Raw genomic sequence first — 141783 nt, forward strand, 5'->3', positions numbered from 1 at the left:
TCGTCTACAATCATTTTCAGCCTTGATTGATGTTCAATGTTCCTTTGTGTCCACTCATCCTCTGTAGCTTGAAGCCGTGCTTTCAGTTTCTGTCGACAGAGCTTCCTCCACTGCAGCAACCCGGTCACTTTGCCGATGGTGAACCACTGGCTCGGTTCCTGTGTTGTCGCTGTGTGTAGGCCGGGGAGTTGCCTCCTCTTCTTCGGCTGCCAGCCTGGCATTGCGGACAGCAGGTGCTGGCGAGCTGTGGAGCACATCATCCACCGTTTGGCTGCCATTAGCTTGGCTGTCTTGTGTGTATTCTGAAAGAAATTGTGATAAAGCATTTCAATACGTTCTTGCTCAAATCAAGCAAATAAATGTCACTGAACAAAAGTAGCCCTCCTTCCTTGGCGTCTTAAGCACAAAGACTGACAGCACATCACTGTGCACAGCAAATATTTGCTGCTGTGATCTAATGTAAAGCATCAAGACAGTAAATAAGCCACAAAAAACATTACAACTACCTTTTCAGACACATGAGCTTTTTCAGAATACTGTGACTTTACAAATGGGCTGAGGAATCTAGCACATGCAGATGCACATTCCAGAACAGCTGCCTGCATTCCAGGACAACAGAGCAGTAAGGCATTTGGAGTATCCGCAAGTTACAGAAAGCGGCAAAACGATTTTGATTTAGCATCAATACGATGTACTGTCGCTCTCGGTATGACTCGCAACACGCTTCAGGTGGTACGAGCTCACGTCACGAATAGATGCGAGTCAGGTGCTGCTGTAAAGTTCTAAATATAGCTGTCGAGCAGCGTGCCCGCATGCCTGGTTCTGTATTTTCTATCGAACGCACACCCGGAGAAGGTGGCCGACAGAGCGTCGCAGGTAATCATGATCGCGACTGAAGTACAGTGGTTAACTTGTTCGTAATCATTTCAGCTTTTGCGTTCATTACACAGGTTCTACTACAAGCAAAATGCGTGGTACGGTGATAGCAGCACTGAAAAATTGCACCAAACGCTCCTTGCTTTCAAAGTAGCTTCCAAAATATTCAAAGTATTTTGGTCTCGACTTCAAGCAGCGAGGTCGGCGCCGGCCACCTCAACATTGCACAACAGAATGTTAAAGAAGAAACGGAAACTTACCCGTCGCGTCACTTCTTTTTTTTGCCTCGCCTTCTCCTTTTTAAGCTTTCGTTTCAAACAGTCCCACAATTTCTTCAGCTCTCCGACTACTCGTGGGCGAACGTTGAGCCGCGCGCCGCCGCCGGAGCAGATCGCGGCGGCCACGGTTGAGCATACTGTTGTTGTCCGAGCGTACGCGCTCCCGCGCTCTTGATTTCGCGTTCAGCGAGACGGCATCAGTCTTCTTGCATTCCACTGCATTTCTATATTTGCTTACAAGCTCGATAAAGGTCTTTCTCGTCTTCGGTGAAGTACGCTCGGCCGAGCACGGCATGACGACCTGCGACCGCACTCGGCGCACACAGCAAGTACGTGTTGCCCTTGTTGCCAGAGGAGCCTGTTTCTCCGCCGCGTGCAACATTTTTCAAAACTTTCAGCGAGAACGTGAGCAATAGAATTCGCATTGTGCCCGGATATATCAATATAAATGTAGGTTCTTAAACGCAATTAGTTATTTTTGTCAAATGTTAGCATATTCTCCATATTTATAGCATATACCCTCGACAGCAGAAGGGTCCTGGGTGGCCCTTAGGGCTCCTTACGTGAGGGAGGGTGAAGTGGTGTGAAGGGAGCTTTCAGAATTCGGGGCGGCCCTCGAAGGGCGCCTTACGTTTAGGGGGCATGAAGGCCTCCTTTGGTAAGGTAAGGAAATGCTCTTAGGTAAGGAGCGTTTTAGAATTAAGTTTTTAAAAAAAGCAGTTGATCAGAGACCTTGTCAAACGCCCTCGAAAAATCTAGGAATATGCAGTCGACAACGGAACCCGTGTCGAGGAATGAGTTTAGATCATGCGTGAAGGTTAAAAGCCATGGTTCTTAAGAAAACCACTCTCGAAACCCATGTTGACTGTCAGTAAAAAAGGCATTAGAATCAAAAAATGATGCAAGGTGCAAGAGTATATAACATTCAAACGGTGCAAGAGTATATAACATGCTCCATAATTGTACAGGGAATGCTGCTAAGTGAGATAGGTCGATAATTATGCGGGGGATGTTGATCACATGACTCATGCAAGGGAATCACCTTCCCGACCTTCCAGTCATCAGGTATGCAGGCTGTTTCAAGAGATTGCTGAAATAGGTGGGAAAGTATTATTGCGCTGTACACTTTGGTTTTAATCAAGAGCTTAGAACTAATGTTATCAACACCACATGATGAAGAAATCTTTTCTTTTTCGATTATTTTTTCCACTCCAGCGGGATGAAAGATAATAGAATCCATCGGTAAAGTCAGCACTGTTACATGCAGGGGTTACAGAACGCTGATTTTTGGAAAAGGCTGAAACGAATACATTGTGTGTGCCGCCGCGGTGGCTCAGCGGTTATGGTGCTCGGCTGCTGACCCAAAAGACGCGGGTTCGATCCCGGCCGCGGCGGCTAGAATTTCTTAGGAGGAGAAATTCTAGAGGCTCGTGTACTGTGCGATGTCAGTGCACGTTAAAGAACCCCAGGTGGTCGAAATTTGCGGAGCCCTCCACTACGGCGTCTCTCATAGCCTTAGTCGCTTTGGGACGTTCAACCCCATAAACCAAACCAAACCAAACCAAACCGAATACATTGTTTAGGACATTTGCCCATTCGTTAGGTTGGATTAGCTCGTCACTGGAGTCTTTAAGGCTGATGGATGAATTGTCGTTTTCATTAACTACGCACCAAAATTGCGTTATTTACCAAAAGGGAAGGTAATCTGTCATTGAAAAATAAATCTTTGGCATCCTTGAGTGCACTTTTATATTCAAGGGCCACGGCCTGATAATCAGTCCAATGTTCTTGGGAACCGGTTAGTTTTGCAAAGCGGAACATGCCTTTTTTATTATTACGGAGCCGGCATTCACTGTGAATGCCGCGTATCTGTATCTGTAGTCGTTACTTGTTAACCCCGAAAAAGGCTAGCAAATGAAAGGTTTTGAGCTGAGATGCAAACGACTTAATTTCAGTGTGTTGAGATTTCTACGCGGGTCGTCAGGAGATCCATGCGTGTGAAACCACCGCGGTGTCCTTTACTGTCGTTTCCGAAGCGATAGCTTCACTCTGCTATGTAAAGCCGGGTATCGCCGTGTTGTGCAACATGACCTTCGGGAGAGCTGCGGGGGCTCTGGACTGAAGTGACGGCAGGTGTTCGGAAACGACCAAGGTTGCTCGAAAAGAGCAACCTGTGTCGCACACAGCCCCACCGGTGGCAGCACCTGCCATCGCAGGGCACTGGCGCATCGCTTGACCGCTTTCACCACTGCGCCGGGAGTGATATGAGGACGCCTAGGGACCTATGAATGTAAATTCGAGAATTACCAATTCCGCACATATGGGCATTAACCCTTTGATGCTATCGCGTATTACCCTTAAGATCGAGCTTAAGTGTCCCACCAATTTTTTTATTAACCTCACCGTAACTTCATAGCTTAGAGCTAGTTATCTTACTTGTTTAACGAACACATGCCAAAGAATGTCTAAAAAGCGTCAAAAATCTAATACAGGGACGGGAGAATCTGCCCCATTGAAAACGGCCTAAAATGACACTGCGCGAATGCAGTACTTTGCAGCAGTGCGTTTTCCTTTAGCGAGATGGCTCTGGCCCTTCTTTTCAAGCAAAAAGCTTCAGACCTCGCAGTTATTGAAGATAAAAGCTTAACGAAAAGATAGCCTCAGATACTAAAGAGAAAACCATCATTGAAAGCAATTAAGAACGACCCGAAAGCACAACTGATTACGTAGAAATGCTTGATCAACCCCCTATTTTTTAATCATGCTAACTGGTCAAGCAAACCAGCACATTTAAGGCAGACTGGCAGGTATATTTTTGCTCAGTATAACTTGCAACACGCAAGATATGGCAACTAAATCATTCATGAACCAGCAAGAGCATTGGGATGGTCTAAATTTGTCTTCAGCTGATAGCGGAGAATGTCTGGTGTTCAGCCATGTGCTTCAGAGCGCATGATGGTGCTGTAAAGGGCAGACCACACTACAGTGGCCTGTTGGGCGTTGCATATCGGCATGACAATGACTGCGCATGCTGGCACTTCTCGTTACGGCGGGTGCCAAAAGAATAAGTTTTACAGTGAGATCTGGATGGATGTGAATTGAGCCCAGGTCTGCTTCCAAACACCTCGATGATATAACTATTAGTGCAAAAGGTGACAATCAGGGATTGTGTTGACCCCTCACCTACCCGAGATCCGTCAAAGCGAAAGTGCATTCGGCTCGGGATCAGCCGTGGCTTGCCTCCTCGTGAAGGCAGCGGCCATCTTACAATTAAGCCCACAATCCCACCGGTAGCACGGCACAGCCTAGCAGGCAAACACGATGCATGGAACGCCCCCTGAGAGACCTCGCACACATACGTGCATCCCACCACTGCAGCCTGCCACCTCCCGAAAGCGCAGTCGAAGGCTTTCACCCCACGACCACGATTGCGGTGATGGCCATATGGTAACCGCTGCTATTTATATCTGCATGGTCTGCGCGAAAACGCGTGTGTTACCATGATCATGGCCAGATTGATTTCTGAACTGCAATCAATGATAGGCGAGCCCAAGTCGATATCACCCAGCTCATTTTTTTGCTCGGGCTGAGAGAAGAAAAACACCGTTTTGACGACATGCAGTCGCGCTAAGAGCCAGTGCGATGCGTTCCATTTCGAGGCTAGTTGTGTGGGGCAACAGTCAAAAAATTGCGAAGACACTTTGGTAGCTAAAGTGTTGAGAGGCAAAAGCCGAGAACACTATGCCATGATGACTTCCGGTGGATGTGACGTCACAGCGTTCCCGTGAGTATATCGATACCCAAACTATACATCTTTCGTGGTTCTTTAGTGTTGATTACGCTTAATTACGCATTTTACCATATAATTTGACACACATTCGAAGTTCTTCTGACCATTCTGTGGCAATTGTGAATATGCCGTGACGACTTTCGGTGGATGTGAAGTCACACCGTTCCTATGGCTATATCGACGTTCGCGCTATATTTCGACGCAATTTCGACATTTTTGCCTATAATTAATTAACTAATTAATCTACAGTCATCAAACTTGGCTTCTAGGCTCATTTTTTCCTCCTATATTTGAAACAACCATTGGTTTTTGTCTCTCTTCTTTAGTTCCCGAGTTAAACGCATGGGGCACGCTTTGCTAACGGACGACAGTTTGAGCCATTAAAGGCTTTCGCCTTAATATGAAAGACATTCTGACAATGATTGCTGTAAACGTACTATGATAGATGCTTTGCCGAGTTTGCGGTGTCATCGCTGTAGTGGTACAAAAGCCTTTGCTTTTGCATGCAGCCAAGTCGGGCCCTTGCATATGTGGGCATAGTAGCAGCGCTTCCCCAGTTCCCAGAGAGGCCTCCGTCCACTATCGCCTAGAAAAGCGGCTACCGTGGCAATCTCCTCAAATCCGCCTTGCCTGCTTGATTAACTCGACAGCAGGGCAAACAGATGGCAGTACTAATTGCACCAGGCGAAAATGCCGAAGTCGTATTCGTGAAGTCTCAGTAAATGAAGCCTCCACAGTCCAAGAGCACCACATAGCGCCTTTCCATGGAGGCGAAACGCAAGAGGCGCCCGTGCGCTGTGCAATGTCAGAGCTCGTTAAAGATCCCCACGTGGTGGAAATTATTCAGGAGACCTCCACTACGGCTCCTCTTTCTCTCTTCCTTCTTTCACTCCCACCTTCCTCGCTTCCCTTACGGCGCGGTTAAGGTGTCCGCCGTGATATGTGAGACAGATACTGCGCCATTTCCTTTCCTCAAAAACCAACCAATTTAGCACCAACAAATCCACCTAACTCCGCCGACTAAAACTCCTAGTTCATGGCAGCGGAACCAGAAAACGGCGGCGAATCAGAATTAGATGCGCAATCGGAAAGCCAGCTGCGCTGCAGAAGAGCCACCCTCAACTACCTGTACCTGCCACCCAGCCCCCTGCTACCCAGTCCCCTGGCTGGATGGTTGTGGACTCACCTATAGCGACCCTCGACCCAGTTCTGCACCGCATCTACACGTGCAGAAGCGCCACCCAGCTCCGGCCTCCCTAACCCTCTAAAAAATTCTGTCGCGTGTATGAAGCCTCAGCTTAGTGTAAAAGCTTTCATGAGAGTAAAAGCCTGTAAGTTGTCGTCGAGGGTAAACCCAACTGCCATCGCAGCGCACGCGCCTAGGATTTCATTATGGTCTTGTCTACTTTTTTGGTGCGCTAGCAGTCAAGCCCACATTCAGGAAAAAGCCGTTTGCCCTTCTGGTTCTTCTGGCCGGTGGCAACCCGCCCAGGTATATATACAAATACTTTGCGAGAGCATGAAGGTCTTGACTGCTTAAAGGAGTATAAGGTGAAGTATACGCTTTGTTAAGCCCGACTAAAAGAAATAACTGGGTGATGTCAACTTGGGCTCTCCCACCATTGATCGCACTTCAGAAATCTGGCCGTGATCACGGTGACGCACGCGTTTTCGAGGAGACCATACAGATATAAATAGCAGCGGTTAACATATAGCCATCACCGCAATCATGGTCGTGTGGCGAAAGCCGCCGATGGCGCTTTCGGGAGGTGGCAGGTTGCAGTGACGGGTTGCACGTATGCGTGTGAGGTCTCTCAGGGGGCACTGCATGCGTCGTTGTAGCCTAACGGGTTGTGTCATGCTGCCGGTGGGATTGTGGGCTTAATTGTAAGATGGCCTCTGCCTTCTGAAGGAGGCAAGTCACGGCTGATCCCGAGTCGAATGCACTTTCGCCTTGACGGATCTCGGGTAGGTGAGGGGTCAACACAGTCCCTGGTCGTTACCTTTTGCACCAATAGTTATATCATCGAGGTGCTTGGAAGCACCCTCAGCGAGGCTCACATAACGCAAACCTATTTGGTCCACATGAACGCGGGAGGCTTAATCGGGAGAGCACCCATTTCTGGGCACACCTGGGCTCCATTCACATCCACCCAGATCTTACTATACAACTTATATTTTTGGCACTCGCCGTAACCCGTAACGAGACGTGTCACCACGCACAGTCATGGTCATCCCGACGTGCAACGCCCTATAGGCCACTGTAGTGTGGACAGCCATTTATGGCAACATCATGCGCTCTGAATCATATGGCTGAACGCCGTACATTCTCCGCTGTGAACTGCAGACATAAATTTCGACCACCACAATGCTCTTGCTAGTTCCTGAATGATTCACCGACCACGTATTTAGTGTTGCAGGTGTTTGCCCCCTGCCCTTTTATACATCCGGCATCCGCGCTTCCCATCACTACTCACCTGTATCTAACGTCCACTGCAGCACGCAGGCCTATCTCACTGACTTTCAACTAACCCTGTCTAACGCGAGCTACGAGCACTGTCTACCTTCGAACTTCCACATCTCATCCGCCCACCTAGCTCCTTGCCGTCCCTTGCTACGTGTGCCCCCGAGCGACCGTTGGCTTTTTTCCTGCACACTGCATGGCCTGGCCATGCACATCCCTTCTTCCGAGGTCGCCGTCCGCAATCACAAGCCATCCAGTTAGGAGTTTTTCTGAAGCCATTTGAGTCTCACACACAGCTCCTTCAAAACTGACCGCTTGAGCTCGTTACATCCATTACAGCCAGACGCTTCCTATAAACCAAGCCGGTGCGTATTTAGACATCACGATCGATAAATGAAATTTGCCCAACACTTGTAGAGAGTACTTCACGTTAATTCTTTTTCCTTCTGATTATATCGTGGTCGTGTGGTGAAAGCCTCCGACTGCGCTTTCGGGAGGTGGCAGGTTGTAGTCGCGGGTGACACGTATGTGTGCGAGGTCTCTCAGGGGGCGCTCCATGCGTTGTGGTGGCCTGCTAGGCTGAGCCATGCTGCCGGTGGGATTGTGGGCTTAATTGTAAGATGGCCGCTGCCTTCGGAAGGGGGCAAGTCACGGCTGATTTCTAGTCGAATGCACTTTCGCCTTGACGGATCTCGGGTAGGTGAGGGGTCACCACAGTCCCTGGTTGTTATCTTTTGCACGAGCAGTTGTATCTGTGAGGTGTTTTGGAGAATCGACAGCAAGGCCCTCCATAACGCAAGCCTGTCTTCCCCACATGAACGCGGAGGGCCTAATCGCGACCGCCCCCATTCCTAGGCCTACCTGGGCTCTATTATCGTCCATCTAGATCTCACTGTAAAACATATTTCTGCAGCCCCGTAGTAATGAAAAAACTAGAGGTGCGCATAAGCTCCGCATTAAGATTGGTTTATTGGGGTTTAACGTCCCAAAGCGACTCAGGCTATGAGGGACGCCGTAGTGAAGGGCTCCAGAAATTTCGACCACCTGGGTTTTTTTTTAACGTGCGCTGACATCGCCCAGTAGTACACGGGCCTCTGGAATTGTGCTTCCACCGAAATTCGACCGCCGCGGCCGGAATCGAACCCGCGTACCGCTTTAAGAGTATGACGTGATAACGTATTGCGTTTATTCCTCTAGGCTTGCTACTTTACATTCCTAATCCCTGGTCGTCCTAATGCCCTTCCTGACGCAGTGGTGCAGCGATTAAGCGATATTCAATTGCCCTGCGATTGCAGGCCTTTCCAGCGGTTGACTTTGTGCTATCCAGGTTGCTCTTCCCGGCGACCAATCATCAATATATCTGCCACCTGCTAAGGTGGGCAGTTTTCTCACTGTCCGAGGCAAAGTTAGAAGTCGCTGCAAGGTCACGTGACCTAGGTGGCCACCTGCGTCCTAGATTGCTCTCTGGGAACCGCCTGCCATAGCCATGCCCGTGATTTTTCCCTCACAACGCCGACGCAGACATCGGACTTTCCGGTGAACGGGACCTGACGCGATAGCTAATGGGCGCGATAGCTAATGGGCTAATACTAATGGGTGGTGAATGGGTGGTTAGCTCTGAAGCTTTGAGGTGCGGCGGGGAGGTGGTTAATGAGTAATGCTTCTGGGGGTTGGAGGCTCCAGTTTTGTAGGCAACAGAAGAACGCCGCGATTTTCGCATTTTTCAATGGTACGGCATTCACAGTAAATGGAATTGGGCAATAACAGCTTGGGCTCCCCCCGCGTTGCCCCTTAAACGCTTTCTGGCCGCAAGTCACTGGGGCGTACGCGTTTTCCGGCTGACAATGCAGATACATGTAGCAGTGCTTGCCTTATAACCTTCACCGCAACGTGGTCGTGTGGTGAAAGCCTCCGACTGCGCTTTCGGGAGGTGGCAGGTTGCAGTCGCGAGTGACACATATGTGTTCGAGGTCTCTCAGGGGGCGCTCCATGCGTCGTGGTTTCCTGCTAAGCTGTGCCATGCTGCCGGTGGGATTGTGGGCTTAATTGTAAGATGACCGCTGCCTTCGGAAGGGGGCAAGTCACGGCTGATCTCGAGTCGAATGCATTTTCGCATTGACGGATCTCGGGTAGGTGAGGGGTCAACACAATTCCTGGTCGTTATCTTTTGTGCCAGCAGTTGTATCAGTGAGGTGTTTTGGAGAATCGACAGCAAGGCCCTCCATAACGCAAGCCCGTCTTGGCCACATGAACGCGGAGGACTTAATCGTAACAACACCCATTCCTGGGCCTACAAGGTATTCGTTATCATCCATCCACATCTCGCTGTAAAATATAATTTTGCAGCACTCGCCGTAACGAGAAGTGCCACCGTGCAGAGTAATAGTCATCCCAATATGCAACGCCCAATAGGCCACTGTAGTGTGGTCTGCCCTTTACAGCAACATCAGGCACTCGGAATCACATGGCTGAACACCGTACATTCTCCGCTATCAGCTGGATAAATAAATTTCAACCACCACAGTGCTCTTGTTGGTTCGTGAATGATTCACCCGCCACATCTTGGGTGTTGCAAGTTATACTGAGCATAACTATAAATGCCAGATTCCCTTAAATGTCATCGTTTGCTTGACCACTGAGCATGATTAAAGAATAGGGAGTTGATCAAGCTATTCTTTGCAATTAGTTGTACGTTCGGGTCGTCTTTAATAGCTTTTCTTGAGGATTATCTCTTGAGCATCTTGGGCTGTCCTTTATTTAAGCTTTCCTCTTCAAGAATTGCGAGCTCTAGAGCTGTTTGCTTGAAAAGAAGGGCGTGAACCATCTTGAAGATTGAAAACACACTGCTTGAGAGTACTGCATGCGCGCAGTGTCATTTTAGGCCGTTTCCAATGTGGCAGATTTTGCCGTCCCGGTAGTAGACTTTTGACGCTTTTTAGATATTCTTTCGCATGCGCTCATTAAACAACTAAGATAACTAGATCTAAGATATGAAGATGCGCTGTAGTTAACAAAAGAACTTTAAAGTAAAGAACATCGTGTTGGTTACACACGCACGGATTTCTTGGTGACCCGCGCAAAAATCTTAGCACACTGAATTTCAGTCAATTGCATCTGAGCTCAAAACCTTCTCTTTGCTAGCTCTTTCGGAGTGAACACGCGAAGACTACAGATACCCTGCCCCCCCCCCCCTCTAAAAAAAAAATTTTAGACTGTCTATAGAGTGTCTATAGACTTCTGTCTATGAAGTCAATAAACTCTCTATAGACAGATCCTAGAGAACAGTCTATAGGCAACACAAATATCATAGACAGTCAATAGACAATCTATAGATTTATGGCCATACACTTTCAGTAGACTTTTGTTTATAGACAGTCTATAGACTACATAGACAAAAAGATATATCTATACGAAGTCAATAGAGTCAATAAGAAGTCTGTAGGCTGTCTATAGACCATTTTTATAAGAGCCCTGCCCTTTTATACATGCGGCATCCACGATTTTCATCCCCAACTCATCTGTATTTAACGTCCACCGCAGCACGGAGGCCTATCTCATTGACCTTCAACTAACCCTGTTTCGCGCGAGCTGCGAACACTGTATACTTTCGCACTTTCAGATCTCATCCGCCCACCTGACTCTTTGCCGTCCCTTGCTACGTGTGCTCCCGAGCGACCCTTGGCTTTTTTCCTACACAATGGATGCCCTGGCAATGCATATTCCTTCTTCTGAGATCGCCATCCGCGATCGTAAGCCACCCAGTTAGGAGTTTTTATGACTGCTGACAGGCATTTGCGTCTCACACACAACTCCTTCAAAACTCACTGCTTGAGCTAGCACAGTTTTCGTTCCATCCATTACAGGCAGACGCTTCCTAAGAACCAAGCCGGTGCGTATATGGGCATCGCGATCGATAAATGAAATTTTCCCAACAGTTGTTGACAGTACTTCACGTTAATTCTTTTTCCATCTCATTCTTTCACCTCGATTCGTGAATACGGAGCAACTGAAAGTTGCTGCGTTCAACGATGACGAGCAGAGAGCATCCGCGTAGTGGGACCACTAGAAAGGCCGCTTCTCTGTACTGCTACTGAAGCCTCTCTGGCCATTCCCAGAACGCCACGAAGCCATGCCTTGATTTCTTCGTTCTTCAAAAAGGATCGTGGTGGGTGCTGTCGCTGGCACTTTTTGTTCATAAACTTCAGTACTTCAGCGCCTCTTCAAGCCCCGCACTCAAGCGGGCTTCTTTGATTATACACTTTACACAACACCGAATAAAGAATAAAATTCAGGGGGCACTTTGGTTCTCTAAAGTGTGCAAGGCGAAAGCTTCTCCTGGCGCATTGTTTGTTTTTTACTTATTTGTTTTTTTCTATTTTATTTTTCATTTTATTTTTATCTTAGTTTATTTTCTATTTCTACTGTTCTTTTTATTTTTTCCATATTTTATTTTCTTTTTCATTTCGATTTTATTCTTCCGTGTTTTCTTACTTTTATTGTTTGTTCTCTTTTCATTTTTTTCATCTTTATTGATTTTTATTTTTCTTTTCTTATCGTTATTTCATTATTACTTCTATTTCATTTATGAAACCCATGCATTCACTAGATGCCCCTTTATTCATGCTCAAACCTTGAGCCTTCATGGCGGAGTGGTAGCGTCTCCGCTTCGAATGCCGAACGCCCTGGTTTGATTCCCAGCCTCGACGCAGATTCTCTTTAAGTAGACACGCCGAAACGCGGACAAATCTGCCGACATGGCTGCCGACACGGCTGCTAACGACATTATGAGGCATTAAAGGCTTTCGCCTTAAAAATTGGAGGCCAATATTCAGCTCGGCCTTAAGGGTATGAGGCGATAGCTAATGGGCTAATGCTAATGGGTGGTGGATGAGCGGTTAGCCCCAAAGCTTGAAGGTGCGGCGGGAGGTGGTTGGTGAGTTATGCTTCGGGGGGTTGGAGCCTCCAGTTTTCTATAGGCAGCAAAGAAAACACCACGATTTCCGCATTTTTCACTGGTACGGCATTCACAGTAAATGGAATTAGGCAATAACAGCTTGGGCTCCCCGTACGTTTCCCCTTAAACGCTTTCTGGCCGCAAGTCAAGGTGGCGTACGCGTTTTCGGGCTTACCATGCAGATACATGTAGCAGTGCTTGTCTTATAACCGTCACCGCAATCGTGGTCGTGTGGTCAAAGCCTCCGACTGCGCTTTCGGGAGGTGGCAGGTTGCAGTGGTGGGTTGCACGTATGTGTGCGAGGTTTCTCAGGGGGCGCTCCATGCATCGTGGTGGCCTGCTAGGGTGTGCCTGCTGCCGGTGGGATTGTGGGCTTAATTGTAAGATGGCCGCTGCCTTCGGAAGGAGGCAAGTCACGGCTGATCCCGAGTCGAATGCACTTTCACCTTGACGGATCCCGGGTAGGTGAGGGGTCAACACAGTCCCTGGTTGTTACCTTTTGTGCCAGCAGTTATATCAGTGAGGTGTTTTGGAGAATCTACAGCAAGGCCCTCCATAACGCAAGCCCGTCTTGGCCACATGAACGCTGAGGCCTTAATCGCGACAGCACCCATTCCTGGGCCTACCCGCGCTTCGTTATCATCTGTCCAGATCTCACTGCAAAACATATTTATGCAGCCCCGAAGCAATAAAAAAAAATGGAGGTGCGCTTAAGCTCCGCCTTAAGATTGGTTTATTGATCTATTGGTGTTTAACGTCCCACAGTGACTGAGGCTATGAGGGACACCGTAGTGAAGAGCTCCAGAAATTTCGACCACCTCGGGTTCTTGCACTGACATCGCACAATACACGGGCCTCTATAACTTTGCCTCCGCCGAAATTCGACCGCCGTGGCCGGGATCGAACCCGCGTCCCGCCTTAAGAGTATGACGTGATAACGTATAGCGTTATTTTCCCTATGTATAGACGTTCATTCTCTACGTTACATTCTTAAATCCCTGGTAGTCCTAATGCCCTACCTGGCGCAGTGGTGCAGCGATTAAGCGATATGTCACTGCCCTGCGATGGCAGGCCTTTCCAGCTGTTGACTTTGTGCGATGCACGTTCCTCTACCGAGTGACCAATCATTCATTTAACTGCCACATTCTAACCTGGGCAGTTTTCTCCCTACCCGGTGGTCCGGTTTTGAAGACGCTGCATGGTCACGTGGCCTAGGTGGCCCACCTGCTTCCTAGGTTGCTCTCTGGGGACCACCTGCCATAGCCATGCCCCTGATTTTTCGCTCACAACGCCGACGTCGACACCGGCACCGCATCTTCTGATGAACGGGACCTTTGAAGCTATGGCGTTAAAAAGGTAAGCTAGCCTTTCCCGGAACGGCACGAAGCTATGCCTTGATCTCTTCTTTACTGCATGATGAACGGGGTACATGCTGTCGCTGGCAAGTTTTGTTAATAAACTTTCATACTTTTACCCCTCTTCAGCCACACGTCCCCGTCTACTCTCCACTCGCGGTCAAGCGTGGTTCTTTGAGTTCACAGTTTAAAAATCTCCAAATGAAAATCCGTCCATGCCCAGTGGCTAGCTTCCGGAAACTTACACATGACTGTGCCGCCTATAATAGAGGCAGCCAGCTACTGGGTATTGCCTGCAACACTCAATGTGCTTTCCGGCAGGGTTCGAGCAGTTTCTATGAATGTCGCAGCTAAGGAGGAAGTTTCGTAACCTCCGAAAACAAACATGAGACTTGTTGCTTGAGACTTGTTGCAAGGTTAGGTTTAGCAAAGAAATAAATAGCACATTACAAGGGGTCATTAGCCAGAGCGGAACAGCTGAGCAAGGCGCATGAAAACTGGTGGACAGCTAAAATACTTCCTTCTGAGCAAAAGGAGCGTTGGCTATCGCTTGGGGAAGATCGAGAACAAGGAACAAGGACGCCAGAACTGGACAATGAAGAGCGTTCAGGAGAGGGTCAAGATGCATTGGTTTGTAACTGGGTGAATTGGATGTAACAGACAAAAAGCCTTGATCTGTATAAGAAAAAAAAATAAAATCACAAAGGAATCAATCGCCGATCCTCGAAGAGACATTTGCCTGCTATGTGAAGAGATATCAGGTGGTCCTTGAACCCGCAGCTACAAAAAAAAAATCAGGATGAAAATGCTAACTAATGTGGAGTGTGTTTTAAATCCCAAAAAAAGGCAGTTCAGCATATTTTTCTAGAATGCAGTCTTTCTCATCGAGATATCAAGGAAGACAAAATCAATTTTTTCTTGGACATAGGATTCGGAGGCAACGAAAATTCAGCAAGTGCATCTGCTGTAGACGTTAGTAAGGCACGCCTGGAGGATATGTCGCTTAATGCAAGCGTAGTGACCTCAATAAGTGCAGTATTTAGTGTCCACGTAGCCTAAAATAAGTGCAGTTTGTATTTAAATTGAGTACTATCACTCTACTATCACAGTACTATCAGTATTATCACACTTTTTATAGGTATAAATATTTTTGAGAATACATATAAAAAGGTATGAATAGCCTGGTGGTACCCGCCACCACTCCAAAAAAAAGGAACCGCCTATCACCATCCATCCATCCATCCATAAATTTCGGCCCACTTGTTGACCTATTGAGAGCTGCTAAATTGGTGGGATCACAGATCCCTGATAATAAAGCAGAGTTCTACTCGCCTCCCCCCTCTTAACAGCGGCCATACAAAATCTCTCATGCTCATGCTGACACCCATATAGCATAGACTGCATATATATGAAAGTACTTATTCCCCGAAAGGAACAAAAAACGTTGCAAGAGAATCGCACGTGTATCCTCGTTTTCTCAAGGCTCGAGGGCTATCAGGTGGTTCGAGGATTACCGGGTAAAGTTAGTAGTATAGATCGCAGAATGAATTAACATGCGAGTCATGACTACCACTTCCTCTGACGGGAAGCCGGAAGTGACGAGAGCGACGGCGAGTAGGCAAGGCAGCACTTCACTACACGGGTTAATTCTCTCTTCTTTAACTCTTTCCTTCACCCCTTCCCTCATTGCGCCGTTGAAGCGTCTACAAAAAGGTAAGACCTTTTACTGCGCCTTTGCTTCCTTCATATGCAATTTTTCTTCAAGTCGTAGTTCACGCGTCCACCGAGAGTAAGACAGTTACTGACATTTTAAATACAGTTACTGACAATTTTTAACAGTTACTGACAGGACCACTGTGGGGACTGGAGAAGCTACATTAGTCACATGTCACTGCGTGTAATTAGCTGCCAGCTCGTCAGCAGAACTCTCAACTCACAAAGACTCCGCAAAACCTCCTCTACGCTTATTCATTTCTATTTATTTTCCAAGACAAACTTGGTCTTGGAAGCTTAACAACGCAGTGCAAAACACGTGTGAGCACAGGCTGGCGCAAAGCTTCCAAGACTAAGTAGGCCGCCTTATGCAGGCCGGTTACCGTTCGGAAGTTAAGGTTTCGGTGGCAGAAAAACTGCACAGAAAGTTGAGGACAGCAATAAATGAAAGGACTAATAATGACAAAAAGAAAAGAAATTTGGCTCTCGTGCAATATCTGCACCAGAGTTCACACAACCTAAGGAGAATTGAAAAGCATGCGGGAGTGGGCGTTGTTCTTTCAGCGCCTAAGCGACTGTCTACTGTAGTCCGGAAAGTGAATTCCTCGAACAGCGGACGTCAAGGCTGCTCGAAGAGGCACGTTAAGCGTTTCTTCTCTTGCCAGGAAGGGGGAATTCATTCCTTGCCAGTGTCCTGTGAGAGGAAGTACATTGGTCAAACTGGCCGGTGCCTTAATGAGAGATTAAAAGAACACGAATACGCCTCACAAGTTGCATCCCCTGGGCCCGTGCCAAAGAACTGCAGAGGCTGCAAGAAAGATGAAAGCGACGATTAAGGTAACCTTTGCGAGCCCCTATATAAAGACTGCACTGTGATAGGAAGAAACCGCGATGCTTTGGCGAGAGAAATCATCGAAGCACTGATAACACGGCTTCACGAAGGATGCATTAGCACGCCTTCGATATCTTTGTCAGGGAAAGAAAGAGCCTATCTTCAATGTGAATGTTGGCAGGCGCCAGTAGGTTTTTGAAGGTCGACGTTGCGCATTCATGAACTGTATCTTCTCGTTTTCAAATTTGGCCGCAAGTGGGGTATTTATACTGACTGGTTCGCCAATAAAAACTTGAGTGGTGGGTCAGCGCAGTGCGCTGTCGTCCTTTCTTGTCCTGTCTTGCGCGCTGTAACTATGGAAGCCTGTCCGGCTATCTGATCTCGCAGGACAGGTTCTCGACAGCACCCATTCCTCGCACTATTAGGGCGCTCTTCTCATCCATCCAGATATCTCTCTTAACAGATATTTTTGCAGCACCCTGGGTAACGGCAACTGGCACCACGTACACTTACACTAATAATAAACTGCAGCGCAGCAGTGGTGGACGTGGTGCCGCTTGCGCTCTACCAAAGCGACAGCGTCATGATACAAAAAGAAGGAGACGATAACTTTTCCTGCTGTTAGCTCGATGCAATTATCGTAACCATCATCGTGAAATCATTCCTTCAACAACGAAACTTCGACCACTCTCTTGCGGTTTCATGTTGTATGAGAGGGACAATAGGCACCCTTTCTGAACAGAACAGAACGAAATTAAAACTTCCTACCCTTTCTACCCTGGACTAGGCCCGGTACTCCTGTCGCCCTACATGTCACGTATGCCTCTGTTCCTCGAGGAGAACGTTTTCTCTCAAAAGCAGGTCAACTTGGAACTTTCCGTTACCGGCAAACTACGTTGCGGCACATTTTACCAAGAGAAAGGCGCAAATTTACCTCTCGGGAAAATGAATTGTACCCACATCACGGTTCTATAATCACACTTTTCAAACTGACTGCATTCGAAGTCTCTATGCTGTGTGATCGCCTGTTGCCAGACTTTAAGCAAAATCTTTGTCTGTCTTACTGCCAAATGCGTGTTTTATAGTTATAGCTCTCGGGGTGTCATTCAGCAAGACTATGTCCTCGTCACCAATAGCGGTGGTGTCATCCGCGCATGCCGCCCCCCAAAAACTGCCTTTCATACTACCTGTTCAGTAGTCCCACTAATCCTCAAGGTCAACCTGGGTGGCAACACCCACTTATGCGCCAAAACGCCAACACCGAACCCACCTTTCATTCTAACCCTGCCGCACTTATACCATTTCCCTTCTTACTGCACCTGGCGGCTCCAACACTGTCAACGCAGCTCTCTGACAACCGCATGCCCTCGCACGCCGCGCCAGTCACGTAAGACAGCAGCTTTATTTGGATGGATGAGCCATCGGATGTGACGAGCGGGACGCGTGTCTGGCCTCCTAAACTTTCACGCCACACCGCATGACTGGTTAGTGCGACCGACTTCTTCAACACTCTGATAGCACGCCCTCACCGAAGACTACATCATATCCGGGCGGTAGTGCGAGTATTGCGTCATAAGCGCAGAATATTCTTCACATCCTTACCCAGAGCTACTCAACACACCATCCGTAATCGGCGCTTCATGCCACGACGTATGTCCTTGCAATTTACCTTGCCACGAAAGGAAACGTCACTTTATTAGTGCGATAGCACTTACAGGCACATGCTCCGATTTCGGAGATACGAATATGCATCCCTAAAGTCTGCCACCTGCCGACGGATTTGGGGAATGCTTGCCAGTGTACGCCTGGAAGGCCTTCACGCTGTGAAAGCTTGACCCTGCTGCGCTTGAACACACATTCCGCTGGCCTCTGGAAACCAGGGCCGTGCGCCTGCCATTGCGCAAAGCAAGCCCGGACTCGCCGACATGTCGCGGCTTGCAACATGACTAATCCTGGCTCGCCGGGGCAGACCTCCTCCTCTCTAGCGTCGGCTCGAGACTCCTACGACGCTTCGCCGGCAGCCCTTTCCAGGCGGCAAACCTTCAACGGCCGAACAACGCTCGTCCATTCGTCCAATTCGAACGGTGGCCTGTGGCGTGACCTGACTGGAGCATTCGAATGGCTGGCTGCCGCAGCGGTCACCGGTGGCTATAAAAACAGAGACGCACTGAGCCGCAGCAGCAGACGGATAGCAGACGAGCCATCACGCCAGAGAGACACCCTCCCAGGCCCGCCCTACTCCTTTGTGCTAGCCCGTGGTGCTCTCGGCCCTTGTACCTATCATGTAAAAGCCCTTGTAGATACTGTACATAAACGTCCGTTGACTCACCGTCACCTCAACCGTTTCTTCACTCACCTTACACAAGAGTGGCAGAGGCTGACATGCTCCAGTCCCATCAGTGGTGACCAGGCTCGATGTCCCAGTCTTAACAGTGGTGGCAGCGGTGGGATGCCCAGTCCCAACAAACCCTAGGTGAAGGATACACCGAGGTGAAGGCATTCATGGTAAATGCCTTCAGGGTAGAGGCCTTTAGGTCGGAGGCCATTGTAGGAAAGGCCTTAAGTGTGAAAGTTTTCATTGTAAAGGCATTTGCCTCTATCGTGGCTTTCGCATTCACAGCCTGTAAAGACCTTAAGTGCCTACCGTAACTAGTGCAAGTGCACGATAGTCCCCGCTTAGCCATGCTAAACCGTCTGCTAATTTTTCGTTGCCTTCGATCTTCCACGCAGACAAAGTACACAAAAGACCTGCTCGGTTCAGGGCATTCTGGCTCACACCAGCTGAAAATTCAGTATAGGGATGCCAACCATCCTGTCGATTTGTTGGCAGTTCATGTCATGGCTGTATTTCATGAGTATTGCGAATGAACGCATGATGCGCAGTTATGCAGACGGAAACGAAAGTTATGCACCTGTAAGAGCCTGTGCTCGTTTCGAGCTTTACGTGTACGGCTTGTCGTTCAGAAAGGATGAAGCATGAGCGGATGATTTTAGTTTTTTTTTTACATGGTTGGACTTGTAGCCATGCGAAATGAAGGCTTCCCCCGAAAAGCATGAAGCCTGCAGACTTAAACCTGCTTACGTCAACAAGTTCAAGCTCTGACTGCATCGTCTTCTCCTAGGGAAGAGTTTGATGCAAGCGGAGAATATTATAGTTCAGTGAAGGGAAGGAAGAATGGAGGCTCTAAGCTGTTCCGTTATACAGCTTAAACTTCAAGCTCTCTAATTCAAAAAGTTCAAGCTTTCATTTGAGCTGGCTACTTCAAGTCAAGAATTACAGTCACACGGCAAGAAAGATGTACCGCCGGGGAGTAGTGCGATCCGTGGCACATCAGTCTGGTTCCTCTCTTCAGAGCCCCCATCGTACGAGCAATGCTGTTCTACAAATAACCCACTTAAGAAAACTTTATCGACAGTGTCATTTTGAGTCCGGAAGTTCAATTAACAAAACAATTTAGACGCGAACTACAGTGGGCAACTGAAAATGAACAAGAAGCAGCAGAGTGCAACTTCAATCGCGCAAAAGCCTAATGCGGCGGAGAGTCTCCTTGAACATTTCCGTAACGGAGATAAATTGCACTGTGCAATGAAGACCGTAAAGAGTGCAGTTGGACCTAAGATGTAATACGAAGGGCTGGATAAAGAGAAAGGAATTACGAAACGTGATGGTGGAAGATAAGATAGTGGGTGTTTTTCAAGTACGTGTTTGTGCTATGTGAGTGCGTGTTTGTATCTGTGTGCGTGTGTGTACGCCGGCGCTAGGGTCGATCGCCCTCTGTGCTCGTATAAACTGTGCCAAAAATCAAGAACCTTCGAGACCAGTGTCACACAGATGGCGCTTTCTTGTTCCCTTTCTTCGTTCTTTCCATCTCTCTTTTTCTTATTTCCTCAGGATTTGTAAAAAAAAAACAGAGGCCATCCCTTAGTTTTTTTGTTTTTGAAATAGCCGCTCACTAGGTCCTGAACAGGCACATTTGATTCCAATGTGTCTCTCAAGCCACCGCTATGAAGTACCATCGCTCCTCCCCCTATTTAAGAGAACTCCCACCAAGGTCGACGTGCTCGAGCCCACTTGAATTTCAAGGCCCTACGGGCCGTATTTCAGAGCCCTGCTTTTCCCTGACTCGCTTTGGCTGCGTTCCTATTGACCATCATGTGAACGCTCACACTCTCGAGGTCCTTATTTCAAGGTACAACCACGGTGGTAAAGTTACCGGAGCCCTCGGCTGCTGATCACAACGACCGTGGGCTCAATCCCGGCCGCGGCGGTTGCGCTTCTGTGGAGGGAAAATTGAAAGACGCGCTGTATTGCGCGATATAAATGCACGTTAAACAACCTCAGATGGCCGAGATTTTCCCGGAGGCCTCCACTAAGGCGTCCTTTTTGAAGGCGAAAGCCTTCAATGGCTCATACTGCCGTTCGTTAACAAAGCGTGGCACACGCGTTTAACTCGGGAACTAAAAAGATAGAACAAATACAATGGCTGCTTGAGACAGAGGAGGAAAAACACCTACAAGCCATGTTTGATGACTGTAGATTAATTAGTTAATTATTTTAGGCAGAAATGTCGAAATTGCGTCGAAATAGCGCGAACGTCGATATAGCAACGGAAACGGTGTGACGTCACAACCACCGGAAGTCGTCATAGCATAGTGAAAATTGCCACAGAATGGTTGGAAAAACGCCGTATTTGTGTCAAATTTGATGGGAAAATGTGTAATTAAGCGTAATTAACACTTCAGATCCCCGAAAGATGTTTAGTTTGGCTATCGATATAGCCATGGGAACGGTGTGACGTCACATCCACCAGAAGTCGTCACGGCTTAGTGTCCTCAGCTTTCGCCTCTCAACCCTTTAGTCGCCAAAGTGCCCTCGCAATTTTTTTTTGTCTTCCCTGCACGCCCTCCTTCACTAGCTGCTTCCCTCACGGTGCGGTTGTACTGTCCAACGTAAAGAGCGCAGCTCTTAGGCGCCCGTTCCTGCGTTCCGAGTCGCAGTCGTAGCTGTAGTCGGCGTCGGCGTAGTCGGCGTAACCGGGTGCCCAAACAGAAGGGCGAAACGCCACCTAGAATGTGGCTGTCATGGGAAGATCTGGAGAGTGGCTAGCATCGTAACACGCCATTACTAGCGGTGGCAGGTGCCGTATAAAGAGATGCGCCCAAATTTCTCATCACCAACTAGCGTAATCGTCTGCCAATGTTTATTATTTCACTCAAATCAACTCTTCATATTTCAGTCACAATCCTCCGCTCCCAATCCGACGAACGTAGCATGCGCCACGCCGTTTGACCTCCACCACCAGCCTTCGCTTGGGGAGCAAGAGGCCAAGGCAGTGGTCACACCTGTGACGCAGCGGAGGGCGCTAAGGATCTCTGGCTGTGGACAGGCCGACATTGGAAAGCGAACCTGCCAATGTATGACACCGGAATTGGAATTAGAAGGAAGTGGGCTATCACAATTTTGGCTCCCCGCCCTGCATTTCCTCTTAAAGGTGCAGTGAAGAGGAATCTGAACTCGTCTTTTTGCCGCGGGAACTCGATCTACTCCTTCCCAGCATTCTTAGAAACGGCTACTTATTGCCCTTTGTGGCCGATTTGCCTAATTAAATCGAATTAACGTCCGGCTCCCGCCTTTATTTTTTTAATTCTCCCTGTACGGTGAGTGGTGTCGACCAACGCGTGGAGTGCCTTTCAGCCAGCTCCGTGGAGGCTTTGCTTTCGCTTTATTTTGTTTTTTAGGTTTCCCTTAATAAATAGTTTCATTCGCAGATAATATAGCCGCAAAATAAGCCCGCAGAAATAAAAATACGCGCGGACTATTTGCTACTACGGATTACTACGTATTACTCCGCCGATGGGAGAGCGGCAAGCCGCCACGGGTCTGGGTGAAAGGCACTCCACGCGTTGGTCGACTCCGCCCACCGCACGGGGAAAATTCAAAAAAGAAAGGCGGGAGCCGGACGTCAATTCGATTTAATTAGGGAAATCGGGCACACAGGGCCATAAATCGATGTTTCTAAGAACGCTCGGAACGTGTAGATTGAGTTCCCTCGGCAAACAGACGAGTTCCTCTTCACTGCAAGCATTCTCTGGCTTCAGGCCAAGGTGGGCCGCGCATTTTCGAGCAGACCATGCAGATATAAATAGCACCGTGTGCCCTGTAACCATCACCGAAAGCGTGGTCGTGTGGCGTACGCCTCCGACTAGACTGGCGGGAGGTGGCAGGTTGCAGTCGTGGGATGCACGTATGCGGGTGGCGTCTCTCAGGGAACGCCTCAAGCATCGTTGTGACCTACCGGGTTGTGCCATGCTGCCGGTGGGATTGTGGGCTTAATTGTAAGATGGCCGCTGCCTTCGGAAGGAGGCAAGTCACGGCTGATCCCGAGCCGAATGCACTTTCTCCTTGACGGATCTCGGGTAGGTGAGGGGTCAACACAGTCCCTGGTCATTAATTTTACATCGAGTTCTCCTTGTATTGCATCTTAGCTTTGCACCATCGTCGACCCATCTAGGCACGCTTGACTGAACCCGCGTGGACTTGAAAAGTCACGGGATTTGTCACGTCAGCTGGCCTATGGTGGGACGTGACATCATGCCGGACGTCACATTGTCCAGGGACACCATGGCTGCGCAATCACGTGACAAAATGATCACGTAGCATCTAGAGCACGCCTAGGAAAAACACTCGTGAAAACCCACCTCTTCAATGATGTCGTGGGAATGAGGAGGCAGTGCTTCAATCACAATGCGACTCTTTTGTGACCAAGTAAATATCGCGAGCCAGCAAATGATAAGCGCAGCATTTTTAATGCCAAGGAGTTAAGGTTCCCGTTCAGCATAACATCTGGCGCCGGCCTCTTCGGCGTTGTGAGCGAAAAATCCCCGCCAAAGCTACTTAGGTAACGTCATCTTGAACCGTCATGACAACCTGTCCACCGGATTGCGAGCATACCACCGTGGCCTGTGGTAAGTAATATAATGATTGTGCGCGAGAGGTTGCGCGTAAAGAGCAAACCTGGGTCGCACAAGCCCCAACCGCGGCAGAACCTGCCATTGCAGGACAGTGGTACATCTCACAACCCCTGCGTCACTGCGCTGGTAGTGGTATGAGAACTGGCCGGGATCTATGAATGTTAAATAGACAAAGACCAATTCTGCAAGTGTGTTCATTAGTCCACTAAAGCTTTTTGTCATACCCTTAAGGCGGAGCGGATGTGTACCGTCCAATCGTCCAACACGTGCTTTCACGCGTCTTTTCAATTCAAGTATACGTTAAGCCCTTTTCACTTCTATATTGCGGGAGCACACATAATCCGGGCCCCATGCGTGCCCGTAAAGTGGCTTCTCCTGCAGTAAATTTTACCACTGCCTGCCATCGGTCCTCAAAAATCAAAAGTCAGCAACGTCGGCTTGTTGCTGCTCTTGTTACTGGTATTTCTGGTTGGTTTATGGGGTTTAACGTCCCAAAGCGACTAAGGCTATGAGAGACGCCGTAGTGGAGGGCTCCGGAAATTTAGACCACCTGGGGCTCTTTAACGTGCACTGACATCGCACAGCACACGGGCCTCTGGAATTTCTCCCCCAAAGAAATTCAACCGCCGCGGCCGGGATCGAACCCGCGTCTTTCGGGCCAGCAGCCGAGCACCATAACCGCTGAGCCACCGCGGTGGCGTTACTGGTATTTCTGGAGTGCGGATCACTCTGCGAGACTGGACAGACATCGGCATTTTCGCATAGTGACACTGTTACTGCTCTCGTAGAAAAAGGAATCGGGCAGTAACAGCTTTAGCTTCCCTCGGCGCTGCGCCCTGAGTGCCCCTTGGCCTGAAGTCAAGGCGGCGCGCATGCAGTTGTAGCAGACCTTGCAGCTGTAACTAGCGGCGCGTAGCCTGTAATCATCACCGAAAGTCTGTTCCTATTCTTGCGGGAGGTGGCCGGGAGGCCGGAAGGTTTCTCTTGCGGAGCATCCTGTGGTGGGCAAATCTCCCACCTAACTCCCCCTCCCCCACGCCAACTAGCGCTTGTGTTGTCTTTGTCTACGCTGTAGTCCTTGTTTTTTTAGCGCTACTACTATGTCCTTTCAATCCAAACACCAAATAGCCCAGCTTTCTGCCTTAAAAACCACCACAACACTGCAGAAGCCTGTGCTCACCAGTGACCAATCACCCAATCTAGTTCAAAGACGCCATGAAAAGGTGGTCAGCGTAAAAGCGAAATGACAAACCAGTGCTGCTACGTATACATACCTTTGTCGTATCACGTCGCATGCATTTTCTTTCTGCATCCACAGGTTTATCAGTGGTGTTTCCACGAGCACCCACAGCGATACTCACATAGGCCTACAAGCCACCTCAATCAAGGGTTTTAAAGGGGATATTCCCTACAGCATTTATTCCCAGGCCCACCTGGGCGCAATTCTCATCCATCTGGTTAACGATCAGCTTCTGCTTCCAGTACCCACTCTTATGGGAAGAAGTCTGGCCTCATAGGGTATCTATAGCTCTCCATTGCAATTAGCTAAGCCAGGTGAGCAGGAAAACGTGTAATTATTGTTGAGATCTCTGTAAAAATATCTCTCCTTCATTTCCTGCGGCTGTGATAGAGCTAGTACGTTTCCTTTGTTTCGGTTTCTTTCTTTTCTTCTCTGCTTATTATTTCTTAAATTATTTCTTAACTTGGTATTTTGTCTTCTTTTAATTGAATTAAGACCATTAAACTTAATTACAGGGGCTGGTGTACGTTCATTTTTAAGTAATAGTATCAGCCGCGCTCACAACAATGTTCAACGTCTCATCGTGTATAGCACGTTTGCTTCGCGCTTTACAGCAAGCGTGAGTACCGTCATGCACTGAAGAAAACTCTAATACTGGGCTCATAGGTAGAAGATACGTAATTTAAAACCATCGACGTGCAGCGGCTGCTTCGTGAACAGAGCTTCGACCATATCTGTCAGACCGCAAGCCATACTGAGCCGAGCAGTACATTTAGCGTAAAATAAAACGGGAACGAAGCAAATAAGAGAGAGAGAAAAATGAGATTTTAGTTGGGGACTCAACATAGCGCTCTTCATTTTCTCGTCGATGTGCAGTTGAATGCTTCATGAAGCATTTAAATGACCCCGCCTTTATTTGTTCTCCATTAGCTAACTTTCTGTGTTCTTGCGCTCGCGTTAGAGTTATCAGATTCGTGTTTCATTTCATAGTAAGTACATGAAAGACTGTCAGAACAGAAGAAAAGAATAGTATCCACGAGGGGCTCATTCAGCATCAGTGCAGAGGTTTGTTCAACCTCTCTTTTTTTTTTGAGGAGTTCGCGCAGTAGGCCATGCATCCAGACACTCTGAAGCCTTCCAGTGAAGGGCTCAAACAAAGCTCTCTTTAAGCTCTTCGCTTCTCCAAGCTGAAGCACATGATACCTTCGTTAGAAATTTTGCTGGATAATTCAAGACAAGAACTAGATGGTGCAAAAGAAGAATATGGCTGTTCAAGAAAAAGAAGCAAACGTGGTATGGTATGGTATGGTATGGTATGGTATGGTATGGTATGGTATGGTATGGTATGGTATGGTATGGTATGGTATGGTAATGTATGGTATGGTAATGTATGGTATGGTATGGTATGGTATGGTATGGTATGGTATGGTATGGTATGGTATGGTATGGTATGGTATGGTATGGTATGGTATGGTTTGTGAGGTTTAACGTCCCTGCTATGTGCTAGAAAAGTGGAGGGCTCCGGGCGCTTTGCATCGCACAGAACATGGCAGATTTTTGCATTTCACCTCCATTCACCTTCCGCCACCACGGCTGGGATTCGATACCCGCGTCCTTGAGCGAAGCAGCCGAACGCTATAACCACTAAGCCGGCACGGTGGATGAAGCAAAGAGTGTACGGTTCAAGCTCTTCTCATGAAATACTTGAAGCATCTAGACTTCCTTGCATTTTCATCCTCCTTGAACCCCTTAAAGCTCTCCTCTTTAAGAGCTTGGGCTTCCTACATATCAAGATCTCCGCTTCAGTGAGTTAAAGCTTTATTTCAAGCTGTTCGCTTGAATATAAAGAGAGGGAACCATCCAGCAAAGCGGAAGCGCGTCGCCTGAGGGTATTTCGCGGAATAGGACATGAAGCCGCTGCAGTTTACTTCGAATCTTCCTGCCCTACAATATGCTTCTACAAATGGCCCTCTCTGAAAAATTCCTTAGACAGCGGCATGCTTAGTCTCTCATGCTTCGTCTGTAGAGCCAACGGAGAAGAAATAAATGGAGCATGAAATAACATAGGATGGACAGCAAATCATAGGTAACAGGACCGGAACTTCTATTGTGCTAGAAGCCTAATGGAGACGAAAAGCTGCTCACCATCGCAGGAGCGGACAAAAAGTGCAGTTAACTTTTATCTTTTCAGTTCACTATATGTTCAGGGGAACACATAGGCTGAATTTTGTCCTTAGACGCGCGCGCTCGCGCGCGCATGTGTGTGTGTGTGTGTGTGTGCGTGCGTGCGTGCGTGCGTGCGTGCGTGCGTGCGTGCGTGCGTGCGTGCGTGCGTGCGTGCGTGCGTGCGTGCGTGAGGCGTCATGTCGGACGAAATTACAGCCCTTGCTAAAGGGCCGTCCAGCCTTATTACGCAATAGAAAACCCCTCATTTTATTTCGTAAGTTGCTCTGCGGTTAATAAAAACGCCAGTTTAAATGGTACTCGATGATTTCAATAGCCTAATCTTTCCAACACGCGTCGAAATTTCAGGTCATCTGTTTGTCCTTCGTTTCCATGGAATAAATATACAAGCAGAAAATTCATCGGAAAATTAATGTAGATTGGAGCAGCGAGAAGGACTTTGACATCGCCTTCTCTTGACTTTCGTGTGAAATTTTCTTTTGTCAAACAATGCAAGACTTTATCCTTCTCAAAGACGAAGGTTTTGAGAACACTTTGCACAGCTTAAATTCCTTACAAACTGCCGTCACACCTGAGAGCTTCGCAAAGATCTCACGCCGTGATGCCTGATAATACTTTATTAAGCTCATGCTGCAAGAAAATAATAATTAATTTATTTTTGTATTTATCTCAGTCAGGGCGCTAGTTTGGCATTACATGAGGGCGTGGGGGAGGATGTAATGACGACATTTATTTATTTACTTATTTATTTGCAGACACTGCTAGCGTCTTTGAAGAGACCATGGCAGGTTTGGGGGACACAGATACATACTTATAAATCCATGCTCAAAGAAAAAAAACAGCAAGGCACTTTGACACAACAGAGGGATTAGACAAATTGGGGAATACAGATTTCGGCCAGAAAAATGCACAGTCACAAGAATCACAACAGAACAGAGCAAATTCGCACGACCGAAAAAATGGTTTAAGCTTAGTAGACAGCGTTTATAGGTCCTAGTTTAAGACCGTTAATGTTTCTGTTTGGATTTTTTCTTGTTTCTCCGCGCGCTTGAGCGCTGGCGCCGACCGATACCAAAACTAACAGAACAAAATCGCATGTAATTAATTATTAACGCTGCGTACAAGTGTTTCCAGCTCCTCTGAATGCTTTGTAGGCCCGTACGTCCCTTTCAAACAAAAAAAAATAAAGCACTTGTACGCCGCGTTAATAATTCATTACAGGCGATTTTGTTCCGGCAGTTTTTGTATCGGTCAGCGCCAGCGCTAAAGCGCACGCAGAAACAAGAAAAACTCAAAACAAAAATTTGAACGGTCTTAAACTACCTCCCCCGCGCCCTCGTGCAATGCCAAACTAGCGCTCTGAGTGTGATAACTACAAAAATAAATTAATTATTTTTTTCAGGACATACGTAGCGAAAGTTCCGTACAGTGATATTTCGGTAGCTACACGACGTCGTTGTCGTTCAGCAGCTTGGCGGCGTCTCTTCGCGATACGTTCCTCTCGTTCTTCGGGCGTCTCGGCCGCCCGCTTAGCCTTTCTCGCCTCCTTTTGACGCTGTCTGCCGGCCTTGTTCCATGCGACGACTTCTGGATCAGAAGGCTTAATTTCACGCAGCCTGTGCTGCTGCAGTGACGAGCACTGCCGCTCTCCTTCCATGGTGCGCGTCTGAGGAGCGAGCGCATCGCTTACGGCTTATATCCCAGCTGGCGGCGGGGCTCTGCGCATGCGCAGTGCGGCGCAGCGGCGCAGCGGCTGCGGCGGAGCGACGTTGTGCGGCGCACACCTATGGCTCCAGCGCAACTGGTTGCCATGGTAACGGTGCATGCGCAGCAGTGGCATTTGCCCGGCTCCAGGAAATGCGCTTCTGCCAGCCTAGTGTAGCTGTCGCTACAAAAGCGAACACCCTAGAACTTTGTGGCTGCACAGCTTTCAAAAAACGCTCGCTTTCTAAAATATTACAGTCTATCCCCACCTATAGGCCTCAATAATCCGATATTGTGTGCTCGGAGAGACATCACTGATACAATTGCTGGCACAAAAGATTACGACCAGGAACTGTGTTGACCCCTCACCTACCCGAGATCCGTCAAGGCGAAAGTGCATTCGACTCGGGATCAGCCGTGACTTGCCTCCTTCCGAAGGCAGAGGCCATCTTACAATTAAGCCCACAATCCCACCGGCAGCATGGCACAACCCGTTAGGCTACAACGACGCATGCAGTGCCCCCTGAGAGACCTCACACGCATACGTGCAACCCGCGACTGCAGCCTGCCACCTCCCGAAAGCGCAGTCGGAGGCTTTCACCACACGACCGCGATTGCGGTGATGGTTATAAGGCGAGCAGTGCTACATGTATCTGCATGGTCTGTATGATGGGTGACGCTTCTGGAAGCTGGAGCATAGAGTTTCTTACTCTTACCTAGAGGGAAAGCTGGCGGCGCTGCACTTCAGCCACCATGGACGCTCAAAGCATCACGGGGCGGTGAGCTACTTGTTGCGGCACAGTCGTAGTTTTTCGGGAACACGGAGTGGCACTACTAACACTTTTCATTCCAAAAACGCTGTTCGTGTGTGCGCAGACGACTTTCGCACGAACGCAGTGTGCAAAACCCATAGTAGTGAAAACGCGACGACACACGACGCTAATAAAACTTTTCACTGTTCTGAAATGCCATTAAAAACCTCTTATTTTTTTATTATTGTTTACAAATACTGCTATCCCAGTTGGGACATTGCAGGAGTGGTACAGTGGATGGAAAACAGATAAAACAGTAGGAAAGTGCATAAACAAGTGTGAATCGGACATTTTACATAAACAAAAGTGTGCTATTAATAAGAAAATACATGATTAGACAATTCTTGAGCAAAGCGGTCAACAGACATCTGACGTAATGTAATATCCAAATTATTCCATAGCTCGACTGTCGAAGGAAAAAATGAATATTTGAAAGAGTCCAAAAACGGCATAAACGGCACAATGTTAAGCGGGTTAGTACGGCGAGTGACACGTGCTGACGAACTGGCGAAAGAAAAGAAAAGCGGGGCGTCAACATAAATGCATTTGTTGATGATCTTGTGAAGAGTGATAAGGCGATCACATATGCGGCTGTGTTGAAGTATGTCAAGTGATAAGGTGCGGGCATGAGCTGTGGGAGAGAACTGGCGGTCATAAAGTTTATATATAAATCTTATTGCTTTATTCTGCACATTTTCTAGTTTAGTGATGTCATTAGCGAAGTGCGGTGACCAGACTGCCGAGGCGTATTCAAGCACAGGCCTTACCAGAGATTTGTACGCCGTCAACTTACAGTTTTTAGTCGAATCCTTTAAGGTGCGTTTTAAAAATCCGAGTTTCTTCAGTGCCTTGGAGCAAGTTAAATCGACGTGTTTTGACCAATTTAAGTTAGAACAAAAGGTTACTCCTAGGTACTTGAACTCGTTTACGTGCTTTAGTTGATGAGTGCTGTTAGTGTACGAAAAACGCAAAGGATTCTTCTTGTTAGTGAATGTCATCGACACAGTTTTGCTGAAATTTATCTTCATCTGCCATGTGTTGCTCCAAGCACAGAATGAAGAAAACACATTATTTAACATTAGCTGGTCGCATGCATTATTTATGTTTGAATACAGAACGCAATCATCTGCATATAAACGAATTTTAACAGGTGTGTTAGCAGTTATCTGGACGACGTCATTAATGTAGATGAGAAATAGAAGTGGCCCTAGCACTGATCCCTGCGGGACGCCAGATGTTACAGAGACAGACGCTGATTGAGAGTGATTGAAGGTGACAAACTGGGATCTTAACCGTAAATAGTCCTTGATCAAGCCTAGTAGTGGAACGCCGTGAGTTCCTTTGAGAAAAGCGCCAAGTTTAGTAATGAGTTTACTATGAGAAACCAAATCGAATGCTTTGGAGTAGTCGATAAAAATGGCGTCCAGCTGACCGCGGCTATTTAAGCATGATGCATGATGCAATGTCGTGTGAGAATTCAATTAACTGCGTGAGTGTGGAGAACCCAGCCCGGAAACCAAGCTGATTATTACAAAGAAGATTGTTGTCAGACAAGTACGACACAATATGTTTATGAATAATGTGCTCTAATACCTTGCAACAAGTACACAATAAGGAAATTGGTCTATAATTGGAGAGCATTGTTTATTACCGGACTTAAATACTGGTACTACATTAGCTATTTTCCAGACTTGTGGAACGGTTTCGGATAGGAGGGACTTTTCGAAAATCACAGTCAGGTAGCAGGCACACCACTCAGGATACTTTTTTAGAAACATATTGGGTATGCCATCGGCTCCAGCGCTTTTCGTCGTGTCAATTTGTAACAGTAGATTAAGAACTCCATTGTATGTTATATCCAACTTCGGGAAGGACGGCAATTCAGTGACTAAATTAAATGTTGGTGTAGTGCCATTGTCGCTCTCAAATACCGATCTAAAGTAATTGTTAAAAGCTTTTTTGTGTTTAAGCAACATTTTTTTTTGAAAACATATTTACTTTTAAAAGTGCGCCTGTTAATTACGAAATATTAGTTTTTGTAGAGTTCATTACTGGGCCAATAGGAGAGCTAGCCATCCCTTATTTTGGGCGAACTTTGCATTTAAATGCTTTTCTGCTCGTTTGTTGCAATTTACAGACAGGATATTGAATGTTAGGACATTCTTAGTTATCGATGGATGGTTGGTTTATGGGGTTTAACGTCCCAAAGCGACTAAGGCTATGAGAGACGCCGTAGTGGAGGGCTCCGGAAATTTCGACCACCTGGGGTTTCGACCACCTGGGGTTTGTTGATGCACCTCCCCGTTTGCCCTACATAGGACATACCGCAGGTCAGGGGTATCTCGTACACCACTCCGTCCATGCATGCAGCGTATGAAGGTGCGCTGATGTTTTATGCTGCACCCAGGGCGCTCAGTGCCACAAATCCGTGGTATAGGTTTGCTCAACTTGTTTGGGGCTGAAGAAACGAGCGGTACCTTGTGCCTATTAGCCACCTTCTTCAAATTGTGTGACACTTTGTGCACATAAGGCATGACTTCAGGCATGACTATAATTTGAAGAAGGTGGCTAATAGGCAAGATGGTTTTTCAAGATGAAAAACCAACTAGCCCGTCAACATGCCTTATTGGTCTCTTAACGTTGCACCTATCGTTTTTCTTTCCAGAGCTCGCTGCGTTGTCCTTAACTTAAGATGAACCCTCTTCGTTAGCCTACACATTTCTGCCCCATAGCTGAGTACGGGTGAGGTAACGCTCTTGTATACTTTTCTCTTGAGGGACATTGGTAAACTGCCATTCATGATCGGAGAGAATGTGGCATACGCGCTCCTCCCGATTCTTATTCTTCTAGTTATTTCCCTCTCATGATCTGCAATTCAATGAGATGATGCAAATTCAATGGGATCCACTGAATATTTTAAATTATCGCTGTAGTTTTCCACGTTCCACATCATGCGGCACATGATGACAGCAGCGGCCAGCTAAAATCATTTACCCAAATTTATTTGTGGTCGCACAACAGCGAACGCAACGCTTGGAAAGCGCGAAACATAACTTTGTAGCCTGTTTTCAGGACAAATGACGACGAAAGCTGCACAGGTCACCCCCCTCTCACTATCTGAGTTGGCGTGTTTCTCTGTGGTTAGGATCACAGGTTTCCGCCTGTCGAGCAGTGTACGCAAAGTATGTAATGTGTGTTTGGCGTGCGAGATAAACTGGATTCTGTCGAAACTATGGTCAATTCTGTCTGTTCAAGCATCCAGGCATGGTTGATCGCCTTCATGGGTATATTGTGATTTACTCCGCCATTAAATCACGTCATAGTCATCTGTCCTGGCGTACTTTATTCATCGTCTTGCCGTCACCTAACATTTGGTGTGAAGGGCTGGACACCTTCATCGTCATCCTGGTCCTGGAGTTTTGGCATGCTGCGTCTGTGTCCCTATGTACCTGTGTGTCTGTGTACCCAACAGAAGACGCGACGAAATGACGATGCTGCCGAGAGCAAACCCTATGACCTCACCGACGCAAGAAACCACATACAAGTAAGAACACAGTCCCCCTTGTCCGTGCCGTTCGATGCATCCATGGGGCCTCGGCCCAGGGTTACAGTTGACCTGTGGGCCAGAAGCTTCATGGGCCAGAGCTCATCAGCCGTTCGTCTCATTCACCATGGCAGCAAGCCGTTCACCTCTAATCAACCATTTGTCACGTCCATCGCATCTACTCCGTTTGATGTTCAGTGCCGTTCTCGGGAGCAATAGGGGCGACCACTAGGTGGCCCTAAGGTAGTGTGACGGACTAGAAGACGACGAACTGTGTAGTGGCGCGAGCGGAAATGCTCACGCCAGGCCGTGCGCCGTTAAATCATGCCATCTGCCATGTCGTACTGTATTCATCGGCTTGCCGCCTCGTAACAATATTATATAACCTTTTACGAAGCTGATTATTAGGCGCTTGCTTCGCTAAGGCTCTTAAATGTTTTTTTTTTTTTTTGCGTTTCTCCAGGCACGTATGAGGTGCGGGTTGGGCAGGTCTGCCGGCGATGAAGTTGTCTGCGTGCCTGTGGTTACTCATTTAGTTTCTATGAGGCCTCTAGTTCACGTGCCCATATCGGTTCCAGTGTGCGCGTTATTCTGCCCGAGTGTTCGAAATTTGTCCCAATCTGTGTAACTTGTCCCTTTGTGTAAATTGAGGTGTGGTGTGTAGAAGCTTGACTGTGCGTCCCTGTGCGAGTTGTTACTCCTGGAATGAGGAGTATTGTGCACTGAAATTTGTTTTGTTTTCTTTGAGCAACCTGCTCACTTTTATGTTGATCCTGTAGTCCCATCAAGTATTCGGTGCACTATTGTCTCCCATGATGCAAGCATCACAAGTATTCTCATCAAAGATGTTGTCAACAGACAACATCTACTGCTGGAAACCCACCTATATAATATTCTAACGGAATCTCATAACCCTACTCTGAACACTACACTCACCCTTCGCTGGACACCAGTCATGCTGAGACCGAGGAAAGTCAATTGGTTCACCAACGGTGCACGAAACCATCCTGGCGCCCTCGATCACCTTGCCAAATACATCATCGGAAGACGCCATAACCTACGAAGGACGTATTACTGAACACTGCTAGAACGTCAGGGAAAACCCCACAATATTGCACAAACATGCGCATGTCCTTCGCAAAGTTAAACACTCTCTTCACCCCATTAATGCTCTGCAACATCGGATGGCGTGACACTGAGATCAGTGCAGGCACAGCACACATTCTGTACTCATCTAAGGCTGCCATTACTTCTCCTTGTTTCCTTTACTCTCCACCTCCTTCCAGGAGTGATTGGCTTCACTCGGGCTCTGTATTAGTAATGGGCCTTAGCGGAACAAACGCTCTTTAGCCATTTGATCCCTTACCTCCACTCTAAACTTGTTTTAGCCGCCCAGAAGATAACATTCCTTCACTAGCAGAAGAACGTCACAGCACTCGTGCCTAAGCAATACTAACCTATGGCATTCAGGTGAAAGTATCTATACGGTCTCTGTTTTAAAAGAAAAAGGATTTTGAAATTGTCTGCCGTCGTTTGGAGTGAAGAAATAGTGCCAGCGATAGCTACACCGTACCACCCACAGCGTATATGCAGTACCCCCGCCAACATGCGTGACGCTCTTACTCAGAACGCAGGAAGGCCAAATTTGAAATGTTGGATTAAGACGTGCTAAGACGCTAAATTCCGCATTTTTCGGTACACAGTGAGCACTCGGTGTGTAGGCCACAGAGCTCAGTTTCGACCGAACGTTGTCGTTGTTGTTCTGTTTTTTTAGCTAGATAGACCGCATCCGCTGTGTAGTCCCCACCCGGCACATAAAATTGCAATGGACATTTCTTAACAAACGGGCGTTCTAGAAAAAAGAAAAAAAAAACGAAATGATGAATAGTCCTCACCTACAGATTTCCCACAAACCCAAAATTTTGAACATTAAACATGTATCGCGCGCGGGTTGCATACCACAGTTTACGTTACATATATGACCATCCCTAAGCAAACCTCCAAGCAAAACCAGATATGTATACAGTCATGGCTTGAAAATAAACACTCACGTCTCGGCAGACTGATTATTTCGTTTCCTAAATATCCACCTCGTTACTATCTCGCAGCAGTGCTCGAACGCGTATTAAGTCCACGTATGCGGCACGGAGAAAAACACGTTCCGGGCGCGAAATGAAGGGATGGAGAGGGTGAGCAAATGTTTGGGTTCGCCACGCACTCCATGATCGGGAGTAACTGCCGGGTGCTTGCCCCCACACGCACGCACGACACTCCGTTGACGCCGTGCACCCTGGCCGCATATATATACACAGCCCCGCCCAAACATCCAGGAATAGCGCCCTGCTATCGAAAGCCCCGCACGGCCGTAACTCATCTCCGACGCCGCCGCCGCCGGTAGCCGGACAGGTTTGCCTCCTCCTCCTCTTTCTCCTCCTCTCCGTTGACTCCTGGGAAGCCATTGCCTTCGCATGTGTGGCTGTCTTAAGTGTATTGCCCGATGGCACGTGCGCCCCATCTAACGACGAGTCTGAGCAAACATTATTGAAAGAGACGAGACAGAGGGAGGACAGCTGTGAGGGGGGGGGGGGGGGGGGGGTAGTAAGAGGGAAAGGAGGAGGTGGGCCGAAGCGTGAAGCAGCAAAGGCGTGACTGGATCAAACGCTGTAGTGGGAAAGCAATCAGTCACAGAGTGAGGCCTTTGCTGGCTTGATGCGTTCGCGTTGTTGCCGGAATAGGTGATTTGGAGTCTGCTATCTAGCACGAGTTAATAAGACTTAGCGGAATACGTAGATAAACACAAAGGACTATACAGTTTAATCTCGTTATAACAAAGTTGAAGGGGACTGGCGAGCAGTAGCTTCGTTATAACCCGTGCTGACTGTGCTTCAAAGTGGAATCGTCATTTCTTTGTTATATCCATTATATCCAACTACCATCGTACAGCTAGTGTATCCTTAATTAAATGAAATATTCGGCTCCCAGATTTATCTCTCCGCAGAAAACTTTTTCTTCTGTCCCTGTTCCATAAAATTTTATTTTTTGCCCATCACTGAAAAGCGAGCTGCTTTTTCAGCCTTCGCATGTATCATCTCGCATTGATCACCGGTTTAAGGTCGCCACTCCCTGTTGCCGCACCAATGTTCTTTTCTACTCATTTCTACCCACAACTTGCACAGAATGGACCCGCCTTCCCCCATCCATTGACTCAATTGTGGATCCATCATCTTTCAAATCGGCACTTATTGACTATGTTTTGTAATTGCACCATTCTGATAGTCAGCAGATCTGCACGTTGTACTTTTGTATGTGTTCTTTTCTCTGCATTGTAACCCCCACTCCCTTCTGTAACGTCCTCGGGCCCCGAGGGTATTGAAATAACTAAATAAATTTAGTTATAAAGCGTTTAGTTAAAAAGAGTTTGAACTGTATTCAGAAAGAAAAAGTATTTAGACTTCTATATGCACGCTTATGCCGCGGGGTGAGCAACACGGGTCGCACATTCCCTATGGGTGGCTCTGACAGGAGCATCCACCTGCCAGTGCAGTGGCCCATCGCTTAACCGCTGCGCCACTGCGCTGGTAGCGGTATATGAGGATTCGCCGCCATCTATGATTGTATGAGCAGAGAATGACCAATTCTGCATATATGGGCATTAACTTCCGGAGCTCCGAATCCTGCGCGGTTTGGTGGCTACCGTGAGCTAAGTTACACAAACGCACAGAATACCACACACATAATTAACCACAAAGGCAACATCGGAAGCAAAAATAGTGCACAACGGTTTCGCATTCATAGCACGTAAGGAGACTTAACTTCCCCCGGCAGTTTTTATGCGAAGCATATTACTAGAGCTACACTACAGCCCGTCGAGCGCGGCGGTGGAGCTACCATTGACCTTGAGCGTGACCACGTGACACCCCGTGGCAACATGACGTCACAGCAGAGGAGAGATGGGCTGCCGGCTCGCGCGGTCGGCAGCGGCGGTGGAGGCTCCACATCAGAGGCGCGGCGGCTGACTACGTGACAACATGACGTCACAGCAGAGGAGACATGGGCTGCCGGCTCGCGCGGTCGGCCGCGGCGGTGGAGGCTCCACATCAGAGGCGCGGCGGCTGACCACGTGACGCTACAGCAGCGGTATAAAGCTGAGCTTGTCTCGCTCTCCGGGCACTTACGAGGCGGCCAGGTGTTGGGATGCCGCCTAGAAGCAGGGCTGATTTGAACGAGAAGCGAAAGCTTCAGCGTGCCACAGAGACCGATGAAGATCGGGATGAACGTCAACCAAGAAAGCCATGTATTACCAAGCCTAGCCATCAATATGCTTCACATCTGACTAGGCTTAACCTTAGCTAAGCCTCAGCCATATTTTTTTTTTCGCTTTTGAAATTTGGCTGATTTCGCTCGTTTTTCCGTTTGATCCTTCCTTCTCGAGTAAGCTTGTATTTTGCGCTGTCAGAAGAACTACAATAGAGGCGACTGTTTAGCAGACCCCTCGACCGTTTCTGTAAGCCTCTCAGACAGCCCTCAATGTACCCGCCTGAATAATGTGTCGTTCACCGTCATTGCCGCACTCGCGAGCAGTTAGTTGCATGAACGTTTCAGGAAATGCCTTCATTCCGGATTGAATTAACTATAGTTTACTTTCAACAGTGCTACATTCATTGTTGAACGCATGCAGTAAGCTACTTACAGGCTATATGGAGGCATTTACCCAAGCGCAACAAATCCTGACAAGCATTGACGTCACAAACACAGCGTAATTAAATTGCACCACATCACAGAAAATGCATAGGAGGAAGTGTTAAGCAATGAAAACATTTCAAAACATTTCTTCTGGCGTTGAATGTATATAGCAACAACAAAGGGTTGAGAGCGGAGGAAGGGAACACAAAAATGCGCAACGTTGGCGGGCATGTCGACTACAATATGCCTGTCAGAGAGAAAGTCTTTGAAGGGCTAAGTAAAAGAAAATACAATAAACAAAAAGGACAGAACTGTGATTTTTTCCCATGCAGACACCTTATTTTTCCACGAAACATTGTTTCTAGAAAACACGCTGACACATGCCGCCTTTCTTAAAGGACAGAGGGTCTAGACACACCCAGCAATTCTGGATAAAAGCATTTCTGAGCGGGCAACTCTTTATAAACGCAACTTTTTCCTATAATGTAAGATTTCAGTATAACAATCAATACATCTGCGGATCAACCTGCGGCAGTCTCGAGTTTGTTTTTTTTTCTATTAACATTTTTGCTATCGTCAAGAGCGTTTCCCATTTAATTTCTATGGCAGCCTTAGCTGTTCGATGCGATCAATGGAAACAGTTTAAAAGAAAGCATTTGCTACATATGAGAAGAATGGACCGTTACATCCAATATTTCCATAAGAGTATCTTACAATTTTTCAATTTTCAAAACTTTCGTCCGACAATGCTGGACATGAAAGTTCGCAGGAACGGGCATTGCTATTTCTTTTCAATGCCATCCTTTCTATAAGCTTTGTAGCACGCCTACAAGTAGCCCAGTGATCGTGAAAACTACCGCCTACACCATTTCATTCTTCTTTGAGCGCACTTGCACTAAAACCTTCAATCTCAGATTTCGCCGACGTTTGTTTTTTTGATAAGATAAGAATTTATTGGGTACATATTGGTTACATAAATTCAGTATACAGGCAAGGGTCCCAAATTCAAGCGACTGTCACGGGACCCTCGCGTAGATTTATACTAACTTGAATAAAAAACAGCAGCATCACAGACAGGTACAATTAGCAGTAATAAAAATGGTAATTTAAAGAAGTAATATTTATATAATAAGAATGAAATATATTAGCAGGGCAAGTACAAACAGAGAAGCAAACAAGAATAACAACCCATATAAATAATTTTGTACGAAATACAGCGTTGTGGAAAGACTTAGAAAGAGACAATCGAGAATACAAGGATACAATTGTCAAACCACAAAAAACAAAGTAGACATTTCTAGCAATTAAGTAAGGACAAGAATTTTCTAAAATAAATACAAGCAGTTCACTCCACATTTTTCTGCAAAAAAAACTTTTTAAATTCGATTTAAACATAGACAAAGACATAGGCGATTTTAAACTCAGGGGTAAATTATTCCACAGAGAAATGCATGCAAAATGAGAATGACGTTTTCCATAATTAGTAAAAATTTGGGGAAGCAAGAAATTGTTTTGAGCTGCAGATCTCGTTGGGTTTCAATTTTTCAAAAAACATTTGTCAATAAATCAAGCCTCTTTGTGTCAAGCCTCTGGTATGTACCTGGCCCTCCTGCCGCGATGGGCAGGGGGCAAATTGCGCAAAGGGTTGAACCTGCCAGCAGGTATTATGGCCAACTATGCAGAACAATTCATGACAAAACAGTCTACGGCCGCGAGTCAATTTCAAACCCAAGGCGACGCAAACAAATCAGCTTCGCTGGACACTGCCTCCGGCCACTACCTCACCGCTGGAGCACAGAACCCCGTGTGTTTAACTTCCAGTCTCTCCCGCTGTGCTTTGGATGCCGTTGTGTTCATTAACTTCCATGCGATCGCAAAGGATACAGAGCACACCGCTACCGCATGGTCCTCTTAAACCGAGACTCGAAGAACCGAAACTGAAACAGAAGTGGAAACCGGAGTTCGAAAGCACCTAATTTGGATTTGGCCTAACCACACTAAATAGTCCCCCATTTTTTTTTTCATTTAGAAGAAAGAATGCTCAATTATAAAAACATTGGTGAACGACCTTTCTTGTCGATACAGGTTCAGTCCTTTGTGAAGTGAATGTCGCAAATAATATTGCTTATTTACGCTAACCAGCAGCTAAAGTGTTTCTTCATGCGATTGTTCTAGCGACATGAATAACCACTGATTTGAGTGCAGAGATCACGCAACTTTTTAGGTGCTTGGAACAAAACCTGCATACAACATAAAAACAACCTTCAAAGGTGTCCAACAGCAAGCTTTAACCCTGCAAGGCTCAGGGAACCGAAAACATCAGACAAAAGCAAGAACTTGCTCTGCTCTGGAGATTTCCACCAAAATATTGATTTCTGGCTAATCAGACTTGCCGAGTTACGGCAATATCTGTACTTCTAAGAGCGTTATAACTGCACATGCTCAGGCACAGCTTATTATTCAACGGCAAAATTCAAAGCTATTCCGTCACTTGCCAATGGAGGAGTACGATCGTAGAAATATTGGGCTGCATTTCCGTTAGGGTCAGCTTTTGCACTGAGGGATATTTCAGTAGCATGCTCCTAACGCCTGCTTTTCACTTTACTTTGATAAATAGTTTGGTTTATTGATTTATTGGGGTTTAACGACCCAAAGTGACTCAGGCTATGAGGGACGCCGTAGTGAAGGGCTCCGGGAATATTGACCACCTGGAGTTCTTTAACGTGCACTGACATCGCACAATACACGGCTTCGATAAATATGTTTCGAAAAAAGCCTTGTCTGGAATGACGTCAGGAACTGAAATACATCTGCGGGCATAAAATAAGTATTTGCACGGTTCTAAAGCTTTTGTCGTAAGTTTTACGGCAGGGTATTCCAGGGTTGAAGCAACGAAGTGCGTTGTGTCTATTCCAGTATACCTTGCACCAGCGCCAATCTTCGAAACTGCTTAAGTTTTTACCTTCACTGCCTTGTTGATAAATTGAACACTCACTGTGTACCATTCTACAAACTGTAGATTGGCACCCTTTTGAAACAGTAGAACTATCAAATTTCGTGACCGCCGCTTTCTATATTGAACATCATCCTTATTTCCCGCCCCTGCTCTTCCTCGGGCCCTCCTCTCCTTAACCGTCTCTCGCGGTGCGGCAGGTCAGTGTTTTTTATACACCGGCAAAAAACTTCCGCCTTTCATAAAATACCTCTTCTCTCTTTGGACCGCTTCCTGAACAAAGAGCAGCGACGCATGAGCACAGTGAAGTGGAAATGAGCGGTCTGGCGAAAGAGGCTTGCTGATTGCAGGGTGTCCATACTGCAGCGTTCACAGTGAAAGGAAGACAGATAGGCTGAAGCGGGGCGGACAGCGAAGATTACAGGGTTGCGGCTGCGCGCCGGAATTTCTTGTTGCTGATTTTGTTCTTCTGTTCTTCCTCTAGAGCAAGACGCCTGAACCACTCGGGATCGCTACAATAAAGAGAGGAAGTTGGGCGGACAACTGCTTAAACTACTGTTATTTGCCAACCTTAGCTATTACAGCTACCTACCTGCCTTGATGAACGTTTGTCTTCTGTGCTTATCTGAGGTTTTCAATCGCGCTTAAGTAGACACAAAGGGGTGTCACGTGTTCGGCGGAAGGAAACGCAGCCCGTAAGTGTGGCAGAGTGCCTGTAAATGCCTATAAGACGAGAAAAGTGCAGAGGCTTGTTCCCTGGCCCCATCTGGCCCACTATCAGTGACGCAAAGAGATAGAACGAAAGAAAGAAAAACTCCGGCGATCCTCGATGCATCGTTTGAATGCTTTAGCAGCCAAACATTCGTTATATCCGAAATGGTATACTTAGGTGCGTTATCTACGAAGTCAACGGACTAAGTTCGTTGAATCAAATGTTCCAGACAGGAAAGTTTGTTATATCCGAAGTAGGATGCCTAGGTTCCCTATAACCGCGGTAACGCACGAAATTTCGTTATATCCGAGGTGGCAGATTTCGGTTCGGTATATGTGAGGTTCGGTATATACGAGGTAGCATGCTGTTACCTGCCATGGCGGGCAGATGGCAACCTGTTCAACCTGTTGGCAGGCAACCCACTTTCCAGTGGCCACTGACAGACATCGGTCGCCATTTTCGCTTACGCAGACATTTCTAATGCTAAAGAATAATCACACGAAGAGAAGGAAAGATAAAGAGAGACGAAGACAACGAAGGGAAAGGAAGAAAGAATCACCGTGAAATAACTTGTAGCATTAATCTTTTATGCACCTCAGCCAAAATTCAATGCGTAATTTTTTGTTCTTTTATGTATTCGTTTTTCTTCTTTTAATTCTTTATAATTTGCGCGCCTCTCTCTTTTCATCTTTCTGTTCTCTAATTCCCTTCCCCCAAGAAGAGTAGCATGTTAGCGAATTCTTCCTGCCGGCTAAAATATCTGCTTTTCAATAGTGGATTCAGCATAATCTCACATTGGAACGGTGCTGGGGTTCGACCCCAGTGCCACCGGACACCCACCGGTTTTCCAAAGGGATCAAGCTCATCTCAGGCCTAATGTTCAGCTTCTCTAGCCTGAAATGCTGGGGAAAATGGGTATTTTACACTTCCCCAGCCTTCCGCAGATCAAACACGTTATCCATGTCGTTTTTTGACCGAACAGCCCTTTTTCATTAGAATCAAGTAATAATCAAGAAAAGCGGACATACACGTCGCAGTCGTCTTAGGTCTGTGTCAAGTGCTACGAATTTCGCCTTGCGACGCTGCGATTATCGTCCGCCTGCAACTGGAGAGAGCGTCGGTCTAGATGCCGACGGCTTGCGACGGGTTTCTGTCCGGCGAGAATTCAACCGCACCTTTAGTATGCTGCCTCTATATCGTAGCAGGGGACGGCAGAAAGTTAGGTGTGCGGATGAGATTAAGAAGTTTGCGCGGATGCGGTGCCGGCAACTGGCAAAGGACAGAGTTAATTGGAGAGACATGGGAGAGGCCTTTGCCCTGCAGTGGGTATAGTCAGGCTGATGATGGTGATGATATGGGAAGCGCTGAGACGGCCTGTGACGTGGGGTCACATGGGAGCTTTTGCCCCGGCGAAACAAGACCTTGTTAGTATCAAAACATATCTATTATTATTGCCTTGCATCTCCCTTATAAAAATGGTCTATAGACAGTCTGTAGACTTCTTATTGACTCTATTGACTTCCTATAGATATTACTTTTTGTCTATTCATAGTCTGTAGACTGTCTACAGACTAAAGTCTACTAAAAGTGTATGGCCATAAATCTACAGATTGTCTATAGACTGTCTATGGCATTTGTATTACCTATAGGCTGTTGTCTAGGATTTGTCTGTAGACAGTCTATAAACATTATAGACATAAGTCTATAGACAATCTATAGATTGTCTAAAATTTTTTTAAAGGCTAACAGTGCGCTGATTAAAACATCATCACATTCCGTTTAGCGGTACTGTCGCGTTTAATCAAGTGTTATCTCTGCAAACGTAAAGCAACCCTGCGTGTCGCTGGGTACGCGTTGCATGTGAAAGCACTCACCGAATATCGCACTGCAACAGCAGCGCTGCGACGAATATTTGCGTTCTAGTCGCAGCATGTGAACCGAGCCTTACTTGTCAAAGCGATGGCGATGGTGATGAAGGCTGCATGCAAAACCATGGCCGTGAACAACACTGCATGGTGTGGGAAATTTCTGAGCACACAAAGATAAGCTGAGCGGACGCTGACGAAAAATAAAAAAAGAAACAGCAAAGGATGCCGTGCAGAACGGCGTGGGTTCGATTTGGAGTGAATGACCTGCGGTTAGGTGCAGGACGCTCGTGCACTGACCTGGAACGAAACCTGGAGCTGACCTGATGGACATCGGTTTTCCACACAAAACTGCTCCGGTCACGCTTGGCTTGGTGCACTGTAGTCGAAGCAGACTATAAGCACAAGGCGCTGGCTTGCGCATGCGGGCTTTTGGCACACGCTCACGAGTCGGTGACAGTGACAGAGTCAATGACAAGCGACTAGAACGGGACGGCACAGTATTTAGTCCCCGTGTCCTCTATCGAGGCTGCATTCGACGACAGCATTAGGTGTAACAGGACAGAACCTTTCTTAAATGGACGTTGTACCACTCGCTGCAGATGGGTTGCGATTTCAAGCTGCTAGAAATATCTTGTCACTAATCCCAACACTGAAAATTCGTTTTCAGGAAAGAAAGTGACGCAGTATAACTGTCTCACATTTCTCGGTGGACGCCTGAACCGCGCCGTAAGGGAATGGGTAAAGGAGGGAGTGAAAGTTATCCGAACAATGAACACAGTTTTGTGGAGCAAGCCGAACCATCTGTTGTGTTCAGACGAGGCATGGTGTTATTTCAGGGTGTTAGTTTGAGTTGTAGTGCTGTTCGCCGATGATAATGCTTAATAAAAATCGATTATGCTATCAGAAAAGGAGAAGCGTTGTTTTACCAAAGCTGTACACAACAACGACATGTGCAAGAAAAATATGGAAGGTGTCTCATGATTGATCATGTGATCAATAGCGCAAGATAGGTAAAGTACGAAATGATGTTTAAAAAAAAATTATGGAGATTATATAGCGGAAGCGTAAGACGATGCTCTCGAAAAGAAGTTTTCTAAGCTGAATACCAGAGGTTGCAAGGAATAGGAGACGTCGTCTTCTCTTGTTTTTTTCTTTCTCCCCCCCCCCTTTTCTTTCTATCCTTCTTTCTTGCTTTCTTTCGCATTCTATCCATCCTTCCTATACCGCCTAGACTAAACTGCTGCTCTGTAAAAAATAGGTCAGATTTTCTGTGGTATTTCAAAAAGCATGAAACACCCCCACGCTTGCAAATATGTGAGGGGCAAGCACCTAAGGAATTGAGCTTCTAACATGTAATCCATAAATATTCGTACAGGATAAAATTTGAGCCCTACTATGTGCGAAACATTATTCCTGCATGATGCATCGTTGGCCAGCGTCACTTTTTTATCTGAAACATATGGTTAGATGAACACTGTAGCCATCCCAAATCATTTGAATGATTTAAGGAATACTTTCACAAGCCTGTGATTAGCTCTATATGTTTTCGTAATTCGTCTGCAGTGTGAACAGCGAGATTGGCTTTTTTTTTTTGCTTGTTTGAGTACAACTCTCAGATACGAACCCACCTTAGACATCGGCGTTCTATTGTGCAACTTTAGTACTATTCCCCGCATTTTGTGCGTTAGCATAAAACCAGTGGCGCAATAAGTTCGCTTGCAATTTGTCTGTCGCTGTTATGCGTGCAATAATAACCTGCTTTGGCTTATACCATGAAATATACAGCATAAGCCTGTGTTCGGTCTTTGTCGGCACCTGGCTTGTTCCTGTTAAGTTGTTTTGTAACTTCCTGGCACTCCTGCTCTTTGAATCTTTTAACGTTTATTTTCGGCTACCTTAGCTACATCTGCAAAGGTAGCAGTGTGAACTTATCACTGTTCATTTAACCCCCAGTTTTCCTCTCTAATCTTCCCCGGTGCGCATTTATTTCTTCCTCTTGTCATTAAACACATAGGCAAACAGTCCTGCATTCAACTGGGTTTGGTCTTGTGCATTCAAGACAAACCCTCCCCATTTATCCATGCCTATAGCCTTCACAGTTATTAAGCAACTAGCGCCATCTGTTGGCCGCCATAGCTAACACAGCATAACTGAAAGGGGATGTTTAAACTGGTAATCTTGAGGAAACTGCGGAGCCCCGAGAGGGGGTGATTACTGCGGCCGACTCTACCTCTTCGTTGGCACATCTGACCTATAAAACTCTTCCTACACTCACATCAGCTATTTCCGACGGCCGTAGAGTACCTGCGGAATGTACTTATCATTGTGAATTCCAGCAAAGAATTCTTGAATCCACAGCGCCGCATAGCACATGGTGGCAGCCGTGCAAACTAAAAGCGTCTTTCCAGATTTCCTGGTCTTGTGAACCCGTTTAATCGGAAATATGGTCCTTGTAGGTCATTTACATGATGGCGTCAATTTAAACGTGCCGCTACCAGTCACTTGTACTGGGCTTCATGACATCATAACTGCGGATTTCGTGACAGCGAGCTGCCTTTTCAAGCAACTTCCAGCAGCGCAGAGTGTTTCATAGTTCAAAATGGAAATAAACTTCTGTCAACTGATATATCGTTCCGCTGCACAAGGAATGAATCCGGATTCACCGGGCAGTCGCCGGTAAGAAGATAACAACGCGATAACGTTGAAACGAACGTTCGGCAGGAAAACAGTGCAAGTTGTCACACTGATTCAGGATTGACCGAGAGGGTCATGGCATCACACGTAGAGCTGTGCAACTGAAACTATTAAAACTCGACTTAAATTGGGACTATTAAGTAGTAGCATGACTGAAAGATCATTATGCCATATAAGGATGTCAAGAAAGGTAATTACAGTGAAAAGAAAATTGGGATAGTTATTTGGGAATCGAACCGATGACCCTTGGGTTAGGAGCTCCACACGCTACCCATTGGCCCCTAAGGCATGTTCCTTCGTAGCGATGCATCACGTGGTCTATTATGCCTACCGATGTGGGTTGTGTTGTGCAGTGTGTGTAGACAGAAAGGAGTACTAATGATTGACGGGTTCTCTCAGATCATGAATGGCAGTTCGTCCATAACCCTCGAGAGGAAAGTAGCAAAATGTGGAGGCTGATGAAAAGGGTTCAACTTACGGACATATGCAAAGGAAAATTACAAGTCTAACGTTAAGAGACATGAAGGGGGCGCAGTGGCTCAGGGAACAAACGCAGGTTAATGACATCCTAGTCAAAATAAAAAGAGAAATGGGCTTCGATTGTACATGTAATGAGAAGGCAGATACCCGATGTTCGTTAAGTGTAGCGAACTAGAAGGCAAGTGTTGCAGAGGACCGCAGTAAGTTAGGCGAGCGCATGAGGATAAGAAGTTTGCGCGAATAAGGTAGCCGCATGTTACACAGGACACATGGCTAATTGTAGAGATATAGGAGAGGCCTTTAGTGGGCGCAGTCAGGTTGATGCTCATTAATAAAGAAAGCAGCAAATGACCATTAACGTCCCGTGATACCCTTAAGGCGGATTTTTCCCATTCGGGAAAAAATCCTCCCTATTTTTTCCATGTGGGCGCTGGCCGCTATCGTTGATGTTAGAGTAATACTACCGTCAATAAAAAAAGATGTGGCTATCTCTAAACTGTCCACATAACACAGCCAGGAGCAATGTTTATGCAAAACTATAGAATCCGCTCCTTGATGCTTTGAAATAGCGTTAGTCAATTCAGGCGCGAAGTTATCCTAAGAGGTAAAACATACCATTCAATTTCAGATAAGCTGACTATTTGCGCATAGCGCAGTTTAGATCGCAAACAACTGCAGACCATTTTAGAGCTACTTTACACCCGGTTGTTCTTTGCCCGTGTCTTTAAAGGACGTCAGAAGCAGGCTTCTATTTATTTCTGTTTATTTGTTCGGCATAAATGCAGCGGGGGAGGCGTAAGTGAGCACGCGACGTTTTCACGCCGCTCTCTAAAGCCAATTTACTCAGCGTTCCTGCGATGCTCCCCGCCCGCTTATTCTTTTTTTTTTTTGGTTTCTCGCGAATATACGGCACAATCGAATGACAGCAGTAGCGGAATGGAAAAGCCCAAAATTGAATTCAGACACGTACGAGGGGCGCCTAGAAAGCTGCAGCAGCCCCGCCACTCAAGACGTCCCAGCGTGAAAAAAGCCCCAGAGCCGTTACGGGACGCAAATAGGTGCGTTAAAAGCATTCCCGAAAGGAGACTGCGACGGATCGGGGCAACGCGGGGAGCCTAGAGTAAAGCCAACGTACACCTAAATGCACACAGGCACAAAGAATCGCAGAGAGAACGGAAGAGCAGACACAGCGGGGGATATGAAACCCGACGGAGGGAGGCACAGGAGACCACAAAAAGGGCTCGAACTCCCCCGATTCAGCCCGGGCAAGCAGCGGGCTCTGCTGAGTTAGTTGTATGCACCCCGCTCGCTCCCAACAAAACGACGACAAATCGCGAGCACAGCGGTAAGCCGACGAGGAAGGGTCCTAGAGATGTGTACACAACCGCGAAGAGCCCGCTAGGAGAGGGGGAGTAGGAGGGGCGTGTACACAGCCGTTTCCCTTCCTCCAGGATCAATTCTTCCGTACCGCTCTGTTATATCCCCCCCCCCCCCCCCCCCAACCCTCAAGTTATTCCCTCGCTTACTATCACTACAGCCTCCACATTTCGACAACATACGAGGTATCTTGCTGCCGGGAAACTGGGGTAACCAAAAAAAAAAAATCGCAGCCGTTGTTAGGAGGAGAGACATGATTCTGCGTTCAGTTTCAGAACCCCCCTCCTTCCCCTCTACGCGGCAGCTTCTATCTGACGCGGACAGGAAAGCCGGCCTGCCGCTCGAAATGAAGTCGCAACGTTGCTCCGCTGCTCCATCCCACAGCACCACTGCTCCTGACATCCCACTACGCGTCGCCGGCTCCCCAGTCCTCTGGGAGCGAGATTAAGAGAGAGAAAGAGAGAATCGGTAGAGGAGGAAGGGTGAACAGAAAGCAAGAAGAAATCGAAAGAAGAGCGCCCTCCCCTGGAGTCGAGAGTGCAACGCGGCCCACGGGGGCGTCCAACCAGATTGGACCGGTTTGCCCGGCGCGACGCGCGCGCAGCTAAAAGAAAGAACACAGAAAAAGTAGCAAAGAAAGAAGAGAGAGATCAAGGCACATGGCGACGGCCATGGCTTGCGGCAGGCGCAGGGAGAGGACGCGCCGCTAGGCGGCGCGACGGGTCAGCTGCTTTTCTCCTCTCTCTCTTTATCTCTCTCCTTCTTTCTCTCAACTTGATTCTCCCGTCCACCTCCCTCGCTGCATCCGATTCGCGCCCTCGGCGGATTTGTTCGCAGCAGCCGCGCGATCCCTTCAAGCGAGCAAGGCGCCTGCTCCAGTGACGCCGACGTCAAACTTGGGATCGTACGACGTGCCCGACCGGAGTGGTGAGTAGTCGGTCGAATACGTTTTCTCCGTCCATTGGTTTCGCGGAATTCTCCCTAGAGAAGATAGCGGAGACAAGGCAGCCAAGCAAAAGTGGTACGCGTACGGTCGCTCCGCTGCGGTCGTCAGCATCCGCCGTAGCGCTGGCTCCTCCGCTGTACTGAGGATGGGGAGCGTAGTGGCTGGCAGCCGTAGTACGCTGCTCCTCCGCCCTGTTAGTACGTAGCGCGGTGCATGTGGAAGGTGTTCTGGGTTACCGGCGTGCGATGCCGTAGTACTGTTGAGAAACTGCTTAGTGCCCTGCAGTTTGTTTCCTTCTTTCATCTCCCTGTGCTTGCACGTTCGATTTAAACTTTCTTACGCGTCCCGTCTACAATTCAGGGAGATGAATTGGTGGTCTTTGCTTCCGCCCCGACTGCACCTCAACTTTCCACTTCCTTTAACGAGATCCGGTTTGCTCGAAAGGGAGGTTGTCGGCGCAAGGTATGAGTAACCATGAAGGCAAATGAGCTTAAGAATAAACTAAAGTGTGCTGTTTGAAGTCCCCGCAGTACCACGGAAAGCAAATACTCCGCACCAGCCTCCGCTCCGTAGTTGATGAATTATTAATAAGTGTTCTAGTCTCCCGACACACCCGGGCCTTCAGGGAAGGCCTCAAGTGTTTGAACATTGTTAAGCTTGTATTTTTTATTGGTGCTGGTGCAGAACGGGCCCTTAATGAGATTATCTCCGCAACCAGACCAGAAATAGAAGCCTAGAACAGTTTGGACGCAACTAATAAGGGCTTCTAGGAACATGAATTCCCCGTTACTCGCGCAGTATGTCAGATGTTGAACTTAAGCGGTGGCAATGTAATAAAACTAGCGCATGGTAATAATTCCAAGCCTCTCCCGTTTCTGCTAGTTCGTCATTTTGGTAAACCGATTTCTGTGCCCTTCTTACGCGACTTCCTAGAAACCTACTGTTTAGCAGCGAAATGGTAATAAATTATTCAACTTTTGTTTTCGTGTTTCGGCTTAGCAGTTGTGAACAGCTTATCAAATCCTGGTCACAGTACACAAATTCCAAAAGTAGGAATCTATTTATAGCTTCTTTAATTACAATGTAAACCGACTAAAATCGACAATGAACGCGTTTTTTTTTTTCCAGCAGCACTGACATCTATAGCAAGTGATAGCTTCATTAAGTCCAAAAGTTTATGGGGGTTTAACTCCCCAGAGCAACTCAGGCTATGAGGAACGCCGTAGTGAAGGGCTATAGAAATTTCGACCACCTGCGGTTCTTTTATCGTGCACTGACATCGCACAGTACACGGGCCTCTAGAATTCCGCCTCCATCGAAATTCGACCGCCGCAGCTGGGGTCGAACCCGCGTCTTTTTTGTCAGCAGGCGAGCTCCATAACCACAAGGCAGGCTGATGAGTGATAGTATGTGCTAGAACATTGCATTTTACCAAACGTTCTAAATAACTACAGTCCACTATACCATTTCAGGATTACACTTATTATGTAATTCACAGCAGCGGACTACCAGTTCCTTCAGCGTGAACGATTAGTTACCTTCGATTCGAATTATAGGCGTCAACATTGTGAATAAGCTGTCTTCAAAATTACACCGACTGACTGTGAAGAATAATGAAACTAGAATAATAAAGCGTAGTGAAAGACTGAATGCATGGCCGGCAAATGCGTACATATTAGTCCTGTTTTTCTTTTTTATTATCGCATTCTGTTTTATCCCACTTTGTTTCTGCAGCGCCACACAAATCTTTCGTTGATTCGTTTGCCACCGTCAATTACACTGCACTTCCCTTTTGTTTAAAATACTGCGCTCCGATTGCGTCAGGCTTGGAGCTAAGCGAATCCGTGTTTCGAAGCCCAACAGTCATCAGTACGGTGGGCACGTACGGACAGATTGCTGCAATCTCGGTAATGGGGTGCGCTCGACCGCTTAACAATAAAACATGAATGGCGGAACATCGAGGGCTTCATCAGGCCAACTCGGAAAGAAATCACTGCGTTGCCATGCGAGCATCATTGGAGAACACAACGCAGCATTTAGCTCTTACTGACACACGCAGTGACCCCAGATTGAAGTGGTGATTATGGTCTTACAACATCAGGCGGACATTTTGGGGGTGGCATCGTTGGAAAAGTAAGCTGGTATATATCGTCCATCGGTTGCGCTATAATTCGTGTGGCTTCAGTGAGAATTGGGGGCTAGATTACGCAAAGCACTGGATGACCTGCAGTACCTTTTCAGCGCCATCGACGGAAGGCTCACTGGCCAGTAAGAATTGTCTAAATGGAAAAAAATTCAGTTCGAAGAAGATGCAAGCTAGGAACACAAAATGGCAACATGAGTGCAACATCAAAAGCGTTCGTCTGATTGATTTTTAGTTCTTCTCTTGAGTCTACTTCTTATCGCCTAAACTATTTTCATTTCTGTAACTTGCCGTAAGAAGCCAGAGAAAGAATACCTTAGACCCATAAAGGCCTGGTAAGGCGACATTCTAGAGGCCCGTGTGCTGTGCGATGTCAGTGCACGTTGAAGAACCCCAGGTGGTTGAAATTTCCGGAGCCCTCCACTACGGCGTCCCTCATAGCCTGAGTTGCTTTGGGACGTTAAACCCCAATAAACCAAACTTGCGCGCAGCCGCAGTTGATGTCTTTTCATAAAGAACTAAAGTGTCTTGGCGTTCAGCTTGGCGTGGGAGGTAGCTTGTTGCTAACTGGTGCGCCACTGTTGAGCTCTCGGGGAGAAAGCACGGGGCACTCTGAGAATCGACGCTCAGATGATGCAGCTGTAAACGCTTGCTATTAAGAAGGAAGCCGCTCCCAACCCGTCTATCTCCAGGGACACTGTGTACAGGATAAGAAAATAATCTGCAAAAGAAAGTCTCCAAGATTGCGCGCCTTTCGTGGAATCATTTTGCAATCTCTGGCAGGCCACCGGATCCCTCCTGGCCTGCGCTCGGTCATTCCGAGTTATCGCGAGATATTTTTTTTCAGGAAGCGTAGCTTATGTCAACTTTCAGCTACTCTGGCAAAACTTGAGGCAGCTGAAGAATACGTCACAGCACGAACTTGTTCATAATTAGGCAACATTCATAATCCGGTATCCATATCTATAGCGGTATCGAAAAGCTACGACCAGTTCGTAGTGCTTGTAACGCCCAGGATGGACAGATTAATCTTTAGCAGGCTGTTTTGCCTTGATATGAATGATATCAAGCGTGTAATGGGGCATCCTCAAGCAGTCCTTAAGCAACAGTTCTGCGCCAACGTTTACCGCTGTTCGTCGTCAATTAGTTCCATTTACTGAATATTTTACCTGATTACTGCAGAGCGGCTTAAAAATTATCTTCAAATTACCAGAAAAGGCAGGAAAATCTAAATAAAAAAAAACTAACATATCACCGGTTCAGTACATAGATAAAAAGAAAACAAGCAGATTAATCCACCAACATTCTTAATGAAGAAGCCATCAGGAAACAGTCAAGTGGGATTTTCGTTCTGTTTTTTCACGTTAATTTAGCATTTTCTTTAGCTTTTCTTACGTGTCAACAGCAGCCATACCACGTGATTAAGTACCCAGGTAAGCACTCTGCAAAGCACTTGCTTTATTATACGCTTTGCTTCTGCAGTTCGCTAGCGTCCCTCTTCAACGTGTAATTTATCTTAGCTAGTTAACTGCGCACTTTATCCTTCCCTTTGCTTTTTCTGAGCACGAAGATGCAATAACACAGAAGCGATGGCTCGAAACTGGTACACACCATTACCGGTTATGTGATCGTTCATGGAAACTTCCTTTTCTGTTCAGTTTTCGCTCGTTATGAAGACAAACGCGCTTAATAGAAACCGGTTGGTTTATGGGTTTCTGCCTTTGTTTGCGAATACACACCGTGGCTGATTCTTAAGATGAAAGGTTTACGCTATCAGAGCACTGCTTAAGTTCTTCGAAGTCGTCCTCGAATCGCCGCGCACAGCTGAACGGTCGGAGTTTTTATTTGCCACAAATGGCCCTAAATCATGGTAAGGTCTCATGAAAACGATGAACTCAAGTTTTGCTTTTTCTTATATTTTTGCCGCGCTTTAACCACCGCAACTGCGTCTGCCGCTATGGGTGAGGGTGGCGCTTGTGAGCATTATCAAGCTTAGGTTACATGTAACATAAATAACCCCTATAGTAGAAGATTGGGCCGCCGCCGCGGTATATTAGTTGGTGGAGCACCGTACGTGAAATTCGGAGGTCGTGGGTTCGGCAACCCGGCGGTGGCATGTAGTTGTTTCTTATTCTATTTTCGAATCAGTATCTTTCAGTTGGTTACTAGCTAATTACTTCCCATTTCTTAGCAGCACGAATTAAAAAGATATATAGAAGCATTCTTCTGTTATTGCCTTAGTTTCAGTGACTGCTTCCTACATATATCTCCGCCATGAGTGGGCTAGCCAGCCGGGCATTAATTAATTATTTATACATACTTTACAGGCCTCCGGAGAGGCATCGTGCAAGGGGGGTCAAACACAGAACTTTCTGTAAATTAGGTTAGAAATAAAAAGCCTGGTAAAAGTGCAGCAAAACAGACAGAAACAAGTGAGTTCAAATAACATATCGCAGTTCACAAAAATTGGTAAAGGTAAAAGGCAACTATGCGTCATGGAACAAAAATGGGTGAAATGCACAGTTACACAAAAGCAAAAGAAAACATTTCATGTATACATGAGGGCAGCTGCGCATGAACAGAACCAATGAGGCAAAAGTCTCAATCTAGGCTAACCTCCTTATTTTCCAGCTCTCTTCCCAGTCCGGTAATTTCTTGCGCTCTTCGGTCGCGAAGTTGTCCAGACAGAAATCAAACATCAGCTCTGTCCGCTTCCGTAATGGAGAGCATTCTTAACTGAAAAACAAACACTGAGCGTCCTCGCAAGTGCTCGTAAAACTCCTGCGCCTTGTCCGGATGTTTATTCAACGCCTGTCGTCCGATCCACCCATCCATGGTCGTAGTTTCGGCCGTTGTTTTAGTGCCTAAAGCGCGTGCGCTGAAAGAACCGTCTTTATGTTCCACTGCGCTTGCCCTTTAAGTTCTCTCTTCTTGCATATTCTTCTCTAGATACCGCGTTGTTTGCTCCAGTATGTTATGAGCGGTGTTCTTTTGCCTTTTATCGCGTGAATGTGGGCGAGCGTGCTCAGAAGTACCCTCTAAAAAATTAGAGATCACTGCGGCGACCCGCATTGGGAGAATGAGAAAGCATTGACGCCTCTCTTTGCCTCTCTTCATCATTTTCTTTCTTTTGTTAATTAATTCTACTGAATTAGCGTAATTATTTTATGCTTTAAATAAAGATTGATTTATTTTTGTGATTATACCTTCTTTTATCTCAAAAAACCATTGTGGCTTTTCAAATTAGGCGCCGGGGTTAATTTTCCGTACACTTACTATATCCCCGTCAAGCCTATTCAACCGTCCAATATTTTTGCTTATAAATAACTAATTAATATTTGTCATTGAAACTTTTTCCTATTAATTATCCCTCGTCAAATACATTTAAATTCATTTCAAACTTTATTTTTTCTCATTTGCCTATTTTCCCACTATTTTGCCGTCCGCGGCTTCTTTCCTGTCCGCTCACTACATCGATATCCGCGCTATTTCGACATTTTAGGCTGTAATTAATTAAATGATCATCCTATCAACATTAAGTTGTTTTTTTTTGGCGCAGCATACTCACACCGTCCTCCATTAATCTGAGCCACTCGTTTGATGCTATCTCTTCTGAAAACGTCACAACTGCTGCGGACACATCTTGCGGACACGTGTTGGTGGAACGACGCCGCCGACATAGCCTAGGCATGCTTCCGCATTAATAAGTGCGTGTTTCGCACCAAACCGTCGGTAATGTTGGACAAGAATCCATGTATTTGCGTTTGCTTGTCTGTGTCGAAAGGGGATGGGGACGCTGAGACGACTCAATCAGCAACTGTACCGTTTGTGGAGCACTAGTTTGCCATCTATGCAATCAACCGATTCTATAGTTTTTGATAGCATCGATACCTCTTCCTGTGCAACTTTCTCGAACTGTACGTCTCAGTTTTCGGACGTTTTGGTTGAGTTCGACAATTCAACAAAAATGTTGTGCACTGACTCTACTCGAAGCACACGAGTCCGAATATGTGCCAGCCGGGAGGTACATACGATATCTCGAGACCGTGTTGCGGAGTTCCTTGATATATAAAAAATACCTACCCATTGATTAATCGAAAATGGATTCTTTTATATTTAGCTGCCTTGAACCAATCATTTCACATCACCTTTCGCGCTGTAGTTGTTAAAGAACTGCAAATTAAAATTGAACGGATTTGTTATTTTTGGAAATTGTAGTGATTATTGCAGGCAATAAATATGTAATGCAATTGCATGCGAGAGCTTCAGAGAGATAATATATTTGAGGGTGTTGTAGTTTGGATTGAATTCGCCTTTCTCACCCTGACGTTTCAGGGTCGAAGCAATGTAAAAACTGCTCGGTCACAAGCAATGCCTTCCATGAGGACCCAGAGCTTTTTACTGCACTCAGAGCTCCGAAGGGCGTCCTATGTTCCTTGAAGAAGGCGAAACCCATAGGCCATGAAACTTTAGTAGCAGTTACTGGAAAATAAAAATAAAAGTATGAAATCTATTTAGGTGCATTCCCGCAAGTAAATGTAAAGTTCGTGTTTAATTCAACGCAGCTTTTCGGCTACACAATAAGTGTATATAGCTCTCGAGGAAACATCGCGGTTGTAAAAGAAAAGGCCGTCGAGCTCAAAGGCGGCGATTTTGTAGTGCTCTAATAGATAAACCTCCTTTTAAGCCGCAACAATCAACAAAACGAAGGTCAAGGCGCCGGCCGCAGATCAGCAATCCATCGCCTACGCACTGACAACATTGTTAGTTTGACCTCTGATTAGGTTACGCCAGCTCTAGTTTCCGCTTCGCTGTGATTACTGTTTTATGGTCGGATGTGGTTTGAAGCCAGTAGTTGTTCAAAGGTCAATATGTTCGGCGAAGAAATTCAAAGCAGCGTGGTGGTTATCAATGTCTAGGAACTCATAGGCTTGCAAACTACAATCGCTAACTCAATCTGGGGACGTTTTTGCTTGCGTTCGAGCAAAGCGCGGCTGAACAGTTTGCAACGCATTGATGTTTCGTCCTTACTTAGCCGCGATTTTCTAACAGTCAGGAAACGATAGCACGCGCCAGTATGAGCTTAAGAACGCTGCAGTACTGTCCATGGCTTCAATTTTTTTTTTGTTTTTTTTAATGTCACTATTTCTTTTTTTTAAGCGTCGCAAAGTGTAAGCTTGCGTGCCAAGCCTGTTAATGTGAAGGCATTATATGGCTAAACGGCAACGAAGCCCGGCCGCACTGACCAGCAGCAGATACTCGAAAACCCCTAGTGACGTCACCATCGCCTCGCATGACGTCAGCAGTAGACCACAGGGTAATGACGCCTACAGCAAAGAAAAACTACATTTCTTCCGAAGGTGCGGGGAATTCAACCAAGGACCTTCAGATAGCGAGGCAAGCACGGAATCCATAGGCCGTAAAACCGTGTTGCTTCTCGGCGAATAAAGAATGTTAACCTAGCGCGTGCGTTGTCTTAGGACTGTATGCTAATCAATAGGTGTGTAGTTATAAAGGGAGCAATCTTTAATGAACCTCGCAACAGTACTCATGATTAGACAATGCTTTCGCATTCAGAGCACGTAGATAGCCTTAAGCACTCCCCCCCCCCTCCCCCCCTTCCCTCACTACTCGTAATTTTAGTGAAACTGAACTAGATAAGCAACGAACTTGCGTGCTCTGGCAAACAGTACTACGCATCCGCACGTTTTCCCACGCTATGCGGATGAGGGATGCCGGGAAGGGAGAGGGGTCGGGAAAAGAGGAATCAAGGGAGATCCGGAATTGATGACTCATTGTTGAAAGCGCAGGTATCGATCTTCCCCACTCCTGTTCTCTGTGGCCACCTGTCGAGGGGTGTGTTCGGCTCTGTGGGAACCTGCAATCTGGATGCGTAATAACACAATCGTACTCGCATGAGTGACGCGAAGGGGCGAGTACGTCGAGTCCGTTTAGTGGAACATGCAGCGCTTCCCTCTTTCGTAGTTAGCGTACGTCTACCTTTTGGGCACGAGTAAGCGTTTCCATCCAGGCTTGCGACCGTTTTTTGTGTCGTGGTTTGAATGTATAACCATCTCTTCAGCTTGTTGGTGGGTGCGTGTGCGCTACGAATGTAATATAGAGGAAACAGAGAAAGGTTCTTTCGCATTCTGCCTCACCGTGGTTTACTGCAACCCTACGCCGCCTGCGTAACAAAAAGAAGCGTATTTTTCGTCGCGCCAAAGCAACTAACCTTCCTGAACGCTGGGCTGCGTATCATCACATTCACGCAGAATACGCTATCGCAATCAAAAGTACAAAAAAGAATTTTTTTGATAACACCCTCCCATCGCTTCTACAATCTAATCCACCCAAATTCTGGAGTATTGTTGGAGGCAAAGAAAGCAAAGTAATCCAACTAGCCACTTCTGACAATGTCCCGATCCCTCCGAACCAGTGCTGTTCCGTTTTGAATGATGTATTTTGTTCCGTTTTCCTCAAAAGTGCTCCTATTACTCTTCCGTCTCTACCTAATTGCTCTTACTTGCCAATGAATTCTATTACTATAGACTTTGCGGGCATAGCAAAGTTGATTGATAACATGAAAATATCTTCTTCATCGGGTGAAGATTCAATCAATTGTAAAATGCTCAAAATTACTCAACCGTATTCGTCCATTATGCTTTCGATGCTTTTTTCACAGTCTCTAGGTTCCTCAGTACTCCCAAGCGATTGGAGGGTTGGCAAGGTTGTTCCGGTCCCTAAATCAGGTAACACCCATTCCCCCAGTAACTACCGTCCCATATCACTCACGAGTATTCCACGTAAACTTTTGGAGCATGTTATTTATTCGCATCTCATCACTTTCCTTGAGTCTAATTCCTTCTTTGCGGCTGAACAACACGGTTTTAGAAAGACGTTCTCATGTGAAACACAACTTATATATTTTACTAATGACCTATTTACCCATGCTGACATGAGCTTCGATGTAGACTGCGTGTTTTTGGACTTTGCGAAAGCTTTCGACACTGTTTCACACGATCTCCTAATTTTTAAACTTAGCATGCTTAACATTGATCCGCATGTACTAAACTGGATTAAAAGCTTTCTTTCTAATCGAACTCAGTACGTTTCTGCTAACGACTGTTCATCTTTTCACATTTCTGTAACATCGGGCGTACCGCAGGAATCGGTACTGGGACCTCTTCTCTTCCTTATCTACATTAACGACCTACCTAAATGCATTTCCCATTCATCTATCAGGCTTTTCGCAGATGATTGCGTCATTTATCGCACAATAACTGACCACACTGACTCTATTAAGCTTCAAGAAGATCTTACAAGCATATCTAACTGGTGTGATAAATGGCTCATGCAACTAAATGCTAGCAAATGTAAAACAATGCATGTATCGCGTCGCACTAACATCACTGACAACACGCGCACTTACTTTCTTCGTGGCACTTCTCTTGAATCCGTCAAGTCATACAGATACCTAGGTGTTCATATTTCACGTAACCTATCATGGCATATGCACGTTGAGCATGTCACTAATAACGCTAACCGGGTTCTTGGATATTTACGTCGAAATTTCTCTGCTGCGCCTCTACCAATAAAACTAACACTTTACAAAACATTAGTGCGGCCGAAGCTAGAATATGCTTGCGCAGTATGGGATCCCAGTCAAATCACATTAATAAACACACTTGAATCCATTCAAAATCGCGCAGCACGTTTCATCTTATCTAACTATTCCCGTCACGCCAGCATTACTTCCATGAAAAACACCCTTACCCTGCCAGACCTTTCCTCACGCCGTAAATGTTTTCGACTCTGTCTTTTCCATAGAATGTATCATCACAACCCTGTATTAAAGGATCATCTTTTTGCTCGACCATCATACATATCGTCCCGTTCTGACCACATGTTTAAAGTTGCTGTTCCATTTTCCAGAACAAAAATGTGTCATAATTCATTCATTCCCAAAACGAGCGCAGACTGGAACGACATTCCTCCCTCCATCGCTGCCATTTCTGACATCTGCAATTTCAAGACAACTGTATTTTCTGCCGTTTTGTAAATAATATTGTTTAACATGCACTGTTCATTTTATATCTTACCACTCCTTTCTGTAATGCCTTCGGGCCTGGAAAGTATCCGAAATAAATAAATAAATAAACCAACCAGCCCGTTCATAGAAACTCTTTTGGAACAGGTAACCCTGTAGCACTGGTTGGAGATCAGCGTAAAATGAGCCTTTTTGTTGGGAGAAAAAAAATCGGTACTTGGGGGCAGAAGATATGAGACGTAGCACAGGAGACGATGTTAATTTGTATCTCCTGGACAGCGCAATCTTTCAAAATCAAATTGCTCTTTTTTCTTTGAAATGAACGTAGATGCTTAATGCCGCAGGCTAAAATCGAATCAACTGCTTGACAGAGCCTGTGGGTGCATACATTTAGAATAGGCTGACACAGCAGGAATTTTGCAATGCGTCAAGTAGTAGCCACTGTAACTAGCGCACTGCGAAGCGATAAAAGATGATAATGCATTCCTGGCTCCATTCCGAGATGCGCTTTTTCAGAAAATAGTTAGCATTTATGTGTTTCTTGGGACGTGTTAATCAATGCCGAAATGTAAAATGGGGCTTTGGAGCGTCAGCCGTTCAATATAGAGCAGTCTTCTAGAATCCCAGAAGCTATCTAAGGTGAAAATATTGTTATGCTGATGTCCTGACTCGACTACAGGTCACATGCGCTGTTCGCTTGTTAGAAGTAAGACGGACATATGGTGGAACCAGCGAAACTGGCGCAGAAAAAGACAACGAGGCGCGCACACACAACACCGCTTTGCATTATGAACCAACTAGCCGAGCTATTTACTCTGTTGAAGTAAGACGGCCCCTCTACATGCCTTATAGGAGGGAAGCCGCAGAGGTAATTTGCCCAATATTGGTAGCGTAATGGCAAAGATCGGCCCTACAAAGGACCAAGGTGAAGCCATAAATTTCCAATATCGTATCGACTGCCTGTTCTTCTTGGACAATCACTTTTTTAGTTCGTTACCTGCAGTTCTACCCGCGCTGCTGGTGGTTGATGCGAATTCGAAGCAAATTGAACGCGGTTTTTAAAAACACTACAGGTTATTCCTTATTCGTCTCTTCACTCCTGTAGATATATACATCTTGTTTTTTTTTTGTTTTTGTCTAAGTTGAGTCCTTGCTTTCACTCCCTTTTGTTTCTTGTTTATGTTTCTTTATGACATTTTCTTTCTTTTTCGTTCTTTACTTTATTTTCCTTCGTTCCATCCTTCCTACTTTCGTTTCGTTCCTCTTTCTTTCATCTTCAGTACGACTTTTTTCCTTAAATATTGCGCCATCCGGCCTGAGAACTTCGGCTCGCCTGAGCGCATCACGCAACTCTTTCACAAGAGCCTCCTGGAAACAGTCATTCGGAATTCCACTTTTGTATGCGTATATATCTTTCGTGACGCAAGTGCTTCAAAAACTCCTCTTCGTCGAGTTTCCCTGCATCCATAAGGAAACAAAAGATATGCCCAAGGACAGGCGCGGAGCGGCGAGGATGCCTCTCGGTTTGTTGTTCTCTTCTTGTGGTTGAGGGGAACAGCGCATTCGGGCGTTTAATACGAATAGTTCAGCCGTTTCTCCCCATGCGTGCATATCGCAACAGCAGAAACTTGAGTGAGATGGTGACCAGTGAGGCGTGAAGCCGCTCAATATGACGTGGCTTGGGAGGAACGCAGTTTCTCCGTTTTGCCATGTTGCGAAAGTTTCGCTTCAAATCCCGGCGATTTCTCGGAGTAACTTTTTTTTGGACGGCAAGCTATCTTGCGTATTCGCCTTCTGTGAGCACCTGTCTGCTTGCAACGCTGAGAATTGCGATGTAAATATACGGCGTTTTAGTTCGTCTGCTTTGTCGCAGGTGACGACACAATCTGTGGATTTATAGATTATCTTCCAATATAAGCTTGACGGTTTCTGGCCAGCACTGTAAGGATACCTATTCTTCACGGCCAGAACAGCGGTCATATCATAAAAAGTTTTACTCAATCTGCGAAGCTGTGACTGTGTCATCAGGAGCAACTTAGAGGGTGATAAGTTAGTGGTATATATACCTGATATTTGTGTGGAGTGCTGTATAGTTTCGGATAGGTTGTTAAGCGGCGCATAGCAGTTGGTGCAGAACGCAACACAAATTTTACAACTCACATCAGACGTAACGTCTGGTGGCTCCCCTACGCAGAGAACAGCTCGGAGGAATCATGAAACCATTCATTCATTCATTCATTCATTCATTCATTCATTCATTCATTCATTCATTCATTCATTCATTCATTCATTCGTTAATTCATTCATTCGTTAATTCATTCATTCATTCATTCGTTAATTCATTCATTCATTCGTTAATTCATTCATTCATTCGTTAATTCATTCATTCGTTAATTCATTCGTTCGTTAATTCATTCGTTCGTTAATTCATTCATTTGTTAATTCATTCATTTGTTAATTCGTTAATTCATTCATTCGTTAATTCATTCATTCGTTAATGCAATCATTCGTTAATTCATTCATTCGTTAATTAATTAATTCATTCATTCCGGAGAGTTGCGTAGCCGATATGACTAGAGGCCCAGGCGCAGAAGCGGATTGAGATCACTTAGTCTCTTTTTCTGCAATGGACGTAATTGTGCTGATGTCGGCGACGATGATGATGAGAGCTTTGAGACGAACAACCAAAATGTCGTGAAGCAACTCAGAAGACGGCACTCCGGTCCGTTAAAAGTAACATACGACGCACTGATTGACTATTTCGGGCCTGTTGTACCTCTGGAAAGCTGCAAAACAGGGGGAACCGAACTCGCGACCTCGACAGTGACGACGCAGCAGCGCCGGGGTCACACAGGACCACGTATCATCCCGGCAGCCGCAGCAGCAGATGCTTGGGGCAGAAAGATGAATCACACATGGCCCCCACGTCACCCACTCCGCGAAAGAACGAACGAGGAGACAAGAAAAAAAGCACTAGCGGTGGCAACGGTCCAGAGCTTCTTTCCCCCCTCTTTCTCTTTCTGTCTTTCCTCCTCCCCGTGCTTTCGGTTAATCCGCGGCGAATTATTCACGAACGTGCGCTAATTGCGTTGGGGGGCGCTTTCTTTCGGGCTCTCAGAATAGGCGAGTTCGCTGGCGGAAAGCTTAGCGAGCGCTTTCGAGCGTGAGCTTCGGGGCGCGCTAGCTTTTAACGCAACAAGAGCGGGAATAAAGAAGAGCAGAGAGAAAGAGCGGAAGCCTGGGCGGAAACAAATTACTACCGCCGGCGTTGATTGGGGACGGAGATGAATTTGAAATTTTAATGCGAGCGTCGCTGCGCAAATTCCCCCTTAATTATCCAAGCGCGCCCGTTACCCTCGGCGGAAAAAAAGAAAAGAACGAAAAGAAAAAAACATGCTGATTCCCCCGTGGCTTTTGGGGGCTGCCACGTGACGGGAAGCAGAACGAGCTAAAGAGTGAGGTATATACCAACCTACGTGACTAGTTGCGTGCAGTACTGTGAAAGCATGGCTCCGGAACAGGTTGTTGCTCATACACACGTTGCATGGTTGGTTACTTTCACTGGTTAATCTGTCTTAGTTAGCTCGGCACTAACTAAAGAGAGCGCAGAACTGATCCCTTGTTATGTCCTTCTTCGGGGAGTTCATAATTAAGTTTAGTCGTGCATATAAACCGACGTTATAGATGCGGTAGGAAAGGGCTGTTGGTAGTACGCTCGTTCCATAGTCGGTTACTTTCACTTGTTAAACCGTCTTTAATTATCTGCGCGCAAGCTAAACCTTGGTTAACTAATGCGCTTGTTAGGCCTTTTTTAAGGCCTAATAAGGCTGTTAACGAACTTAATTTAAACAGCATAAAGAAATTCGCTCCGCAGCGGTGGTGCTACACTTACACCGTGGTTCCACCCTTTCAGTTCAGGCTATACGCTGCACGTTACTGCTGTCGCGATGCCCGAGAAGCGGTTATATATTTTAAAAAAAGCTCACGCGCGGAAGGCTTGTTTGATGGCGTGCCCAGCGTTGGCAGCCATAATTGATGGCTTGTCATCGGCGTAAAACGCGTCCGCCCGTAAATTTTTCGCGACAGCATTGTTTCTTTTGGGGCTTTCTGCTCCTCGCCAGTATACCTGCTTTCTGTCAAGCCATGGCGCTTTCTCTTTCTTTCTTCCCACGCTGTCTACCAGCTCTCGACTCAACTTTCACTTTCACTTTACGTGTTCCTCGTATACCTTTTTTTTTCTAGATTTTTTTGTCTTCCTTATCTGTTACCCGACCCACCGGACAGCGTTATAGCTGGGCAAACTGTACGCCTCAAGATAAGCGCACGCGGTCGTGGCCGGCGCGGCCGGAAAATGTCGCAAATTTTATTTAAAAAAAAAACAAACAAACAAAAAAACGAAGCCACGTGCGTTTCGTTCCTTCTTTCTTTTCCGCTGGGTTCTTCTTTCTTTTACGGCGTTGACGGTTCAGGTTACGAGGGAGTTCAGAAACTGGGCGCTTTTTCTTTTTTTTAACTCATTCCCGTTTTTTTTCCTTTTTTATTCTTTATTTCCCCTCAAAACGCTCTAATTTATGCGCTGTCAGCGACGTTTTAACTCGACAGCGAGGCCTCTAGAAAGAGAACAGGCGACCAGCGCCTCCGTGGCTGTTGGTTGGCTTCTGCTCTGAAACGGTCTATACATAGGGCGCGGTCACATCATTAACATTTCTCTCTCGTTCATCCGTCGTCCAGGACGTTTAACATTTTGAAGTTTTATATTACGTAACGAGGAGTTCCGGCAACCTTTCCCAGGGCGATATAAATATCGCAGAGAGAGTCGTCCCTCTTCTGTACTGCCGCTTCCTCGGATCTTCCGGTAGGAATAGATAAGTGCGTATGCACGTACTTCGTGATCAGACAGGTGAATAATGGAGCACGTGAAACAGGTTTATATCAGGCCTTTCTAGAAGCGAACGGTGTCGTAGCGCTAGGATAGAGCTTTCCTTATTTTGCTCGCGCTGTTTTAACGAAGACTCTTTAAGAGTAACGCTGGTTGGAAAACTTCCTCCTTTGTCGGGTCTCGACAGAATAATCGGTCTGCAATTTCGAGGTTTGTAGATTGTCGCGTCACCTGTGGCTTCGAAAGGAACTATTATGGATTGTTTAAGAGCAGGGCAGCAAGTTTCCGGTCTGCAATGAAAGGACCCTTGGGACAAATCGTCTGCGCTTTCCTAATGCTTTTGCACAACAATAGTTGGTGATCGTTAACATTATGCAACAGCGTCAGTGTTTCTTGAAATGGAAATCTGCGTGAATGGATGGATTTTAGTGGCATCCCCTTTGAATCAGGCCGCCACCCTGACGAGTAACATTGAATGATGAGATTATGTATTTCCTACTATTTAAATTGCCTTCCGTTGGATTTCTAAGCTGTTTTCTTCCTGTATTATAACTTATGTTACTTTGATTTCCATGATGAGTCAGGAAAACTTTTAATTCTCCTTTTGCGCTGGCACTGTACCCTTCCCTCGCTCGTTTGTGCGCCTGACTGGTTAATTTTGATTTCAATGTGTCCTTGAAATTGAAAACTTCAGGGACGCAGTCCTTCTCCTTTTTGATATCTGGGCGTATAGCTTTACAATCTATCAGAACATATTTAATACTCAGGGCTCCGCAAGTACCGCCTCCCTGTCCACGCTTGCTCCTGTACTGCCCCATTCTAAGGCAACCTGATCTGGCCTCAAAAACGAGGGTACTACCTCTTGAATTATTACACAGCTTTTCCTTCCCCATTGCACTGTATACGGATCTTTATTCCAGAATCTTTCGCTTCATTTTCTTTGTCTCGAGTTCTCTAGCGTTCTACACTCGACATGGCGCTGGGTTCTTGCATTTCTGTACTGCGGGGCGCCTAGTGGCTAAACTGTGCAACTTCATAGCTTTTATCCCATGATTTCGTTGCTTCGACATGACGAGGTTAAACGCTCTTCTAATTGGGTAAGTGCAAAGGGCTCCACTGGGGGTGGAGCAGTTATAATGACGCCAGAGCGATTAATAATGACCCACCCCACAGTAACCGCTTCTGCGCCAGACGCTGAAACAGGAATATGCAAACATGCACATATATTTCCTTTGCGAAAATTGCTTCCTACAATCCTTCCGGTCTCCTTGCATAATAATGAACTACGTTACTGCACCCAGACCAGGATTGAGACCGTTAGCAACATACTTCCGGAACTTCCATCACAGTTGTCTTCCTTCGCACGGAAAATAAGCATCGTAATGGGTGCTATATTCTAAACGACCTTTGACAAACGTTAATGAACGACAGCTGGTGTCCCTTGTGAAAGTAGGGGGAAGGGGGGGGGGGATAACGACTGGCGAATTATGGCCTTAGCAGAGTAATGAGCCGAGCATATTAAATTGCGCCTGCATCTATCACAACAACCGGTCGGTTCCACCGGTAACATTAAGCCTAACGACCATTTTCTTCCGCTTATGTACTACACTCGGCGATTTAAGAACACAGAGCCTCATGACGAGGCGTACGCTTGCAGTAGAGGTTATATCCGAGGAACAGCGTTTCTTTTTTTGTTTACCGCGTATGCAATAAAGATTTCCTGGTCCTCCGTGCAATCAGCCCAGGCAACCATACTCTCATATTCCGTTGCGTCCACGAGGTAATTCCCGCTCTTCAAACCAAACAGGCTCGGCTTGCGGCGCAAGTCGGGAAATTTCAACATGTGGCCACGTGCTTCGATGGCTTTCAGGAGAAAGCAGATGTACGTACCACCTAACGGCCAGTTAAGAAAACAAAAAATGCAATCCGCCTCGGATTCAGCGCTGACTATCAGATCATGTCCATCCCTAAGATGGCGCCACATTACCCGCGGCCCCAGATGTGAGTGCGATAAACGTGTTCCTCATTTTTTTTTTTATATGTGGAGGTCATGCAACAAGCATCGCAAATTGCGGGAATAGAGTTTGCCTAACTATAGTCACTCTACACCCGACCTACGCGATGGAGCAAGGACTATTCTTTCGCCAATTCTTTCGTGGGGGCGAATCTGATTACGGGACACTGCAATCGCATGCGTGGCGCGTGGGCTGAGCTGTAATTTTTTGTTTATTTGTTTGATCTGTTATCCACATAGAAAATGACGCCCACGCTCCGTTACTATAAGCGTCTGCACCGCAGTGGAGACTAGGGAAGTGAAGAAGTGCAGAGGTGTGCAATCAAGGAACATTGCATGTTGCATCATGCTCACAGAAAAGCCTTGCACCGTTGAAGCAGCGTAATCAAGACGTGTGGAACCAGACGCTAGGTGCAGTAACGAAAGCTGCCGATTTCGAGATATCGGGGTCCGCAGTTTACTGAGACATGAAAAGCGCACACAGAGACCAACATGCGCGTGCAGGGAAGATGTGAGCAAATATGGGCCACCTCGGATAACAACCCTTCTGGCGAGTCTTGGGCTGTTTGAACAGGTCAGGTTAGCGATCGCCTTTCATGTCTCTAAGTTCCCTGTCTTTGTCGCAGTCAATTAGTTTTTTTTTTTCGAGAACGCAGCAACATGTTGACTTAGAAAACCACGAACGCCGCCGCGGTGGCTCAGTGGCTATGGTGCTCGGCTGCTGGCCCAAAGGACGCGGGTTCGATCCCGGCCGCGGCGGCTAGAATTTCTTTAGAGGAGAAATTCTAGAGGCCCGTGTGCTGTGCGATGTCAGTGCACGTTAAAGAACCCCAGGTGGTCGAAATTTCCGGAGCTCTTCACTACGGCGTCTCTCAGAGTCTTAGTCGCTTTGGGACGTTAAACCCCACAAAACCAAAACCAAAACCACGAGCACATGAACGAACGAAGGAATGAAAGCAGGAAAGAACGAAAGAAGTAAAGAAGGAAAGGAGGAAAGAACGAAAGCGGGAAAGAACGAAAGGAGGAAAGAACTAACGATCCAGAGAACGAAGCGAGTAGCGAGCGAAGCAAGTAGCGAGCGAAAAAAAGAACGCGGCAACGAACGAACGAACCACGTAGTGGCCAAATGATTGAAAGAAATCAATTAACCAACAAATGAATAAAATGAATGAACGAGTGCACGAATAGATGGATAGTTGATGCAAAAGACACTGCTGGTAGTACTTAATTCCTTGTTCGTAGGCTCTGCTTGTTGAGTGTGCTGAACGCACTTCTTCGATATAATTGGAAATAACCCTATTGAGAGCCCACCTGCGAGCAGTTAGAGTTGTGTTCTGCTCTGCACACTAATTTTATGCTGGTCTCAGTCATACAAACTACCGTCGTTACTTGGTAACATTTGCCGAGAACGCATCCCGCTTCGCGCCCTATTTTTACTCCGAAAAGTGCCAGTCATTTTCTATAACCAAACTTTTTTAAATTTTTAGCCTCACCTGCGTCATTCTGCCAATATAATCTCACTTCAGACTCCTCTCGGTAATATATTACCCGACTTATTATGCTTGTGGTATTTACCTTGGTATTTATTTCGGAGTGGCAATGCCATCACGTTTTATATGGCGCATTCATGACGACGTAAAGTGCTCCGAGGCGCTAACCCCCAGTTACTGCTATTACCAAGTCGTACTGGAGTGCGCCTAACATACTCAGAGGAACACAGTAGTCCCGAAGCACGGCCTTCCCATTACCTCGCCTTTGCGTAATTCCCTTCCCTCTGCGGGAGCCATGTATAAAATATAAAGAGAAAATAAAAGCCCCCCATGCCCGTTAGCACTGTTACAATCAGAGCGGGCCTATAGAAAGGCCTTGGCGTAGCTGACTAGGCTCCACTAGTCGCCGCTACTTTCTACCGCTCCCACTGGTGGAGGGAAAAGGCACTACACACGCATCCGAAGCGGCACTCGCCTTTGAACGGATTAACAGCATTGCGAAGTGCAGGCGGCGCCCGCAGCTATATTGCGCAGCCGTTCGATGGGAGCACCGCATTTCGGTGGCCGCCCATTTCATTCGCATCGCAAAGTGCACGGTGCGAACGGCCAATTACAACTCCCTCGCCCTCTTTTCCCCTTTCTCTCTTCCACCCCATGCATTCACAGTTGCGTACAACCCTTGCCTGTTTATGCAATGCATTTCTACTGAGAGCCTCGTCGCAAAATGGGCGAGGAGGAATACGGGGACGACTTCAGAGCGGACTGCGTTCCTGGCCTTACCAAATTGGACTCCTGCCCTCCCCTTTCGCTCTTTCCCTCTCTCTTTCAATGTTTCCCGCGCTGATGGGTGCAATCAGCGCGGGGAGCGGTGTGCTGCTTAGGCTCTCGCGCGCAAATGTTACGGCACTTTCAGGCGGTTTCGGCATTTGCATCGGACGTGCGTGTCGTATATAGTTGTGCATTGGTCGTTGGGTTTGGCATTCAGCGGCAGTTCCCTCGTTGTTCCCTAGTATTTTTTTTATTACTGTGACTTTCTGTTCGTGCATCTACTTCGAAAAAGAAATTGTTCGGCGTAAGTCACGTGCTTAGAAAAAGCACTTCTAAAGCTTGAAAGCTGTATAGCTTTGGTCGCTCTAGGCAACCAGTGTCCAGGTCATCGCGGTTGCTAGATGGAATGGGATTATGCGAAAATCTTTCAAAATTACTTTGATGAAGAAATCATGAGTGAGTTTCAAATTGCGTTTAAGCGTGATTTAAGTGGAGAAGCTATGGTGGTTGCAGTTCCTCGGATACAAATCCTTTACGGTACGTATAGAACACAGTCATAGAAGTCCGGGAAAAGAAACAGACTACAGTTTCCTTGCAAATTTTGTCAGGCTAGCTGTCTTCAGTTCAAGAGGAGGGCGATAATAACTACTGAAACAAACGCGTGCGACATTTTACTCGAAGGAGGGATATACCTAGAGGGAAAGCGGTTGAAAACCCGGAAAAATTACATACCAGTTGGCTCATTCTTCTTGCTCGGAAGTTTACAAGGGATGATGATAATATTAAAAATTTATTTCGTCAACGAAAAATTCGTTCTCGGATCTTCGAGTGTTGCCAACTCTTACCTTCTTCTGATCCTGTACCTTGAAGATCCGTGAGGTAGCCTTTTGCAACTTCCAAAGCACGGCCCTCTTTCGGGTTTCAGGGTCCGAGCTCCTCACCATATCCCCCCACTCTGCTTGGTTAGAGAGGCTCGTGGGAGAAAAGTCCTCAGGGCATTCGTATAATATGAGATATATCGTTGTTGGGATGGCCACAACATCTGCATATTGGAGAATATGATTAGAGATAAACGATGGACCCTTATGAACCACTTATATGAAGTGGGTAGAATATCTCCTTGGAGTTGTCTCCATGTTACCTGCTCCAGTTTTGAGATTTATCGGGTCCATGGGTAGTACATTCTCTCATTTCGATAGCGAATCGTTATTTCGTGGTACGCAACCATGTGCTCCCTAGCCGTGCCAAGGTTTTGGCAGCCCACAGCCTGTTTGATGAATTCTCGAGCATAACGATGGACCGCAGCGGTGGCCTAGTCGTTTGAGCATCCGCCAAGCATGCGGAAGGTGCTGGGTTCGATCCCCAGTGCCGTCGGGTACCCACCGATAATAAGATGGGTACAAGCTTTCCCCTGCCTGGTGGTCAGCTTATATAGGGTGAAATGCTTGGGAAAAGAGTCATTGACCCCACCATGAGTAGAAGAAACAACCGTGTGCCATGGCGCTCTTTGGCCACAGATGCTCTTGCGCAATAAAAATTCGTCATCATCATCATAATCATGGGCTGTCCCATTCTCAGGATGGGAAGACTAAATCTACAATAGAATTACAGCAACCATAGACTTCAGTCAAACGTGGGAGGAGGCTGGTCGCCGGAAAGAAGCTATAGGTGCAAAATTTATTTGCACCATCAGTCAGGTTATAGATAAATGGGCAGAGTATATGACCTGACCCTCACCCAACCTTCGAAGTTCACGCTGGAGACTTTTATTCGATCAAAATACCAGCACTCAGGCGCACATTGCGTAGTCGCAGTGTGGGAGAAGCGTACGTAAATGTGCTATAAAGTATTCACAAGGACCGCTATCAAGTCATCCATCGCTATCAGCCCCCTAGCCCTTAGACGCAAAGTTTCTCGCTTATGTTTATTGCACAAATTATATCACAATTTTCCTAACCTACGCGAGTCCGTTCTAGTCCCTCCTGTGCGCACGTCATCCCGTTTATTCAACTCCATGAGCATCCAACGTTTACACGGATCAACTAATGCCTTAACAAATCTTTTTTGCCAGCCGCTATTCAAGACTGGAATCGGCTTCCAGAATCGGTTGTCATTGAAAGCGATCCAGAAAGGTTTAAAGAACGTCTGATGTGTTATCTTGCTGTATAAATGGTTTCATTTCCCTTTCGTGACTTTATTTCTCTTTATGCTTTTGTTGTGTGTGTGTTTTCTTGTTTGTTCTTTTTTTTAATTCTTTTTTTCCCCACCACTGTGAGTCATGATGAATGTACTACTCCCCCCCCCCTTATGTAATACCCCCTCCCAGGTGCCTTTACGGGTCTAATAAATGATGATGATGATGATGACTGCACACCGACCATAAACCTCCCCGGAAACAGGGATAAGTACCGAGGAAGGCTGAAAGGAAAGGCGACATTCTCCTCAGCGCTATCCACTGCCTGCATAGAATGAGGTGTTCCGAAGATTGGATTCGAAAAAAGTGCGAATGAAAATGGGTGGAAGAATCCTTGGTAATCTCCGAATGGCCGATTACATTGATTTTCTGAGTAACTCCAAGTACGAATTGAGCGCTTGATTGAGGACTAAACAGTGAAAACAGCGGGTCAACGGGTTTAATTGAATTAGGTCATTCAGGGAATGAATTGCCAAGCATGCTCAATGACTTAAGCAGAGCAGAACGGTGTACCTAAACATTAATGTCCAGAAAACCAAAGTAATGTTCAACAGCAATGGACCAGCAGTTTACATTTGGTAGCGATGTGCTGGAAGTGGTAAGGGGATACGACTGCTTAGGGCAAGTAGAGACCGTATATCCGGATCACGAGAGTGGACAACTAGAAGTGAAGGAATGGGGGGGGGGGGGGGGGGGAGCACATTTTACAGGTGCTCACCATTGCTCTCACGATTATCACGTATGGGTCAGGAGCATAGAGGAAAAAAAACATGTTCAACATAATTTGAGGAAAGACAGGGCTAGGAAAATAAAATAATAGGTGTGACGTTAAGCGACAGGAAGAGGGCAGAGTGGGTGAGGGACCAAACGCGGGTTAACGACATCCTAGTCGAAATCAAGAGGCAGAGATGAGCTTGGGCAGGGCATGTAATGCGAAGGCAAGATAACCGCTGATCCTTAAGGGTAACGGAGTGGATTCCAAGAGAAGGCAAGCGTAGCAGGGGGCCCGAAGAAAGTTAAGTCGGCGGATGAGATTAAGAAGTTTGCGCGGATACGGTGGCCGCAGCTGGCACAGGACAGGGTTAATAAATTGGAGAGATATGGGAGAGGCCTTTGTACTGCAGTGAGTCTAGTCAGGCTGTTGATGACGATGCATGTAATTTTCAAAATCCGGGGAAGGGATCAGGAGCTTGTGAAAGAATGGCGAGGCACTGGAAGTGGTAACCGGCTGGAACAGATCTTACTGCTTACAAATGTCTGCTTATCCAGGCAAAACAGGCACTTCCGCCGGCACTGCAAGCTGTGTCAAGCCATCGGGGCCGTTATGTAAATAAATAAAGAGTCAAAGTCAGTCGTCCCGACTGACGTACGCTGTCAAGAGGAACCGATGTAGTCCCTCGCTTTTTTTTTTTTTTTGTATCCAAACTCCCGCATTCACGAAGTCGTGATCTCCTGATGCAACACAGACGTTGCTTCCGTGACAGCAGCCACCCAAAATTTATGTGACACGTTGACCTCGTTAAGCGCATCAGCCGACGGGACAGCGCCGATAAAGTACCCTGTCTCGGCTGTCTCGCTCGAGCTCGCATGTTTAGGTTATTGCAAAGGCGATACGCTCTAAATAGAGGGCTTGGTTTTGAAGTGAACGCTTCTGTTGGGACTTCGAACCCAGAGGCAACAAGCCTTTGCTCCGTTTTCGCTCGGCACAGTCAAAACTGGTAAAAAGAGGCATTGTGAATTCGTGCCTATCGAGCGCTCTCACAAGAACAAGTCCTGAACAAGTCCTGCCCGCATTTGGTAGGACACAGCTTTCACAACCAGGTGCGCAGCGCCTTCCAAGCGCATGATACCAGCTGTACTTGTTGGCATCAGCTACCGAAACCTGCTGAACAAACCAGCTAGCACGCCTCATCAAATGAACCGAAAGAAAAGTGGCGGTTACCCCCTACAGGGGTGAGCAGCCTTGTCTAGAGCGCTTGAGCAGTGCGCACTTGGTAAAAAAAACCGAAATTAGAGAGCAGCCCCTCATTACAGGGCAAAGTTTTCGTGCCTGCTTTGTTTACGAGGCTATCTGGCGCTACTTCCGTGCAAGCGTTGCAGCTGGACCCTAGAGGCTGCCACAAAATCTGTATTTGTTTGCAAGGAAGTGCACCGCCCGAGCGCTCTAGACAAGGCTGCTCACCACTGTACCTTCGTGCGATTTCGTACAGTCTTAAGAAAAGTCTAAAGAAGAGAAGAGCTGGCGTCAAAGTAGTTTTCCTGCACCAAACAAACTCTCCAGAATATGCAGGAGTGTAGATGCGAATGATAAGATCGTTGAAAGCGTCACCAACAGTGTTTCTTGAAATGTTCAGAGTGTCGTAGATTTCACACCGCTGGCCTGTGGTAAGATATATTGGCCAGACTGGGAGGTGTCTTAATGAAAGGGAAAGGGATCGCGCAAACGGAGGTGAAAAGATATTTGGCAGCAAAATGATTGAGAACGTTCTGAAATGCCGCAGTTGTACTACCGCGCTTGGAAACACCTCACTGTTGCTCAGGTCCAAGACGCAGCCAGGAAGAGAAATATCTCAAGCTGACCAGATTGAAAAGTCTGGTGGAACGTGTGTTGGAAATCCATCCATTTTGCTCTAGAAAAAGAATTCAAGTGTCTTGCTCAGCAATAGAACTGGAATTATGGAATTCACCGCGTGGGATGACGTGATTTCAGTTGGATTGTTATATTCGTGTGATTTTTTTTTATTTTGTCGATAAGAGCAGCTGCTTTATATAAGCTAGTAGTGTCTCAAATAAAACCTGTGTTGTTAGCGCTGTGTCCTGTCAACTCCGTTACTTCCTTCGCTCTTCTTCTGCGCTTAAAACAAATTCCAGATACGATCTCGTTATCAGTTTTCTGCCTCGTCGCCTATTGTCCTAGCGCTAACGTGAATTTAGTTTTTCTACTGGCAATCCCGGCCGCTGTCTCCACCATTATAGTGCATCTTCTAGACACTTCGTCTCATTAGTTCTGTGCACAGTCGTGCTTAGATCAATCGGAAGGGGCTGAGGGTGCTCGAACACTAGAAGCTAACACAATCGGCACTCCTTTAGTGCACACACAAGCTCGCGACTTGACGAGAATTGTAACAGTGGGCGTGCTCTGTAGTCTTCTATGTGAATATGAATGGTGTCATCTCCAAGAGACATCTTGCATGCTTCGTAGTCATTTCGTGGTGGTTATTTCAGTGGCGCTCCATTCACTTTCGCGTAGAGTGCCGTCCTGGCCTCCGAAAAGTCTTAGTGCTAAAATATGACAATGACAGACAGCATCCACAGCTGAAATTCCGCTCCCTGCCGAACTGTATTCAAAACAATCAAAGCCACCCATCTCCTGTTGATGAGATGTATGGCTGCTTATCTTTGTGCATTTGTACCCTCAAAGTTGTAAGCATTACGCGAGCTACAGGAGTCTGCTGTGCGAGGGCTCCTATTCCTGCGTTTCCTTTTTTTCAACCAGTCAGTGAACCAACTTTTCCTCCCTTAGCAACATTTTGAAATCGATGACTCAACGTAGCCTGATTTTTTTTATAATTCTCTCAAGATGTGCTTTTTGTCTGCCGCTGCCTTTTCTAGTTTCCGTAGGCGATTGCTTGCCGTTCTCCACACAGCTTGACAACTGCCACAGTTGGCTGTACGGACTTGTTACGCAAAGTCGTGGATAGATAAGTCGTTCGAACAGTCCGCGTCATCCAACATCTCTGCTCATGCCAAACGGATGCCACCTACTGCATGTGTGGCCAAAAAGCACCGAAAACAGCTTTTCCCAAAAGGAAGCCGTTCCGCGACAGCTTCGACATTAGAGCCACCATCACCGTCTGGACATCTGCAAACGTCGGCCGCAGCCTCACTTTCATCGCGCTCATATTTCACGAACGCTCGTTACCGGGCAGGCCCGAAACACACCCACAACTACGCGAATTAAAAGCAAAGCGAACGCATCGCCCCACCCACTGAGCGTGGCCGTCTTAATTGAACCGACCCCCGACGCTGCCACGTGCCGTCGTATCCCGCTGTCGCGTCCTTTGAACTTTGCTCCCTCCCTACGTTTTGCCTCCACTCGTGTGCGACGACCCCCCCCCCCCTTTCCCTCACCCACCCCCCGCCGTTTCTCTCTGCAGAGTCGAGATAGAGAGCGGAGCAAAGACGACGAGGATCGCCATAACTTTTTTTCCCACGCTTCGTCGTGATGCGCCTCTTGCTCACAGCGATGCCACGCGCTGCGCTGGCACGCTGCCGCCTCCATACTCTCCCCCTCCCCCCAACTTGCCGTCATTGCGCAATCCACTCTGCTCTTACCTCCTCCTTTCCTCGTTCCCCTAATAAGCGCCCATGGCTGCCCGCCTAATTACGGTTGCCCGGCGTCTCGTGAACTCGACAGCGACCGCGCGGTTCGCGTAACCGGAGAGGCGGAAAGCAATGCGGGGAAGACGCGAGTGGAGGGGAGTGGGGGGGGGGGGGGTGCCCTCCGGCGACCAGGTCTCACGTTACTCTCTTTGTTTGGGGGGTATTTATTTAAGAGCAAGGCGGGTAAGGGGCCGTGCAAGCCGGTCTTCTAATGAGGGTTCTGTTTTGTCTGGGCACAGCTGCTGAAACTGCATGCTCCGAGCATGCTCAGTGGGAATGCAAATTTGCGACCCTTTAGAGCTCCCCCCGCCCCCCACGCCTCACCTCCTCCCCCTGCTCTTAAGTTTGTACCTCCTTTCCCTCTAGCGCTATCCTTATCCGTGGGTAGCCTGCATTATCCTCTTATGAGAAATTGTTCTCGTTAGATGGGTCAGAGTTTTTACTAGACGCGAGGGACACCGCGTGATTATTTGTTAAACAACGTGGTTAAGTCTGCCTAGAATGAAGTGCAGGCTTTACGAAGGTCTTTGTCCTTCGTCGAGAAGACACGTGGTCTTTTCCCCTTTCAGCCTTCTTTGTAATTTGCTCACAGAGACACACCAATTATTTCGCTTGTCTTGCTCGCGACGGAGAGCAGTTGCTTAATCTCGAAGACAAGCTCTCGCGTCGGCCTAGCCTGGAAAAGTGAAAAACGCACATAAGAAAAACAAATGAGATAGTCTTTAAGGGGTAGGGGGGAAATGACGTCATTTATCAGCGGCAACCTTTTGCCGTGTATTCGCGGTGCATAACCGAGGGAAAAACGAGCCCATACGAGCAGCGATGCTACGTCTGCGTGAAGGGGCCCCTGCGATCAAATTGCCGACGTAGAGTCATTAATTGTTTGTGGTTTCATGAAGACGGCTACCTATTACGTTATGCCAGAGAGGCACTGACGCGTAATTGACATTTGAGCCCATGTAACTGCTAGGAAAGTCGAGCCCCCGAGACCATGGACAACTGTTGAGGCGATACAGTGTTGCCGACATATGAGTTGCGTTAGGGCGAGCATAGGCGCAGGCCGGCAGCAAGTATTTCGGGGTGTCTCACCCTGATATCCGCCGCATTAGGACATAAGGCCTCCAGTAAGATTAGACTGATGACTGGATTGTAGCCGCCCATATGAGGCAATATAAATTGCAGGTTTGTTACCGAAGAGCTAAAAAAAATTCTGGGCACGCTTATGTCACCTTTAATAGCGGAGTGCGATAGCATTAAATTTCACATCTGTCTCAGCTTATGTTGCAACTTTTCGGTGTTTGCGTAAGTTTCTTTGCAATTTCTGGTCCATATACCGCCATATTCGGACTGCTAGCTTCAGTATCAGGTGTCCGCTGCGCTGCGACGGTTTTCAGTGTTGCATATATAACGCTTTTTGTGGTCTTTCAATTAGATTATCTGTCTACGTTACTGTCTAGAAACAGGACAGCTCACAAACCGGTGAGCAGGTTCTGATGACGTCACAAGGTCGCGTAAACTCTCTCGACCAATCATTAAGTTAAATATCGCCTGCCCCGTAGGCATTTTGCAAACAATCCTTTTTCCAGGCTGCCAGCTGCCATGACGGGAAGGTTTTAATGACGGCATAAATCACATGACCTCTTCGACCAATGAGCTGCTTTCGTCTTAGACATGGGCGAAGTTTAGATATCACGAAGACTCTAATTCTATCGCATTAATAAACTATACCATTATTAACAGAAAAAAGACCAGGTTATCATTTCTTCAAAACGTTCCTTTTATCTGTTGGCGCGTAGAAGCACCCCAGACAAGCATCGGGTGCAGGCTGAAATTAATTCGTTCACGTGAACGTCCGAAAACATAAGTATCATCCTTATCCTTATATCCAACGTGGTTAAAAATGTGCTAGGAGTTTAGCGTAGTTAAACCGAGTACACGTGCTAAAGCAGGACACACTTGCGTATATTAAAGGGTTGATGCCCATATATTATGCACAGTTGGTCGTTCTCTACTTAACATTCATAGATGGCGGCGAGTCCCCATACTAAACTAGCTCAGTGGCGCAGCAGTTAAGCGATGCGCCCTGCACTGGCTGTTTATATGACAGCCACCGGTAGGGATTGTGCGACCATATTTTCGCTACCAAATATAAATATCACCTGCCACGGTGTTTATAACCTTGTGGGCAGGTCTGACGATTTCACAAGGTCGCAAGACCAGAACATAAGACACGGCAAGATTCTTGCTCGGGGTTGGTACGTCTGGAATAGTGCTTTCGCAGTAATACTTTACGTACAAAGCCCGCCAGTTGGGGTCTCATGTTTAGCACCAGGGCGTCACCACCCTCCCCACCCCGGCAATTTTACTTCTTGCCATCGCAGGTGTCCGCGAATAATCATATTACACACCTCCTCGCCAGTCGCGTGACAACCCCATGCAGCTAGGCCTAAGCTGCTCTTTCTCGAATACTTGACAGAGCTAGTCATTCCGTCGCAGCTGTCATCCCCACCGACGGCTTCGCTACCGCCTCCACCAAGGTTGGACGCAAACCTTTGGGTTTCGCCCCCTCGCACTGACAACTGTGCAGTTGCCCCTACCGATTTCACTCCATGGCACAACCCGGGAGTCGCACGACCCCCAAGCTACTGGTCGTCATGCACGAAACAGGATCTCCGTCCCCACTCGGAACACAGAAGGTTGTTGAACTGCGCGACAAATGCGCTAATCCTCTTAACTATCCTGCGACGTCTCGCCACTGCGCACTTGTAGCTACCAAGAGCGGAAGACTTGTCACTTCGTGTTTCGCTACGTCATGGCAAGTGGCTCTCCATGCACAGCGCCGTCCGGTCGATGGCCCTTCGTCGAACCCAGCTGCCGCATCGCTCACCCGAATGGGTCTCTCCGCAGGTTCGAGTGCTGGCCGGCTGTAACCGAGGAGGAACGTTCAATGTTGACGTTCTTCCATTATAGCAAGGCTGCCTAGAGGAAGTAGCTCATTTCCTGACCTCAGGTGACCTCGCGGTCACCTGCACTGAGAATAGCATTACGTCATCGCTGCAACCGAACATCCCACTGCATGTTTAAACTGCCACACTCTCGCGTTGTGTTTTGGATGTCATCGTCTTCATCCGTATATAGATCTTTAATATGTAGAAGAGCCATATGTAAAAATACTGCAAGATACCTGTAACGACTTCACAGCAACCATAATCCTCTATAAAATCAGCAATAAAATACCAGTAAGAAAAGGTGTCAGGCAGGGAAACAGTCTCGCCAATGCTATTTATTTGCCGCCTGTTTACAGGAGGTATTCCGAGGCCTGAATTTGGAAAAGTTGGGGATAAGAGTCAATGGAGATTACCCTATCAACCTTTGTTTTGCTTATGACATTGCCTTGATAAGTCACTTAGCAGATTAACTGCAAAGCATGATCAATGAGTTAAATGGGCACAGCAAAGCGCTGGATGTAAAATTTAATATCGAGAAAATCAAAGTAGTGATTAAGAGGCTAGAAAGGCAAAAGCAATTCACAGCTGGTCGCGAGGTGCTGGAAGTGGCAAGGGAATACGTCTACTTAGGGCAGGTAGGGACCGCAGATCCGGATCATATGTGAAATAGCGATAAGGATAAGAATGGGGTGGAGCGCTTATGGCAGGTTCTCTCAGGTCATGATTGCCAGTTTACCAATATCCCTTAAGGGGAAAGTATACAATAGCTTTACGTACCGGTACTCACCTATGGGGAAGAAACATGGAGGCTAACGAAAATGGCCCATTTTAAGGACAATGCAGCGAGCTATGGAAAGAAAAATAGGTTTAACATTAAGAGACAGGACGAGGGTAGAGTGAGTGAGAAAAAAAACGTGGGTTGATGACATCTTAGTCGAAATCAAGAAGATCAAATGGGCTTCGACAGGTAATGCAATGCGGAGACAAGAGAACCGCTGGTCCTTAAGGGTAGCAGAGTGGATTCCAAGAGAAGGCAAGCGTAGCAGGGGGCGGCAGAAAGTTAGGTGGGCGGATGAGATTAAGGTTTGCGGAAATATCATGAATGGAGATGTCACAGGACAGGTTTAATTGGAGAGACATGGGAAGGGCCTTTGCCCTGCAGTGGACGTAGTCAGGCTGGTGATGATTATGTCTTCATCAGCCTTCATCCATGCGGAATGGATTCAGAACACACCGCTATCGTCCTGCCCTCCTAAACCGAGCCTCGAACCGAAACCAAACTGAACACCGAAATGCGAACGCACCTACTTCGCATTTCGCTTAACGACGCTAAATCGCCTGTCATCATTTTTTGTTCCTTGACATTGAAGGGCCGGAAACAGTTAAATGCACGTCTTGTCAGACTACTGGTGCCTGCCATTTAGATAAGGACAAGGTAACCGTCGACGATAATCGTGTAGTGATGCCACCTGGAGGGAGCATGATCATAGCTTTTCTCGATGGGCCTTCCGCGGTTAGTGCCGATATAAGCTATTCGGGGAAAGAAACTCTATATGAAGAAAAATGTAGAGCATGGTAAATTTGAGTAATTGGAAAGCGAGGGTGCATTAATGACACGTGTTGCTGGAGTTGGTTGATTAACGTGTGACATAAAGCACAGCTGAGGCAACGAAAAAAAGTGCTTAAAAGGGAACAGGGCAGCCACAAGACAAAGAGAGGAACGCACAACGCAAGCGCTGACGTACAACTGAAGTTCATTCGAAAGGTGCACAGGTAGTCTTGAGGGAACCAGGGAGTTCAGTCAACGTCAGGGGCGGTGTGAAGGTCCGGTTAAAAGCGATAAATTCGTAAAATCTATAAAAGGTTTAACAAGGAGGGAATTTCAGTTTTAAGTCAGCGCCTGTGTTGTACTTTCCTCTTTGTACTGTGTTTGCACTGTTCCCTTTTAAGCAATAAACCAACTAGCCCGCAACAGTGAAAAAGTGATCCGTAATCGACCAAAGAGGAGATAAATCCATCCGTCCTCTCCTCTTTTCTGGTTGTTGTAGCTGGGGGTTTTACGCTGTTCATAAAAAAAGATCGATAAAGCGAGAAACTGCGAGCAGCGGTTTGACATGACGGCTTGTAGGATTGGACTCAGTGCCATCCCAGTAAACTACATACAGACACCTATAGCTATATGTATGACGCGTTTCGTTTGTAGTTAATCAGAAAAGGCGCAAAAGGCAGAAATAAGAAATTTGCGCGAGTTTACAGAAGCTGTAATGGTATTATTACAGTCGTTTTCTTTGCTCAATATCAGGATTACGGCTTCTGGACGTCATGTTAAAGCCCTTTCACTGCCAAATTTCTCCACTGTTCTCATATTTATGAATTTTAATTTTTAAGCTTGGCATGCTTGTGCAGGTTTCATCTTGCTTTTAGAATTAACCAACACATTCTGAAAAGAACATGCGCATCTGCAGAAGCTATTAGGCTGAATTGGGAGATTAAAACTGTTAACTCAACTTATCACGCTTTACTTATCAGAAAAAGGAGAGAGATAACCTGCAATGACTGCGTCAAAACGGATCAACTCTGACTAGCCAAGCAGTAGAAAGAAGCTTGAGGCATCATTAAGGGAGCATGTTTAGTATTTCGTTTCTCAAGTTTATTGATCATTATAACAATGATAATAGCAACCACAGTAACTTTAGTCTGTGAAATTTAGGTTATGCAGCGTCGCTTTGGGCAGTTTTATTTCTTGGGCCCTCAACAAGGCATATGCATAACCCATAATTTTGAAATGCTGGAACGTGCCCTGGTCCCCACGTAGGGCACGTAGTCAGCCGAGAGCCATACGGCTAGCCTCGCTGCCTTATGGCGCTCTCGAGGCCCCGTGGAATGTAATATGAGAATTACCAGCCCGACCAACCGTTAATCTGGCTCTCTGGAGGCCCCGTGGTACATATTATTAGTTACCAGCCCCCGAAACAGAATAGTTTATTAGGTCTTTTCCTAACAGTCAGGGAAGGTGCACCGTATATATGAAAAATAAGTACTTAAAGGCGCACTAACGAGGATTCTGAGCTCGTCTCTTTACCGCGGCAACTCAGTCCACACGCTCCGAGCATTCTTAGTTTAAGAAATGTGGAATTATTGTCCTGTGTGACCGACCTCCCTATTAAATCGGATTAAACATCCCTGCTCCATCCTGTTCTTTAATGACCTCCGGGAGTAGGGGTCAACCAACACGTGGAGCCCCTTTCGGCCAGTCGTGTGGTGGCTTCGCTTTCGCTTTTATTTTGTTTTTAGGTTTCGCAATTTACCAAACCCAGCCTTAACCAGTTGCGACAGTACTTTTTATCCGTATAGATGTTCTGGTGAATAACTGTTTTCCATTGTCCCAAATATCTTTCTTTATATTTTTGTTCCACATCATACAATCATTGTAACCACATTATATAACTGTTTGTTATTTTCTTGTGCTCTGTTTTTCTCTCTTGTGTTCGACTGATGTTATTTATTTTGATTTTGAATGTGTTGAAATCATTCATATGTATGTTTTTTCTAGTTTTTACATTACTTCAAAACTGTACACACGTTTCTACTTGTTACCACATTTTACACGTCTTTCTGTGCTGTGTGTTTAAGTATTGATATTTTTATGTTCCTTTACTTTGCTGTTTTTCAATGTCTGTATGACTTGCCCTGCCTTGTATGCTGGGCCCTGGGCCTCGTCAAGCTGACAAAAGCAGCTTTTAGCCCAGGTGTCCCACCAGAATTTTTTTTCTGGAAATAAACTGAAACTGAAACTGAACTAAACCGGTTCAGTCGCAGACAACGTAGCCGCAAATTAGGCCCATGGAAATAAAAAAATGCGCGTGGACTCTGCTTTCGGAGGTCACTCCGCCGATGGCAGAGCGGCAAGCCGCCATTTAACTGACTCAAAGGCATTCCACGCATTGGTTGACTCCTCCTAGTCTCAGAGGTCAGTTTAAAACTTTAACCTTTCTAGCCCTCGTCGAAAACCAACTGGGAATGGAATAAATGCTTGAGGTATTTTTGAATATGTACCCGCCTTCCAGTCAGGCACAGATCGTGTTCATTGTGTGCGCATTACTACGTGTTCTTCCGTTGCATTCCTTCCATTTTTTTGCCTATTATTTTCAAAATATTGATTCATTGGCTTTCAGTGTCTGTTCTCTGTTCCATGATTGCTCCGTGCATTTGAAAGTTTATACCCTTTTACTTCTATTCCTGAGTTCTTGTTAAGCATCTTACTCTCACAACGCTGAGTGTTTACCTTTGTATTATGCTAGCTTGCCTTATTGGGCTTATTTATAAGACTTTTCAACTTATGCCCTTCCTGCTATAATCCCATATGGGATTGAGAGTATGTACCAATAAATAAAATAAATGCGGGAGCCGGGACGTTTAATTCTAATTAATAGCGAAACTGGCAGCACACGACAATAATTCCCAGTTTCTAAGAATGCTTGCACAGTGTAGATTGAGTTCCCGCGGTAAAAAGGCGGGCTCAGAATTCTCCTTAGTGAACCCTTAACAGTAACTTGTCCGTTTGGCTATCCATTTAAAAATAGTATGGCATTCTGCTTTCTGGAGCCTTAAACAGGTATGAGTTTATGTCACTGTGTGCCCTTTCTTTTTTTCTTTTTTGATCGCTGCAGCAAAGCGAAGGGCAAAAAAGAACTCGAACTACTAACTTTGCTGCAGCTAATGTTGGCACTAGAATAACGAGCAATGTCAGAAGCCCATAATAGCAACGCTGGGGCTAACACAAATAATCTTAAGACAAACACGAGAAATTTTACGGCGTAAAGTTTTGTTAACAGGTTGTTGTCCTTTTCCGTGGTTGCTGTATTCTGAGAAATCCGAGCACATTGATTCCGCTCTATAGTTCTGCGAAAGAAGTGTATTCTGTGTTAGCTTTTCATTGCCTGCCGCTTCGCTTTAAGCTATTTATAGTTTTTATATTGACTCCCTGTTCAAATTGACGTTTCATCGAGCAGCCTGTATCGCTACATCCGTTCCACTGTGCATCGAACCTGTGTTTGCTTTCCGCTATGTAAACTGGAGCATCTTACCCATAACTTTGCTTTCAAATGGAACTTCGATTCCCCGTTTCACAACCCAGAAATTTAATCCGCACAGCAAACTGTTCTCTTATTGCAGAATCACTGTTTTCTTGCTCTTCGATTCCGAACTGCGCAAAACAGCCAAACTCTACTTTTCTCTCTTACGCGATCAGTCTATTCTATGTGATGCTGTCACTATCTCCGCGCGCAATCTGTGGGCGTATGTCTGTTGTGTACATAGTCCTTGATGTCTTCATTTCAGCTTACCTTCTACACCGTTTGTATTTGGGCCACTGCGTTCGTCGAAACTTCTAATAATAGCAAGAGTAGATGAAATGCAATTTTAGACGTCTTTGCTCCGACGCGAGATATTGACGAAACGCCGTACTTACGCCAATACGGATATTTGTAGCGGCTCCATAGAATGCGTGCTATTATAGTACAATGTTATACAGTGTGCGGCGCTAGTCGCGAATAGCCACGGTTTGTGTATGCTATACCTGGCGTGGGTGTTGCCTTCTGGAGAACGGTTTGCACATGCATGCCGTCATGGTAGAGCTATTTTATCACCCTGTTTCATCAAGTGCAATGACGTCACTACAGCGGCGCCCTTGAGGGCTGTTTGGTTTCTTTCATGAGCATTTGGTGCGCGAAAGCGTTTCTTTTTTATTGATTTGAAACTTCCTTCTGTGACGCATAAGCCTACGTATAGAATAGATGAAATGGCACATGCTATGCTTGCGAAATAAATGCAGGACTTACCCTGGAAGCCTGGAGAAGAAAAAAACTTATCTGCGTCGGAGCAAAAAAAGAACGCTAAAAACTGGCGTAGTATGTCGCAAGAATAAATTACTAAGGCAGGCAAGAATTTGTCAAGGGATAGCATAGAGGTCAATGTAAAAAAAAATAGTGCGCAACAACCGTCATTGACTTCAGAGAAGCGGAAATGCATTGCTTTGTTTCAGTGTGCACGCTGCCCACAGGCGGCGCGACAGTCGTTTTACCTGTGATTGTTGGGAAAACTGCCGGATTTTGATACACGAACCTTATCACCAATTTCGCAACTTCTAAACTTCTCTGATCAAAGAGCTCTTTTTAGAGCGAGCCCCATATTTGTTTCAAGTGTATATGAGAACAGAGTTTTCCAAAAGCAACCAGGCCACGGAGAAGGGGGCCGGCGACGGAGCGGAGCCGTCGGCTCCCAAGATAACCTGCGGGACGTGAACCTGCTCCTCCTTTGGATTATAGACTGAATACAGCATGTGAAGACTGGTTACTTCTGGAAAATACAGTACATCCAGTAGTGCTCGGGTGGAGCGAGAACTCTTCATGAGGAGAGCTGTGGGAAGAGTCCGTATCCCTGTTTAGGAGAAGAGGAGTTCACTAGCGCATCTAGTTAGTAAGATTTATGTGGGAGTAAATTGGTTTGTGAGGAAAGGAAATGGCGCAGTATCTGTCTCACATATCTCGGCGGACACCTGAACCGCGCCGTAAGGGAAGGGAATAAGGTTTGAGTGAACGAAAGAGAGATAGAGGCGCCGTAGTGGAGGTCTCCGGAAGGGGAGTGCACTATCGCATCTAGTTAGTAAGATTTATTTGGGAGTAAATTGGTTTTTGAGGAAAGGAAATGGCCCAGTATCTGCCTCACATATCTCGGTGGACACCCGAACCGCGCCGTAAGGTAAGGGAGGAAGCTGTGAGCGAAAGAATAAAGAGAGAAAGAGGTGCCGTAGTGGAGGTCTCCGGAATAATTTCGACCACCTGGGGATCTTTAACGTGCACTGACCGCACAGCACACGGGCTGTATGGCTTTCGCTGTGTGCGTATGTGCGTGTGTGCGTCTCTCGCTTTCTCCCCATTTACTTTTCATGCGAGTTGGACTCTTCCCCTTACTTGCACCCTTTCTTTACAGTTAGTTATAGTTGTCTTGCTATAACCATTAACATGGAAATGCCGCCGCTGTCTTAACTCTGGACCATCCCGCACCCTCTACGCGCTACGCAACCACTTGCCCGAGTACAGGGGCGAATTATACCGGCCGCGCACCTCTTTATCCGTATTTCTTCACAGTTCTTTGTTTGCACACGACATTATCACTCAGTTCTCGCCTCACGAGACCAGCTATCTTGAGTACGCCCTATCGAGGCCCTATACTGAGAGTCGCCTTGGCATTTTGTATACTTTTACAACGATCCAGACTGCCCGCAAACACCTCCGCCTGCTGGTCACGTAGAGACGTTTGCGTTATGTAAAAACGGAGGCCGACCAAAAGTCGGATTCAGATTAAAATGTACAAAGTTAAATGAAAACCTACATAACACACACATGCTGGAGACGAGTGCAAAAGTTGTATCAATTTCTCACGATCGCTTAGACGACGTATTCTCTAAACTTTAGTTTTCTCTCGTTTCAATTATCTCTCAACGGTCGCTGCCTCCCGACGATTTAGGAATGTGTTGTGTGTATCACCGCTGGCAGCAGCCCTATCATTTTCCCACACGAGGCGAATCATCTCTCGCCGCTTGTCAGGCGTAAAAAGTTGAATCTGTAAATGCCATGATCACTCGCGACGGCATCTACGATGTTCAGGATCTTGCGTATACTGTGAGAGGGGCGTTATCTAAGCAGTTTTCGCTCATCTTTGAATTGAGTGCGGCCTAAAGCGACTGCCGTTTTGACTCCGTATAGCCGCAGGGCGAACTTGCTGCTGTCTTCGCCGCCGAGTTGTTTCAAACTTTTGGTCACTAATCCGTCGTGTAAACAAAGTTATATATCAGACTGCCTGTTTGTTTTGTAAGACTTCACATCCACGTACAGTCTTTGTCAAAAGTTTAGAGCCCAGGGGGTTTGCTTCTAAGCCTCGCAGTGGGACTCCTGTAACATTCGTGGCAGTCCTACCCATTGGAGGAGGCAGGACCACAAATCTTCTGACCGTCAGAAAATTTGGAGCGCTGGAGAGGCATTACGAACAAGACAGTGTGCTTCTGAAGCAAACCCCTGGTCTCCAAACTTTTGAGAAAGGCTGTACATCCGTGTCTGCCGTCAAATCCACGTGCTAACTGAGAAACGAATTTTGTCGTGCGCGATGAAATCTTGCTTCAGGCCTTGAGAACAGGGCGTTGGTTGCAGCGCAGGTCCCGTTTAAGAAGTGCTCTCTAACAGATGCCTCAAGGTTAGTTTTCGCAGAAGCTCTTGGCAGCCGGTGTGTCTTGCATACCACAGGTCAGGTGTGGCGCGCATGCGGTGAGTCAGGCCGCGCACGTTCGGGTCGATTTCCTTCGCTTCCTTCACGCCTGGCTGGTTACTCACCTTGCGCCCGATATGCGTTTAAGCAAGGTCACGTGAGATTTTTTTTTTCTTCTACAGCAGATAAGGAAAGTGGAGCAGCCGCTTTGAGTCAGATGCCGTCACATCCGTCCGACTTGTAAGCTCACCAAAAACTTGGAAAACCGCTGGAACGGCCAGGATTTGATCGGATGAAAGATTTGAAATTTGTGCAGTTTTTTTTTTTAATTTCGCGCTTTTTTTCATCGAGAAACAAGTCTGCGCAGCGAACATCATAAAGAAAATGCTGTCTATGTGCCTCGTTGCCGAGAAGAGGTGTAAACATGAAATGCATTGCAAGACTTAGTGCTTTCGAGAGCGGCTCAAAGATGCTGGCAGCCGCGACAGTGGCGATGCTCGATTGGTCTAAGCCATAGGGAAATGAAGACACTCGGTTTTCGCAGTGTTGGTTCCAATTACGTTAGTGGTATGTGGTAAAATTTCTTGGGACGGAAAGTTTAGGAATGTTTGACATTTCTCCGTCAAGCGCACTTTAGCCCGCCGCTCTTCGCTCCCCTCGACAGCCGCCCAATGTTTATTTATTTATTTATTTATATTTATTTATGCATACTGCAGTACAACTAGGGATTTTAGCAGGGTGTGTACAAGAATACAAAGAAGAGGCCCCAGAAAGTTTTGACTTCAGGTTCGTTTCCATGATCGGCTTCATGTTCGGAGCCTAGTCCACCGCTTTTCGGGGTCGACGTCCTCCTGATTCCACTGACAATGGAAGGTATAGAAAGTATTCCATGCTTAAAGATGCCAGCATGGCTACAGGCATAAACGCTTGCCGCACTGTTAAACAGTCATTAACTTTGCACGATTTCAGCTGGCGACTTTTAAGCGAACACAGATTCGACAACGATAATTTCCTGCTCAAGATTTGCCGTCCGTCACAGCTCTCCCGCTCGTAGTCTGAAATTCGCTGAAGAGAAGATGGCCGGAGCTTTCACAGCGCTGCACCGAACTGCACACACAGACAGCCGGAATTAATTTCAATTTCATGATTTACAAATGAAAGGCAAGTGATCCAGCTTACTCACTCTTATCAAAACGCTTGCCCCACAGACGACCAGCCCTACGACCCCACGCTTCGCTCGCCGTCGTTGCTTAGAGTCGTATTTCAATGCCATCTTAACAGGGCCACCTCGGGGGTCGCAGACACACAATAATTGAGTCGACCTCCACATCACCACGACTCATCCCGACTAAGTGACAACGCGTGACCCATGCGCGCGTAACGTCTAGCTGGGAGTTCTCTGCTTTCTGCATACATGCATAAAGTGCTGTAAGCACAAACTCCCCTGCCCACACCCCCCCCCCTTCCACAAACACACGCACGTTGCGCACAGTATTAGGCGGGAAACAACCATCGCGTTGAACCTCCTCACACGCCCCCTAGATCCGTCGCAGACCGAGCACTACTTTTCCTGCTACAGAGAGGAAGGGAGATAGAGAGAGACCATTTTGCGTAATGGGAGCCAATTTGACGTTTCCGCTCGAATGCAAGCTCCACCGAGCTGTGTCTCAGCTGCTTCTCGAGCTACATGACTTCTGGTCGCGACGCGCGGAGCTCTCTCAGCGCGCTATTATACAAACGCACACACGCGAAGTCGTCGGACCCGTCGAGATACGCCGCCATCTCGCTCCCTGGCTTCACGGCCGCGACTTTCTTTTTCTTTTTGTTTTCCTGGCTCCTTTTCTTCTATCTTTCTTTCTCTTCGAGATAGAGCTCGCGCGTCCGTCCCCTAATAACGCTTGCAGCCTTGTTGCGGTGTCGAGCGTCGGTTCCCGCGCAGTTTCTTCAGAGGAAGCAATTAGCGCGCGCGCTTTCTAGTCTCACACAGCTTCTGTGTGTGGAGCTGTTGGCTCGCTATCGCATGTCGCGAGAAAAGCGGAGGGTGTGGGGTAGAGTGTTGGTCTTTTTGCGTCGCTCCCGTGGCAGTGGCCTCTTCGCACGCCAGGGTCTCGCGTTTTCCCGCGTGTGAATGCATGCGCCGTTGCTTAGACGTCGTCGCCGATATTTATTGCTGTCCCGGATGTGAGAATCGAGTGGTCGCCTTGCTGCGCACGCTCCGACTTGTGGGCACGTGGGCTTGGCGACGTCGACGACGTGACCTTGAACTTGCCGTCGTCAAAGGCAACGCTCTCATTAAAGTTGTTTACTTTCCTCCCATTTTTATCTAAGACCAAAACGACTTCGGCTGTCTCCAAGCGGACGAAAGCAACCAGGAGGAGAGGGTAGCGTGGAGAGGGCGACTATTTATTCTAGTGGGCCGTTTACTGTGCGATGTCAGTGCACGTTAAAGAACCCCACCTAGTAGAAATTGTCCGGAGCCCTTCACTATGGCGTCCCTAATAGTCTGAGTCTGACAGCGATTCCTCTTGCCCACACAAACCCGGACACTATTTCTTCTTTTACAATCACAATCGTTATGTGAAAGAGCGCATAGCACAAATGTAAAGCCCTGCCTTAACCAAGCCGTACAAACGTGTCTGCGTGGCAATGCAGTAGCGTGTGTGACTCGCAATCCGAGGGCCCGAAGGCCAGGAGTTTACGATGCGTCAGTGGTGAGGCTGGCGCCATCTATGGGATCCTCTTGCAACAGCTACGTTTTCGACTAGTCATCATTTTTCCGTCACGCCGATGGCAACGCCGACACCGTCTTTTCTGAGACAAGGGGCTTGAGTGCTTTCGCGTAAAATGACTTTGGAACTCAAGGACGAAGGTTCTATTCATCTCCCATATACTTGCAGCTCTAGAAGAGGAGTAGGCGAAAACGTTTAAAACAATGGGCCCTCAGTTCAGGGGGCTCTCAGGACTATGGTGTAGGGGCTGGTAGTGCCGGAAGAAGGTGGGACCGGAGGTCTTCTTGACGTCGGCGGATGTGATTGAGCAGTGCAACTGGTTGGCTTTGCTCCGTGAACACCCGGGGGGAGAGGGTGGATCCTTCTAGGAATCGCAGCGGTTGGAACGGTGAAGAGACGGAAGCAGTGGAGAGAGTGTTGGCGCCACCCCAGAACCTGTAGGAGTTATCGCAGTGGGCGTACCCTACGTATTCAGTGTAGTTGGGGTGTCAGGACCGTTGCAGGAAGAGTCTGATCAAGTGGGTAGAGTGGGTAGGAGTGTGCATCGGTGCTTTGCGAAGTGTGGGATATTGAGAGGCGTCAAAAGTCCTCCGTTAGATGGCTGAATCACAAATCATGTGTCCCAGATATTTTTGACCAAGGAGACTTAGTGCGTATTGAGTGTGAGTGCTTCATGTGGTGCGAATCGCACTTACTCCATTGGTCTCACCTTTTGTAACCTGTCTGGCTTATTGCCACCGAAGGCTCTCCGGTATCACTCACGGTTCTCTCCCTCTTTAATCTCCTTTCCGGCGCTGTTCTCCATACCGTGTATCCTGCGGAGCAGTAGCAGCAGTCCAGCAGGCGTGATGTGCCGAGCCGTGCTGCTGACGGCGCTGGCCGTGCTTGTCGTGGCCGTGGTCAGCGCCAACCGGGACGCGGACATCTTCGCCGAGTCCGACCACGAGGTGGTCTACCGCTTCCCGCGAGGCGCCAGGAGCGGCGGCTCTCGGAGCAGAGGTAAGTGCAGCCGGTGACGCCTGGCCGTGCGAAGAACCATACTGGAGCCTCACTTACCACGTTACCGGTCATCTTTGGGTAGTAAGGAGGGATTCCCAAGCAGCACAGATAATCGGCCCAATATTGGCAACGCATTGGCAAAAGGCCGGTCCTTCCAAGGACCAGAGTGAAACCATCCATTTGCAATACTGGGCCGCTTACCTGCGCTGCATGGGTGCGAACTCGAAAAACGCTACGCGACTGTTCTTTCACTCTGCGATAAAGTGAAAGCAAAATCTTTATCACCTCGGTCACTCAGGCTGTCATTTAAGAATTCAGCGTAAAGAGACAAGTAGGCACAATAAGGATAACAATAAGAAATGAGATGTATGTACAGGTGCCGTAATAAGTAAATGGAAAGCAATATTAACGAAAAAAATTAACATTGCCCGCTCAATTCATGCATCCTTGAATACATATGGGCAGACTAATTGTGATTGTGCGAATTACACAGTGCACCAACAAGCACGGACCATTATGCTTTAGATTTAAAGCAATTAAATTTTTTTGCCAAAGTCGCCTTCCATTTACTCACCACCGTCTTAAGAGCTTGAAATAATGCAAAAAAATGTGAGCTTTTTTCTTCAAAGTTGACCTTTTTATCTGTTTGCTTTTTGAGCGAAAGTTTGCCGTCTTTGCGAAATAGCGAGACGCTTAGCTGATGCCATTCTCTTGTGTCAAAAGTAAATGGAAGGCGACTTTGTCAAAAAATTTAATTTCTTTAAATCTAAAGCATAATGGTCCGTGCTTGTTGGTGCACAGTGCAATTCGCAAAATTACAATTAGGCTGCACATATGTATTCAAGGATGCATGAATTGGGGGGCCAATGAATAAATTTTTTCGTGAATATTGCCTTCCATTTACTTTTGACGGCGCCTACTTGTTTGTTGGCGCTAAATTCTTCTAAAATGATGACATAATTACAACCAGCCCAGTTGTGTGTGGTTCCACTCAGGATACCTGACAATGAAAGCGCCAGTACTCACAGAGACCTAGCATTTGTCGTTAGGTATTTGTGTGATCGTAGGGCGTCACTGAGAAAACGCAGATTGGTTACAGAGAAACAAATTTTCAATGGTCAGAAGAGGGTTGGGCGATGTATATTGACGTCGTAGAGCAAACTACAATCAGCTAGAGAGAATCCCGTAGCAGTTTGTAAGTACGTGATCAGGTGACTTTACTTCGTCACACAATGTTCGGTTACTGGCTCCAATGGAGCTATAAAACGAAACTTGCCTAACCAGAAGGCGAATAGTTGTGTGTTTTTAAGTACCGCGACAGACAGAGCGTTTTGTATTAGCCTACCTTTGCCACAAATTAGCACGAAGAAAAGTAGGCGACTAGGCAGGTATGCGAGGTTTAACATTCGAAGCGACGCATGCGCTATGGGGGACGTCGTAGTGGAGGGCTCCGGATTAGTTTAGATTACCTGAGCTTGTGTAACGTGCGCTGACATCGCAGTTCTGCTGATTCAATTCTGTTATCTTCCTCCACACATACTGGTAGTCTCTATACCCTTTGTGACTGAGTTGCTTAAGATTCACCACCGTCTTAAGAACTTGAAAGATTGCAGAAAAATTTGAGCTTTTTTATGTTGACTTTTTCCTCTGTTTGCTTTTCAGAGCGAAAATTTGCTGTCTCTGCGAAATAGCGAGACGCTTAGCTGATGCCATTTTCTTTCGCTTATGCTCTGCGAAGCTTACAGTACGAAGAACTACAACAATAGGTGCTTCCCCAAACCCAAAAGCTGCGCTCAGCTTAGGAAATATTCGGTCTGCCTCACCAAACAGACGTCTCGGTGCTTTAGGAAAAAGTTGTTAAAAAGCCTTTGCTTCTTCTTCAATTGCACTTGCGATATTCTCGACACAACTATAACGGCCTGTCCAAGAGCCGGTTAATGAAACTGTTCTATTAAAAAGATATTTGTTCTCTTCCTAACAAGACGCGGTTGTTGGCCCATTACGGGTCGTGTACTCGTGTTGTCGCCCTGACTGCCTATACGACGACGTGAAAGATAAAATGATATCAACTCCGAATTCAAATAACCGTCGTCATCTAGCCCTGGATTAACCACAAAGGAATCTTCTACGGCTGAAGGCTGCTGTAAAGGCAAGGCTAGTCTTCCCTTAAAACAACTTGATATTGCTGAAACGCTGGCACACACCACAGCGCCATTCTTGGCACAGTTAATTACCTGTCGCATAGTGTGTGCATAACGTGTGCAACAGTATTGGTATCTGGGGTTCGACGTCCCAAAATGGCACATAGGCTTTGAGAGATGCCGTGGTGGGGGGCTCCGGTTTTATCTAGACCACTGGGGTTTCTTTAACGTGCACTAACGTCTCGCACCACAAGGGCGCTTTTGCATTTCGCCTCAGTCTAAGCTGCCGCCGCGGTCGGGATTCAATCCCGTGAGCGTGGGTTCAGCAGGCAAATGCCATAACCAGTAAGCCACCACAGCACGAATATACAATTGGAAGACGCCGCTAAAAACAATTCCTCTTGCACTTCAAAATATACCACCATAAAAGCAGTCGCGCCGATGTCGAAAGAGATCGCTTCAGCCTTGCCTTCATTTCCTCGTTTTTTGATGCTTGAGCTTCGTGCAGTCTTCAAGATGCAAATGTGCTTTGTTCTTTATCGCCGCGGAGTGAATCTTTCTGACGAATGCTCTTTTGAAACTCTTTTGAAACGTGTTTGTCCTGCATCGCTTCGAATCAATGGCCCAGGTTGAAGAAGGCCGCCACAGAATAAGCCACCGCAGCGATTGGTGTGCTTCAGAGACGTGCGGGAAAAATTTGGGCCGACACTCGCGAACTGTTGCTTACTTTCTCGCAGTTATTTCAACTTGAAAACTACGCAAAACTTCCTCGCCTTCACTCGCCTACTCTTCAGGTCACTCACTTTGAAAGCTCCTCCCCGTTCACTTTGGCCGACGGTGGGAGGCGCAGCATTATGTCATATGCAGAGTGAAGCTTTCTATAGCAAGCACGCTTCTCACTGCCGCAAGACCTTCCATGGCTTTCTCGCTTCGACGCGGACTTAATTATGCCAACTGCTGCACTTGTCAAGAATCCCAACTTTCTTTCTTTGCAAACCTGCTTCAAGGTCCAAGCTCTTCTTCTAGATCTTCCGCAAGCTCGCCTACCTCTTCCAGAACCTCTTCAAGTTCATCTTCAGGCTCATCGTCGAGCTGGATTCCGTCAGTGTTGAGAAGACAGGGAACCAACCAGAAACCAGCAAACCCCAACCCGCCGAGACCAGTGTACAACACTCGAAGGCCGGCTCCATACCCAACGATGCCTCCTTTCAGGCACGTCACTCCGAGCTCAGTTTCGTATCCGAGACAACAGGGAAGGCTCGTGCCTCCAAGCGCTCCCTCGTATCCGGGGCAGAGGGGTTTGTATCCTCAGTTGCCAGGTTACCGACCGCAGGTGCCCAGCGCACCACCGACGGAGCCAGGAAAGGTCGGACCGGGACAGACGAGACCAGTGCAGCCTACGGGTGGGGTTCACCCTCCGGGATTCAAACCATTGGTTCCTAGTGCTCCCCCCATAGCACCTGGCTACCCAGGCGGGAGACCCTTAGTACCGAAGAACGATAACACTCCGCGAGCACCTAATCCTCTAAGCCCAGTGCAAATCACGAGAATACCTCCGCCATACCCCACTATGCCGCCTCCAAGACCTGCGCCTCCAGGCTCTCCGTTTTATCCGGGACAGGCAGGGAGACCCGCACCTCCAAGTGCTCCGCCGTATCCTGGTCGTGGGGTTTCCTATCCCCAGGTCCCTGGCTACCGGCCACAGATACCAAGTGCGCCACCATTGGAACCTGGAAAAACGGCTCCTGAACCGACCAAGCCCGTGCTGCACCCAAGCGGTGCTCAGTATCCTCGAGGTTTCATGCCAGTGCCTCCTAGCGCTCCTCCTGCAGAAATCGGGCCCGGTTATCCAGGTAGCAGGATTTCTGCGCCCGGTTATCAACCCGGAAGCAGTCCCACTTACCCCAGTGGTCAGTATCCCGGTCGTGGTCTCCCGTCTTCTCCCCGTAACCAGTATCCTGGGCTTGGCCAACCCGGTTCCTTGCCAGGACAGTTCGCGGGCACCAGACATGGTCATCAAAGTTACCCGGGGAGTCAATATCCAGCCCCCGGACAAGTTCAACCAGGATACCCTGGAGGGCGCTACCCAACACCGGCATCGCGGCAACCTGGATATCCTTATCCTTCCAGTGGCCAGCATCCAGCGCAGGCACGACCGGGCCATCCTTCTCAACAGCCCCAGAGTTCAGGACGGAGTTACCCCGGTGCTCAATACCCAAGTGCGTTAGGTTACCCTGGAAGACCCACTCCAGGAATCTCTTCAGGAGGCTATTCCAGCCTCTCCTATCCTGCTGTCCCGAAGACGCCCAGCGCCCGAATAGTTGAAGTCCCAAGAGGAAGCAGCAGTCTTGGAGGCAGTAAGAGGCTTACAGGTCACATATCGGCAGCAACTCAGCTGCTTTGCTTTTCACTGACGGAAGTCTCAGTGTGCGGCGCCAAAAGACAGCACTGAGAAGCTTGCTCTGTCTTGTTTTGGGAGGACGAAATGAGCCTGCATCTGCTGCGCCGAGTGCTTAGCTAGCGCACTTTTCTGTCGCTTATGCGATGCGGTAGTTGCGTTCACGCCAAGGTGCGCTACCGAAAACGCTCGACAGGGTCACCTGCTGCGAAGTTCACATATGACAAAAAACCGCCTCATATGTCACCTTAACAACATTTCTGAACAAAGTTTAATTTCAGTAAAACAGGGCATTATTTCCGCGCCTAGTGCTGTTTCAACGAAATCACTCACTTAACTGCGTACCCTGCCACCAACCTCCCGTCTCCACAAGGAAACGGGGATTCTGCTACGAAGCCTTCCGTCGCTTTCCAAGACTTCTTTCTCTGCTGCAGGTTCCTTCATTATTATGCTTTTGCAAACATGGAGCCGAATCCTTTCATGTTTTCGTTACATGTGCTTTTGCGACGTGTTTGTCCCGCTTCTGTACCACACCACCGCTTCAGTGTTTTGGAGCTTCATGTCAAGTGCGCTGTCTCTGGATGTAACAAAAAGATTATACAACACAAATCTCTTCTTGACCGCTGAGAAGTCGGCAACCTTAAACAGTGGACAAAAGCTTGTTTGCTTCATTCGCTTCGAAATTTCTGAACCATCATCAATTTCCGCAATCTGCCGGTTTTACTGAACCTTCATGCTTGCTTTCGCTCTTTCAAAGGCGAAACCTCAGCGAACGTCGAAGATCCGACGCTTCTTGCTTTTTCCACCGGAGCGACGCATGCATTAAGATGTCCTGCGAAGCTTTCTGCGGCAATGCACCTCTTCACTATCGCAGAACAGCCTTCAGCTTCAGTGCTTCAACGTCCTTTCAGCTTTTGAAAGAACGAAGTGTCACGCATTTCGATTAAAGCGTTTTATGTTTCCCTGACCTCGCTTAAGGTTCAAGTTCCTCGTCAAGATCATCTGGAAGTTCATCCAGATCTTCTGGAAGCTCCTCTAGAAATTCTGGAGGCTCATCGAGTTCGTCTTCCAGCTCATCGCATGGTGGACTTGCGTCACTGTTCAAGAGACCAGGAGGTAGGAAACCGTCGAAACCTAAACCTCCAGGACCCGTGTACGTCACGAGAAAGCCGTCTCCTGGACCTACTTCCAGGCCTGCTCCATACCCCACAATGCCACCGCCAAGGCCCGCTCCTTACCCCACAATGCCACCTCCAAGGCCACCTCCGAGCGCACCTTATCCGGGTCAGGGTGGTTCATACCCACACCCTCCGGGCAACAGACCACAGACGCCAAGTGCACCACCAATGGAACCAGGAAGAGTAGTTCCGGGACAGTCCCATCCTGTTCAGCAGCCAGGCGGAGGTCAGCACCCTCCAGGGTTCAAACCTCTTCCTCCTAGCGCTCCTCCCGCGGAGCCCACATACCCTGGCGGAAGGCCTTCAGCTCCAGGTTATCCACCTGGAAGCTATCCTGGTCACCCCGGCGGCGGCCAGTATCCAGGTCATGGTCAACCAGGCTATCCGGGAGGTCGTCCTCCAGGCCCTGGACACGGTCAGCCAGGATATCCCGGAGGACAGTATCCGGCCCCAGGCGCGGGCCAGCAAGGCTACCCTTATCCTCCCGGCGGCCAGTATCCAGGCCAGGGAAGGCCAGGTTATCCTGGGCAATACCCGAGTCCAGGACAGGGTTATCCTGGCGGTCACTACCCAGGAGCAGGAGGCTATCCAGGCGGCAACTACCCAGGAGGTGGTGGATATCCTGGAGGCCGTTACCCTGGCGCAGGAGGCTACCCAGGTGGTCAATACCCAGGCGTCTATCCCGGTGGTTATCCCTCTGGCGTCTACAACCCTTCGCTACCAAAGAAGCCTGGTGGTCTTCTCGGGCAACTTTTGGGCGGTACTGGTGGTGGCGGCCTCGGGGGAAAAAAGGGTCCGGGTCACGTGTTTGCGCCAACGCACCCCTTCTATGGAGGAGTACCGGTGGCCAGTGTTTACGGCGTAGAGAAAAATCTTAAGAAGAAAGGCATCAAACAGAAGGACATCGCCAAGGTGCTTGGGGCTGCGCTCCTGTATAAGACGTTGCGTCACCGCAGGAAGAGGTGGAAGCCCAAGTTCTATGGAGGTTACTATGGGTCGAGCTACTATGGATCTGGTTATGGCCCGGGTTACTATGGCTATGGTGGACGGCGATACTATGGCTCTTCTCAAGGCCGGTATCGCAATACTACTCTCGGCAACGGGACTGCTGCAGTAATCGACGGTGCCGCCGAGAACGTCACCTACATAGGTAAAGGCGAAAAATTATAACGTCGTTTTATACGCTTTTAGATATTATTACGCAACACTTCACTGCTTTCTTAGTAGCAGTGATGTTTTTCTGAATGTCTAACAAATTATTTTGCGAGTTTCTAGGCCGGCTTCCAAGATTGAAACATTCTGTCCCCAGCCATAGAATGTTAACATTAGCAATGGGTCTTTTTTTTCAGTCTTTGAATCAGTCGCTGAAAGATGACAAGGACGATAAACACATACATGCTGCGGAAGTTCACTCGCATATATAAAGATTAAGAGCAAACGAATATTTACTAGCGAGTTTCTAAAAGATAACATTGGCTAACGATGGGCTAAAAAGTGGTCGCTCCTTAACTACATATTTGCAGAAGGCTTTCAATAAAGCCTACTGTACTCGTTTGCATAAAAGTCTTCTGCAACGTCTCAGCATGCCTCACCAGCTGGTTTTATACGGCCGTTAACTCAAGTGTCAGCGTACTTTCTTATGGAGCACATTTTGATTTACGTCCATGCACGGTACTCGAGTTGACTGCAAGGCCGTTGAGTCAACTTTCACGGAACGTGCTCAAAACGCAGTCAGGCAACTCCCAAAAAGAAAACTCTCCGCTGCGTACCTGCGCACAATTTTCTGCAGCCATTCCAACGATGACGTTTTAAGACGGCCAAAGAAAGCATAGTCTGCAACAGCGTACTCTATATTCATTGAAGCAAAGGCCGTAAAAAGGTTTATTGCCTTTTCAGTGCCGAAACTATCTGCACTTCGCGAAAAATTCTTACTGGCTCTCCTGCGTGGTTTCTGCTTTAAAGGCTTTGATGGCGCTTATAATAGTTTACACACGCTCAACTGACGCTATAATATGTCGGACAAAAGTTTTCACGCGGGGAGAATTTTTGTAGAGACTTCAGTTGATCGACATGTGCACTGCAAGAAACCCCTCACAGCAATCAAGTTGGAATGAAATCCAGCTATGTAGATGAGTAATTGCGTGTGGTATTTCGGAAGCCATGCTTTGACGATGGCCGCTTTGATGCATCGATCGTTTTTGAATTTTACTCGACAAGCAATGATAAGCGTTTCGCAGGCCTTAATAAAGACCGCAATTGCTTTCCAGCACAAAATAAGAGAATGCAAGTGTATGTTGTGCTCTCGACAAAACCTAACATAAATAGCGCTACCAACCTGGAAATTCTTTGGGACGACGGGCGAACTGCGCTAGTTGTGAATCATGGCCGCCTCTAAGCTCAGAGTTCTTGGAGATGCATCCGAATTGCTATTCTACTGAACACTCATCCCCGAGATTTCATTCCGCAATTATCCTTTCTTAATGTTGTCAGATGTAGCACGTATAGAACGCCGGGACGGGAAGCACTCTCGGTTTAGTTAATCCCAGCGTCCTGTCTTTGCCGACTCCAAACTAACGTCCTGTAGTTGATTTATAATTCTTGGTTTTAAATAAGGCGTTCTTTCGTCCCAACTTTGTGGGTCCTAACTCCCTTTGGTATCTCGTGCACTTAAGCGGCATCCATAAGTGTAGGCTGTTGCAGCAGCCACCGCTAGGATGCGCGCTAATCTGATGCACGCTGGAGTTCCTGCGTAGGTCTTTCCACTTGTCATAATATTCACTGTACTGTCGTCTGCAATTGGTGAGAATGCTTCCAGCAATCACGAGGGATGAGCTTAATGTATTCCTACGAGCAATATGGGTACGAATAGTTGTAGTTTCCCGTAGTCTGTAGTTTCCCGTAGTCTGTAGTTTCCCGTATTCTGTAGTTTCCCGTAGTCTGCAGTTTCCCGTAGGAAGCACTAACAGTAACTCTAGTGTCGGTTGGGCACTTCCGGTAATGAGCCTCGTCGTCGGGATGCCTGCACACTACAAACAGAAGGAAGTAAAATGGGAGTGAAGCTGTCCTTTAGTGCATTCTTTTTTATAAAAGGGAGTGCAATAGAGGAAAGATTACTCTTTTTACTCGCATATCGGCGTATTCCTATTTAGATTGCGGTATTCCAGGTTCTTGCATAGCTGCCGCCACAGCTGCTACCGAAAGGGGAGATATTAAAACTTCTTTTCGGGTGTTCTGCCTGCACTTCGCCTGACTCTCTACTTTCGCTGGGTGCGCAGAGGAGTGCCGCTACAAGAAGGAACCCTGGGAAGAGTGCGACCGCGCCACCAACACGCAGAAGCGCAAGCTCATCCTCAAGCGCGGCAGCGGCAAGTGCGAGCCCACCAAGGAACTCACTAGGAACTGCAAGAAAGGTGAGATGACGGCCTGAGCGAGACGGTCCGTACTTGGGCCATGCTGCGGGGCATTTGTCGCTTCTCAAGGGGAAATAACCGCTATTGAATAGTCTTTGTTAGATGTTTAGTTAGAATTTCGTGTTTCCATCTTCTCTTCTCTCGGTTCTCTCTGAAGTAATTAACGTCGTAGCGTGTAAGGAGTTGCTAAGCCAATCGTATTTTTGTTACACTCCTTCCAGATGTTTCCGTTCCGCCTTTCTTTTTCTCCCTCGAAGCTTCTAACTGCTGTTTCTTGTTTTTTTCTGTGTCTTCCTCCTCTCTCTGAAACATTGCTCTCAGTGCCCTCGTCAAGTAAGTGCTTTTCCTAGCGCCTTCCATTTACCCTTGTCTAAAATTCCTAACTTCCTAGCGATAAAAAGAAATTGGGGCCTTCTTAACGACATTCTTAACCCTTTCAGGCGCTTTGTACACAATTGCGTCCGCGTCAAACTTTCAGCTTTTTCTGAGAAACTAGTGCACTTAGCAGTGATTTCATTATTTCAGTAAAACTGAGCGCTCTTCTTGTGTCAAATAAATTGTTTTTATTTCGTACCTTATAGCGAACGCAGTAAGCAACACTTTACATAACAGTGAGATAGGTAGCACTTGGTCCGCCGTTTCTGTGCTGACAGATTTGGTCGCGAGTGAAAACATCGGTTTTTTCTCAATTTCCAGCGTAATGTACAGGCGCGGCCACAAGTAAACGGAGCACGCTATTGCGTTCGAAGTGCAATCACGCTTTCTCCATTGGTAATGAAGAAGCGTTGTTTGTCTACAAGAAAGCCCACTAACCTCCTCTACCAGCATGCGCGTACCACTGCTGGGAATTTCAATTAGGTGACGCGTGAAAAATATGCGAAGACACTTGCGTGCTCCGTTTACTTTTGTCCGCGCCTGTACATCTTTGAAGCACAAAGTGATTCCAAGATCCCTAGGGTCCTTACCTGACACACGAAAACATTTCGATGGTACTATTTCTAACAAATCTGACACTTCGAACGGAATTCTCCACATCGTTAAAAACTTACCTGCTGGTCTTTCGCGCTCGAAAACTAACAAATTTTCTTTGAGGCCTGAATATACTACTTAGGTGAATAAATAGATTTCTTTCAAAACAAAAAATGGCGCCTGAAAGGGTTAAGGAAGAAAATGTGATAGCGCTTAGGTTTCCTGCTATGGTGTCTATAATGAGTCTAATGTTCTTGCGATTTCCCCTCCAAAACTACGATTGGTACCGGCTCCATTGGCCTTATATGATATGCATGAGTCATCACCTTCTAAAAGGTTCGAGCACCTTCCTATCGTATGGCATTACGCTGATCCGACCCACTAATCCACTTGAATCCGTTTTATTTTTATGGTGGGCATACTTACAAAATTTTGATGCTTCTTAGGAATTTTTGGCGCTGGAAGAACTACCCAATTTTGGGGGACCGCAGATTTTCAAATTTGACGGTGACCTATGATGGGTCTGCTTGTGCTGATTGATGACGTCACGACTCTCTGAATAGCATTCATAGACCGCGAGGAGTATTCATACTAGTACTGGCTCAGTGGTACAGAGGTTAAGAGCTGCGCTACTGCTGTGGCACGTGTCTGTTTCAAACAACCCCACTGGTGTGGCTTGTGATAGCCATGTTAGCTCTTCCTGAGCTCCCGTAAGGATCATGCGCGGCGCCATGGAGGGCAGGTGGCAGAGGAGTTGAATTATTTGAATTAATTAAATTGCCACGTGCCATGGGGGGGGGGGGGGGGGGGGGGGGCAGGTACCTCACAACCCGGTGGGAAGGCTGCCTCGTGCAATGGTGCCCAGGTTGTCAGGACTTCACAACGTCATGTTACCTCTCTCGACCAATCATTCGGAATAGCAAATTTGACGGTACTCTGATTGGCTCATTTCCGGTCACGTGACCCTGACATTTCTAAATTTACCAGCCAGGAAATTTTTGATTTGCATGCTCTTTAATTAGGGAATCGTGATCCCGTTTGACCAATAAAGGAATTTCATTACGGAGAAGCCGGAAACTGCGTGACAACCGAAATGCTGTCTAATTAAAATAAGTCCCCTTCAACTCATATGCTTCGAAAAAAGCGACCCTAAAATGTTCGCACCTACCGAAAAGGAGTCAAAGTTGGTGCGTCACCGAAGTTAAATGTGAGGTTGGCAAGAGACGTTATCAAAAAAGTTGCTTAGTTTAGAAATCGATGAAGTTTAGAATCTGACGCAGTTTCCTCCAATGGTATCTGCCGCTCTGAGTAACAAAAATCTAGGCGGCACAGGCTTAGATACAAACCACCACATCTGTTTCGTTGTCACGCTAAAACCAATTAAATAGCGTTCTCAAGATATCTGTGGTATGGGAAAGGAAACGGGTAGATGTGCACACACTTTGTCGAGCGCAAAATAAACACCTTAAGTCCTTTTCTATGGTGAACATCCACCAAGCCTTTCACCCGAATGTGAATAAAACGTGTTCAGCCATTCTCCATTTCAACGGTTTGTGAACTACTCAGTCTCCCAGTAACTTGCCCAGCCAATCGATGAGACGTATGATAGTTGAGCATCCACGGATGCTTGGAGCACTCCCAGCAGAACGGCCAGAATGTTCTGTCCGCAAATATCTGAACTTTCGAGGGAACAACCTTCGCAAAGGCAACGTCACATCAGTTTCGATTTAGAAGCGAAACACATGTGCGCTGACAGCCAGGATGGCACAACATCCTCATTTAAGGCAGTAATGAAGAAACATTGCACTTCAGGTTGCGACGCGTTCGTATTTCCGGACCACATCATTTGCGTGTTGCCGTCATCTGCCACGTGACACACTGCTCTAAGGAGTGCCATTCCTGCGAACGTTGCTCAAAGCCACTCTCTGTCGGTTGCCCTAGAACTGTCTTCTCTATACGCGCAGTAGATACACGAGCATTAATGCTGGGGCGTGTCCACATTTATCTGTTTATCAAAAACACGTCCAGGTCCAGAATGCATCGCAGAAAGGAGTGGAATCAGTTTTGTTGCTAACACATCCTTATGTTCTTCAGCCTAACTGCATCCACTGCAAGGAAAATCCACGATCATTGACCTTCAGTCAGCTCTAAGCAAGACTAGCCGTGGCTACATTATCTCCGCCAGCACCCTGCCGGCCCTTCTAAGTTTGCTTCTTCTTCCAAATTGTTACTTAAACAGCACTCAGTTTTGCTGCTTTATAACAAAGCAAACTCGCCCCTCCTTCAAGTGAGATGAAAGCAGAAATGATTAAACCCTTCTACTCTATCATAAACAGCGTAGTTTCATTTATGAAGAACAATATATTAACAAAACCATTTACACATTAACACGCAATAAAATACTGTACATGTACAAGCGAGAAGGTTTTCAAAGGACTGCATAAAATATTCCTTCTTTCCAACAGCGCGAGATTGGAATGAGGTACCCATTCAAGTTGCATGTGCAAAGAGCTGCAAGGAGTTCACTACGTTGACTGAATTATTGCAGTAGCATCTGACATATATAATTCATGTATTTTTCCAAAGCACATGAATGCATGTACGTACATTTTCGGAGAGTGCTGTTATGACCAGTGTCCTTTCAGCTGGAATATGTAATTCTTGCGTTCTTGTGGTCCTACAGACATAAATGCTTCACGTGCTCCTCGTTCTGTCTGTGTTGTGAACATCCTGTTGTGTTCCTGTTTTTAATTGTTTGTTGCACTCTTTTGCAGCGTGCCGCTACGAAAAGGGCGCGTGGAACGCGTGTAACACGACCGCCAACACGCGCACCCGAGTAGACAAGCTCAAGCCCCGGAGCGACCCCACGTGCGAACCCACCCGCCAGGTCACTAAGAAGTGCAAGTCTGGTTAGCCATCTTCCCGTTTCTCTTTCCATTTTTTCTTCTTTGGTGGATCTGTGTTGGGATAAACGGCACGTTATGGAAAAGAACTTACTTGAACGCGCGAGGCTTGAATGTTCCTCTTGTTGAATTCATTGCCTCCTGCTACAATATCCGCCAAGTTTCGCTGAGATGTATGGTGGAGGTTCTTCACATCTTGGTGTCCAGAATCTACGGAAAAAAGAACTGTGGGGGTACATGGAACCGTCGCCAACCCAATCGTGCGCCCACAAAACAAACTCCTCTGAGAAACGGGTTCGCCCAAACTGTGGTCTGCTGAAAAGTGACGGCTAACTTTCCGCCACTGCGTCGCCTGTCATGTCTAATATAGTTATTTTTCCACGTGTTTAGTAAACCCTAGACCCCTTCTAATTGCTGACAAGTAGGCTGAGGTCTTTATTTGGTTGACTGAGAGCCTCGGGATCCTTGCCTAGCCGGATATGGCCACTGAGGTTACCCGACTTTCCTTCCAGCTTTTACTACTAACCATTTTCAAAATTCGTTTCACTAGGTGGTACAAAACGACTGTTTAGGTCTTTGCAAACCGATGTTGAGCAAGGGAACCGTAATAACAAAATTAACAGACAAGAAAGCAAGATAAATAATTGAACTCTTTAAAGTGATAACAATGAAAGAAGATGAATATGTGAACAGCACTTCCTTCAAGCTCACTATGATAGAATATCCCTATCTGATATCAAAACAGCTATTAGTGTGTGTGCCCACCCTCCATTCTTACAAAATATTTTCCCAAATGAACAATAAAATATTTGAATATAAGCACTCATTCTGTTCGTCATCTAATTCCCAGGTTGTTTGTCAAAGTTCACGCTTTCCATCGAAAAAAAAGTGCACCATGTGTGAGGGCCTTTAGGCTTTACTTGCTAGAATAAAATGCTCTAACGCCTCGCATTTTTGCAAGCAGGCTGAATTGAACACAACAGCTTAGTTAACGGCCTGGTTTCCCTATCCTGCACCTGCATATTAGTTGCATACCAAGTGGCTGTCACACCAGGAGAAGTTTATTGCTCCTGTTCGGCCGGATTAAAATGATGACCCAAAAATTGCATTAGATTGTGCATAAACACGATCCATTTTCCATGATTTCATCATCGAAGGGAGACCATGACACCATTTTTCTACCACGTTTCTTCCTCGCAGGGCTTGGCTGCCGCTACAACCGCAGTGTCAAGTGGAGTGAGTGTGACACCCAGACGCAGACCCGGACCAAGACGATGCCGCTGGTGAGCGGCAACAGCGCGACATGTGAGAGCCACAAGGTGGTCACCAAGCCGTGCCGTTCGGCTGGCGACCTGCGTCAGGCAAAGCGCAGGCCCAAGCAGGGTAAGAAACACATTGGTCATCATCATCATCAGCCTGCCTACTCCCACTGCAGAGCAAAGGCCTCTCCCATGTCTCTCCAATTAACCCTATCCTTCGCCAATTGCGGCCACCGTATTCCCGCAAATTTCTTAACCTCATCCGCCCACCTAACTTTCTGCCGCCCCCTGCTATGTTTGCCTTCTCTTGGAATCCACCCCGTTACCCTGAATGACCAGCGGTTATCTTGCCTTCGCATTACATTCCCTGCCCAAGCCCATTTCTTCCTCTTGAATTCGACTAGGATGTCATTAACCTGCGTTTGTTCCCTCACCCACTCCACCCAATTCGGATCTTCTAACGTTACGCCTATTTTCCTTTCCATAGCTCGCTGCGTTATCTTTAACTTAGGCTGAACCCTTTTCTTTAGCCTCCATGTTTCTGCCCCATGGGTGAGTACCGGTAAGATGGAGCTATTGTATACTTTTCGCTTGAGGGATATCGGCAAAGTGTCATTCATGATCGGAGGGAGAGAGAGAAAAACTTTATCATGGCAAGTGTGTTTAGACCCCCCTCTGCCATATGCGCTCCACCCCATTCTTCTTCTTCTAGTTATTTCCCTCTCATGATCCGGATCAGCGGTCACCTTGCATTGGACACTTTGCTTCAAATGTTTTTGGGGAAGCGATTCACGAAAAACCAGGATTACTCTGGGATTTCACTTGTGGGAAGTGTTTTTAAAAGACAAAATCATTGATAAACGTTGAAGTGTTATAAGGAACAGCACACTGACAAAGGGCAAGGGAAGCAGGCAGTAGTGATATAGAAGAGAGAAGAGATTTTGTTGTCGACTGTGGCCTTCCTCAGTAACTCCGCTGCTCTCATCGGAAACGTTTTATCAACTAGATCAAGTTTTTGCCCTACCTTACTTGCCATTACTTTGCACAGAGACGGTCACATTGTTATTTATAGGTTGTTGTACGCTACAAAGAACCGTATAAATAAAAATACATTAGCGGACTGCTTGTGGGCAGAAGAGCCAGCAGAAGAGATGACACAAGTGATTACCGACCCATCAAAACGTGCTTTGTGCTCAGATTTTTTTTTTATCTACCTCCGACTAAAGGGAATGCCGCAGTACTCCCCATTGCTCAGTTGCATGTGCCATGGTGCCGAAGGACCTTCAGCTACCCTCGCTCGCAGCTGTAACGGTCGGCAACGACGCTACCATGTTATCAGAATGCCATTAAAAAAAAGAAAGGCTCGCGCTTTTTTTTCTACCGATGGGGACATTTGGCGAACCAGACCTTTAGGCTCTGGGTGGATGCTCACGTGTTTCTTAACGACATTCTGATAGCGCTCCGAGACTGCCTGAAACTTTACGAAAAAACTGAGACCTGCTGCCGACCACTGAGCCTCACAAAACGAAAATAAAAAGTTGTTTTCTATCAAGTATATGTGTTTAGATAGATCCCCACTGGGTGAGCATTTTCAGTTTCTTGTAGAAGGTTTTTCATGGAACATTTTTAAAGTTTGCATCATGTATAGGGTGCTTCGAAAGTTCCCAGGCCACAATGTCTGCTTTTGAGGAGTGTTTTGGGGCATTCATGGTATTCTCCAACCTCAAACTTTATGTAGATAATCTGAGAAGTAACATTTTCACCATTGAGAGGCTTGACAGTTTTATAGGCGTCCTGTGCAACAGATTGTTCTGGTGCAAAATAAACTCTATGGCCTGGGAACTTTTCAGCACTAATACACTACTCCACTAGGTGTAAGCGGGTCACAGAGTTTGTGTGAAGCTCAACCTTCAATATGACCTCGGCAAAACCTAGCGCAGCAACAGCCCATGCAGAAATAAAACAATCAATGGGTTTCGAACCCTGAGTGGCATGAACAGATCAGCTTTGCTGGCCACTGCACGAGGAAACTATGCGAAGCTGCTACACACACTCACACTGTGCATTGCAGATTGTCGTCTTCATCAACTTCCATCTGCGTATGAACAGATCAAATCAGCTTAACCTTGATCAGAGCTTAATCAGTCTAATGTCGTCGCCAGATGTGCCAACCAACCAGCAAAAGCAAAAGGCAAGAGCCAACCATGCTACACACATTCTTTCGTATGCCTGCTCGCTTTTGCTACGTTAAAACCCTACCACTTTTTGACACATCTTGTACATTGACTGATCATACAAACAAGTAGCAGATCAGACTGCAGCAAGAGACATCCATTCGTTTTACTGCGCGGTGTCCAGATGGTGTGAATAAAGGAGAGGCAGACGAGTCATTATGTGGTTTGAGCCCAAGTATGCATTTCTTGAATGCAAGAATTGTTGCAACAATTATCTTTCGGTCGCTTGCAGATGAGGAAGAGGAAGAGGACGACGAGTGAGCATCAAAGACCGGTGGATGGGCTCTTCAAACTGCCTTGTTCGTGTGAAAAGGCAGACCAGATATTTCAAAGCCAGCGGGAAAAAAGCGAGGTAATGGACGAGAGGGGCTGTTTTTTCAACTCAAAGCATGAACCTCGACCACGTCTTCATCGGGGAATAAGGCAACACGCAGCAGTCCACCATGACAAGACATCGGATGCCATCGCCAAGCCATGGGGAGTGCCGGTGGGAGGGAGTTGTTCTGGGCGAAAAAAGGAACATTCATTTTTTATTTCATTCATCGTATTGTGTCCAGACACTACGAAGGCAGGAAGGCCTGATTAACTTTTACTTCATCTTTTACCCTCTTATCATTGTCAGACTGCTTTAGGTGCGTTAATGGCTTCTCGTGGCTCTTCCTTGCCATGAAGGTCATCAAAAAATATTGATTACGACTTTTGTCTCGGCACAGCTCTTGCTCGAACCAAAGATCTCACGACAACACAAGTCTGAGACACGGTAACGTCAACACCACTACATTTTTGCGTGCAAAATAGCATGTACCGTGTGTTGTTAGTGTAATTGAATGTTACCATATGGTCTAAACGTTGCGAACATCGACGCGCAACCATATAAACATGGAAAACTCTTGCAGTATAGAGAAAATTTGGGAAGCTTTTTGCAAACTTTTGCGTCGGCTCGACCTGAGCCGAGATGCGAGTCGATGGCTTTTGACTTTTAAAAGACTACTCAAATTAAGATTCCTTTTTAATGAGCATATATTTGCAGTCCTTGGCTTCACTCATGTTCCTTCTCACGGTGACACTGCAGTTGTGACCACTTGTAATGTCTCAGTAGGCGTGCTTTATTACACATCTTTTAGACGACTGAAACCAGGCTGAAGCTGCGTATGTCTAGAGGAACAGAAACAGGGAACATATCGAAGAGGCTCATCTCGTGCAGTTGTGTACGAGTGTTCAGAAGAATGCACAGTTAGTCCAGTGGCTCTGTATTAGCTTGTCTCATGGACGAAAAACAATATCGGGCAACAGATATCGCGGCTATAATCGACCCCAATGAGAACTTTTATTGACATAGTCGACTTACAGGCTTCTATATTTAAGAATTCAGTTGCGAGGAGCATGGCAGATGCGTAGTTCAGTAGTTAGGCGGCACCAACGAGAAATATTTGAGAAAAATCCCATCGACATGCACTTGTAAGTCGTTCTTCAATGTATTGGTCGTTGCATCATGAAAACATCTTCGACGAGTTGCTCTTCCACACTTGTAGAGCTTGAAAAGAGCTGGTTCTGCCTATCTGCTTCATATGTGAGACACTACAAGCATCTTCACTTGAGAAGGGATCAGTGTGCTCCCAGCTCAATAATCATAACCGTACAGTGATCTTCGAGTCTCTAAAAGCATAGGATTGGAAACCATTCCTCTTCCTGACGTACGGGAGGCACTTTTCCCATATCGAACGGTTAACATCGCTCCATCGGGGTGCTTGTTAGACATACCCTTTAGAGCGCAAGCGCACACAACCGTTCAGTTCTCTATGAGTGGGGTCTTGGCAGTCTTTCTCGTGCTTTGTGCATATTAATCGATGTGCCAACCGAATACTTTCAGGGCATTCCAGGTGAGGGTGGGAAAGCGATGGGTCGGTGATGTGTGCGGGGGACCCATCCACACGCTCTGACATTGCGCGTGGCTTAATTACATAACCATCTTTTTCATACTTCAGCTCTTATACTTAATGCATTTGACGTGGGGAAAGGAAGGGGGAGGGGAGATTAAGGGTAACCGTTGTTTGACGTAGTGTCATTCCCCAACCTAATTCCGCCGTAGTGAATACTCCTTCCTCTCTTGTCCAGTGTATATCCGCGTGTCCTTGGCAAAGTTAACTATGGTGTCCCTTCTTTTTGGACAACGAAAAATGTGCGCGAAACTACGTTTCTTTTTATTTTCTTTACTTGTTTGCTTCTGAGTGACTTACACTATGAATAAAAGAAATGCCTTAAAATGTTGTTGCGTCTTGAGTGTCGCCTTCGACATGAACTCAATAAAATTTCATTTTGCCAAACGGAGAGCCACCGTTTAGGTTTCAAATGGCCGCACACATTGTGGCACAGGCAATGGTTTGCAATCGAACTCGTCGGGTCTTTTATATTCGCCAAGTCTAATAACCGCCATTTTCTACGTTCAGGTAAGTTACCCTGGGGCGGACTTCGTAACGAATCATTTCGTTTTGCTTTGTTTCGGTAGACTGCGATTGGCCGCAGCTTTCCTGAGACATCAGTGGCGGATGACATCAGCGACAGAAACGAAGAATAATCTGTACGTTCGGGAACACGCCCCCTGGTCATTTAAGCTGTAATTGTATAATAGCAAAGTGAGCGCTTCACGCTGGTGTACGGACCTTCCACGTCTGTCATGTCGATGTCGCATTTTCGCCTGCTATGAGAGGCCCCGTCGTACCAACTGCACATGATGATTTACGATACAGTGCGTTCAAGCACAGCGAACAAGTATATTTTCTACTATTGTTGGCCCTAAAAACATTTGCCACCGGCAATCTTCCTAGTACAAGAACCTTGGGCTAAGACATCACCGGTACTGACGATTGGTAAGTACCAATGGCACCTATAACGATTGGACGTCATATGGTGCAATTAGGGAAGAGGGGGGTACAGCTTCCACGAGGCAGGTCCAGGTAGCTGGATATTAGCGGATCCAGAGAATAATAATTACCGCCAAGCTGTTGGTATCAAACATGCCATGCGGCCTCAGTGATGTTTGCACAAGTTGTCTTCACCGTTTTGTTGTCGCGAAAACACAGAATAGGGCAATATAAAGATAGTTTCAAAAAGGGCTACTTTTGCAATAAGAGCCTAGAAAAACAACGTATCAGGCATATGTGATGAACACGACACTCCGGCGCGCGCTATTTCAACTTCGTGAAACCTCGTCACAGTTCCCTTATTATCTGATGTTTTTACACATTGCTAGCCTGTTTATTATAGCGTCACGTGATGGCGACGACACGCAGATGAAGCGAAGGCTTTATTGATAAACTGTTGTCTGGCTGGACTTGTGCCCAAAAACCGAAAAAAACCCTGGCGGCGATATCGGCATGTGCGCTCCGCGGCCGTGAGGTGATTGTATCAGTTGTTATTGGGTGAGCTCAATTACAATATCATAGCGAAGAGTGCATCAAACACCGACAACAACTTCGAGAATTGACGAACCTGTTAACAGTGATCATGTTCGATCCACATTCCACTTTCACGTAGCAAACGGGAAGTGACAAAGTAGGGTGTAGGCCGTAGGCGGGAAATGCAAAGAATATAAATAAAAACGTCATAAAGCTTTGAGGTAATGGGTCAGAACCTTCTATTAAGAAAGTAGAGTTTCGTCGGTCACAAATTCTGCTGATAATTATTTCATAACCAGACGCGTTAACCACAGCCCATATATTTCATAGGCTATGCATAACGCATTTCATAGTCCGGGCAGCAAGCCTTTCTTTATATAGTTCAAGCTCCGTCAGAGATTCTGCGTGTCGCTAAGAGGCACAGAGAGGGTCACTGGACTAGATCGGACATTTGGTGTTCGACGTCGGAGAAGCGGATGTGATGGCGGGTGTTGACCGTGCCCGAGAGGCAGTAGATGGCGTGAACGAAGTGGACGCCTCCCAAGACCAGAGCAGTTATCTGCAACAAGAGACGAGGAATTAGTTCCAACGTCATTTCTCCGGCCTAAATATTATGCATCACGTTCGCGTAACAGCAAGGCATCATCACGTCTAAACGGTTATTTCATTATTGTTCCCTTACTCTTCCACAGAGACCTAATTCGGTTCGTTAGTGGGGGATTGGCCTGGGTGCCTTCTACTGTCAGGCAGTTGTGAAACATTGACTCATTTAAGGTAGTCGAGGGTTAATTCTGTGCTTATTTTTATAATTATAACTAAAAAGGAGTCTCCCTTGATTAAATTGTGCACATAATTGCACACTGGTTTTAGAACATCTCCTCTGGCGCTTGCCCCAAAGGAAAGAAGAACCGGAATAGAAAGAGGGAGCCCTAATCGAGCTAGGGAAGCAAATAGTCATTAGGAGAGGAGAAAGTGATCTAGTGTTTGGATATCCCCGCATGCTTCGCAATGGTTCGACAGAAAGAACGAGTCGATGGGAACAAATGTAGATTTAGTCGTGGAATCTTGCACCGGAAGATGATCATAGGCACCTCGCATTGCCGTGAACTATGTAAGCGTATACCCCAAGTGAATGCCAACTGTTGAAAATCCGCTGTAGCGAGGAGAGCCTCATCACTAAAGGAATGGAGTTGCAGGAACCGTTCGAAGCGGGCTGATGTCAACTGCGCAGTGTTTGGGGTAAATGGTACCACAGGTCCGCAAAAGGCAGATTTTGCTAAAAAATCAACCATCACGTTAGCATCAATGCCGCAATGTCCAGGTGTCTATTGAAATCGCACTACTTCAACATGTGGTGGAATGAAAAATATTGAAAAAATGAAAAATTGAGGCCTAGAAGAGCCTCGCTCGAGCTTTCGGGTGTTTGCAAGGAACTTTTTGTAAGGCCAACTGAATCGCTAGAAATTCAGCAGCGAATATAGGCGTATAATCAGAGGGCCAAAAGGAATAACTCTAATCAAGAGCCCTGGAATAAATGCCAATAGCTGCCTCCTTTTCCTTTTGCTGAGAGGCATCTGTGAAAGCTGCAGTATGTGTAGAAAATTTGTCCAGGTACTCTTCTATTAAGCCCGTTTAAAGAATTTGCAGGCAAATTGTTTGCATTTCTTCGGAGATTGTTGTCAGAGTAAAAAGCAGCATCGGTCTGCAGGTTGTGAACCTTTACTACATAACTGATGATCAGTGAGATTCTTAATCGCACAAAATTTGTTGACGCGATCTGTGGGAACTAGTCAAGTAATACCGGAGAATAGAGTCTTCGATGTCGCAGATATGGGGGCTAGCAATCCTGATATAGGCTCTAAAGCTCTAAGGAAAGTTCCCACAGTGAGAAGCTGAAACCGTAGCTTTACATTTGGTATTCGCGCCTCCAAGAGCAGCGCAGCATTTGCCACAGATTGTGGTGGTTCAAGGCAAAGACGCAGAGCACATCTCTCCTAAAGAATGAAAGGTTTAAGCTTGCAACTTGGACAACCAGCAAAATAGCGCAGCCAAATTCAAGCAATGACCTTACATAAGATTTATAAAGATATAGCAGTGTCACTGAAAATTGGAAATTGATAATTAGTTTTTTGGGACAGGACATGGCGCAGTATGTCTCACAATATCGGTGGACAGCTGAACCGCGCCGTTAGGGAAGGGATAAAGGAGGGACTGAGAGAAGAAATGAAGGAAGAGGTGCCGTACTGGAGGTCTCCGGAATAATTTTGACCACCTGGGAGATCTTCAACGTGCACTGACATTGCACAGCACACGGGCGCCTTTTGCATTCCACCTCCATCGAAACGCTGCCGCATGCCGAATTTTTTGTGGCTGATTATCACCAACCTTTCGGCGCGCTCATCCTTAAGCAAATTTCTTTGCAGTCTTAGTCATGAGTCTAACTGAGTATAATAGGTAATACCCAGGTATTTTACGGAATCAGCTTGTGGGATTAGGGTACTGCGATACAAATGTAGCAGGCCACAGACATACCCAGCATGGACGACCTCTTCGTCTTTTCTCCAGTAATAGCGCTATTTATTTATTTATTTTGAAACGGTGTTTCTGCACAAGTAGAAAGCGGACGGAGTTCACGGCGGGCGACACAAAATGGGCGAGCAGAACGGCGGGCAGCGCAGAAGGTTGCCAGTCCAGCCGAACCGATCTCGTGCAGCGCGGCGGCTCTTCGTCTTTTACCGGCGCTTCGTGTTCGTCGAGACGAGAATTACAGTATATCATGTGAGCATGAGGACAGCACAAAGAATTCGACTGGATACAATATATTGTCTATGATGACCCGCGTTCAGCCCAGAGGGGCAATGCGCTGTTCACCTGCGGTGCGGTGCGCGAGACCCGTAAATGATGTCGTGACTTTTCGCAAACGGCGGCAGAGTTTTTCGTGAATCACTGATACTGATGCACCCGTGTCGATAAGCACATGTACCGGCAGTCCAGAGGGGAGGACGGTGGAGCCGAATGAAGCATCTGAGATGGATGCACAGTGGTTGAAGTGGCTGGCGAGGCCACCATGCGACGGCGACAGTGGCGGGTGACATGTCCCGGGTACCCACAGGAGTAACAGATAAGAGGGTTATCCGATGTGCGCCACGGGGTGCAAAACAGCTGCGGTGGCGGCGGAGAAACCGGTGCTGGTCGTAAAGACGGGGCCGGGCGCAGGACGGGCTGACGAGGCGGAATAGTCATGGGCACGGAGCGCGCCGCCACTTCTGCGTAGGTCATCCGGGAGGGTATCGGAGGTGGTTGGGGATACTGAGCCTCGGCATAGGTGAATGGAGCGACCGAAGGGGCTTAATGTGCAGTGAGAAGAGCCTCGGCAACTTCATGGCGGATGACCTCCTGCAATGGCGCCACCAAAGGAGATGCAGCGTCGTGACTGAAGGGCATCAACGAGAGCTGACGCGCGACTTCCTCCCGAACAAACTGCTTGATCTGCGGTGACAGTTGTGCCGGGTCGGTGTGAGACGTGAGGGAAGCAAGGGACTCCCGCTGCGAGAGCGGTGAACAGGTGAGGATGCGTCGCTTCCGAAGTTCATCGTAGTTCTGGCATTGGGTTATTACGTCGGCGATTGTGGTGGGATTGCGTGCCAGAAGCATCTGAAGCGCATCGTCGTCTATGCTTTTCATGATGTGTCAATCTTGGCACGCTCAGACACAGAGGCATCCACGCGTGTGCAAAGGTTCACAACGGTCTTTATGTAGCTGGTGAAATTTTCACCAGGCAGCTGCGCCCGACTTCGCAGGCGTTGTTCCGCGCGCGGCTTGCGCGCCGCAGGTCTGCCGAATACGTCAGAAAAATTGGTTTTGAAGGCTGACCCCGTGGTAATATCGGCTTCGTGGTTCCGGAACCATAAGTTTGCAACGTGCGAAAGGTAGAATATGACGTTGTTCAGCTTGAGTGCATCATCCTACTTGTTATGGGTGCTCACCTGTTCGTAGGATGCCAACCAATCCTCGACGTCATGGTCACCGGTGCCACTGAAGACAGCGGGATCACGCTGGCGCAGCGCTCCAGCGCGGAGAACGGTCGGGGTGGGTGGGGCAGGACTGGGCGCAGAGTCCTTAGGCATGTTGAGCGGCGGGAGAATACGGCTGCGGAGGTCCAGGGCGTCAGCCGACCGCAACCTCCACAAAATGAAAGGGGCTTTCTGCACAAGCAGAACGGGGACGGAGTTCACGGCGGGCGACACAGAATGGGCGAGCAGAACGGCGAGCAGCGCAGATGATGGCCAGTCCAGCCGAACAGATCTCGTGCAGCGCGGCGGCTCTTCGTCTTTCACCGGCGCTTCGTCTTCGTCGGCGATTCGTCAGTGATCAGCCCAGGCGGTAACAGACGCGATCGTCGTGGTTTGCTACAATTTATTTATTAATACTGCAGAGTCACTTTGACTCCAAGGAGGGTTGAGCACAAAATAACAGAATGAAATACCATAAAATACAAATACACTTGCATAAAAAGACACTTCATACGATCGTAACGAACCGGTATAGTCTCGGCGTGCCTCACATTGATGTCCTTACAGCTTAAACGATGCAAGCGAAAACTGGTTCATTTCACAAGTCAGTGCGAAACAGTCAAGGAGTATAACTTATCAGTAGTTACGCTCACGACTGAAGCGACCGGCGCCGAGACCAAGAATAGTACGGACAACACACACTTAAGGTACACTAACAAACGGCAGTTTATTTCTTGTTACACAGATTAAATGCCTGCCCTCGAGAGATAAACGTGACGCAAAGGTTCTGCAATCATGCACAGCCCGTGAGGGCACACGACATCCCATTGCTGTTCTCAGCCGGTTTCTTGAGTTCTGTCGAACCAACCTGCCCAATAGCACATTCTATGCGTTACTCTCACAGCTGCTTTGTTAGAGAGGCACTCAGAAGAACTACTTTATTTTTTTTATTCCTAGTAAACCTCGATTGCTTCGTTCCTTGTGGCTATGTTTTTTACTGGGCATCTAAATACATATTTCGGAGAAAATTGCACCTATAACTGCAAGGATATTTTCCCCGCCACTCAATTAAAACGTTGTGGTGTCAAGACCCCAAAGACGTCGTTGATCACCGTTGGTAGTGGATAGCGTATTGCCAAGTTTCAGGCATGCATGGCTATAGCCTTCACGTTATCTCAGTTTGCTTAATAAAACGGCTGGCGTTGTTAAAACCTGTATATTATTTGGTGAGTCTTCCAGCCTATATAATTTCGCTTCCAAGGGAAGTAGCCGTTTAGTGTGAGAGTGTCAAGGTTCGTTGTGCAGAGAATGCGGCGCCGGTGTCGTGCAGGAAAAATCCACAGAGAAGCAACCTAGGTTGGTCACCTAGGTCACGTAAACTTGCGGTGTCATCACAACCTGCCCACCGGATATTAAGAAAAAAATTAGCTGAGGTTTAGCTCTGGTTAAACCGGGCAAGCAGTGTCGAGAGCGCGCGACTAGGCGCGCGGCAGCGGCGGCAGCGCATAGACGGTACTGCCGCCTTGTGGAGCGCGGCTGAAACGGTTGCTATGGCAACGGCGCTCCGTCTGTTTGACCTCGCTGCGGCTAAAGGTCAACCCTGACCACCGCCGGGAGCTACGCGACGGCTCGTAATAAAAACACCACCGTGTCAGGTGGCAGTTAAATTAATGAATAGTCGCTAGAGGTCTCTCGGGAAGAGCTACTTGGGTCGCACAAGCCCCGCCTGTGGCAACACTTGCCATCGCAGGGCAGTGGCGAATTGCTTCACAATTTGCGCCAGCCAGGAGTCGCATGAGGACTCCCTGGGATCGATGAAGGTATTCATTTATTTATTTATAGATACTGCGATCTAGTACACGATCATAGCAGGGGGGCATACTCCAAACACACAAACATACAAACACTCAAATTCACAACATTTACAGTCATTTTTCAAATATCATTAAAGAATTCTGGACCCCTCCGCGGTGGTTCAGTGGTTACGGTGCTCGGTGCTACTGACCCGAAAAATGCGGGTTCGATCCCTTTTGCGGCGGCAGAATTTCAATGAAGGCGAAATTCTAGTGGTCCGCGTACTGTGCGATGTCAGTCACGTTAAAGAACCGCAGGAGGTCGAAATTTCTGGAGCCCTACACCACGACGTCTCTCATAGCCTGAGTTGCTTTAGGACGGTAAATCCCAATAGGCTAATAAATCAAACCAAAGAATTGTGTGTAATAATCTCTTTATTTAGGTTATTGAAGTCTGTAATTGTCCTCGGGATAAAAGAATACTTAAAGAAATTATTCCTCACGTTCAAAAAGGTTTTTTGTTAAAACATGACTTCGTCTCATGTTATAGATTGAGAAACTAAAAATATTGGAAGCATTAACTTTATAACGACCGTTTACCAACTTAAAAATAAACATCAATTGGCAGACACAATTGTGCAGTCCCTGTTGAACATCGAGCTGCTGAAACTGCGTTTCAACAGCTCGCTAACAGATGTACGGCCGTATGCATTGTAAAGAAACCTAACTACCTTAAAATGACCAATTCTGCATACATGGGCATTAACCCACTACAGCAATCACGTCATACCCTTAAGGCGGAGCTTAAGCGCCCCGTCCACTTTTTCCTTTTTCATTGTAAAGCACATTCTATCAATTAAGGCCGTCTCCAATTCGTCCTCAGCATTACCAGGAATACAGTAAAGGGCTCAGCCAATGCCTAGAGGCCTATCACGTTCTGTTTTGCAGCCACTCGGCCACTCTTTCTTACGTCACGGATGACATCAACATGCTATTTGTGTATATTTAAAGTCAAGCGCCACATGGTGGCAGCTAAGGAAACTAGAACAACTTGTCGCAAATTCCCGATGTTGTGTCCCTCTAATCTTCTGCCGTCTTACGGCTACCGGCGTGCGTGCACCCAGTGAGCGTACCCCTCCGACGACGCCAGCGGCGCACTCCAGGATGCTGAGTCGCAGGCCGAGGACAGTGCAGAAGCCCGGCGCGAAGAAGAAGAAGAAGGCCATGAAGTGGAATGACACGTACTGCGAGCCGGAGATGTGGGAAACGGGGGTGCTTTAGCCAAATGATCGAAGATGACAGCTTTGGAAGCACGAATGGTAATGTCATCACGTGAAAAATGACAGAAGCGCGAAAAGTACGAGAATGTAAATAGAAAGGACAGGACAGAGTCTTTTAAGACTCCTCTTTTCGAGCCTTTATCAATTATTAGCCGTGTTTGGCAACGAGCACAGCAACGTGCCATGTTGAGCTATGAACGGATTAGACATCAAAATAAACCGTAGAGTTGGTAGAGCAGCGGACGCGAAATTCGGAGGTCGTGGGTTCGGATGCCTCGGCGGCATGTTGGTGCTTTTTCTTCTCCTTTCTAATCAGTTATCTATAAGCGGTAAAATAATTACACTATTCATCTCCAATTAGTACCGCAAATTCAGAAAAATAAAAATATGCCCTATGTTCCTTGGTTTCGGGGACTGTTGGCTTCCGTTATATTAAGCATGAAATGCTTTTAGCCCCCGTTGTCGGCAGTGTGGTGACGTCACGCCGAGACCGAGAGCCATCATCCGGGCACTGAAATCCACTCATCCGGGCACTGAAATCCACTCATCCGGGCACTGAAATCCACTTATCCGGGCACTGAAATCCACTCATCCGGGCACTGAATTCCAGTCATCCGGGCTCTGAAACGAGAACATCCGGGCACCGTACGAGACTTAACGAGATTTAACGAGACTCTCTAAGCCCTCCTACGCGACCGGCATGCAAGCGCCGGTTGGTCTCCAAACGAGACAAAAAATAACTGCTGCCAGTGCCTTCTCAATGTTTATCAAGATATCAGTGGAGCTGTGGGTTTGATAATGCACGGAATTATAATTTCCGATTTCTAATAACGCGTGCACAAAGCACATAAATGCCACGTTACACTTCGTTGTCATACGTGATCCGGGGGAGAAGCGCTGCGTTCAAAGGGCAGGGCATCGCGCCGAACGGGTGGTGGCGTTCCTCCCTTCCTTTACGGTGCGGTTCGGGTGTCCACCGAGATGGCAGAGAATTACTGCGCCATTTCCTTTCCTCAAAAAACCTTGCGTTCAAATGGCAAGGCATCGCGCTGAACGGGTGGTGGCGTTCCTCCCTTCCTGTACGGTGCGGTTCGGGTGTCCACCGAGATGACATTAGGCCCGTAAACATTTCATGCTTACTCTACTCTCGTTTACGGGAGAGGCAGAGATTTTTTTAGTAAGGTAAATAGTAAATAATAAAAAATAAAAAAAATGAATGAAAAGTTAAAAATGCGAGTCACTGTGATCGCAGATTACAATAATTTATTCCATCGCCTCACAAGCTCTCGCAAGGGGCCTATGCATTTCTGCAGGGAGAGAATACAGTGTACACGTTCCAGGACATTACTGTTTCGACCTGGGTGCTTTCTTCGGGTTTTGAAATGGACTCATGCCCATTCGCTCAACTGTTCACACTAACTCCAGTATTTTCTTGTCATTGTGATGATCACCGACCAGGACAAATGGCAGAAGCAAAATCTTGTTAATATTATTGCTACTGTCTGGTGGCGTGATTTTGTTGGAGTGATGTAATATTCCACTTTCTGCTAAACACAGCCTTCTAGATTTCTCGTGTATGTGTTTAATGAAGTGTGTATCTTGTGGCGTTGCTGCATGTTTCTGAAGGTCTAGAAATGCGGGCTATACAGCGTGCAGAAAAAGCCATGTAGAGAAACAACTGTTGAACTCACGACTGCACAATATATATATATATATATATATATATATATATATATTTTTTTTTTTTTTTTGGGGGGGGGAACCCAGAGTGAAAGAATATATCTTCATAATGCCGCCAAGCCAATATTTTGCTCATCTCTGAAGAGCATAGGATACGCCCACAGAAAAACGTCTGATTACGAGAAAGTAACTAACAACTCTACCTGTATCATACTTGAGGGCTGCCCGTCCTACACTGCAGCTGCAAGTCAAGTCGGCAGGTGGTAGCCCGACATACCCGTTGCTCTTGTGTCTCGTGTTCGTTTATTTGACGTCGGCCGAACGGTGTTACCAGCTATAGCCACGATCTGCTCAGCAACCGGCCTCTTAAGCGCACAATATTATACTCTCGCTAAAGTGACTCTTTCTCTCCAAACAGAAGAATAAAGGCTGCGGCGACCCTTAATCACCACGTGAGTCACGAGCCGATGGGGCTTTCAAGGAGGTGCAGCACGCAGCAAATTCCCGAAATATTTAACGCCAGCTGCTAAGGCAGACATCGCCACCAGTTGCGGGCATGTGCAGGGACAAGGGCCCAAGGACCAGACAACTAAGTGAAGTTGGTCTTGTGCCCACTAAGGCGACGGATGTCTTTACGTGGATGATGGAGAACGGTAAGACCAAGACCCAGTTACTTAGGGTCATGCACGACAATAGCCTCTACGGCTAGCTGTAGTATATACATCATAATCATCAGCCTGTCTACACCCACTGTAGGGCGAAGGCCTCTCCCATGTCGCTACAATTAGCCCGGTCCTTTGCCAGATGCGGCCACCGTATCCCAGCAAACTTCTTATTCTCATCCGCCCTTCTGACCTTCTGGCGCCCCCTGCTACGCTTGCCCTCTCTTCGAATCAACTCCGTCACTTGAAACTTTATGGTTTATTCGGGTTTCACGTCCCAAAGCGACTTAGGCTATGGGGAACGCCCTAGTGGAGGGCTCGGGAAATTTTGTCCACCTCGGGTTCTTTAACGTGCACAGACATCACGCAGTACATGGGCCTCTAGAATTTCGCCTCTATCAGAATTCGACCGGCGCAGCCGGGACCGAACCCGCTTCCTTCGGGTCAGCCGCCGAGAGTGTCATAACCACTGAGCCAACGCGGTGCCTCCGTAACCTAAAAGGACCACCGGTTATCTTGCCTTCGCAATATGCAGGTGTTCCCAACATATGCTTTCCGTATATACATAGAAAGCCGTCGAATAAAGAGGAAAAACGGTAAAGTGCCCTCAGCAAGCTAAGCCTGGTTTACTGGCAAGGCTACAAGCTACAGCGTTCCTCTGTTGTATATAATGGACTCTCGCGGACGTCATGTGCGTGCGGATAAGCAGTGGTGCGACAAGTCCGGAAAAGAACGCCCCGTCGCGGCGAATCGCTACTCACGTAGACGGAGGTGGCGATGGCCGTGGAGACGACCGGCGAGAAGAGGCCGCAGAGCAGGAAGTGCACACCTTGTGTCGCCATTGCAAACGCCACGGTGGCCAGGCAGCGCAAAGACGAGTCACTGCCGGTCAAGATCTGGAGCAGCAGGAACAGCGAGGCGGCCAGCGACTGCGAAATGGCAGGTTCAGCGCCGTAGGTCACCTCGATGACGTCACGACGTTGGTTACATTCTTGAGGGAAATCTTTGCCGGGACCACCCTGATGTACCCTCTTTGCCAGAAGTAGCCGAACATCGGGGTTTGGTTCCCTGTCTTACTTTGCAGCCCTTACGGCACTCTTGCGGATGAAAAGGTCTTAAAACGTGATGACAGGATTCTGCTTAGATTACACAGATTTAGAGTTTAAGGTCTGCCATAAATACTTTGCAACACGCTGCTAAGAAGCTAAACCTATTGATCGGTTTCTTTCGGCAAGGGTGGTACACCAGGTGGTCCGATGGAAAGCAAACGAGTTTTCTGCTAAGTCATGCATCCTACGACGACTCCAGCGATACAGTTCACGCGGCAGAAAGCCCTCTTTAGACAATGATCGTAAAATCCAGCGGGGTGAAAACTTGGACCTGCTCCCGGTTATCAAGAACGGCCCCTCTAGAGCAAGCGGAAATCGCGATAGCTGATAATGTTAGACCCCATAGACGGAGTTGTAGGCAACTCGTACTGAGAAAAGTATGCTCATGGGGAGAGGGGGGGGGGTGTCCTGTTTGCATAATGCATATCCTGAGTTTTGAAAATTATAGTTCTCTGAAAAAATGCCTGCCAATAGGCCTCTCCAAAAAAAAACTTGCTTGATATCGGAGTGGGGGGCGTCGTCTCTCCTTCTTTACCATCAGTCCAGAAGAATTTTATTTCAGCAGAAAGGGCGTACGTGATACAAGAAAAGTGCGAATTTTTTGTGGTTATAGATCTGGTGAGGTAGCCGAGGCAAAAGACGTCCATATGACCCGTAACATAGCCTCGTGACTTTCACATGCGCTACAGGGCAATGAACAGTTCCATCGTTTTCTGGACAGGAGTCTTTAAACACCATTACATAGATGTCACGGTGGCAACAAGAAATAATATAAATGCATGAAGATAGACATAGAGAGACCATCTAAGTCAATTTACGGAAAGCCAGACAAGGCTAATTATTTGAACAGAGAAATAAACAACACAAGCGATACAAACAAAGCAGAAAACCTACAAGAAACAACGGACAAGCCATGGCCATTGCCTGGAAAAAAGCACCTCTCACTGGTGTGCTCCTAGCCTCGTTCCGGGCTATCTATGCCACTTTATGCTCGTAGGCTTCCTGATCTCACCGTCTTCCTGACTGCTCACCGGCAAATAAATGGTATTTTTACCACCCACTATTTTTGCCCTAAGAGACCATCAGTTACCTGTTCTCGTTACACATCTTGCCAAAGCCAATTTTATCTCACCTCCCTGGCCTCCTCCTTTAAAACCGCCATTGCCACAGCCCATTATCAACCATTTCGCTAAGCGCAGTGGCATAGATCCTTGTGCCGTACCACTTCGATGACGTTGAAGAACCCGTTCCAGGTGATGACGTAGTCGCTGTTGACGTGCACCTGCGATAGCTTCGTGTCGCCGTGCAGCAGGTCGCGGACCACGTCGTTCAGGGTCTCGTTACCCGGCAGCGGGATCTCGGGGAACTCGCCCATGTCGCGCGAGTCCAGCCGCTATCGACTCCTCAAAGATCACGGTCCCGGTGCTTTCCAAAGCTGATATCTGGTGCCCTAAAGAGGTAGGGGTGACAACGGACTAGAGTCATCCGAAAGGAAGTGCCAATTTCTACACGCTTGTCGAAACGCACGCATGGCAAGCTCACTGTCGTTATACTCACTGGTTATTTATACCAGCTGTAGCCGACTGATGCGAGTCGTTGAAGATAGGTTGACAGCCGACGTCCGAAGCACCTCGGAGGAACCTCTTCTTCTTCCCAACGAAGCGCGAAGCTACCTTAGTGGTATACTAGCTTTGTTAATTGGTTATTTATATTTAGTTTTTACTGCATATCTAATTATGTTAGCTTATTAACGAGAGAGCGTCGAGGCTCCCGTTCTTCAGAAATCCTGCGTTGTCGGCAGCGGAGGCGTTGTGAACGGAAAAGGTGGTGGCCACCTCCGCCAAGGTCACGTGAAATTGTGACGTCATCACAACCTGCCCACCGTGGCAGATGGCGACCTGCCCATTCGAGTGTTTGTTAGCGAACTGCCAACCATGGCGGATGGCCGTCAAATTAATGATCGGTCGCGAGAGGTTGCTCGGGAAGAGCAACAGGGGTCTCACAAGGGCCACCGGTGGCTGAGTTTGGAACAGCCGCCCGCCGTGGCAGTGGCGCATCGCTTAACAGCTGAACCACTGTGCCAGAGGTGGTATGGGGACTCCCATCTATCAGTGAATGTAAAGGAGATAACGAACAACTCTACATATATGGGCATGTATGCAGATGCTAGGCGACAGAAATGGAGTACTTACGCCGATGGGATGTCTGATGATATCGCATCGAACTCTTAAGCGAAGGTTAAGTGTTATGTTATGGTGAAAAAAAGAACAGTGCCCGTGTCTGCGAAGTGATGGACAAAGAGGAACCCAGGCCGCTGAAGAGGCCCCTTAAGGCTATGACGTCATACTCTCCCCTGGAAGGAAGCAGGAAGGAAGCTTTAGCTCTAAGTCTTATCATAGACTGCACTAATAGCGGCAAGGGCAGCGCGTGAATAAGCAGCTACTGTGCAGTTTCTTTATGCCTTAATTGGCCTCTAACTTAACTGCCACGTCCCATCTGCACACGACTGTTGAAACACTGGTTTGAGTTGAAATTCAATAATGAATTATGTAACAGGCGCAGACCGATTTCGCAAATAAAAACACATGTAATAAAGTATTTGCTGCCTGTAGCTTCCAAGGAAAAAAAAACTCCGACAAAAGATCGTTCTGTAAAAAGGAAAAAGGGAATAGTAAGAACCAGTGAGTAAGTGAATGACTGAGCGGACTGGCGAAAGGAAGTCCATAACAGCATGTTTCTGACACACGTGAATTTCAAATTTTCGATCCAACCTGACAAGCGTCTTCAAAAGAAAATATTGCGCAAGAGAGCAATTTACATCTCTGCCTGTGGAAGAGAAGGAAGAAACGCCTCAAAAGCGAATCGTACGAAGAGGACGAAGAGGAAAAAGAAGGAGTGAGTGAAGTCTTCTCGGCAGCCATGGAGACGTCTACGACTCAGGACGGCTCGCTTACCGCGCCCGAAGTCGAGGTGGCTCCCAGGAGAGGGGGTCTCGGGAAGAGGCTCCGCACCGGCAGGTTCTACTGGCTAGCAGGATTCCTCGCCCTGGCACTCTCTGTCTTCCTGCTTGGCCTAGTTGTTGCCAACGTGCTGGTAAAGGGTGAGACCTCCTCTTCGAACAAAACACTGGAACCGTTTTGTTGCCCAGACGAGGCCCTCATGGTACTGCGAGTTCTCAACGAAAGCATCGACCCGTGCGACGACTTCTACGCGCATGTGTGCTCCAGGGCGGACGCGGGAAGTTCCGAGCACTCGTCGCCTCTCTTCCGGACTGCCATACAGTGGTACTTTGTGCGCATTGGCGGATTGGGAGCGAACGGCAACGCCTCTGGTCTGATGCTCGAAGCTCTCACCATGGGCTTCTCGCACCGAGAACGTTCTCCCGGAGACGGTGTTTCCCAGTACGTGGAAGCCATAGCATGTCTCGGGATTCTTCCCCGGAACATGGATTTGTTTCACACCGTCTACTTCCTGGCGCAGCTCAACCTTCGTTACGGCCTGACATCCGTCGTATCTTTTCGAGTCTTGCCGCCGGGTACTGTTTTGGACATCCGAAGAAATTACTGCTTTGGAGATACTGCATACGAAAAGGCATTGCCCTCTGCTCTGGACGCAGTGAACGAAGCTCTGAATTCTTCAATAACCGCAGAGGAATTTTTCGGGTTTAAAAATGAAATAGATTCGTTGCTTGGTTCTAACAGCTCAATGAACCTGTCGCATACCATAGAAGCCTCCCCATTCTTGGGTCTATCGAACCACGACTGGAAGGTCATTTTGGACGAGCTGGTATTCCCCGTGCATCCTGAGGTGAAAACCGTTGCGACGCAAGTGCAAGACAGGCTGAGTGACTTCATGGGCATCCTTACAAACTCGACTCGCCATCCTGTCGCAGTCGCATACGTCGTTGTGTGCACAGCCTTCAAGGCAAGATCCAAGACGGAAAAAGCTGCGGGCAACCGTCGCATGACCCCACTGAGCCCTTCGTGCCAGCTCTTGGATTTTTGCGACATCGAGCACGCGTATATGGCACACGTTGTGAACAGTCACAGCATGAATGAATACGTGCGAGTGATGTTCGCCAAGATGAGACGCAACGTGGCCGGCGAGGCTTTGAAGCACGCTCTCTTCAGCGGAACCTCTGAGCAAGAGATCACCCAGAGATTGAACGAATTGAGGCTGGTGCTCCCACAGGACATCGTCATTCCTGATGTTCCGGTTCCAGCCGTGTCGGAGACATTTGCTGCCAACCTGCTGGCCGCACACTCGTACGCCTTCGATGTCAGGGCAGCCAGGGTGGCGCGGCAGATACCAGACCCAGAAAACCTCTTCTTTCCCGCTGCTGTTAGGCGCGGTGACGTCATCTTTCTGCCCTGCAACCTTTATGTCTTAATGAACCTGAACCTTTCGCGAAACCCTGCGCTCGACCTTCCTATTGTGGGCGTCGACATGGCCGCTCAACTGTGGTCGTACTTGTTGGAGTCGTCGTGGCCTAATGAGACGCAGAATAACATCGATCATCGCCTCAAATGCTTCCGACATACTCATTTCAACGCAAACGACAGCGGCGACTACCTAACCACGGCGGCTGCTGCCCTAGGCGTCGTGTCAGCATTCAACGCCCTGATGCCGCCAGAGTGGGACTTGGTCAGCAGCGTAAACTACACAGACATATCGCTGGGACGCCTGGTGTATTTGATGTGGGCGTATGACAAGTGCGCCGCAGTGCCGAGACTGATGGCGCCCCTGGATGTGAATGTGGCCCTCAGAAATTCTCGGAACTTTCGAGCGGCGTTCGGCTGCTCGCAGCAGTCGCCAATGGCAGAGCCGCTCTGCTGCCTCGATTTCTGCTAGGCGGTTAATATGGATGAAAATTCGAGTAAATGCGCTATGGCTCCGTCATATGGTTCAATGACGGATTTAATTGTGTGCCATAAATCTACCAGTGTTGTTTCTGTCTCGAGTTGTTTTGAAGCTCGATGAACGACCGACTTGTATAAAGTTCTAATCATTGCAAAATGCCGAACTTTCTCAATTATGGTGTTATGGACGGGTTACAGCACTGGAGCTCAGGCGCCGCCATAGTTGATCTTATGATCCCGCTGCCATTGCGGGTCTCCTAATCGGGAGGTTGCGGGCGCGCTCGCGCCGTCCCGCTACGCGGTGTTTGAGCTCTGGCATTTTGTAACGACCTGGCGAGCGGCAGTTTCCACGTGACTACTTCACTTAATATACTTTCGCCTTAATGGGAATATTTTCTATAACGGTGTCACAATGATGTGGCGCAAGTGCCATTATATTACTCCTCTGAAAATTAACAGCTGGATCGTTCTCGCAGATACTGGAAGCACTGTTCTGGGAAATGTTAATTGTACAACTTCATTTCATTACAGCAACAAATAGACTCGTTTCCCTTCCAGGAACATGCGAATCTGTAAGGAGGAACAAAAATATTCAGATAAACGACAACCTTAGCCACGAAGGTGCCTTTCTGTAAGCATCCCCGTCTGGTTTACCGGTGGTCCAGCCACAGAAATATCGACTACAGCTTGATTCTTCATTGCTTTAAGAATACAGTTCAAATACTCAGAAGCAACCATGACTTGGCCCAGCAGGTTTCATCCGTAGCTCTTATAGTCATCCAAGGGGATCAGTATGACATGCATGCTGTATTGGCATCGACGAGGAAAGTTGGTCCCGAACGGATACACATGCAAAGCCAAACGGATAGCTGTCCAATTTACACCGGAGCGCATGCGTCGACGTAATGGCGAGTGGCTTGTAAGCTTCTGATTCTTGAAAAAGACGTGAAGGATCGTGCCCCTGTTTGCCTTTCGTCTTGATTTATGTGCCCTGGTAAGGATCTTCTCCTTGTCTCGTTGAGCTTCGCGGGTTCGCACTTCGAGATCTTACAATGTCGGCTCTTGCGCTTTCGATCGCACTCATGACATAGTTTTTGGCAATCGCTTGAACTCGTTGATGGTATAAAAGGCAACACGACATTCACTGCAGTTTTCTTTCACACAGTAATGTAACGTGCATTTGAAGACGCTACAAGAACATGAGCCCCTGCGACGCGTGAGAGAGGTGTTCTTTTTGCTTTTATTTTTATAGTCGCCATTCCCTGCATTTAGTCCTATGTATGTCTGTGTGCAGGCTTGTTTGAAGCTTTTTTGGTGGCAGACTGCTGACCTGCCCACCACTCGGTGGGCAGGTCAGCAGTCTGGCACCGTGTCAGGCGGCAGCTCTATTAATCGTGAGATGCTGCTCGGGAAGAGCAACCAAGATGGCAACCCAACCCATGCAACGCTATCTGACCCAATATCGCTATCTGACCAACTACCACCCACGAACACTTAATCTGATCACTGTAACCGGAGTGAAGACCGAACAGGTAGCGCACCTAATTCGCATCTGGTCTAACTACGCAAATCGACCGTCATTTCTTCTGTTATTGCGAAAGCAATACTGCGCTAGATGTCGACTCTTCGCGGTACCGCAGCCTACCCTGCACGGCCGGTGGTCGGTCATGTGACTACTGATGTCACACCAGAACGAGAGATGGGGCACCAAGCCGGATCTTTAGCGCGCCGCAGCTAGAACTTCGCGGCCGGTCGACCACCTGCGAACGGCGGCAAGCAATTGACGTCATACAAGTTGCAAGAGCCTGCAGGCCTTGCTGCGGGGATGGATGTGTGTTGCAGCGTGTGGTATGACATCATCCACATACATCCAGGCGCTATCGGGTGTAGAGAATGAATAAAAGTTTGGAAACGTCTAAATATCGCCTTTCATTTCGTGGGTACACACGGACATTAGCAATGTGCACCACCCTTAAGCGTAGCCAAGGGGATAGTGCTTTCGCAATTACCTAGGCTTAACCAAAGCTAAGCCCCAGCAATTTTATACCACTCCGCACTCCGCGCCTAGCGAGGCGCCAGATCTTGTTTTGCCCTTTTCTGGTGCCGCGACCAGTATACCTTTGCCATACGGGGGGAAAGACGTTATATTTTCTTTGTTATTTCATTCGCCAACACTGCGTTGCCCAGCAGGAGCGGACATCGCACGACGAGATCATTGGATGCCTTATTAGTCATCGCACTTATTACTGCCATCCTTATTATTGGTGGATGCCTTATTAGTAGGGCCCGGAAATTTAGGTACTAAAGAGCCCCGGAATAGGCAGGCATCTAGGCTTTAAAAAATATAGAAATAGGCGTTATAAAGCCAAAATAGGCACTTTTAATAAAACTGTTTATTACTACAAGTTTTATAAGTCATGCACGGAGCGTATGCAGTCCTCAATTGAAGCACTACACAATAAAGCTCATTTCCAGGTTTTCAACTTCAAGCTCCTTCGGTTTTCGCTAAGTACAGCTTTGTACTTTGAAAAGCTTCTTTCGACATCACGTGAAGTTAGTGGCGCGAACCTAAAACACGAGAGGTCATAGGGGCTCAGACCTTCAGGTGATGTGGCCTTATCGTCTCCGCGTAGGAGGTCTCTGATTTTGGAAATTCCTTCCAGTCACCTAAGTGCTGCGTGTACTTCTCCGAATGCCTTCAATGATTCCTCTGTTGAGAGTCCAGCCTTTTCCAACTCTGTCATCATTTCCGTCAATGTTGAGAAGTTTGCTCTAATGTGCAAACTCGCCGCAATTTCCAAACTCGCCGCTTCGAACACAGCTCTTGCTTTGATCAAGCGCTCGGCGTTATCCTTGATTTCCTCAAAAACAGATTTGACGACTTCAAAGTGCCGTGCATAATATACTGCTGTGTTTATCCATGTTCCCCATCGAATCAAACAGGCTTTGGAGGCAGAGGAATGTCTGATGCCGCGGCGTGAAACAGCAATTCTTCACGGAGATTTAAGAAGTAGAACTTTTTTGACAGGTTAGTTGGTACATCGTCTTGAAAGAATCTCTTACGCCAAAAAAGGACGAAACAAGAATGAAACAGAGAACATGAAAGAGGCACAACTTGCAACTTTAATAACAGGAAAGGTAAAGATTTAAGAAACACGTGTTTTGTGCTAGATACTAACGCGTCCTCTTGGGGAAAAGAAAGCCGGGCACAATCGGCGACAAGATGCATTGCATAAACAACGTAGTTCAGATGAACCATCTTGTTGTATAAAAGCGACAGTTCTTTTCCCGTCTTGCATATGTAGGATGCCCCATCCGTGACGAACAAATATACCTTCTCATACTGAACATTTCCTGGCCTTAGAAGCTCTAGAGAAGAATTAAAGAAACGCGCTATCGTCGAGTGGCTCCTTTTCAAGAACATCTGCGTTGAGCAGCATTGATCATTCGGCTTTCTCTGGCCTCAATGTTCTGACGATGAAGTTGTCCACATACCGTCCGATAGCTTCCGTGGTTTCGTTGACAGCCACCTAAATGTAGTCGTCCCAATTTTATCTCTAATTTTGCCGAGATTATCCTCGTAGCAGTCTTTCACGTATCTCTTACGAAGCGTTCATGCATCTGAAACATGCTGCTTGGTGTACTTATCCAGAGAGATCCGAAGATCACTGCTGGTTAGTTTCCACAACGGGATATCTGTCGCCAAAAATGCTTGACACAACTCTTTCGCAAATGACGATTCCTTTTCTGTCGAACTACTGCTGAAAGCATCTACCAGTAGGAGCGGCGATGACCCCTCTTTAGTTCGCTTCTGGCTTGCAATATGCTTGCTGGATATGCTTGCACATTTGCACCACAATGGTGCAAACACCGTAAACTTTTAAGAGAAAGAACAGGTTGCATTCGTGATTACTACGGGTTAGGTTCACGGGGGTTTAACGTCCCAAAGTGGCCAAGGCTATGAATTACGCCGTAGTGGGGGGCTCCGGAAATTTCGACCACCCGGGGTTCTCTAACGGGCACTGATTTCGCACAGTGCACGGGCCTCGAGAATTTCGCCTTCATCGAAAGTCGGCCGCCGCGGCCGGGATCGAACCCGCGTCTTTCGGGTCAGCAGCCGAGCGCCGTAACCACTGAGCCACCGCAGAGGCCTACGCGTGTGTACTAAGCTCGAGTGCGCTAGCACGGAGACCGCTGTGCACGTCGTTGCTGCACGTCACCTACAGCTTTCGCCTGCTTCAGGGTTGCCCACTAAGCGACGGAGCGAATGACGGCGGTCGTCGCCTTGTCGCGTCGTTCTTTTTCGCGCTCAGGGAACTAAATCTTAGCACTGCAACATTTCAACACGGCCCTCCGAAGTCGGTGCAAAAAAGGTGAAAAAGTCGTCGCCCTTTCAAAACTTAAGAACTGTGGTATTCCGTAGCCATATTTCTTTTTACTTTCCTTGCATAGACAGGATTCGCGCAATGATTGCGGGCTTCCTAGCAGTTCTTTGTTAATGAATTAGAATTATTTAAATGGTTCCTCTGCTATCTTTCGAAGGCAATAGTTTCTTCTTTCTTCTCGCCAGCAAGAGAGAGGAAAAATTTATAGGCTCACTCTCTATATTGCAGGCGAGGAGGATGCAGCAAAATGCAGCTCCTACAGTGACCTCAATATTTTTATTCCACGCCATAATCAATACGGCCACTGGGTGCTATGTTCGTCTGCGCAACATGGTCTACAATCAGCGATTTATATTTCTTACGACCCAGGAGAAGTTAAGAGAGAGACGACCCCTTATACTCGAAATTGATATGACGGATTACTTTGAATATAACAATACAAGATACATCAATGGGAAGAAACCTCCTTTATCATCAACCGCAGGAGCAGCCTAACATCTTTTGAGGCAGCAAGTTGGTTCAGCCATTGGTGACTGCTGCGGACATCCGAACGCGTCCCGAAACCCGCGGGAATGTCGCAGGACCAAGTTCACGTCCAATGGCGCCATCATGCCCAGTAGTGCGGCGCACCTGTCGTATGTCCACATGAGGTACATAAGGCGTCCCAGCGATATCTCAGTGTTGTTGACGCGGTGAACTGCGTTCCACTCGATTGTCTTCATTACATCGATGGATGACATAACGCCTAGGGCAGTAGTGGCCGTAGTGAGGTAGTCCACGCCATTGCTACCGTTAAAATGCGTCTCTCTGAAGCACTCCAGGCGAGTGTCAATATTGTTCCGCGTCGAACCAAGCCAGAACGATTCCAGGAGGAAAGACCACAAGTGTGCTGCGATGTCGACGCCCATAACCACAAGGTATAGCTCCGGGTAGTGCTCAGGATTCAGGCCGAGTAATGCGAACAAGTTAGTCGGCAAGAAGATGACGGCGCCTTGCCTCACAGCAGTGGGCAACACGAAGCTGTTCGGATCGGGTATGTTGCGAGCCAGCCTGGCTGCACGCACATCGAAAGCATATGATTGTGCAGCGAAGATGTTCGCGGCAAATGACTCCGACACGCTTGGAACTGGAATGTCCGAGACGGCGATTTCTTCTGGAAGCACCACTCGCAGAAAGCTTAGCCTCCTGCCAAGCTCTGTCTCAGAAGTGCCGTTGAACAAGGGATGAAGCGATGCTTCGCGTGCCACCTTGTCTCTTATCCCAGCAAACAGATCTCTGGCGTGTCTATTCTTTCGCGGACTGCTCACAACTTCAGCCTTGAAAGCATGCTCGATTTCACAGAACTCCATCGCCTGACATGTCATCTGTTCACGTTGTACTACTTCTGTGCTCCTTGATCTCGTTCCGAGTCTTACCACGGCTTCATCCACCCACGCAAATGTCTTTAAAGCCGTGCACACAACTGCGTAGACGACATTTACAGGGTGACTAGATTTGTTGGCGAGGATATCTACAAAGTCACTAAGCCTGTCCTCTTCCCGCGTAGCAAAGGATGTCACGTTGGGGTGCACAGGGTGCACTAGCTCTTTCACGACGGTTAGCCATTCATCGCTCGATAGGCTTAAAAATGGAGAGATATAAATGGATTGATGAAGTTCCTTTGAGCTATCGGCGGTCAGCGCAGAGGCTACATCGTCCTTAAACTGTAGGAACTGCTGGGCGGTTACGGACGTATTTAAAGCATCGTTCACAGCTTCAAGGGCTGTGGGGAAGTGACTCTCGTACGTTGAATTTGAGAAACAATCGTGTCTTGTGCCATTCAGTACAGTACCCAAATGGGAGACAGAAAATGATACGATAGACGGCAGGCCGTAACGTAGACTCAGCAGTGCGAGGAACCGCACCATGTGGAACGAGTCCATTCGCCAGGAAGGTCCGGTGACAGATACAATGGCCTCCACATACTGTACGATGTCTCCAGGGGTGTGTTCTCTCTCCCAGACGACCTTCGAGAGAGAGTCGAGCATAACGCCAGCGGCGCTGTGGCTTTGTCCCAATCCGGCCAGGTGAAGAAAGGTCCACCCCATGGCAATCCGCAATAGAGGAGAGGAGTATTCGGAACTTCCCGCGTCGGCCCTAGAGCATACGTATCCGTAGAAATCTTCGCATGGGTCGATGCTTTGGTTGACGGCTCGCAGAACCATGAGGGTCTCGTCTGGACAACAAAACGGCGGGAGGTCGTTGCTCGAAGGCTGGACCTTGCTCTTCCGAAGCACGACGGCAAGCACAAGGGAAAACAGAAAGGCTACGAGGGCCACGCCGAAGATAGCCACGAGTTTCTGACAACTTCTGGAACGGGGCCACATAATCAGCGCCTCTCCTCGTGAGGGCGCCGGTGCTTCGATCGCGGGAGACGAGAGTCCTGACGTCTTGGCAGTATCCATGGTTGGAAGTGCGGTTTCTTTGGTTGTTTGGCCTCGCTTCCTTCCTCAGACTGCGTGTCTCTCCTTGTTGTTGTTGTTCCTCGCTTTAAAGAGCCATGAGTCGGTACTTCGTCTTCTTCCTCATGGAACAAATCGACGCATGCACAAAAGCTTATGTACAAAACCTTTCACCAACAAGCAGAAGTGAACGCTTTGAGCAGAGCAATAAAAAATGGTGAATGAAATACCTTGGCTGCGACTACTTCTTGACAATAATCTAAATCTAGAGCTGCGATTTGTGACGCTGGAAAAATTTCCAAATGTTACTCTCTGCTGCGTAACGTGTTAAGCCCCGCAAAAGTTCCTACTGTGCTGCTGTCCGCACTCTTCCGAAGGAGTATACATACAGCAAACATTGGGACCCACTAGGCAGAAGAAGAAAGGATATGGCTCGAAGTACCGCACTGATGGTACATGTGTCCTGTTTCTTGCTTTAGTTTTTCAACTGTTTTTCAACTGTACCTTTTTCTAGTAAACTTAACTCGTCCGGCCCTGCCGCCTCAGCTTCGTGTTCCTCGACATGGTGTTAGCTCAATCTCTCAGATAAGGACATGTTTATCTGTTCTCCAGTTTCTGCAGCGCACCCCTGAACTCGCACTGGTTGTCCAATCAACTATGGTCTTTTTCTGTCTCGTTACAGCTGTCATAAAACTGTCCATCATTCGTACGCTCTTCTGAACCTCATATGTAGCGTTTTCATTGTACTACAACTTTCAGCTGCACAGTTAAGTATTTAAGTAGTAGCTGTGCGCTGTATCGCCTTCTTGCACTCCGAGGCGTTACCGCACAGGTCACGGGCGTGTTAGCTCGCTCGCCTTTTTCTGCAAAGCTATATCAAAACGGAGCAGGACCTAATAAACGCTCCACTGTGCCTCCCTGCAAGGACTACGAGTCCCTTTACAACAGTAGCGACGAGAATCGTATTCCTCAGAAGCGTGGCGCAGTAGAAAAGCACGCGGAGAATCACGTCGCGTCCACCAGCCTTTGACGGCGCTGCGAGCTGCTGGAGCTAGTACAAGATATGCCTGGAAGCGTATTTTGATGTTCACGATTTCACCGACAATATCGAGCGCCACGTGCTCTTTTTGCTTCCCTAAACGTCGTTCTGTTTGCCGTACAACGCCATCGTGGGTTGTCTTGAAAAGCTCTTCAGTCCGCAAGTGAACGAGATCGCAGTCAGCTAAACAATATTATTGCCGAAGCAAGAAGACGGCTACAGTGCAGGGACTACATCGCCGATCTCGTTCTCAGAACAAATACTGCAACGTTGGATCCGCTCTAGGCCGGATGCTGCAGGACCGAATTGTCTGTGTTATCCCTGACAACGACTTACGATGCAGTTTGTTGACTCGCAGGTAACCAAGCTTTGCGGAGGTGGAAAAACTCGTCTCGGCTGCGAAGGAAGCCAGCGTGGACACTCGTGGGATGCCAGAAGCTGGTGCAGATCAGCAAGACCCAAAGTGACCTTGGCATTGGAGCGACGTCTCAGTCGCGTCCCTCCGTCTTGCGATCGGTACAATGGTTCCCACATAACGGATTGATACCGGCGTCGAACCACCTTGTGATCTCGATGTAGTCATCGAGGGCATCTGGCCACGACTTGCAATAGTGGTTCTAAAAACCGGTCGCGTGAAAACGTTCCTGCTGTGGCACAGGGTTACACCGGAACCGGACGGAAAGCCTTCTTGCAAAAACCTCTTTCTATCGTATTCTTACATAGATCTCTATTCAAAGTAGCACCAAAGCACGTCACCACTTATTGCTCAGGTTGTTGTCATATCTGTCGACAACTTGGGATTCCGTGGACGATGGGCCCGGCCCAAAAGAAGGCATTTAGAAAAACAGAGTGCCATGGCGAAGACTAATTTTCTCGTCCATTACGACGACAGAAACCATTACGTCTGAAATGCGGCGGATCAGCTGAGGGATTAGGGGCCGGGATCTCGCATTGCTTGAATGGCCGAGAACCTCCCCCGGCTGTTTCTTTTAGGTGTTGACATCAGCTTAGCGCATTTACTCATAACAAGAAAAAAAAGCGCTAGCTTTGATCTTTGGGGTTGCCTAGTCTCGAGATTAGTTATTTAGAAACACGTTCCCTGTCCTAACTAACCACAAATCCCTGACTGGTTTGTCAATCGGTGAAGGCCGTTGAGCATAAGGCGGTAGTACGCATTTAAAGATGGGCGCTGCTTTTGTCAACATAGTAGTATTATTTATAATATCGAAAGGGGCAGAAAAACGCTCATGCTAAAGCACTGAGGTGCTTGCTTGCCTTCGCCGGAGCAAGGCAATAGTGATGTGCAGGCATCAACGAAGCATGTGCTAGACAGAAGTGCAGAGGAGGACTTTGTTTTGTCCGCTAATCGCTCAACGGATACGACGGCTTCGGATAATGTTCTGGTAGGTTTCCGAGAGGGTCTCAAAAATGAAGCAATGAGGATTCTCCGGGAAGGAATGAGGCAACCTCAGCAAGGCTGGCTTAGGCGGCTTGGCGTTCACCGCATTTCAAGCCATTTTCTTCATCGTAGACACCACCTTAATCTATTCATTGGTCTGGTTAATTGAAGTCACAGTGTCATTTTGCCGGGAGCTGCTCGTTCGTACATATTAGAAGAATTACATTATGCACATCTTGGTTTGACGTCAAGAAAGAGCTTTGCTGGCTCAGTTCTCTGGTATCCGAGTTTGGACCAGGACATTGATAACCTAGCACGAAATTGAGAGCAGCGCGCGCAATGTTTTCCGCCACTTCGACGCAGGATCCTGCGCGTTGGCCCAACCCCAGTCGTCGTTGGTCTCGACGCCGAACGGTCTACGCAGGTCCACTTGAATGCCACAGGATCTATTGTTCTCGTGGACGCGGTGACGAAACTCATTGAAACAGCGCCTCTCAAAATGTGCGACGGCTCAATTAACGGCTTGTGCGGGATTTTCAAAGGCTTTGGCTTGTCCCATGCTAATGCGTCAGACAATGGGGCGAAATTTTCTAATGTGGTCGCAGTCCGGTTGATGCAGCATAACCACGTGCGCCATCTGAAGAAAGCTCCTTATTACCCGCTATGTATTGATTTAGCTAAGCGGGAAGCGCGCAGTGTCAACGAAAGGCTAAAGAAAAACCAGTGGGGCACACTGCAGAGTATAACAGTTCCTGCTGCAGTGCACGGTCGCAACGACACAGGACGGAAAGTTACCTGCATGGAGCCTGCTCGGCTTCAACCCTCGAACTCAGTTTCAGCCTACTTTCCAGCGGACGGAGAGCGAGAGGAGATCGTACCCTAGGCCAGGATCCCCGCTAAGAACCATTTCGTGTCGGGAATACACGTCTGGTGACGCCAGTACGATTCGTCCATCAGGTGGTGGTTACCCGGCACTGGAACGGGAAGTTCAGGTAGCCGTCTGGTCATGGTGAACTGGTCCTCAAGGCTGTGGCGTCGCCACGTCGACCAGATTCAGCCTCGCGAGGTCAAGCTGCATGCAGAGTTCCGAACTCTGGAGTGTGAGTTTCCGAGAATATTTTTGGTCGATGCCAGCGACACCAGAACTTTCATGCTAGGCGATGCCAGGTAGGTACAAACGTCCATCACCCCACTAATGGCGGCAACGGAAACCCGCTTCCAGCACCGGCCCTTTCCCGGCGCTCTACATGTACTTGCTCGAAGCCTCTAGACCGCTTTTCCTTTTAGAGGAGAGAGAATTTCATCGCCGGCATGGCTCGCCGAGGCTTGAGCACTCAGGTCACACACGCGCTAGCTCGCCTTCTTCAAGGATACCTAAGGACGGAGAAGATCACAATGATGGCCCTATTGCGCCGCCCTGCTGGGCTCATACCAGTCCACTTACGTTGCCATGCAACATTTTTTAATGCGATCGCATAAAACCCTCGGCGGAGCAAGAACCAGCCATCCGCCAGAGCAGAATTGGCCGCATGTGGGATTCGAGCCCGCGACGGCGCGAAGAGATTAGCATCGTTGGCCGCGGCTTTATACCACTAAGCCAATCAGCAGCCTTCCACTCCGCTAGTTTTTGTTGTTGACTCTGAAGCGATTGCACATACCATCGGTGAGGGATTGGACAAAGTTTCGTTTTTTAGTTCCAAACGGGAGAAAAATTCATCCAGACTTATCTCAAACGGTTAATAAATAAAAATTACTGAAGCTGGGAAAGCGAAAAACGAATTAAACTGCCAGCCTTTCGCGCTGTGCTGCGGATATCGTCGTCTCCATACAATTTCATCCGCTTCCAAACGCCGTTAACAAAAAAGGCGCACTGAAGCTCCATCTCACGTGCATGGAGCGGAACGGAACGGCGGGGAGATATAAACCAATACACCGGGGCAGCATCAAAGAACAAAGAACGCTTAAGCCACAAAGTTCATGATATCGCATTCTGTCGCATCAATTTTATTGATCGTGTCCCTAATTTTTTTCTAGTTGGGCTAACCATTTAGCGCCTTTTAGTAGAGCGTAATGCGTACATCCTGAATAAAAAAAGTTCTGTGCCCACAGACTATCGTGCTTAGCTTTATGTGAGTGCGCAGTGACTACCGAAAAGAGAAAATCTTAATGCTTATGAAATTTTATTCCCGAGGGTGTCCATATCTATTGTACGCATACCGTTCTTATCGCGTCGACCCTATTACAGAAACGGAAGCCGCGATTGTAGGGGTTAACACAACGCTAGATAAGCATCCCAAGTAAGGGATCTTGTGTTCTGGAGGCACCGAGAAGTCTGGAGACGCCCCCGAATAAAGCAATGAGCGCGCGGGTTAGCACAGTACATTACTGCAGTAATTTCCGCACACAATCGCAGATGTAGCCGGGGATTTTTGCGGAAGAGGTGATTCAGATGCCCCTGGAGAAGAATGACTCAAAGCAAAGACCGTAAACTCAGCATACAGAAATGAAAAGCGCAGTTTGCGGAAGGTAATTCAGCCGTTGCTGAGGGCGTCACGTTCTCAACGCGAAACGTGTTTTGCACTTTTAGACTCCGATTTTACAATATAACGAACAGCTGTCGATCAGCCACAAGGCGTCCGCGTGTATGTGAAACATTGCGATCTAATCTCTTACACATACCAAATCACGACTCTTTCGAAATGTTCCCGCCATTAATTTTGAACACTGAACTGACAACAAACATGGAACCAAAGGCATGCCCGCGCGCACGCGGTCGTCACGAGGCTCTGGCACGAGGCTCTTACGCTGTCGAAGAAGAAGAAGAAGAATTCTCAAGGGTCGGCCATGTCGCAGATTCAGAGCGCCGACAAGACGTGCACTCCGGTTCCTTCATCCGAAGCCACGCCGCATCACGTGCACACAAAGCACAGCCATCACGGAAGGCACTCAAGGAAGGCGGCGATGCGGCATTCACTGTCTCCTTCAGCTCTGAAGAAGAAACGACCCCGCCGGCATGATGAGACTGCCGCCGCCAGAAATGAGTGTGCGCAGTCAACAGCCTCGCTGTACCCCCGGGGCGGGAGCCTCCGCGCAATGTCCGCAAACCAGCTCCCCGAGACCGACGGCAATGCCCCACACGAAGCGGAGTCGCCATGTACCAACTCTGGCAGCCTGCTTCCGGCACCCCTGGACACGGACTCCAGGGCGAACCCAGCGCCACGACAGTGGAGATCTGGAAGATTTAAACGCTTTGCCAAGACATTAGCCACCAGGGATCCTGACACCCCGGAGAACTTTCCAGCAGGACAAGCACTACACACCAGCTCTGGGAACCCACGTGAGGCATTTGCGAACACGGACTCCGGACACAACTCATCATCAAGACAATGGAGGTCAGGAAGATCAAAACGCTTCGCCAAGACATTAGCCACCAGGGGTCCCGACACCGCGGAGAGCATTCCACCCGGACAAGCACCCCACACCAGCTCTGCGAACCCACATGAGGTATTTGCGAACACGGACTCCAGGTACAACTCAGCATCACGACAATGGAGGTCAGGAAGTCCGAAACGCTTCGGCCAGACGTTATCCACCAGCGATCCTGATACTGCGGTGAACATTCCGCAAGGAGAAGCCCCATCAACAATATCTACGGGTCTTGCTAAGACTTCCGGTAACAAGCCACCTGATGCAAAGAAAGAATCACAAGAATCAACGCCCTCTAACTCTGGAACTATGGGGGCAACGGCACAAAACAAAGCTTTAGAACCCGAGACCAGCACGTCGCCGAGAGAACCACCACAAGCTACTTCCGAAAGCCATTCTATAAAGCCAGCTAGGGGAAGCCCGGACGCAGAAACCAGCAGGATGCCGTGGCAACAGAAGTTTCCCGACGCGCCATGGCAGTTGGTGAGGAAGCATTCAGAGGACATGACTCCACTAGACAGTATAGAGCGAAAATGCTTCGGAAACGACCACGCATGGCAATCCAACGTGGAGACCAGCTCCGCGCCGTTAATCAACCGAAGCAGTCCTAGTCTGACGGGGATTAGTATGATGTGTGAATTGGGCGCGAAGGCAGCGCTGAGAAAGCAAGATGGCATTATTTTTCAACGAAAGCTTGGTATAGAAAGCGATTTGGAGGCGGCGGGTAGAAGCGCTGAGGTGAATGCTGCACACAAGGCTTCTCTTCGGAAATGCATCCTAACAGATACCGGGATCCCCGACGACACATCGCTGTCGAGATTCAGGGGTTTTTCATCTCCCCAGCGATCGTCGAAGTCAGCATCTCCGAGTGAGTAAACGTTGAACAAATATTGCCCGCTAAAACGTGCAGTCAATGTAACTATTGTGCTATGCTGTTTAAGCTAGACGTCTGCCATAAAAGTTATAAATCACTGATTTTGTCGGCTGTCAGTCGCCAGGTCGTATCCTGATAGATAGATATATATATATATATTATTTCATGATATTTTAATTCATATCAGCAGGCGCAAATAGCGCGTTTAATGTAAAGCATTCCTAATTTGGGCCCATCAAGATTGCAGATTGTACTTAGCAACAACGCGACCGGGGCTCCAGTTTACATGCTTATAGGCGACAGAGTAACTCCATTTTCCTCCTAGTTATGTCTTAGCTCAGTCGCTTATATATAATTGTTTTATTGCTATAAACCTGCTTTAACTCTGGCGCTCACACGCCGAAGCCAGATTAAAATCCTCAGAAATTCATGCAGTACGTGCCTTATTACGGAAAAGTCAATAAAAGGTCAACACGTTCGGAATTTATTCATGAAATACTGCCCTTTTCAAATTTATGCCTGCTTCATCCTCTCCCTTCTGTGCTAGAGTGGCCTCTCTGCTTTCTTCTTGTAGGCTCGCCGATCTCAACCAGACTGCCCGGGAGTGCCCTGGCCACGAGCGACGACACCCGGCTGTCCAGGGTCAGCCGCTGGAAGCTCTGCGTGGTCGTGACCACACCCTGCGTCCTCATTGGGGCTTCGCTTCTGCTCATGACCCTGCTACGCACAGGTCCACGGAAGCAGCTGGCTCGAGAGGAGGAGGTCTCGCTCTGGGTCCAGCAGCTAGGCAACGCCTGCACCACAGCTGGCTGCAAGAGAGCGGTGTCGGAGCTGCGGTCTGCAATAGACACGTCCGTGGACCCGTGTCAGGATTTCTACAGCTTTGCTTGCGGTCGCTGGGGCAACAACAAACACGATGCGAGCTACATGGCAGCCCAGCGGCTAGCCTACGTAGCGGCCGTGAACGGAAGTCTTTCGAACGCGAGCCACTTTGGTTTTGGCTTTTCCCACGACTACACACAGCAGATGTCCACGGTGTACAGGTAGGAGTCCCATGGAGTAGTTAAGTGCACTGCTTTAAACAAACGCTGTACGCTCGTGTGCAAGCACCCACGGGCAGCAACCATAAGAATTTGTTTAGATAACTATGCGTTACTCTTACACTTTGTTTACTCACTGGCATAATACAGCAAATATATTACACCACGTCAGGGGGCTTTCGTGCTCTTTGCGCGTTTAGTAAATGGAGACAACCACCACACAGCAACTCTCTAACAGGGTAAAATACATATCCGAGATTTATTTTACACTACTTGTACTGATAGTGTGTCGGCCGGGACTATTAACAGCAGTTTCAAAGAAGATATCCTTTAGAAATACTGCCCCATATAAATAATTGAGACGTTGCTGCGCAGGTCTTGCCTGAAGTTCTTCGATCGAGAGCCTGTGAACATGGAAGAGGCCTGGAGCGCCTCCGGCATTGGCGCCCGCTCTTGGATCAACGTCTCCAGCTTTGGCACCCTCTTCGCGCTTGTAGTCAGAACCGTGCTCCAGTACAACATGGAGTCCGTTGTCAGCGTCCGGTGGAGAGATGATGCCAACAGCGGTTCAAATGCGCCGACCGCTGGCGTAGAAGTCGCCACCGGAACAGCCATGGCGCGGCACCTCGATACCTCGTTCAGGAAGGGGCTCATAATGCGCGCCTTCGAAGCACTCGGGGGTGTCCCGCACGATCACATCTCACAGATCGAACGCGTCGAACACATCGACGACAGTGTGCTGAAGTCAATGCGAAAGATGTCTTCCAGGTTTCAGACTGAAGACGTATATGTTCAACATCTTGACACTGCTAACACAAACTGGTCGCGAGTTTTTATCGAGTACGCAAAGTACTTCAACAAGCCAGCGCCGTCTAAGGCGCGAGTGCGGAATCTCTATGGCGTGAGAAAAGTCCTCGGGTTCCTCGGAAGAGCGAACCTGCGAACGGTTTCCCTGTACCTGACATTGGTTCCCCTTGCCAAGTTCCTCGCTTTGGCCAGAGATGTCCAGCTGCGCGTCGTCTCCGACCAGAACTACGACGAGAACATCATCAAGTATGAGGCCTGCGTTCGTGTTCTGGAGTTGTTCTTCGCGGACGACTACAGGCGCTGGATTTCTGGACGGTGGATTTCTGCAGACGATGTGAACCGTATCTTCACCGACGTATTGGCGGCCGCGAGAAGTTTGACCAAGGTCTTTTCGCGCCTCCCTCTCGATGACAACCGTATGGCTACGGCTCCGTACTTCAAAAGAAGTGAGTGACATTTCTTCCGCACGCTCTGCACGAGTGTAGCATGCAGTGGTTACAGATCAGGGAGAGTAGATTGAGTGTCAAAGAGGATGACTTCTCCCGCACCACCACTGCATCGCGGGCTATGCAAATTAGACACACTATGTAGTGAAGTTAGAAGGAAGGATATCGCCCCTACACTAATGTACCGCGAGTACAAATGAGACATACGAGTGGGGAGAAGCAGCAAATTGGGCATCAAAAAGAACTAAAAAGAAGATTGCCCGCTTTATACCGCCAGACCATGTGAGGGATGTCTAAGCCAGAGGCACAGCAGAGGCTGTACAGAATAGGTACAGCCAACTGGTTTGCATTCTGGGCAATATAGTGCACTTCAGTGTGCATTCCCAGATGCTCGAATCTCCTGAAGGCAAGAGCAAACTTCTCACTTTTCAAAAGGTGAGGCCATCCAGCGCAGCAAAGAAATCTCTACTACACGCCTTAGAGACAAACTATGTTGGAGAAGGATCCAATGTGCTGCGCGATGTCATCACTAGTAAAGAACTCCAGGCAGCCTAAATCAATCCGGAGGCCTCCACTATATATACGGCATTCCTGATAGTCTACATGTCATTTCGGAACGTTAAGCACGACAATCCACGAATAAGTTTCATTAGGCGGGACATTCGACAACACCTCAGCTCGGACACACGCTGGCAGGTAATAAGTGATGGTCAAATGGTTACTTGTACAACGAGTTCAATCACCTGACATGATCCTCCAAGCTGTAGTGTAAGTTGTGTTTACTGTTTAGTTGTGAGATGAGTGCGTGTAGAAATTAAGCACGGCAAAGAAGTTAACTTCTGGAAAGGGAGTGTGGGGTGTCCTTGGCGGCCATAGTTCAAAATAAAACGGCGTTTTGTTCAGTTCTGTTGAAACCTCGAGGAAGACACTGGCAGACACTGTAATTTCCTCGTATTGTTCACAATTTAGACATTAGATATTTTACTTCAGTTCGGGAGTAATTGCTATAGCATCCAAAAAACATCAGCCAAACAGGTACAAAGGATTCCTATCAGCTGAATAAAAATTTTTGGCCTCGGCATTGAACTAATGACCACCCGACCCTATCTAGGGCACTCGCTGAACACAAAACTAACCGGAATAGTTAAGAGATGACATGGCCAGGTGGAATTTTAATTGGGTAAGTTTATATACTTGAGCTCGTTGTGCCGTCGTGTTCCTTCACGCCCCGTCTAACTGCGCTGTTTTTCCTTCTTGTGAGCAACTGGAAGCGGGAACAGTTTTAAGCGAATACGTTTAGGGGAAACCCCGTATGTGCAGTAGGTGATTTCACCTCAGCCGTTTACTTGAGTTCAA

At 47.5% G+C, this 141783-nt stretch overlaps 2 protein-coding genes across 5 annotated transcripts; one reads left to right on the forward strand and one right to left on the reverse strand.

Moving 5' to 3' along the window:
• Nucleotides 1-48254: 48254 nt before the first annotated feature.
• LOC149328702 (uncharacterized) lies at nt 48255-108047 on the forward strand. 4 transcript variants are annotated; one of them, XM_089559652.1, is made up of 8 exons: nt 48255-48412; nt 89115-89287; nt 92436-93785; nt 94805-96154; nt 98280-98414; nt 102158-102292; nt 103487-103669; nt 106012-108047. In XM_089559652.1, the coding sequence occupies exons 2-8, from the start codon at nt 89137-89139 to the stop codon at nt 106038-106040; spliced, it is 3333 nt and encodes a 1110-aa protein (XP_089415778.1). In that variant the 5' UTR covers nt 48255-48412; nt 89115-89136; the 3' UTR covers nt 106041-108047. The 4 variants fall into 4 exon arrangements, with proteins under 4 accessions (XP_089415778.1, XP_089415780.1, XP_089415781.1 ...); XM_089559653.1 differs by lacking the exon at nt 48255-48412 and adding an exon at nt 88753-88950; XM_089559654.1 differs by lacking the exon at nt 92436-93785.
• A 1490-nt stretch (nt 108048-109537) lies between these two features.
• LOC149328703 (uncharacterized) lies at nt 109538-121384 on the reverse strand. Its single transcript, XM_089561758.1, has 5 exons — nt 121269-121384; nt 120934-121161; nt 119364-119531; nt 116114-116224; nt 109538-109733 (listed from the first exon to the last, which is right to left on the reverse strand). Exons 2-5 carry the CDS (start codon nt 121084-121086, stop codon nt 109605-109607), a joined length of 561 nt encoding a protein of 186 aa, XP_089417884.1. The 5' UTR covers nt 121087-121161; nt 121269-121384; the 3' UTR covers nt 109538-109604.
• Between the last annotated feature and the right edge of the window lie 20399 nt (nt 121385-141783).

The sequence above is a fragment of the Amblyomma mixtum genome, chromosome 9 (assembly GCF_055824585.1).
Source record: "Amblyomma mixtum isolate Tamu chromosome 9, ASM5582458v1, whole genome shotgun sequence".
Classification (NCBI taxonomy): Eukaryota; Metazoa; Arthropoda; class Arachnida; order Ixodida; family Ixodidae; genus Amblyomma; species Amblyomma mixtum.

Bases quoted from the DNA above. Each gene is read 5' to 3' on its own strand.
- LOC149328702 (XM_089559652.1), top strand. From the start codon at position 89,137: ATGTGCCGAGCCGTGCTGCTGACGGCGCTGGCCGTGCTTGTCGTGGCC. The intron at 89,288-92,435 runs GTAAGTGCAGCC...ACCTGCTTCAAG, and splicing joins CGGCGGCTCTCGGAGCAGAG to GTCCAAGCTCTTCTTCTAGA. The intron at 103,670-106,011 runs GTAAGAAACACA...GGTCGCTTGCAG, and splicing joins AAAGCGCAGGCCCAAGCAGG to ATGAGGAAGAGGAAGAGGAC.
- LOC149328703 (XM_089561758.1), bottom strand. From the start codon at position 121,086: ATGGGCGAGTTCCCCGAGATCCCGCTGCCGGGTAACGAGACCCTGAAC. The intron at 119,532-120,933 runs GTACGGCACAAG...GCCATTTCGCAG, and splicing joins TCTTCAACGTCATCGAAGTG to TCGCTGGCCGCCTCGCTGTT. The intron at 109,734-116,113 runs GTACGCTCACTG...CTCTTGTTGCAG, and splicing joins CCGCTGGCGTCGTCGGAGGG to ATAACTGCTCTGGTCTTGGG.